General features: G+C 34.6%; 12 protein-coding genes across 27 annotated transcripts in view; 6 read left to right on the forward strand and 6 right to left on the reverse strand.

The window, feature by feature from the left end:
* The first annotated feature begins 12,649 nt into the window (after positions 1-12,649).
* LOC108319860 (AP2-like ethylene-responsive transcription factor AIL6) lies at positions 12,650-17,338 on the forward strand. Its single transcript, XM_017551158.2, has 10 exons — positions 12,650-12,977; positions 13,064-13,259; positions 13,377-13,911; positions 14,242-14,324; positions 15,596-15,604; positions 15,714-15,802; positions 16,246-16,319; positions 16,398-16,448; positions 16,539-16,615; positions 16,705-17,338. The coding sequence occupies exons 2-10, from the start codon at positions 13,118-13,120 to the stop codon at positions 17,160-17,162; spliced, it is 1,518 nt and encodes a 505-aa protein (XP_017406647.1). The 5' UTR covers positions 12,650-12,977; positions 13,064-13,117; the 3' UTR covers positions 17,163-17,338.
* Positions 17,339-20,760: 3,422 nt separating this feature from the next.
* Positions 20,761-25,436, reverse strand: LOC108319835 (receptor-like cytosolic serine/threonine-protein kinase RBK1). The gene is made up of 8 exons (XM_017551121.2): positions 25,130-25,436; positions 24,444-24,855; positions 22,178-22,435; positions 21,923-22,074; positions 21,755-21,834; positions 21,525-21,663; positions 21,267-21,416; positions 20,761-21,185 (listed from the first exon to the last, which is right to left on the reverse strand). The coding sequence occupies exons 2-8, from the start codon at positions 24,811-24,813 to the stop codon at positions 21,027-21,029; spliced, it is 1,308 nt and encodes a 435-aa protein (XP_017406610.1). The 5' UTR covers positions 24,814-24,855; positions 25,130-25,436; the 3' UTR covers positions 20,761-21,026.
* Positions 25,437-27,046: 1,610 nt separating this feature from the next.
* LOC128194216 (uncharacterized) lies at positions 27,047-49,830 on the reverse strand. Of its 7 annotated transcripts, none has more exons than XM_052869195.1 (6): positions 49,591-49,830; positions 30,009-30,111; positions 27,672-27,776; positions 27,522-27,570; positions 27,346-27,441; positions 27,047-27,257 (listed from the first exon to the last, which is right to left on the reverse strand). In XM_052869195.1, the coding sequence occupies exons 3-6, from the start codon at positions 27,758-27,760 to the stop codon at positions 27,168-27,170; spliced, it is 324 nt and encodes a 107-aa protein (XP_052725155.1). In that variant the 5' UTR covers positions 27,761-27,776; positions 30,009-30,111; positions 49,591-49,830; the 3' UTR covers positions 27,047-27,167. The 7 variants fall into 7 exon arrangements, with proteins under 7 accessions (XP_052725155.1, XP_052725154.1, XP_052725156.1 ...); XM_052869194.1 differs by lacking the exon at positions 49,591-49,830 and adding an exon at positions 30,230-30,558; XM_052869196.1 differs by lacking the exon at positions 30,009-30,111.
* LOC128194217 (uncharacterized) lies at positions 35,480-37,329 on the forward strand. Its single transcript, XM_052869198.1, has 4 exons — positions 35,480-35,979; positions 36,048-36,123; positions 36,215-36,310; positions 36,394-37,329. The coding sequence occupies exons 1-4, from the start codon at positions 35,912-35,914 to the stop codon at positions 36,487-36,489; spliced, it is 336 nt and encodes a 111-aa protein (XP_052725158.1). The 5' UTR covers positions 35,480-35,911; the 3' UTR covers positions 36,490-37,329.
* Positions 49,831-59,775: 9,945 nt separating the features above from the next.
* On the forward strand, positions 59,776-61,695 carry LOC108319837 (7-deoxyloganetic acid glucosyltransferase-like). Its single transcript, NM_001329807.1, is given in 2 exon segments — positions 59,776-60,254; positions 60,526-61,695. Coding segments are annotated over 2 exon segments (1,392 nt in total). The 5' UTR covers positions 59,776-59,809; the 3' UTR covers positions 61,473-61,695.
* A 1,427-nt stretch (positions 61,696-63,122) lies between these two features.
* On the reverse strand, positions 63,123-65,236 carry LOC108319834 (7-deoxyloganetic acid glucosyltransferase). Its single transcript, XM_017551120.2, has 2 exons — positions 64,639-65,236; positions 63,123-64,311 (listed from the first exon to the last, which is right to left on the reverse strand). Exons 1-2 carry the CDS (start codon positions 65,138-65,140, stop codon positions 63,365-63,367), a joined length of 1,449 nt encoding a protein of 482 aa, XP_017406609.1. The 5' UTR covers positions 65,141-65,236; the 3' UTR covers positions 63,123-63,364.
* A 6,858-nt stretch (positions 65,237-72,094) lies between these two features.
* Positions 72,095-74,155, reverse strand: LOC108319841 (7-deoxyloganetic acid glucosyltransferase-like). Of its 2 annotated transcripts, NM_001329808.1 has the most exon segments (4): positions 72,207-73,316; positions 73,567-73,854; positions 73,856-73,987; positions 73,990-74,101. In NM_001329808.1, coding segments are annotated over 4 exon segments (1,458 nt in total). In that variant the 5' UTR covers positions 74,087-74,101; the 3' UTR covers positions 72,207-72,375.
* A 1,813-nt stretch (positions 74,156-75,968) lies between these two features.
* LOC108319854 (uncharacterized) lies at positions 75,969-79,338 on the forward strand. Its single transcript, XM_017551148.2, has 5 exons — positions 75,969-76,447; positions 76,521-77,275; positions 77,592-77,724; positions 78,508-78,863; positions 78,948-79,338. The coding sequence occupies exons 1-5, from the start codon at positions 76,106-76,108 to the stop codon at positions 79,069-79,071; spliced, it is 1,710 nt and encodes a 569-aa protein (XP_017406637.1). The 5' UTR covers positions 75,969-76,105; the 3' UTR covers positions 79,072-79,338.
* An 898-nt stretch (positions 79,339-80,236) lies between these two features.
* Positions 80,237-84,556, reverse strand: LOC108319853 (pentatricopeptide repeat-containing protein At5g65560). 8 transcript variants are annotated; one of them, XM_052869201.1, is made up of 4 exons: positions 81,517-84,556; positions 81,262-81,363; positions 81,081-81,165; positions 80,237-80,654 (listed from the first exon to the last, which is right to left on the reverse strand). In XM_052869201.1, the coding sequence occupies exon 1, from the start codon at positions 84,287-84,289 to the stop codon at positions 81,575-81,577; it is 2,715 nt and encodes a 904-aa protein (XP_052725161.1). In that variant the 5' UTR covers positions 84,290-84,556; the 3' UTR covers positions 80,237-80,654; positions 81,081-81,165; positions 81,262-81,363; positions 81,517-81,574. The 8 variants fall into 8 exon arrangements, with proteins under 8 accessions (XP_052725161.1, XP_052725159.1, XP_052725162.1 ...); XM_052869199.1 differs by having other exon boundaries at positions 81,258-81,363; XM_052869202.1 differs by having other exon boundaries at positions 81,081-81,155; positions 81,241-81,363.
* Positions 84,557-101,713: 17,157 nt separating this feature from the next.
* On the reverse strand, positions 101,714-103,129 carry LOC108319828 (uncharacterized). The gene has a single exon (XM_017551115.2). It carries the CDS (start codon positions 103,127-103,129, stop codon positions 101,714-101,716), a length of 1,416 nt encoding a protein of 471 aa, XP_017406604.2.
* A 30,395-nt stretch (positions 103,130-133,524) lies between these two features.
* LOC108320080 (KH domain-containing protein HEN4) lies at positions 133,525-139,740 on the forward strand. 2 transcript variants are annotated; one of them, XM_017551420.2, is made up of 7 exons: positions 133,537-134,388; positions 135,322-135,747; positions 135,924-136,199; positions 136,778-136,975; positions 137,082-137,161; positions 138,869-138,980; positions 139,365-139,740. In XM_017551420.2, exons 1-7 carry the CDS (start codon positions 133,804-133,806, stop codon positions 139,503-139,505), a joined length of 1,818 nt encoding a protein of 605 aa, XP_017406909.1. In that variant the 5' UTR covers positions 133,537-133,803; the 3' UTR covers positions 139,506-139,740. The 2 variants fall into 2 exon arrangements, with proteins under 2 accessions (XP_017406910.1, XP_017406909.1); XM_017551421.2 differs by lacking the exon at positions 138,869-138,980 and having other exon boundaries at positions 133,525-134,388; positions 139,365-139,584.
* A 3,303-nt stretch (positions 139,741-143,043) lies between these two features.
* LOC108320069 (pentatricopeptide repeat-containing protein At5g65570) overlaps positions 143,044-144,179 on the forward strand; it is a 2,400-nt gene continuing 1,264 nt past the window's right edge. The window contains exon 1 of the mRNA XM_017551409.2: positions 143,044-144,179. This exon is cut by the window's right edge and continues 1,264 nt beyond it. Coding sequence (XP_017406898.1) covers positions 143,165-144,179 — 1,015 coding nt within the window. The 5' untranslated portion in view covers positions 143,044-143,164.

The raw sequence follows: 144,179 nt of genomic DNA on the forward strand, positions 1-144,179 counted from the left end.
TTCCCGTTTTCTCGCACACTGGTCGACTCCTCTGCTACACCCTTCTTTTTCATTTGTCATTACAAACTTCATGTTACCATTTCTTAGGAACCACCACCCACACAGCCCAAAAGTTCCTCTGTTTTTTCACAATAATACTTCTTCTCTAATTAAAATATATCTAATGTCATTGTAACTTCTCCAATTCTTTATACATTGTCCCAAAAGGGACCAACACATTGTCCTCCCATATATCTATACCTTTCGAGTTTAACCATTGGTTAATATACTTGTACATGTTTAAACATATCTATAAATTGTTGAGTGACAAGAAAAAACATTAAAACTGTTGAGTTAGAACAAAAAATAGAAATGAGTTAATCATAAGTTTAGAGGATTAAGATTGTAATTGTTTTTCCCTCAAGTTTGTTTTCGAGAGAAACATCTTTAGAATTAATCATATCATCACATACGAGATGTTTTTTTTTTGTTTTAGAGTTCGGAATTTCAGTATAATTTTGTTTTTAAATGATACATTAACAAATGGAAAGATATGTCAATGTTTCAATTTAAAGTATTTTGAAATAACAGAAAAATATGTCAATGTTTCAATTTAAAGTATTTTGAAATAACATTATTAAATCACATCATTATATACAAGATATTGTTTGTTTTGGAGTTCGCATTTATTACATTTAGGACACATTAAAAAGTTGAAAAAAAACCTTAATATTTCGACTTAAAAGTCTATTAAAATAACATCATCTGATACTATCACCACATCTAATATATTATTTGTTTTAGAACTTTGAATTCCATCACAACGTTATTCTTAAAAAAGGTCTTGAGATATTAAAGAAAAAAAATATTTTTAAATTATTTTTAGTCTCTAATCCTAAATAATATAATAATATTAATACATAAATTAATCAAGTATAATTAAACTGTCAGAGGTAATGATTATACCGCCAAAATTTATTCATTGATTTCTTAAACAACATCAACATGACTAATACGATAGTTTTAAGATTTTTTTTTACGGAAATACTTTCTTCAATATTTTTTAAAAATCATCAAATATATTTATTTTAATTCAATTATCAATTTTAAATAAATCAATTAATTGTGCAATGTAATCTTATAATTAATATTTACTTATATTTCATAGAAAAATAATTATATATCCAATTGGATCTGTTTAACGAAGTACTAAATAATTCTAAATTTTTATGAAACGAACAAAGTGAACATTAAAAATTACATGTACCAAATGCAAGAATTTTAATTGTTTCTTACTTTTATATTTTTCAGTTGAGATAGGAATTACCCTTGAAGTAAGAAGATGGAATTTTATTTAATAAATAGATACATTGTTTTCGGTTTATAGTGGTTAATATAGGAAAATTGGGATTGTATTTCGATAAAAGAGGTTTATTATATATAATAAGAAAACGATAATCTTGTGTTGTTCTTGTATACGTAGTTTTCACTTTGAAAATTGTAATAAAGGAAGACAATGTTGTAGGGCTATTTTTAAATAGAATTTTTATTTGCAATGTTTACATTGTATAGAACATTAAGAGTATAATTATTTAATTTACCAAAATTATTAGATAATATCTAAACGAGTTCCCAAAATGAATTAGCTACAAAAGAGATTCTGGGTAAACTGTGCAATGAACATTCTATGTGCATCGTCACAAAACAGAAATTAAGACAAAAGCAAAGAGAGAGAAGCACACTTGAGAGCTTTTTGTGAAAAATATTATGAATGAATTCTTATTCAAAGAAGAAGCAAAAAGTACAATTATATAGAGTAAAAAGGCGGTAAAAGCAAACAGATGGAAATTCTAGAGTGATGGTTACAAAGAGCCGAACTGTCCTAACGGTCAGTCAGGACGTGAGGTGAACGAGTGCACCAAACGGTTAGAGGTGGTGACACAAGAGTCATTCAGTAGAACATACAACGAATCGGACGGGTGATCAGATCGCGTACAGGTAGAGACGTCCTATCGTTTAATAGTGAAAACGATGGGGCATGAACCGATCGGTGAAGCATCACATGAGCTGATCGGTAAAGCATTTGCGAAAGGGATGGGGCATGAGCCGATCGGTAAAGCATTGTGTGAACCGTTCGGTAAAGTATTCTGACAGCCCCCCTTAAGCTTGGTGTAGATGTTGAGATTGCCAAGCTTGGAATTGATGTTATGGAAGGTGGAAGGAGGAAGAGGCTTGGTCAATATGTCAGCAAGCTGTAGAGTAGTGTGTATAGGGAGAAGTTTCACAATGCCTTGTTGAACTTTTTCCCGAATGAGATGACAGTCAATTTTGATGTGCTTCGTTCGTTCATGGAAGATGTGGTTGGTGGCGATTTTGATGGCAGACATGTTATCACAATAGATGAGTGCAGGTTGAGAAGGAGGTAGATGAAGGTCTTTCATGAGATTGCTGAGCCACTAGATTTCACAAACGGTTTGGGCAAGCGCACGATATTCTACTTTAGAGGAGCTTCGTGAAACCGTGCTTTGCTTTTTTTATTTTCACGATATTGGTGAATCACCCAAGTATACCTAGTATGATCATCAACAATGGTTAGAAAGTACCTATGAGAATGTAATGAAGGGTTAGAGCAAGGTCCCCAAATATCAATATGAATAAGATCAAAAGAATGAGAGGTATGTGTAATATTGGAAGGAAAAGAAAGGCAATTTTGTTTAGCAGTGTGATAAGCATTGCAAGTTTCAGTTCTAGGATCAATGTAACCATACTTTTGTCTCAAAATTTCAAGTCTTTTATCGAACAAATGACCTAATCTATTGTGACAAATGTTCTTACAAATCGATCGGGGTATAGGATGTCGTTCGGCAGATTGAGCAGGCGGTTCGGCAAATTGAGCAAATCTTTCATGGTTTGGATTGAGCTACGAAAAATGTATAGTCCTCCATGTAGCTCAACTGAACCAATCTTGTTGTTGGTGCTCAGATCCTGAATGAAACAAGTGTTGTCAGTGAATATAATGCGTAGATGATTATTGGCAACTAACTTTGATATAGAAATGAGGTTATAGCAAAAATTTGGAATGAAAATAACATCTTTTAGGAAGATTTATTTACTGATTTTAACAATTCCTTTATGAGTGGCAGTAGTTTTCATGCCGTTCGATAAGTTTATAGTTACAGGAGTAATATTTTCATACGAATATAAGTTCGTAAGAGAAGAGACAACATGATCTGTTGTGCTTGAATCTAGAATCCAAGATAGAATATCTTTACCTTCATGAGAGAAAAGAGTAAAAACGGATTTACCTGTATTAGTTGAATTAGATATTACATAACATATTTGATTAGTAGATGAGACCCCTGGGTTACTAGGAGATTTGATAAGGGCCTTGAGAGCTTGATACTGCTGTTGTGTGAAGTGTACTTCTTGATCGTTGTCATCATTCCTGGTATTTTGGCTTGTGGACATGAGACTTTTGCCGTTATGGAATTTATGACCTGGAGGAAACCCATGTTTCTTGTAGCAGACCTCAATTGTGTGTCCACTTTTGCCACAATGAGAACAAATCTTCTTAACAGTGGTATTTTTGTTTGAAGGAAATCCATGCTTCTTGAAACAAACCGACTCATTGTGACCATTCTTGCGACAATAGGAACAAGTGACAATGCCCACAGCAACGACATGATTAATTTCCAGCCCGTTGAGGAAATTATTGCTCATAACTTGTCTTTCTTGTTGAACAACATAAGAAAAGATTTTTGAAATGGTCTTTCTTGTTGAACAACATAAGAAAAGATTTTTGAAATGGAAGGCATAGATCCATTAACAGAACATGCGACTGAATATTACCGTATTGTTCATTCAATCCGCAAAGAAATTGTAGGACGCGATCCTCATGCTTTCTTTGGGAAATCGCTGAAGTTAAGCTGCAAGAACACCTAACTTCACAGGAACAGGTGGGCTCGGGGCGAAAGTTGTCAAGCTCGTCCCAGATTACACGAAGCCTGGTAAAATACTCCGTCACGGATCTTTCTCCTTATTTCAGAGAGGCGGCTTCATTTTGTAGTTCAGAGATGCGTAGAAGATCTCCTTGAAAGAATCTTGATTTTAAATCGTCCCATATGGCCTAGGCGCTGTCCATCCATAGAATATTGCGGCGTATGTCAGGGAAACTGAATGTACGAGCCAGGAGACCACCATGTTGTTGCATCTTGTCCAAGCATGGTAGGAATCAGCTTCCTTTTTCGGTGGGGTAGCGGTGCCATCAATAAATTGAATTTTGTTCTGGCACTCAAGGCGGTGTACATGGATTTGCTATAGGAATGGTAGTTGTTGGACTCCAGGAGAGGGAAACAAGGGAGATCGCTGGACTTTCGCTCGGATGAAGGTATAATAAACTGGAAGGGTGGCTATGTTCCTCCATCGTTACGCAAGATCCTGCAAAACATTGGACAAAACAAAAAAAAACGAAGGAAAGAAAGAAGAGATAAAGAAAAGAAAAAGAAAGAAAGAAAAAGGAGGTTAGAAGTGCAACAGAGCTCTTCAAAAGAAGAGCTCTGATACCATGATGAATTAGCTACAAAGGAGATTCTGGGTAAACTGTGCAATGAACATTTTGTGTGCATCGTGACAAAACAAAAACTAAGACAAACTTACAAAAGCAGAGAGAGAGAAAGAAGCACACTTGAGACCTTTTTGTGAAAAATATTATGAATGAATTCTTATTCAAAAAAGAAGTAAAAAGTACAATTATATAGAGTAAAAAGGTGGTAAAAGCAAACAGATGAAAATTCTAGAGTGATGGTTACAATGAGCGGAACTATCCTAACGGTTAGTGAGGACGTGAGGCGAACGAGTGCACCGAACGGTTAGAGGTGGTGAGACAAGAGCCGTTCGGTAGAACATACAACGAATCGGATGAGTGATCAGATCACGTACAGGCGGAGACATCCGATCGTTTAGCAGTGAAAAAATAAGACATGAACCGATCAGTGAAGCATTACATGAACCGATCGGTAAAGGATTAGCGGAAGCAGTGGGACATGAGCCGATCAGTAAAGCATTATGTGAACCGTTCGGTAAAACATTAACGAAAGTGGTGAAACATGAACCGATCGGTAAAGTATTGTGTGAACCGCTTGGTAAAGTATTCTGACATAATTGTTTCGTAAAAAGAAAATGGTATAATTCAAAACACTTTGTTATAGAAGATGAATAGTTACTGGTAGTCGACCATCGTAACTAGAATAAATATGGTGGTGAAGAATCATTACGATAAAGCTGAAGGATAGAAAAGTTTCAGTGGCTTTTAAGTTGGATGATATGATAAGAGTTTTCCTGCATGAAAAAACTCACTTTTGTTTGATTGAATTGTGGGTCATCATCACGTTTTCAATAAACTCAGTAGCATATATTCTAAGCGATAAGGTACATGAAGTTTCTTTCGTTGAACAGGGACGTGCTTTCATTGATTCCCAACTTGGATAAACATGGCTAAGAATGATTAGCCAAAGGTAATTAAGAAGAGTTATTGTTTTCCACTTCAAAAGGTCATCATAATTTGTGTCCAAGACGCAAAACATCGTAATTTTCATACGTATATTTTTTAATTTTGACAACTTCTGAAACCTATAACCCGACATTCATAATTTACCTCAACCACGGCTATATATACTAGTTGATGTGGATGGAAGTTGTAACTTTGTAAGGCATATAATATTCAACAAACTAACCATTCATGTAATTATAATCAGGAATTACTTATATTTTTATTTATTTTTTTACAAATTTAAATGAATTTATGATTTTATTTGGGTAATTATAAGAATTTGGCATATATTTTAGCACTCACAAAGATACTTGGTTTTTATTTATAAGAGTATACCTATAGATTTATTTTCCTATACGTAGAGAAAAATAATCAATATATATAATGCAAAAGTTTAATTTAATTTTGGTAAGAAGGTTTTGTCCAACAAGAAAATGCGTGGTGTCGTGAACACCGCTTCAAGTTCAACGCTCTCTCTCTCTGGTCCAATGTGGATAAGTGCATGACCATCACCGCTATGTTGTGTTTGCATGTAGCACATGCACAATCTTTTCTCTTTCTCCAACAACGACAATACCCTGAGTAATCAGTAATAACCAAGTACGGTAACAATGTGCTTTCGGTTCTGCAAAGGAAGAAAAGTCCTACATGCCCATCGGAAAAGAAGCGGTGGCAAGCCAGACTAACGGCGGTGCTGATGCCCGTAACTGCTGCAGCTATCGCACGTGAATCAGTCACACATTTGCAAGAGTTGAAACTGTAAACAGGACACAAACACTGAAAAGAACAACTTCGACCTTCACACATCTCTACTTTTATATGTTTTGAAAGTATATAAAAAAAATTTTCATTATAGAAGTTGATATAAATTTCGTTTTCTTTTAAATTAATTTTATAATATTGAAGTAGATACTAACATCTTGAAGGTCCAACAGAAGATATGAAGTACGATAAGTTAGATGTTTTTGTTTGTTTGAGGAAATTTACATTAATATTTGTAAGGAAGTATGTAGGGATGGCTGATGTGTCTTTGTGTGATGGTGAGTTAATGAAGAGAAGTTGATGAGAGTATCTAGATAGAGGAGTGTTGACTGTTAGAAGTGCCACAGAAAAAAGCTGAAAATTGAATTGAAGTTTGTGTTTGGTGTGGTTTATGCATTATTCATAGACATATATATATATATATATATATATATATATATATATATATATATATATATATATATATATATATATATATATATATATATATATATATATATATATATATATATATATATATATATATATATATATATATATATATATATATATATATATATTAGGCGCTTCTTTAAAGAAATACCGTTAAAAAGGCTGAACTGCAATGAAGCATTGCTAAAATTAAGGTTCATTTTTAATAGTTGTAGCATAGCATAGAATCACTAAAGCTGATTCCTTTGGACGCACTCTCTTCCTTCTCTTCTCTCCACGCTTTTGACCACCAAACGCTATTTTCAAGGACATATTAAAATCCTACTATCAATTTTCTTTTTTCCCAATAAATTACAACCATTAAATTTCACACTATTCAACTTTAATTAATACTACTATCAATCAACCACTTTCTCAATTACTACTCTATTGACTTTTCGGATTTCTTCATCATTTATGACTTTCTTAAATTCTATATATACTCGCAATAACTAAACTTCACCATTCTATAACTTTTACTCACAGAAATATGGTAAAAGAATGATCGGGACTCCAATAAAAATAGACAGATGATAGTCTCAAATGTAAGATATTATAATTAACTTATTCTAATTTTAAAAATATATTTTAAAATAGATTTATTTAATTCATACTATTATTTTATTTTTATGATATTTTTGGCTTCTCGTGATATTAATTACACACCGTCAAAATAGAGAAATTATTTGAAACAGCTACCCATAAAATCCAAGTCCTTATAATCTATGTTTTTAAGATGAGATTCAAAAAACAAAGTACTAACATTCTTGAGAAAATTTATATCAGTGTTTTTAAAACGTGAATGACTTTTTTTTTATATATAATATAGGGCTTGTTTGGTAAATGTCACAATAAAATAAAAGATATCAACAGAATAAAAAAAGATATATTATAATTATATTATCGTTGAATCTAATTTACCTTCTATTAAAAAGAAACACACTAATATATAATAAGTGACAAATTAATCATAACAAATTACAAGTAAATAAGATAATTATCATGTGATATGTTGTGATACATTTTTTGTCTTTAATGTATAGTTTTAATCATTACACAATACTAATTTTTCGTGTAAGTGAATATATTTATTTTTCAATTAATAAAAATAAAGTAACACTAATTGGTGAGAAGAATAATTTCTCAAATTACTACTAGAGTTATTAAGTACATGTGTATATATGTGTGTGTATATATATATATATATATATATATATATATATATATATATATATATATATATATATATAATCAATAATGTAAGTAACACTTATTGGTGAGGTAATAATTTCCTAAATACCACGAAAAAGAAGAAACACTTTGTACCTTGATGTATTTTTTTAAGAAATAAAAGAAAAATGAAAAAAACGATAATAAAAGTTAAATAATAAACACAATGTAATTTATGGCGAGAATGTGAATAGTTTAAAGAGTATAAATGAGATTGCGATATATAAATACTCGTTTACAATCATATATATATATATATATATATATATATATATATATATATATATATATATATATATACCGTAACGACCACACACTATAAGATTATTTATAATTATTGATGAATACGAGTTTGTCCTTATTGACAAATATTTCAGTAGATAACATATTTAACGGTCTGCTTTGTTAATAAATTTTTTTGATAAATTATTAGATCATTTATAATTATTGATGAATATGAGTTTGTCTATAAAATTTATTAGTTAAATTTATTAACAAATTAAAATTTATATTATTAACAAATACTTCAGTAGGCAACATATTTGACCGGTCTGTTTTGTCAATAAATTTTGTTACCAATAAATTTTACTAATAGTTTTTGACAAAAATTATCAATGAATATTGATTTATAAATATTTATAAGCAAATTTTTTATTATTAATAATTTTAACAAATCAAAAAATTTATTAATAAAATTTGTTGACAACTATCTTATCAGTAAATTTTAGTCATTAATAAAATTAAATTATCAACTATTTTTACTATTATAAACAGACTTTTTAACATACAATTTTTTTATAGTAATATAATGTCAATGTATATAATTATATAATTCTAGAAAAAACAAAAAAATAAGAAATAAATTTCAAATAATATATTGATTAAATTAACTAACTTAAACATTTTATAATAATTTTGATAATTTTATTATTATTATTATTTTATATAAATGTAAAGGTAATATTCAGTACGAGGGGAATGAATATAAAATTATTGATTATAAATATATAGACTTTAAATTGTATATATCCACTTAACAAAAGTTTAAATTGCACCATATCTTTTCTTATTTTAAAATCTGCACCTTTTGAGGAATTAATGTGGAACACACATTAACTTATTTTGTTTCTTTAAATATAGAATTTCTACAAAATTGTTATCATCACAATATTTTTGAAACTCTAAAATTTTATGTAATGTAACTATTCTTCTAGTTTATTCCATATATTTCTTATTATAATAAGGGGTCAAACTTTTATACAACCAAAGTCTCTCATCTATTAATGTGAATCATAAATTCAATAAATGAACTTTTGTTAATTTTAATTGTTTATCCAAGTTAATAAAATAAAACATAAATGACTTGATATTTAAACATTTTATAATTCTGTTAGATAGTATTTTTAGTGGGCCTGATTTAAATATTTACGTATACCTAAAATAAGGAACTTTTAAACTAATTACTATAAAACGATAAACTTAATAATATATTAAAATAAATGTTTTTAACAATCCTCATAAATACAAAATTTATTATTAACAACCACCAGATAAAAATATAATATTTTGAGTCTTTAATTTTCATTTAATAAAGATGACGTCCAGTCTTTAATTTTTCATTCAATAAAAAAGATATTTAAAATTTCTAAATTATTTGGATAAAAAAGTAAAGAAAAATTAGAGTAACGACTTAATGAAATTATTTTTGTCTATTTTAAAAAAAATTAGTAAAATAATTTTTAAAACAATTTGATGATAGAAATATTTTTTTAAAACATATAAATTAGAATTAAAGTACATTTTGAATTGAAAAAAACTTAATATAAAAATTAATGAATAAAAATTTAAAATAACAATATATGTTAAAACGAATTATTTTAAAATTAATCAAATTTAAGTAATATTGTTTTATTTTATTTATTATTTTATTAACTTTTTATTTTCATTATTTATCCGGAAAACATAATTATATTCGATTATTGGTGACCAATTATATATGAAACTTTATTTCTTTTTAAATCTTAATATATAGCGAAAAAAGTTTATGCTTATTATTTTTCTTAGTGATTATTCAATTTTTTTTGTCTTTATTATTTTTTTTATACACATTATCACTTTTTTTATTTTGTTAAAAATAATTAAACTATAAATATCTATTTGTTTTTGTATAATTACTATGCATGAATCCGTGGATGATATTATAAGAATATTATTTGTATTTTGTTTGTTTATTTATACTCTTACTTTTTGGTGTTCCTTCATCTTGCATGTGATATTCATCTTATGCTCCAACATTTATTTTTATTTTTATGTGATATTATTCTTTCTTTGTGCATGGCAAAAACCTTGCTTGAACTACATTGAACTGTTTGATCATGTTCAATGTAAACAAAGATACTTGTAAGAAGTGTTACTAAAAGTTTGTGAATGCAGAAAGGTGCTTCAGCTTTATGCTTCCTTTGTTCTTGTTTCCTTAGTATAAGTTGTTTACTCTTTTTGTTTATTATCATTGTATTTTTTTTACTTGTTTTGTAGAAATAATCTTGTCATTCACAAACATATTAAATTGTTTGTATGTTCTTTATGCATTTGTAAAGTTATTTGTTTTTATACGATTGTATGACTTATTTGGATTGAAAGGTATTTATACTGGTTTTTATCAAACTTTGACAATATTATTAAAGTTAATTATTGTATTTTGAGATAATTTCTGTTTTAGAGATTGAAATTTTATCACGATTGTTGTCTTTAAAAGATGTTTTAGAAGGTGAAAAAGGAAGAAAATGTATTTAAATTACGTTTGACGTCAATTTATAAGTGATGTGAAATTATTGTGTATTTCTGAGATATTGTCCGTTTTAAAGATTTTTTATCACGATTTTGTCTTAGAATATAAAAGTATTAAAAGTTTTAAGTGTATCTTAATATATTTAATCCATACTTGACCACAATTATTAATATATTCACTTAAAAAAAATAATGACAAAATTGTCGTAGCTTCTAATATAGTTAAGTTACTAGTTGTTGGAGAGATTTTAAATCAAACATGATGTTTTCAGCAAACATGATGATATCTTCAAAAGTTAATGGACATTGGGTACTTTGCTCAATCATGTATGTATTTTCGTTATCACTTAAAGTTTTGCATATTAGTTAGCTACATATTATGAAAATATAATTAAGATCTTTTATTCAAACTTGAAAGTGATGACTTGGTTACTTGTACAATAGGATTAGACAAAGATCAAAATTAAACTTGCATTCTGTTGATATGACTAATCTTAAGTATCATGGACAAACAATATCATTTTGAGACATCTCACGAACTGCTATCTAATTGTGATATATGACATTAAGTTTCATTGTGAGAACAAATATGTAAGGTTGAAATGACATACGGATGACAAACTTATACGTGTACCAGCATATTTTGAGTTCTTATACCAACAATTTTACAATATTATTGTATAAATATATTTTCATGTTCTACATAAGAAAATATATTTCCATTAATTTGACTCGTGATGGAGTACACTATAAAATGCAAGAATAATAGAATTTTTTTCAAAAATATTCTTAATAAGCGTACTGCCCTCATTTTATTCCAAGAAAGAACATAAAACGAATTCAATATGACTAGTGTGAATGATCTTTGATGATATTGCAGGTTAATCAAGGTGATGTACAACATCTTGATAATAAATATCCATTAAGCAGCAATTTCAAACAAACCAAACTTCACTAATATGTTCAATATTTTCAAAAAATTTGGAATAGTGAACAAAATTAGGAAATAATTGAATAGTTTAAATATGAATCTCTACAAAAGTTTTAAGAGACTTTATTAAAGAGTTGGTGACTTAAAACAATAATTTAATTAATTCTAGAAAATTTTAAAATAAATGAACATGTTATTTTATTTTTTATTTAATCATTATAATTTAATTATTTCTTATATGTTATTTTGCCTTGTATGCTTATATTATATAAGTTAGATGCACGCTGACACCAATTTAAATTTATTATTTTAAGTTTAACTTAATTTAAAATTCGGTTTCAATATTGTGCAAAAATTTTATTTTTTTATTTTTAATTTAACTTAATTTTAAAAAGTATACTTTTTACAATAACAATATAACTTTGGAATAAGAAAGTTATCAACATAAAATCTAAATTTACTTTTAATACGAACATTATACAATCACTGTACAAATTTATCTACTGAAAAAAAAAACTTTATTCTATTTCATTAATTAAATCAATTAAAAAAAATTCACTTCCATTCATCCTCCCTTTAATACAAATAAAACGTCATGGTATAAAATAATTAAACATTAGGAATATTTAAATCATGTTTAACAGCAATAATATAATCTGAAAACAATGTGTATCCGTCCGGTGCAGGTCCCGTTAGTGGCAGTATTTGAATGTGAAAAGTGACAAAATTGGTTGGCTGAATGAGGAAGTGGGGGAACAAGAGTTACGGGTTTGAATTTTGTGACTGGACCCAAACCATTTCCGGAACAGCTGCATGTAAGACAAGTGTGTCAAACGCAAAACCCAATTTAATTTTCCTTCCTTAAAAAACATCCAAGTACCCAAACCCCACTTTCGTAATTTCTCACCCTTCCCTCAACCCAACCCTATCAAACAGCCCCAGCCCGGATCTTTCGCGGAAGTGTTTCAGACAAATTTTCTTCCGCTCAGAGCCAAAAGTCACTTCTCTCCGCTCTTTTTTTATTATTTCTTTCCCTTCCGTTTCTATCTCTCTCCCTAAAATCAAACTCTCTCTGCCTTTACGCTGAAACTCTTGCCATTATATAAACAACTCACCACCCTCTCACAATCTCTCTCTCTTGCTCACCATTTCTCTGAAAACGAGCAACCCAACCTTGCATGCATTCTTCTGCTTCTCTCTTAATTTATTCTTTGCTTTCTAACATGGAGAAGGAGTAGCTATCTGTTCAACCAGTAAAGCTTCTCCGGAGTAAGACTTTCTTTCAGTTTTCGCCCTTTATTTAAGCCTTTTTTTCTGTCTCTCAATCAACTGTTACTCATTTTCTGCTTCTTCAGAAACGTTTTATTTCAGCACTTCATTTTGCACCATTCTTATTCCTATACCAATCAATGGCACGTGCCACTAACTGGCTATCGTTCTCCCTCTCCCCCATGGAAATGCTCCGAACCTCGGAACCTCAGTTCGTGCAATACGACGCCGCTTCTGCAACTAACTCGAATCACTACTTTCTCGATAACTTGTACACCAACGGTAATATACAGTAGTTACTTACTACTTACTTCCTTGCTTACTTACCAGTTACTGTTTGCTGCTTCCATAAAACAAGTGCACGTGAGAGATCTCTGAAAATGTTCGTTTTCTGTGCAGGGTGGGGAAACGGGAACCTCAAACCTCAGGTGCTGATGGACCAGAATCTGAACCAGAGCGACGTCAGTTTTGTCGAATCCTCCCAGTCCCAGTCCCAAAGCGTCAGCCATGCGCCACCGCCCAAGCTTGAGGACTTTCTCGGTGACTCCTCTGCGGTGATGCGCTATTCCGACAGCCAGACGGAGACTCAGGACTCTTCGCTGACTCACATGTATGACCACCATGGCTCTGCATACTTTGGTGACCAGCAGGATCTCAAGGCCATTGCTGGATTTCAAGCTTTTTCTACCAACTCTGGCTCCGAGGTTGATGATTCCGCGTCCATTGGAAAAGCACAACCCAGCGAGTTCGGGACTCACTCTATTGAGTCCTCTGGGAACGAGTTCACCGCGTTTTCCGGTGGTCCCACCGGCACTCTCTCTCTGGCTGTAGCACAGAGCTCCGAGAAGAAGGTGGTGGCAGCAGATTCCAGTAGCTCAAAGAAGATCGTGGATACCTTCGGCCAGCGGACTTCTATTTACAGAGGTGTCACCAGGTAGAGTAATTTTTCATTTATGTAATACTATTATTATTGAATCAATCCATTACTGTTTTATGTTTTTTGTTTGTTGGTGTGTATGGTGCTTGTACTAAAAAATGAGGTTTCTCTTTTTCTTACCGAAAGGATCTTTTGGCACGTTGGAAGTTGAAAAAAGCAGCTTGCGAGTTGTTGTCTATTTGTGAAAATATATCAAGATAGTGATTTTAGATGGGGAGTATTGACAATGGCTTGAGAGAGGTCAAGGTCATAAATTTGGCCTCTTCTCACATCTATTTGATGTTAGATTGTGATTTTCCTTTAATTATGTTTTTTGTGATTCTGCAGACACCGATGGACAGGTAGATATGAAGCGCATCTATGGGACAACAGTTGCAGGAGGGAGGGTCAAGCCAGGAAAGGGCGTCAAGGTCTGTCTATCTCTCTCTATTCTTTAAAATAAAGAAAAAGAAAATGAGAATAAGGAAGGAATAGGTGTGATCATATAGCACTGAAAAGTGGCTTGCATGCATTGAAGGAGCAGTTAATGGTTGGAGTGGGGTAGGACACCTGGGGTTTCTTTGTAAACAGTCCTTTTTATGATTGACTGATGGGTGTATATGCATATATACTACGGTGGTATGTGCCGCCATTTTGCCCCTTGTGAGTCGGGTGTCTATGCTTTCTTGTCTGGTCAGACATGTTAATCTCTCGTGTTGCTGTTCTCTCTGCATTCTCTCCCTGTTCCGTACGCTTTTGTTGACACCTTCTTGTCTAGTATCTTATCTATCCGTCCTTCCCCTTCCTCATTAGTCATGAGTCATAACTGATATGGTGCATTAGGGCTTTATCTTTTGCTTTTGCTTTCCCACTTGCCAGGGAAAGCTGTGTTTGACCACATCACCCATCACTCCCATATTGAAATTTGTACTTCCTTACATTAAGATGGAGGAGGAGCGTCTACTGTAGCTCTGAAGGGTTCAACCACACTGCCTCTGGCCCCCATCTCAGAATAATGTTCTGAAACAAACTCACGGGATTTCTTAGATTCTATGTTCCAGGGACAAATAACAATAATGTTTTTTTTACCAAGCCTCTTTATTGGACGAAAGATGGAAAAGACACGGAAAAAAGGCTATTTGTCTACAATTCGTTCCCATGAGAGATAGGCAATTCGGCATTTCTTTTTTCTGTCTGTTTTTTAATGCCGGGATATGTCTTTGACTATAAGCTATCTACTTACTATGATTGTTGAGATTTTTATTAACCTGAAAGCAAAATTTGATTATCACTTTGCACAGATACCATCAATCTTTGTCTTTAATTTAATGTTTTTCGTAGATGGAGCCTTTTAGTACAAATAAAATTCGACTAGTCCTTGTTCTAGGAAAAGAGGATGGGGTTGATGGATCTAATCCATTGTACAGTTGTTTTCATCCTATCTAGCAGCCATAAAGGGCGTGAGAGAGAAAAAAAATAAAGGAAAAAAGAAAGGTTTGTTGTGCGCATGCACCGTGGCAATTGGCAAGCATATGATCACTTTTCTTTTCGGCCATTTGCATTTTGGGTTAGAAAAGTAATTTTTGGCAGATAATTTTGACTATTTCGGTAGCTGATGTTTGATATTTTTGGCTTTTCCTTTGCATGGAACGGGACTTTGGTGCATTTCTGGCTGTCATTCAACTTTTTGACTCTTGTACAGTTTATTTGGGTAAGTAGTACTTTTCACTTAGATTTGGTTCAATAACCTTAATAATATCTTAAACTTTTTCCGTTGTTTGAGAGATGGTTGTGACATAACCCATTGTCGTGGTTATCAGGTGGATACGATAAGGAAGAAAAGGCCGCGAGAGCTTATGATTTGGCAGCTCTAAAGTACTGGGGTCCCACTGCTACCACCAACTTCCCTGTAATGCAGTCACTTCTTTCTTGTATTCAGTTTTGATAGATCTTAGTGGCATGAAATCCTACCCATATTCAACGAGTGAAAACCTACACTCTACGCAAGGAATCGTGCATGTTGTGTGTTCATATTTTAATACGCTTGTATATATAAAAATCTCTCTTTTCAGAAATTGGTTGGAGTGAAAGAAATATGCTTTACTTGGTATGTAAAAAGTTCAGGCTAAGGTGCCAAGAAAGGGTGTGCATGGTATCTCCATACTAACGTGACAAGAATGAAAAGAAAGAGATAGCTAGCTTTTGTTCCGTTTTGTGTCTTGTTTGTGTGAACGTGTATCTAGCTTCTGAAGTTGAGGATATATCAAACAGCTTCGTCTGTGTATTGCACGCAATGCATGGATTAGTATTGTAACTAACATCACTTGCCTTATTTTCTATCATCTTTCTCAGGTGTCCAATTATTCAAAGGAATTGGAGGAGATGAAGCATGTAACGAAGCAAGAATTCATTGCATCACTGAGGAGGTTTGCTTGAGTCAGCTTATAAAAATTTATCACAGCACTTGTATGCTGTTACTGAAACTTTGAATTTCATTCATGCAGGAAAAGTAGTGGGTTCTCTAGGGGAGCTTCCATATACAGAGGTGTCACAAGGTTTGGAGTTTAAAATTTAAAATTATATAAAAAAAACAACATATTGGTGTGTTAGATTCTGTTTTAATACTTGTAAGTTGTATCCTGCAGGCATCATCAACAGGGAAGGTGGCAAGCAAGAATTGGCCGCGTAGCTGGAAACAAAGATCTGTACCTGGGAACATTCGGTATATATATTTTGTTCTTCCATAGTTGTCGTGTTTGACAGTATCCATAGTTGTTGTGTGATGAAGTAACTGAGTTGAGATTGTAACAGCAACGGAAGAGGAGGCAGCGGAGGCATATGACATTGCAGCAATAAAGTTCAGAGGTGCAAACGCAGTAACAAATTTTGAGATGAATAGATACGATGTGGAAGCTATAATGAAGAGTGCTCTTCCAGTGGGTGGGGCAGCAAAACGCTTGAAGCTTTCCCTTGAATCGGAGCAGAAAGTTGGTGTGAGCAGCAGTCAGCAGAATCCACCGTGTGGAAACGTCAGTGGAAGCATAAATTTCTCGGCCATTCACCAGCCTGTTGCTTCGATCCCTTGTGGAATTCCCTTTGATTCTTCAACAGCATATTATCACCACAACCTTTTCCAACATTTTCATCCTACCAACGCTGCCACGGCAGTTTCCACCGTCACTTCGGGCAATGTAGCTGGGCTTACCGCACTTCCTCCACCGGCGACAACGGCAGCTGAGTTCTTTATTTGGCCTCACCAGTCTTATTGATCTAATCAACTACAACATCTTATGCTAACAAATCAAAAGCTATATAGCTCCTCTATAATTAACACCTTTAGGCTCCTAAGAAACAAAAAATCAGGTTTTTGAGTTCGCTAGTCTTAGTTACAGTAGGAAGCTGGATATGTAACTAATTACTCAAGAAATCAGAAATATTTGCTGCATCTTAATCTTTGCACAACAATTCCCTAAATGCTTCTTAACTTTTGTATCTTCACCTTTGCTAAATTACCTTAATTGCCAATTCATCTTGTCTTTCAAATTGCTGTTTTTAACATTTCTGTGAAACACGGGAATACAATGTTCCATTATTAATTCATTATTATTCAGCATTATCTTCATGTAATAATAATAATTTTCATTAATTTCTAAAATAAACAGCACATGTTGAGTAACTCGAGTTTGGTGATCTTAATCTACCGTGTTTAACAAAATTTTCAAGTCTTAATCTATAAAAGTTAAGCAACTGTTCTTTTATAATAGTTAAGCAAGCAACGACTTCTGTAAAAACTATCTCATTCGCAATAATAATACACTCAGTTAAATCTAAATAAAAATCTTTAAAATAACGGGTTAATGAGTTTTTTTTTATGATGTTTCGTTTTTATTTAATATAAAACTATTTAATATAAAACTTAGATTCACATTTTAATTTTCTCACATTTTAAGTTTAACCGTTAAATATTTTAAATAATGTTTCATTTTTTTATTATAAAACTTAGATTCACATTTTAATTTTCTCACATTTTAAGTTTAACCGTTAAATATTTTAAATAATGTTTCATTTTTATACGATGGTTATTTTTTTTATTTTTATCTAATGTAAAACTTGATTTTCATTTTAATTGAAATATTTCAAAATAATGTGTATTAGAGTGGGTCAAATTTTATTAACGGTCAGTTTTTTCCGTATTTGTGTTAGTTTATATTAATTTTATTAATTTCTTTTATATTCTATTATTTGTTATCTTAGAGATTCAAAATTATTTATTATGTCAGATACTTAACATTGGCGTTAAAAGAGTTTCATTACCAGCTAATGGTTAAAAATATAAAATAACCATAAAAATTAAGATGACATAAAACGAAATAAATATTTTGTGTTATTCTCCTTTTTTATTCATTTCACCATTTTAACTGAACCAAAACAAATTGTTTTCAACTAGTCTTTTTTTCTTAAACGCATCAAATTCAGAATAAAACTTATCTGATGTCCTTGCTTTTGTGTTTTCCTTGACATTTTATTAAATGCTACTTAAGTAACTGCCAGAAGTCTGCCTTTTCTAAAGGAGTATTTAATTAAATAATAAAAGAGGCTACATTTTAAATTATCTACTTCTATATATAAAGAATTTTTCTTTTTATTCCATATTTATTTTTAATTTTATCTTTAAAAAAAATTATATTAAAATAATTATTTTATCAATTTTATCCTTTAAATTACCATTTATTTAAATTTAATTATTAATTGTTTTAATTTAAATGTTTTTTAAATTTTAACCATATTTTAATTAAAAGGTTACATGCAAAATAAATAAAAACTATTCACAATCAAATTATAAAAATCATTTATGTTTAATTTTATAATTATAATAATAACAATAATAATAATTTTATTAGTTTTTACCATCATAACTAAAAGTTAAACTGGTTCAAGATAAATGATATGTTAAATAATTGTGATTAACAGTGTTTTCTTTTTGTCATGCACATGAAATGTCTAATATACTACTCATTCATAAAAATGTTTTAGTAAATATAATCAAAGTATAACTTTAACATTCTTTTTCTTCTGAAAAAAAAAATATACTAGCTCCGTCTTTTGAGAACATATGTAGAAAAATGTTATCAAATTTAATATCTTACTAATGTACTCTTGTTGAAAATAAATAAATGCATATAATACCAAACATATATTGAATAGAGACACATATTTCATTTTGGGCCTAATTGTCTCTGACAGGGCTTTCTACATTTCCAAATGTTCTTCCTGTACCCCCACATTTTATAAAATACCCCTAAATAGATATTATTTGAGTTCAGGAAGAAAACGATTAAGTATCTTTCTAAGCTAAATATTTTGGAAAAAGCGAAGTTACGCGGGCCTCAAATCCAGAAGTCAACTAGAATATAACTCATATTTGGCGATTTCATCCTGTACTTCCAATTATTTCACTTTGTACTTTTAATTCTTTTTTTAAATTTCAAAATTGTCTGCATTTCAGAAAATCTTACACTCATTTTCTGTATTTTATCGGATTTCAAAATTTGATGAAAATTTTTAAAATTTAATCTGATTATAAAATTCGATTAATGATTTTTTCTTGATTGAATTTCGAAATTCGATCATTTTTTTTATATTTTTTTTTATCGAATTTTAAAATTTGATAACATTTTTGAAAAATCTTTCATCAAATTTTGAAATCTGATAAATAATTTTTTTTCGGATTTTAAAATTCGATGAAGAAAATGTAATATCCTAAGACAATTTTCTAAAATTAAAATTTCACTTCAATCATTTCACTTTTCATCTCTAACTTTTTCTTAAAATTTTAAAATTATTCTCTGCATTTTAAAAAATCTTACACCCCATTCTTTGTATTTCATTGGATTTCAAAATTTGATGAAAAATTAGCCAAAGCTTGATCGAGTTTTAAAATTCGATGAATGATTTTTTTTTTCATTAAATTTTGAAATTCGATGAAATTTTTTTTATTTCTTTCATCAGATTTTGAAATCAATAAAATCTTTGAAAGAATAAACTTTTTTTTGGAATTTCGAAATCTGATTAAAAAAAATTAAACCCTAAGACTATTTTCAGAGGTGTAGATGAAATAATTGAAAGGGGAAAGTGAAACAACCTCATGTTTTTGAAGGTCAATACAATTCTCAACTGGAGAAAGATAATTTATTTTTGGAAAATACTAGATTGTACGAAGAAAATCACGAATTTTACCAATACTTGCTAGATAATTTTTAACCTTAAAAAAAAATTATATTCCTTGTTTCTTCTCGGGATAAAAGTGAGAAAGAGTGCAATTTCCCTGGAAATATGGAAAGGTGTTTATTATTGTTCTTGCTAGTTTCATTTTTATTTAAAAAATATTCTTAAAATTATTGTCTGTATGATTTTCAACAAATAATTATTCTAATACCATGGGAATAACGCCCTTGTAAAAAATAACCAATATACTCAGTTGTATCATTTTTAGAAATATGATTATTAGTTGAAACAAACACCAAAGTAATCCTACCCTTCAACCACGCTATCTCTTGACCAAAAAGATTTAAGAAAGAAAAAACACACACAACAGCAATTGTACGGACACATGTTGGTCCGATTCTTTTACTATTTATGTTTCACGTCATATTGTTTTCGAACTGAATTACGACAAAAAGGGACCAAATTTAAAGTGTGTATATATATAGATATATTTAAAATATAATTTAAAATGGCGACAAAAAGTGATGAAAATGAAAAAAGCATGAGCGTAGTTAATTTTTGATACAATTTTTAGGGTTTGTATGTGTAGGGTATGACAGAGTGATGAAGGTTGAGTTTTGTATTTACGTAAATACAAGGAAGAGAAATTTGAATTCCTGGAGACTATATTTACGTATGGGTGAAAATGTCTGAAAGGCATTGCAGAGTAAACAAGTTATCCTAACTCCGCTGTGCATCATTTCTACATTAATCCAAAGTCAAAACCTATAGCAATGCTCACTACAAGTTCATGCTAAATAACAAACACCAATGGGTTTGTGACTTCGTGACTTTGGATTTAACCACTCACACTGCTATATATATATATATATCACTCCATCCCTACAACAAATCTCACTAAACAAGGATCACTCCATGATCAGTTGCATGTGCCTACTCATGTCCTTCAGGTAACTTGAGCAAGTATAATCTTCTAGGTCACATGCCTCTAACAATTGAGATTTTGGTTCAATTGAATTCTGCTTTATGTCTATAATTGTCTCTTCACCCTTTAGCAGCTGCACAACCTACATACTCAACAATCATACAAAATGTTACTTTCACATCATACAAAAACTTACAACACTGTTTTCAAGACAAAATCTAACCTTGTTCATGAATGGACGCTTGGAGGATGCATGGTGGACACACATGGAAGCTGTCACCATCACACGTATCATTTCTGTACGGTCATACGCCTCTCCTAATCTGGGGTCAGCTATTTCCTTTACATTGTTTGTGTCTAACAGTGGCTTCGCCTGACAACAATAAGCACAATTTTATTATATAAACATCTTCAACCTTTTCTTACTCATCCATGTTAGAGGTCTATTACAACTCCAAATGCAAGGATAACGAAGACTTACCCAACTGACAAGACTTTGCCTACTATCTGAATCAACTGCACGACGGCCAGTTATGAGCTCCAACAGCAAAACTCCAAATGCAAATACATCAGTTCTCTCATCCACAATTCCATGCATAAAATACTCCGGAGCCAAATACCTGCAACCAACCATATCATGCATGCACTGTTTACAACACAAAGATAATGCTTACAATAGGAAATGTGAGTCAATGAAGCTACAGCCCTAACCCAAATGTGCCTTCTATTGGGTAGACAACATGGTTGGCCCACTTGTTTGGAAGCCACTTTGCCAGTCCAAAATCTGAAATCTGAAGTTTATAACAGCGCGGGTTATTTTCTTCGCATAGAAAATAATTCGAAAAATTCAGTTTATATTTTAAGTTGATGCCATAGTACCTCAGCTTCGTAATTTTCGTTTAGTAGGATGTTGGAGGCCTTGATATCCCTATGAATGATTCGCCTTGGACACTCTTTATGGAGATAATGCAATCCATCAGCCACTCCAACAGCTACCTTGAATCGTTTTTCCCAGTCCATGCCTTCAGAACCTGACATGTTGAACACCTCTTTGTTAGAAATGAAAAATATAACAAGCACAGTAAGAGGAGGAAAACATGAACAGTGAAGCAAGAAATGGATGCATCTCCGCACCAAAAAGCAGAGAACTGAGACTTCCATGCGCAGCTAATTGCAGGACAAAGAAGAGGCCGCCATCAACTCCAAACCCAACAAGGTGTGTTGCATTTGTGTGGTTTATGTGTGCAATAATCCCAAGCTCTGTCAAAAAATCTCCAGCTCTATCTGCAGCGTCCTTTTCATTCTTCATTAGCCTCTTTACAGCTATAACTTGACCATCAGGTAAACACCCTTTGTACACTTCAGCATGACCACCTTTTCCAACCAAGTTCTCTGTAAAGTCATACATTACAACATTAAAACGAACGAAAAGTCATTGGTTAACTGTTATTGATCATGTCAGTATTAATGTATAGTTTCTGAATTCAGGCACAAAAAGACTCTTTATGAGGAAGACCAAAAGGAAATATTCATTTTACTTTAATAGGACCAGAAGGACAATCTCAAAGGGTCACAACATCCCGTGGAATTTAAGACTTTGACCCAGAAGCATATTTTGGTAAAATACATAGTTCGATGTCACGTTGAAATTAACTCCATTGTGGAAACGCTATTTGACTGGCGTCTTATTGAACTACTTGACAACGGCTTTTCTCATTAGACTTATTTCACCATTGCCTAAAAGCTGAGATTTTTCAAAACAAAGGCAATCAATTTTCAATATTTATGTCTCGGTCCAATGCTGAACATTTAAAACTCTAACTTTCCGCAAATTAATCATACATTGTCTCAAGTGGGGTCATTCTTTATAAGAAATGATTTGGGACATTCCTGATAATATCTTATAAGATTGAATGAATATTTATCTTTAGATGGAAAGAAACAAACAGCCAAAATGCATATAATAAAGCCTGATTACTATAACTATAAACTAAACAATACACTAGTTCCTGCCCCATACAAGAATGTCCCTATCACAAACATATGACATGTAGCAACTACATTTGACATCATCATAAACATCTTTTGGAAGATGTCAGGTGTGAACTAAACCGAAGCCGTACCCTTGACAAATTTACAATAGCAAATTTAATGAGTTGGCTCATGCATGTGCTATGGATGAAACCAAGTGAGAAGTAACTTTCTTGCAAACTATGGTGACATGATATGCCAGTTTTCAAGGGACACACTGCCCAATCCTACAGGTTAAAGGGTGGGACACTGTTCAATGTGGTTGACAAGTGACAACTGAAAGCACCAGAAAATGGCACGCCTGTGTATTTTCAAGGAAAATTGCCTTTAATTAAAGTAGGTGTCTTTTGGGCAAAGGACACAACTCATACCCAGGCTTGTGATTATGTAACAGTGTAATACTTCTTTGTACCCTAATAGTTTGATAGTATTAAACTAATGACGCACTTAACGGAACAAAATAAATCTTATTCATATTTTCATGGTGTCAGACTTTAGTATCTAGCGTACACTTGCAATCTGCACTAAAGGGTAAAGAATATTAATGTGAGAATAGATGTCCTTTTCTTTGGACATGCAGAAACAGGAACCCTATGTTTGGTCAAAAAGCTCGTCTACTCTCTACAGTTTCCAAGGGAAAGTTAGGCACTAACCAACTCACAAGCTAATGGCGCCAAATTACCATCACTAACTCATCATCAACCTTCAACCATCAACCATCAACCATAATACTATACAGAATCAACCATGTTGTATAAATTAATAGAATTCTAAACCCACTTCACCCACAAAAGATATCTAAAAACCCCATTTTTCTGATTTCTCTTTTCAACAATAAATCTCTCACACATACCAATTATTTTGTCACATCCCACGAGGGATGCCTCATCGAAAGTAGAAGAATGCAGAGTCTGGAATTTATTACATTGGGAGTTCATATTCCTATTCATTTGACAAAGTTGGAAAATATAAATTCTCGTTACATTTCTTCATCACAAGATAGAAACTACTTTGAGCCATTCAATAAAGTTATGGCGAAAACGAAACATTATCTAATGGCACGAGAGTCTATGCTTGTAATAAAAATGAAATTTTGCAAAATTAATTATAAAAGACACACCAAAATAGAAATAAATCGCATTCAACCTTGCCTTTTTTCTTCTGTTAATGGTGAACTGATTAATGAATACCAAACAACTTGCAAAAGCGGAGGATTGATTCCCCCACATAACGAGAACCATCAAATGAACTGATCTTTGCTATGAGATTTCTTCATATGCACAAACTTGGAAAACTTATATCTAGTATTAAAAAAAAGACTGAAACTTTCACCAAATTATGAAAAGAAAGAAGAGGATCTAGCTCATACCAGCACTGAAGTTTTTAGTAGCAGCTGCTAACTCTTCATAATCAAAGTTTCTCCAAGAGGGTTTCGCGGGAATATCTCCAATATCGATACCGTCTTCCGCACTTCGAATACGAGCCAGTTTTTTGGTCAAACCCTTCCGAGTGATATCATGGCTCACCGAAAGCAAAGGAATGGAAGTTAATTTTCGCACAGACTTGAACTTGAAAACGTCAACCATAGACTTCCATGGCATCATGTAACCCTCTTTTCCGCTATCAATCGACGAATCTGTCTCGGACTCTGTTTCCGAAACAGGGGTTTCCAGAATTGCCCTAGGAGATCCGTCGCCATCGCTCACAAACTCTTTCGCGTTACTACGCGTTAATGCCATTTCTGAGTTCTTCTATTCTATTTTGACCCCTTTTCTTGAACTCTGCAGAAACAGAGCAAAAGCAGAAGCAGAAAATACAAAAAAAAAAGGTCTTTAAAGCTTTCACTTCTCATTCAACGTAAACAGATAATAAACAAAAATTCCATTCACACGAATTAACAAAATAATTAAAAACCAACATGGTTTTCTTCTGTGGTCAAATTAGTATTATTGTTTTTTTCTATATTCCCGGTTGAGCGTTCTGTTTGGTGTGTTCTCCACCTGAAACAGGGGTGGTTATTTAACCGAAAAAGAAAGTGAGCTAACGAAATGTTACCTTATTTTGACATAGTTATGGGCTTCCGGAGTGCATATTGGAAATCCAAAAGCCCGTTCTAAGTCAAAATCCAAAAGCCCGTGCCCGCACCCGAAAGTTAGAAGAAGTAAACCGTGGGTGGTGAAAATCCTCCTTTACATCGGTGAGGGCATGAGCAAAAACAGAGTAATGCAGAGGAAAGAGAAGGGGATGCAGAATAGAAGCAGGGGAGAGATGACAGAGAATGAAGGGTTGCAAAAATGGTATGTGTTTGAAGGGTGCTTATTTAAGAGGAGAGAAGCATGCAATGTCCAGCGTTAGAATGTTTCCTATATTTATACAACCTACTCTTTTCATTTCTATTTTTCTTCTCCATTTATTTCCTTTCAACCTTTTCAATTGGTTTAGTTTAAGTCTCTCTTATTTTTAACTTTTTATTGGATCGGTTGCTGATGTTATCATCACATCAATAAACCTCAATTTTTAATTCAATCTTTTGCACCCTCTGTCTTAGAATGCCAATCATCACCAATTTTTATAACTGTAAATTTAGTTACACAACCAACACAACTGTCTTTATTTTTATTTCATTTATTTTACTATTAATAAATTATTTTTCGTAAATAATGTTATTTAGGATAAAATATGCAAGTAGTTAGGAAAATAAAAATAAAATAAAATAAATAAAATAAAAGAATGGTTATAGTTTAATTGGTCGTGACTTTTGCCGTAACTAACGCACAAACAAAAACACCTCCAAAGTTGGAAAATGCGTAGCCGAATAAAGAGCAAATGTGAGGAGAGCATTAACACTTGTTATAAATATTATTTTCTTTTCATTAATTACATCATTTAAACATTTCAATAAATAATTGAAGAAATTAAAGGTGCAGATAAAAGAGACTTTTGAAGAGGCTGAAAGCACACAGAATATTTATTTATATGTTTATTTTTTTCAATCAAACATTACTGCCTTTTGATTTCACCAATAATAAACATATTCTTCCCCGAATTACTAGGCATTATAATAAATTAAACCTAAGGAGATTAAAACTAATAAATATTAGACGCTCATTGTCTGAATGTTCTAAATCTTCCACGAGAAACCTTATTATAATTATAATATATAACAATCTGTTGTCAATTTTTCATATGCTTATTTCTATATATTGATCACACGTAAAACTAAATAAAAATGTAATTTCGTTATCAATGAGTACATGTCCTTTATTATATTTTGACCAAAAAAGTGTCCTTTATATATTTAATAAACGTGTGTCTCAAAGGCATATGGAATGATAAGAGAAAATGATTAAAAATTAGGTAAACATGTTATGAGGATAAAGAAGGGTATCTATCCTTCGTTGCAATAATTTTTTAAGGAGTTGATTACTTACACTAGTGCAGAAAAGGCTTTTTACGTCCGATATTTTGGCCTTTTGACGTCCGGCGTACGCCGGACGTCTATGCGGTAGACGTCCCTCAGACGTCCGTCCTGCCACGACGGACGTTTATACGAACGTCCGCTCTTTCTGAGGACGGACGTCTATATGAACGTCCGCTCTGCCTGAGGATGGACGTTTATATAAACGTCCGCTGCATCAGGACGAACGTTTATAGAAACGTCCGCTGCATCAGGACGAACGTTTATAGAAACGTCCGTGGCCTGAGGACGGACGTTTATATAAACGTCCGCTGCATCAGGACGGACGTCCACATAAACGTCCGCTGCTGTCTGAAGACGAACGTCATCCTCGCTGAGTTATTTTGGTGTAGCGCTGGGGTGGGACGTCCGTATGTGCACAGACGGACGTCTATAGACGTCCGACTGTACACTAACAGACGTCTAGTGGGCGTTTTTTTTTAAAAAATTTGTTTGTTTTCTCAATAGAACCACACCTGAAAAACAGAAAAATGTCCCAGAACAATTCTCCAATAACATAAATATGCGTTTTATATAAACAAAATTCTACTTAATGTTCAATCCACTACCAAACTATTAACATAAAAATAAAACTAAAACCAAGCAATGTTCAATCAAGAAGAAATATAACTATTCCTAACTCCATCTTTGTAAAAGATAAGCGGTCCACTCCTGCCTTATCTGGTTAATTGTGTCCTCTGCAATAGGCGATGTAGTCTTGAAGCGCTGCAAAATTCAACAAAGATTCATTATTGTTTCATATATAGTTGAAGATGATTTTAATTTGTAATGTATTGAAGGTATACATCATTACCTCATTCCAGTCATCTGTAATGACAGCTCGAATGATGGTCTTAATCCAACACATCACATAGAAGCCACATTCCCATGAATCTACCTGCTGGTTACACTAAAATAACAAACTAAATAGTTAAAAATTTAGATCATTCAATAACATAAATGAATTAGAAACTATAAATGACTTACAACCTTTGGATACAAAATTTGAACCAATTGACCACGAGATTTACCAATAACTCTGTACAGATTGAAAACACAAAGTATAATTAATATGACTATTTTATCATAAAAGTTGAAGGTTAACATCAAATTGAAGTCATTTTTTGGAGAAACACTTACCCTTGAAGCATGGTTCTCAAGTCATTTTTCATCTTCCTATGCAACGAACAAAACCATATAATTTTACATTGTTTGGGAATGATAACCATCAGCTGCCAGTGAGACCTATCACGAAGGACAAATAGTTATTCAACTAATTAAGGAAACTATAATAATAATACAATGTCTAACATCAAGTTCACACCAATATGGAAGCTTAAAAAATATCGATCGTTTCTTCCAAATGGTCTTTGCAGAGGTACTTTTATGATGTTTTCCAAACACAATGTCAATGTTTTTGACTTCGTTGTACACCTCTTGACCATTCCGGGGTCTGCACACAACCTCATCCTCAGCACTTCCATTAAATGCTTTTTTCAATCTACGATAAGGATGATTACGAGGAAGAAATTTTCGATGTCTTGTATATACTGTCTTCTGACCATGCTTCAACTGAAGGTAACTAGTGTTTTCTTCACATATGGGACATGCAAAATGACCTTTAACACTATAACCGCTCAAGTTTCCATATGCTGGGAAATCATTTATAGTGCAAAACAACATTGCACGCAAACGGAACTGTTCCTGAACATGTGAATCAAACACGTCGATGCCTTCTTCCCACAACAATTTCAAATCATCAATTAAAGGTGCTAAGTAAACATCAATGTCATTTCCAGGTTGTCTAGGACCCGATATCATCATGGTCAACATCACATATTTTCTCTTCATGCACAACGAAGGAGAAAGATTGTAAATCATCAACATAACTGGCCACGAACTGTGTTTGCTACTTAAGTTTCCATAAGGATTCATACCATCAGTTGCAAGTGCAAGCCTTAAGTTTCTTGGATCTGCACCAAATTCAGGGAATTTGTCATCAATCTTTTTCCATTGTGGAGAATCAGCAGGGTGTCGAAGAAGATTATCGCACTTTCTTTCGTCAGAGTGCCATTTAAGGTTCTTTGCATCTTCTTTAACAGAGAACATACGTTTGAACCTAGGTATTATAGGCAAATACCACATCACCTTACCAGGTGCACCATCATTACCTTCATTACCAGTGACTCTGTCAGATTTCTTTTTAAAACGGGATAAACCACATGTTGGACAATAGTTTAACGAAGCAAACTCCTTTGTGTACAAAACACAATCATTAGGACAAGCATGTATCTTTTGATATTCAAGACCCATTGGACATAAAAAATTTTTGGCCTCGTAATTACGAATAGGTAGAGTATTATTTTCTGGAAGCATCTCCTTCAACAACTCCAACAACTCGGTGAAACTTTTATCGGTCCATCCATTCCTTGCTTTTAAACTAAACAACTTTAAAGTTGAAGACAAGCGTGTAAAGTTTGAGCATCCTGGGAACAACGGTTGCTCTGAATCATTAATAAGAGTATCATACAAATTAGCCCTTCCAAAATTATCTTCACCGACATCACGTATCATGTCCTCTAAATGGTCACTCATCCATTCTTCCACATAATTTGTTCCTCGTGACGTGGTAGGCTGCTCAAGTACTTCTCCATGCCAAGTCCAAACGGTATAAGTCCTCATTATGCCGTACATGAATAGATGGTCACGCACATTGCCTAAGTCTTGGCGTATTTGATTAAGACAACGCACACAAGGACAAAAATATGTCCCGTTGACAGACTTAGCATTTTGTTCAACGTATTGCAAGAACTGCGAAACACCCTTGTCATATTCTTCACTCATGCGACGTTCGTTCATCCATCTTCGATCCATACTATGTTCGTAAAATCATCAGTTCAAGTGTTTTAACTCTCACAAGGTTAGGCCCTACCCATTCAAAAAAATTAATTTTCATAATTTGCTCAGCCACGTGCATTGAAGTCTACGTCATAAAATTGATACAATTTCGGCAGCATTTCGCATTGGTCTCCAAAATACACGAAATGAGAGTAGTCAACGATGACCACAATCAAATATGCATCCGGAGAACAACACAAGTACTGAACCGAAATTTCATCAATCTTATCCTTAAACTCCAGTTGTCATGGTATTGCAAATTATGAAAATTAATTTTCTCAAACTGTCCAATCGGACAATTCAAAATTTAACACAAACGATTAAAAGATTAATCGTTTGTCTTAAATTTCAAACGGGAACTAAGTGTCACTCAATGTATGGCAATAACTAATACACATTTTACACAATAACACATACATGCATACACAAAATTTAACAGTCAAAAACATCCATACACTAATACACATTTCGCATTAATCGTTTAACACAATAACATAACTAATACACATTATAGTAAAAAACGTCCATACACAAAATCCACATACATGCATACACAAAATTTTCAACCAACAAGCTAACCTGAAAAGTAGATTCCAAATGAGAAGGAGGGAAGTGGAGGAGTAAACGGCCTAACACGCAGTCCAAAAAGAGTCAAGGAAGTCGCCCAAGAACACGCAAGAATCTGCAAAAAAACGGACCCAAAACAATTTTTAATCGGTTCAAATCAAAGACATTTCATCACAGAGCAATGTAATCGGATTAAATGTAATTTTAAACGGTCCAAAAGTGAGAAAACCAACCTCGAATATCAATGGCGCAGCAGCAGAGTCGCGAACGGCGGGGAAGAAGACGAACAGTGAATGGTCTCGGTTCGCGCTTCCCATTTTAATGATCATAGACGTCCGTCCCACGTGGGCCGGACGTCTATAATATTATAGACGTCCGGCCCACCACTAATATGACGTTGTAATGAATTTAAAATTGAATTTCGCGGGGCTTTACACGTCCGTTAAGATGGCGCTGACGTCTATAATTTTATCAACGTCCGTCCCAAGACGGACGTCTATAATTCTGATGAAAACCTAAACGATTCAACTACCCATGTCAGTCCTCTGAACGTCCGTTCTGAGGGGCGCGGACGTCTAAAATATTATAGACGTCCGCGCCCCTCAGAACGGACGTTCAGAGGACTGACAGAGTGGCTGGGGTAATAATTACTTAAAGTCCGCTAAACGTCCGTTCTGGGGGGCGCGGACGTCTATAATATTATAGCCGTCCGCGCCCCTCAAAACGGACGTCTATAATGTGATAAACGTCCAGCTCGACCCAGGACGGACGTTCAGAGATTGACAACGGCAGCCTCTAAAACGTCCGTCCCCCCTATGACGGACGTCTATAATGTTATAAACGTCCAGCTCGACCCAGGACGGACGTTCAGAGATTGACAACGGCAGCCTTTAAAACGTCCGTCCCTGTGACGGACGTCTATAATGTTATAAACGTCCAGCTCGACCCAGGACGGACGTTCAGAGATTGACAACGGCAGCCTTTAAAACGTCTGTCCCTGTGACGGACGTCTATAATGTTATAAACGTCCAGCTCGACCCAGGACGGACGTTCAGAGATTGACAACGGCAGCCTTTAAAACGTCCGTCCCTGTGACGGACGTCTATAATGTTATAAACGTCCGTCTCGACCTAGGACGGACGTCTATAGTTCCACGTATTTACTATTATGCCACCGGTCAATTATATACGTTGGGGATTCGTTGGACGGACGTCTATTCGGGGACGTGAAAAACCGTTTCTGCACTAGTGTTAACGTAGCACCTTATAGTGGTTGAGTTTGTTGCCTTTGTGTTTGTGCTGTTTGTGTTGTCGAGCAGCAGCATTGTAAAAAGGCAGGTGAACTGAACTTCATGTCTCCATAACATTACATTAGATTACATAATATTCCTAAGTTATTGATTTTTTTTTTCTTCTACTATTTTATTATTGTGTTAAAAGTTATAATTAACAATTGATTAATTAAAAATAATATGTTTCACTGTGTTAACACTTTCACATAGTTTAAAAATTAAGTTTAGTAATATAATAAGAGATTGTTGAATATAATAGAAACATAAGTCCTTATGAAATTATTGAGTACGGTCCAAACATAAGTTTTCTGGTCGAAATATAAAAAAAATGACTTGTTATTTTCAATAAAAGGCATAAGAGACTGAATGTTTTATTATCGGTATTTTGGAAACATTAATATTTTGATCTAAGTCTATGTGATCTCATTAAGATTAATCAACGTACATTTGTTGATTTTGGATTCTATGTTCCACCAAAATTTTGTCTTTAAAATATATTTCAAAAAAAAAAAAAATTTAAATTACGTTTTATTTCGATATAAAACTACTAAGTAATATATATATATATATATATATATATATATATATATATATTTTAATGATATTTTTTAAAAATAGAATCCTGATAAAGAATTTCAAATTTCAAAATAAATATTATCATGTTTAAGGATGAATCCAATTATGATAAATAGACTTGAGGACGAAATAATGGATATTAACTTTTGATATTATGTTTAAGACACGGACATTTTGGGTGATAGAGATTTTTGAAGTTGGTGATGCTCTGTAGTTGATCTAAGAAGCACAGTGTTGGAAGCTTCATTTTCATTGACTCCACAACAAGGTAGAGAGTGGCATGCCCGTTTGTAAGTGACTGCGAATTATTAGTTTGGTTCGTCAAAAAAAAAATGTCTGAAAGGATATAGTTAGGAAAGAAAAAACGTCCTGAGATCTTTTTCGTTTTTTGTTGGTCGTACGTTGTGACATGTTTCATGTTTGTTTTAAACTTTTGGAGGTCCATATTTATGTGGAGTTTTCTCAGTTTGATTTCGTCTTTTATGTTTTGTCAATTTAGTCATTTATAATGAAAAATTGACTCAATTGGATCTCTGTCGTTAAATTGACTTAACAGAGTTAAGTTATTGAAACGTGGTACTCATAAACCCTGAAACATTTTAAAATTAGGGTTCATTGAATTGAATTGGGATTAAAATTGGATGATCTAAGGATGCTTCATCCAAAACGGCTCACGCATCATCGTCCAAATTCACGTTGGTGGCCCATGTCCTGCCTCAGTTTCCTCTATTTTAAATTGATTATTTATTAAAATATCTGCTAAAATCAAGAAGTGGGTTGTTGGAAGATATGCATTTTCCACTATCCATTTGATCACATTGTTCATCTTCTTTAATTAATAAAGGAGCGTTTTTAGGTGGGGTTCGTACAGTGGTATTGTTTGGGATCTGGAACTTCAAGAGAAGTGCGTAAGGATTTGGGATCTGAAGAGGATCTAAAGGAGGAACTTGAGGAAGTTAAGGGCAGGGCATTCAGAATTCACTCCATCGCCGGGTCTGAAGGAAGCAAGTGGAAAGGGATACGGTGGTGGAGGAAAAAGAGGGTCAGCGTGACCGGTAGAGGCTATAGTTACACCATTGCTATCTCTAATGTGGATTGAAGAATTCTTCAGCAGACCAAGATTATTATTCTGGTGTTAATTGCATCATCCACAGATCGAACCTGAACGCACCAAATCTGCAAAAGAAGATTGTGAGTGATGAAACCTAATCTGCAAAAGAAGAAGCAGAGAAAGCGCACGAGAGTGATGTACTCTTTGTCGGAGACAGTGTGGAGAAGTTCGAAATCTATGATTTGGAGTTGCTGCAATTTTTGGACCAATTCGACGACGTTTCGCTCTGATAATCGAATGCTCGACTTAGGTTGCTGCATGAACTCGATTTGTCGTTGTGTGTCTCTCTTTCGCCCTTTGGAAGATCACTGAAATGTTCTTCGCTTTTGTTGAAGAAAGAATTTTGATCAAGGAACAAATCGTCTTGCGTTTTTCCACTTCCCTCTTTCAAATCTTGAAATGCTTTTCAATCTTCAAAAACAACGAACCCTAAATCCCTAAATTTTAAAAATAAGTGATGCCAGGTTTTAAAATCCATCCAGAAATCCAATTTTTAAAATATTTTTTTATAAAATGCCATGTATAAATTTCACGTTTAAAAATTTATCCACGTCAACATCATAACTCATCAAAAACCTAATTCCGTTAAACTAATTTAACAGTAAAGACCCAATTGAGTTAAATTTTCATTATAAAAGATTAAATTGACAAAAGTTAAAAGATGGGATCAAACTGGAATAATCCTACGTAAATACAAACCTCCGAAGGGTTTAACCTAAACTTTTAAATTTCACAGCACTTTTGTCTTTTTGCTGTTGAATTACACCCACAAATCCCGCACCAAAAAACAAACCGAAGTTGAAGACGAAAACCTAAACCAAACCATAATAGGTTAGGCTGTTTCACTAACTATTCTGTGCGCCAAAGTGACATCGATCATATCCACTTATGTGTCAGGTCACACAAAGTAAGTATTCACTAAGATATCTTCTCACAGGGTCACTGTCACACGTGAGAAAAAGCTTAGGACAGCATTATTTGTTAAGTAGGTAAACTAAACCCGTTAATGTGTTTTTCATATATTAACGAAAACAACATTATAAAACTTAAACTATAATTGTATTCTTATATACCAATTCTTGATTTTACTTAATTGTGATTTTCGCCATAATTTATTCTAATTGCACCGTTTAAGTGTTTTAAGTGAATTGATAGATTGGATAATATAAATAAAAAGTACTAACTTTTCTAAAAAATAAAGTAATATAACGAAAATCTCGTATTGTCTTGAATATTTAATTGAAACGATTAGAATAAAATGGTGCAATTAAACTTATTAATTTATAATTTGTGGAATCTAAAACTCAAGCCTCACCAACTTCACCAAGTGAGGCATATGTGAGTTGAGTTAGGGAAGTGGCTTAACTGAATTCCATTGACGTCTTAAAGTGCATGAGTGGATAAGAAGCATAACCATTTGTGGGACCCTTGATTTTAAAAAGGGTTTTAGAAAAATTTAGTTAAATTCAAACTCAACCAACCAAAATGAGATTATATGCACATTCTTTCTTGTTTTCACCACTTTTGTTAATCAAAATTCAAGGTGGGGGCAACAACTAATTGAAAGGGATGTTATGGATTCGTTTCCAGATTTTATTTACAAAGTTGGTTGACCTATGTTAGAGTTATTTATTTATTCATACAACTAAACTATATCTTATTTATGATAATATATTTTTTACCGTCTTAATTTGTACTTTCCTAAATTTACTTCTTACAATAATACATTATTTCTCTTTTCTTCTTATTTCTTATTTCATTATAAAGATGACAGTTGAGATACCAAGGGACTTCATTGTTAGGTGGGTTTTGTTTTTATCTTCTTAAGGTTCTTCTAGTTAGATACAAATAAGGAAAAGAAGCTTTACTATATTTTCATATATGAAACTTAATTAGTCTAACAAATTTATTGGATAAATAATTTCATTCAAAGTCAACTTACACTTTATAAACATTTTTTTTATTACAGTAGTCAACTAATGGTTGTAATTTGTAATAAAATTTATCATCTGCATTATAAGCTCTAGTTAGATATAGGAATCAATTTGTGAGAAAAACGTCACCAAAATTAGTTAGCATATTTTTGTATCCAGTCTTATATGTAGTAAGGTATATAAAAGTATTTAATTCTTTAAAAAAGAATTGAATGTATTTTAGTTCCCATGAATATAATTTCATCTGTATAGTTTTTTCAGTTTTAAAATTTTAATATTTTCTAACCGTGATCTTATAGTTAACTTAGGATATAATTATTAATTAATATAATAAAAATTAAAAAAAAAATATTTTACATTAAAAAAATAGATGAAATATGTTTTTAGTCTTTTAACTTTTAATTAAAATTAGAATTAATCTTTTTTTAACTTTCACCTAATTTAGTTCTTTAACTTTATAAATGTTTGGATTTAATAATTTTAACCCAATTAAGTTTATTTAACATTTTTAATATATACATATTATATATATATATATATATATATATATATATATATATATATATATATATTCTATAAAAAATATTTTTACTGTTTTTAGGTTAGAGTTAAAATAACTCATGATGTGCAAATTCTGCATATCCATAAATTCACTTGTTAAATTAGTTTGTTTTATAAAATTTCGTTATAACTCATGAGTTAGAGTTAAAATCACTAGTAAAAAATCGGGTTTTTACAGCGCACATTATGCCGCGGTTCAACGAAAACCGCAGCATAATGATGCGCGGTGGCAGTTTTGTAAATAAAACGAACATATATGCCGCGGTTCTACGGGGAACCGCGGCATATACCCCAGTCAACCATTGCCTTTGACGCCACGTATGAATAAAAAATTAAATAACAGGGTATATGCCGCGGTTCTCTGCACAACCGCGGCATATACCCTGCCCATTTATTGCAGGTGCTGACTGGGTCAGAGAATTTGAAAAGTTACAGGGGGTATATGCCGCGGTTCTCTCATTGCACATTGCACAGGCCTCCTCCCACACAACTCAGACAAGCAATTGATTGGTAAGAACCTCAATGTTTGGACTTTCTTTGTTATATAACTGAATGCTAAAACATTTTTTTATATACAGTTCTATTCCAGCAAGTATGATGATGGACGGGAGATCAATTGTTAAGAGTAGAAAGATTGCTTGGATTTCTCTCAAGGTTTGACATATGCTAAAGTCATACTTTGTTATAATTGTTTTATAACAAATGTTATTCACTAACTATTATCAACTGTGATGATATATTGTAGTGTAACAGACAAAATGGGTCATATGAGTGTGGATACTATGTAATGTATTGGATGACCCATATTGTTCGTTCTCACATCACAAGAAGCTGGGAAACGGTAATATTTAACTTTAACAAATTTTGATTTTTTAACAAATGTTGAATTCATATACACTAATTAAAATGAATTGTCTTTTGCAGAGATTCAAGACTACTACACCAGTTCCTGAGAAGTCACTACTATTCATTAGGAACGCTGCTGCGAAGTATATAGTTAGATTATACAATAGCTCTTAGATTTAGATTTAAACAATGCATTTGATTAGATAGAATTTTCTTAGACTCTCTACTTTATTTGATGTTGAAATACATTTGAACATGTGTTTGTTATGTTGAAATTGAATTTCTGTAAATGTTTTTATATGCAGGTCTGTTTTTGTGGTAGTGGATATCACAAAAACAGACCTGCTATTTTAAAAAACTGCAGGGGAATATGCCGCGGTTCTAACCACAACCGCGGCATATAAGGGGAATATGCCGCGGTTCTAACCACAACCGCGGCATATAGTGCTTTTTTTTTTTTTAAAATGAGACATATGGCCGCGGTTTTGACACTAACCGCGGCATACTCGTCGGCCTATATGCCGCGGTTGAACCGCGGCATATAGTGCATTTTTTAATTTTTTTTTTAATTTTTTTTTTTTAAAAAAATGAATTTAGGCCGCGGTTCCCTAGACAACCGCGGCATATTCCTCAGCCTATATACCGCGGTTAGAACCGCGGCATAAAGTGTCTGACTTACTATCGCGGCTGAATATGCCGCGGTTCATGAACCGCGACGTATAGTGAAAATCAACCGCGGTAAAAGCCCCTCGCTGCACTAGTGAATAACTCACATCATCAAAAGAATTGTTTATTAAAAAAGTTTATAAAGTTAAATATTCATAAAATTCATTGAATTGGAGCTAGTTCATACGCTTTTTGACTATTTTATTTATAATAATATATTTTTAACAATAATTAAATTTTTATTATTATGTTAATATATTGGTTTAATTAATGTTATAACTTAATTATATTCATTAGTCATACGTTTCTTAAATTAAATTATACAAATGTATTATATCTAGTTTTTTATTTTTTAATTTCATAAAATTGTGTGTATTTTTGTTTAAATTTAATATAAAAGAATGTTTATATTATATTAGCATTATTTTATAAAAAATAACAACTTATTTAATTTTTTTATGGAAGATTCATTGAGAAAAATTCATTTTTGAAACACACTTATTATATTTTAATTGTAAAAATTAAAAATAAGTTAAAATCTTATATATATATATATATATATATATATATATATATATAGTAAGTTAGCATATTTTTTTTATCTATTCTTATATGTAGTAAGGTATATAAAAGTATTTAATTCTTCAAAAAGAATTGAATGTATTTTAGTTCCCATGAATATATTTTCATCTCTATAGTTATTTTCAGTTTTAAAATTTTAATATTTTCTAACCGCGATCTTATAGTTAACGTTAGAATATAATTATTAATTAATATAATAAATATAATAAAAAATATTTTACATTGAAATAATAAATTAAATATGGTTTTAGTTCCTTAACTTATAAAAATTATAATTAGTCTTTTTCTTTTTAACTTTAACCTAATTTAGTTTCTCAATTTTATAATTATGTAGATTTAATAATTTTAACCCAATTTTGTTAAGTTTATTTAACGTTTTAAATATGTTTTATGATAACATTTGATTTATACACACGGTTGGACACATTTTCATTTTAGTGTTAACTGAGAAACACATCTTAAACGTCAAATAAATATAACTAAATTTTGTTAAAAAGATTAAATTGACGTAGTGTATTAATTTCAATTTTCATTATTGAAAGTTAAGAAAACAAATAAAATTAAACCTGAAATAATTAAAAAGTTTAAATCATAATTTAGTTAAATAACGTATTCATGATTTAGTATGAATAACACAATTATATATTTTATTTCTATTTATTCAATAATATTATTTTAATGTTATATTTTTATTAAAAATAACTATATTTTTTTGTTATAGTTTATTTTTTAGCATATTAATTTGGTTATAATATTAAGGGTTAAATATATTTTTCGTCCTTTAATTTTTAGTGAAATTTTGGACTAATTTAGTCTCTGGTTCTTAAAATTGTGTGAATTTAGTCTTTTTAACTAAATTTTGTTAAGTTTATTAAACGTATTTCTCAACTAACATTGAAGAGAAGTGTCAAACAGTGTAAAAAATCTCAAATGCTGTAATGAAATGAGTTAGAAACATCAAATAAACTTAACAAAATTTGATTAAAAGGATTAAATTCACACATTTCTAAAATTGGGGGACTAAATTGGGGCAAAGTTTTAAAGAGATACTAATTCCAACTTTCACGGAAAATTAAGGAATAAAAACATATTTAACCCTAATATTAAATCATATTAAATCATTAGGAAATAATTTGTTAATACATCATAAAAGGAATTTTGCAATAACTTTTTTTAATAATAATAAAAAAACAAAAATAGCTTACCTTAGAAAACAGAGAAGTAATGTTGATCTTCCTCGAGGAGTCTTCTCCCTTTAGTTTTGGTCCGCTCTCTTAGATAGTTTACTCAAAATTTATATTTTCTTTTATTAGAGGCTATCTTTACAATCACCATATCGATTGAAATCGTGAGTAGAGTAAGTTTTCATTTTACCTCCTCTTTTAGAGTCAAAGCTGAAAGTTTCATTTGCCTTGGGTTGTTTGTCTTAATTTTGTCAAAATGAATTCGAACTCGCGAGTCAAGCGGACCCACCATAGGTTTGAACTTGGTTAGGTTTAAAAAAAATTAAAATTTTGGCATAGATTTTGAGTCTGATCCACAAAGAACTCGGCTCACTCGGGTTGAACTCGTGGTAAGCTGAGTTCACTAGTGCAGGAAAGACTTTTAACGTCTGTTATTTGGGGTTTTTGGCGTCTGATCACCGTCCGACATCTTATTGGGAGACGTCAATGGGACGTCGGACCCCATGGTCAGACGTCTATATAGACGTCAAATTGTATAGGTTGGACGTCTATTTGAACGTCGAACTTGGACAGGTCGGACGTCTATATAGACGTCGGACTTGCACAGGTCGGACGTCTAAATACGACCTCTGTTATTTTGTACTTGTCACATGGAGACTCATGTTGTCTGTCTCCAAAGACATATAGACGTATCAATCTTGTCTTGAAATCCCTCAATCTGATTGTTACATGGGATAACACTTTCCTTCTAATTTGACCAATGTTTGGAATATCATAATGTTGTTATTTAATAACATGCATAAAAAAAATGTTTTCAACAACAAAGTTAACCTTCTTAGCAGATTAAAAACACAGTGGAGGAAAATGGAGGAGTGCACACAATAAATCACGGGCCAAAAGTGGTCAAAATTGCCGCCCAGGAACATGAGAGAAAATGAACCAAAACACAACGAAAACGCATTTTGATCGGTTCAATGATAACTTTTTGGCAAGTATACCAAATCGTTCAAGTAATATAGTGAAATAAGTTTAGAGTATCGTTCTCCCAAGGGAATTTGAGTCACGTTATTTAATCAAGCTTGTTTATCAAAATCAATTTACTTATGATAACATTTGATTTCAACTTTGGAAAATGGCATAAAATTAACAACATAAATATTTAAGAATGTAAAATTGGATAAAAGATCATTGAAATTGGTCTTAGACTACCATTACAGTAACATCCTGAACAACATACGTTCTATATTCAAGCATTCACATCAACGTATCTTGGTTTAATTCCTTAAAGCAAGTTCTAAAATTATCAATTACTTTTAGTTGCTTTTCTTACGTTTATGTTCCAAAAATACTTCCCAGTACAAAAGAACGTTTAAATAAAATTATACTTCCGTATAATCATAAGCAATTCAAGAAAAGACAAGAATAAAAACATATATTGTACAGGAAAATTACATTAATGTATAGTCATTCAACCAATTCCAATGAACAGAAAAACTAGCATCTCTTAGACATCTATAACATACTCTTTACAACAATTCCTTGCAGAAAGCGAAGTCTTGATGCCTTGAAGTGTCTCCTGATCGTCTCCTCAAGTTCTTCAATATTTTTCGTGCTCTGTTTGTTTCAGAAGATAGTTTCTGTCGTTCTGTCACGTCTTTTAAGCCAACACCATTTAATTAATTCACTCAGTGCACAGGTGTGTATGCGCTGAGCGAATTTCTTAATTGCTGTTCTTCAACTGATGACATTCGCTCAACACATAGTGCTGGTGCGTTGTGTGAATGTCTTCATTTTGGCTGTGCGAATTATGGCTTGCGCTTAGCGAGAATTGACTGACAGTAGTCCAAATAATGCAACCTTTCCTGTACAATGTTTACACAACTTTCTACTTCCTATTACTACTTTTCAATGAGGAACACCATAAATAATTTCAAGATTGAGCTCATTTATAAGTTAAAAACAAGTCTTTTCCAAACTTATCAACTCCCCCAAGCTTGAATTATTTCATGCCCTCATGAAATCACAAAAGAAAATAAACATCACAACAGACATTTGACATTTTGATAAAATGACTTTGCACATCAGAAAAAATCACATGCATTCCCAAAGATTTCAAACAATTATGACATGGTGCATCACTCACAAAATCACCTATGCCTCAAATATGAACAAGCAGATCAACATGTAGCATTACTCACCACTCAAGTGTTTATCCTCACATGACAGTAGAGTTGTCATAAAACTTCATCAGCTTTTGCATTCCATTTAATTCACACACTTCACACACCATTGATTAAGTCAAAAGGTCTTTTTAGGTTATGGCTTAGCTTGGCTAGAAAAAGAATCATGGTTTTTCTTGGATTCAAAGTCACCACTTAGTGAGCTCCAACCCGACTCATTTATTAGCGAGCCAGAAAAATTCGAACTCGGCCTGACCTACCACGGGTTGGTGAGTAAACAGATTGGCTCACTGACTCACTTAATTACAATTTTTTTTAAATAAAAAAATTACAAACTTTTTATGATTCAAATCTAAACAAATTTCACTCCCAATGTTTAATTAATTTTGAAAATAAGGAACTTAAATAATTTTTTGAAGCAAAAAAAATAATAAATATTTTTTTATAAAATTAAAATTAAATTTTAATAAAATAAAATTAGGTATGTGGGCTGGTGGGCCAACCTGGCCCACCACAGGTTCAACCCGCATGAGCCGGGCTTAAATAAGCCGGGTTGAAATCTGACTCGCATAAAAAAAATAATTTTTTCAAACCCAACCCAGCCCGAAATCGTGGTGGGCCAGATTTACCCACGAGTTATGACCCATTTTGACAACTCTAGTTTAAATCATTTAAAAATTAATTTTAGCGGAGCCTTTTGGCGTCCGACTTTAGTGGCCCCGACGTCTAATGGATTATTTAGACGTCGGGACTAACGACCCAACGTGTAAGGGGAGTGGAACAGTCACTTTTGACCTACCTCTGCAGGTCATTTGGCGTCCGACTCTAGGGGGTCGACGTCTAGATCGTATTTAGATGTTGGGGTGGCGGGATCGGACGTCTAAGTAGCGAAAAAAATGACTTTCGAGATTCTGGGATGACCAATTGGGTTCTGATAGGGTGAATTTGACGTCTAAATACGAATTAGAGGTCGGTGGCTCTCAAGTCGGATGTTTAAGACCAATAAAAAATTAATTTCTGCAATATTTTTGGCGTCTGTTTGGGAGCAGCTGATGTGTTAGTCAACTTAGATGTCAATTCCATCCAATGTCTAAATACGAATTTTATAATGCCACCAATCATTTTTTACGTTGGATATTTGGTAGTCCGACGTCTAAGGGGTGACGTTAAAGGTCATTTCTGCACTAGTGGTTGACTCACCAATCCACCCATATTTTGAAAGTTCTATTACAAAAATGAAAACCCTAAACCTAAAATGCTCTCACCAATCCACCCATATTTTTGAGTTGATTTGAAGCGGTGCCGACCAACATAGACCGTGCCCCTTAAAAGCATATTGGGCTCCTCAAAAGAAGACCATGCTCAACAACATGCAAACTGAGCTTTCTAGTGTGCAGATCGAGCTCCTCAGCGTGCAGACCAAGCTCTACAACAAAACATGCACATTGTGCTCCCCAGCGTGTAGACCAAGCTCTATGGCAAAGCGTGGAGAATGAGCTTTGCAAACGCAGACCGTGCTCAAATCCTTTCCCAAATTGTGCTCGTTCCAAGACGACTCATTACAAAAAAAAAATTGTTATTCTTTTGGGGATTGAAGGAAAAAAAACTTGTAATTAAGTGAGTCAGTGAGTTAACCTGTTTAATCCACCAATCTTTTGTGGATTGGGTTAAGTTCAAATTTTTTGGACTTACTAGTAAGTGAGCTAGATTGGGTTAACTTACTAAGAGATCAACTCGTGATTGATAAGACTGGACCGGGCCAAATGGCCTGTTTTGACATCACTAGTATGTGTTGTATGTGACACAACTCCTACCCAAATTGTCTTTGCATGTTGATGTTTTCGTGTTGTCATATCATTGATTTAGTCTTCTTGTAGGTATAGTTAGGTTTTATGGGAGTTGAAGACGTGGGAAGGTGTGGAAGAACCTAGGATTTTCTTTGAGGTGAGGTAATCTAATTTTAGCTTTTATATGTTGTGTTTCATTTCATTTCTCGATTGAAATTTGGGCACTGTGAAAATTTGAAATTTGAATCATTGCTTGTTTTGGGGAGGGATTGTGCAGGTTTCTCTTAATCCTGTTGCCATATATGGAAAATTTTAACTCATATTTCTGGATTTGACGCTGAAGATCTAATTGGCTGCATAATTAAAGTTTGGTGGGCTTTGGATAAGCAGTAAGTTCTTATATTAAATCTTGAGAGATCAGTCGAAGAAGCAAAATGGTATATTGATGCCACCGTTTTTATTAATCTAAGACATGTGAAAAATATTACATATACATTTTTGGTTATGTCTAAAGCTTTTTTACCACATCCTCCAAAGATGACTCACGAATTTAGCTTATGTTTTCTACTGCACTTTTATTAGTTTGCCTAGTTATCAAGTTTTTCATATTGCTTCTGTACAGATTAATTGCTTTAAATATTTCTGACTGGCTCTCAATTAATTATCCGTGTACTGGTTTATACATGTAATGTGTTTTTTATACGTTTTTTTAGTTTGATCCTAGAAATAAATTTTTTAAATTCCCATTGCCTTATCGTCTTCCTAGGATTTCTAATTAAAGTTTCATGTTGATGTAACTGCAGATTTTATGAAGGCACTGTTAAGTCTTATGATTCTTCGAAGAGGAAACATGTGGTAAGCTTACATTCTGAATTGGAGAAAATATTCTGCCTCTAACTTACAATTCTGACATTATTGTGGCGGCATGTCATGATTGTGTGAGATTTATTTATTTGTCTTCAAATTTAATTGCATTTATATATTAAAATAAAATTCCTTTATTATAAATTTGTGTATCTCGACACTCTTAAATTCTCTTTGAATAACATGCTTTATATGCTCCAGGAATACAAATGGTAATTTTCTATAATATACCTTTTGTAAATATTGGTTGGTATTAATTATGCACTTTTAGCTCCTAATATTATGCAGGTTTAAGATTTGTTTTATTCGAAAGTCTCATATAGAAATAAGTCTAATTTATAATACTTCATTTTACAAACCGATTTTGTAAGTTAAGTTAAACTTAAAAATTCACTTTCTAATATGGTATCAAACTTTCTAAGACTAATTTATAATACTTCACTTTACAAAACGATTTTGTAAGTTAAGTTAGACTTAAAAATTCATTTTCTAATATGGTATCAAACTTTTTAATATGGTATCAGATTTCAGTTGAACTTTTCATAAGCAAGGAATAACAATATACTCTGTGAAGAGGTTAGTGATTCCACTAATGATTAAACTCCCCATTTGAAGAAAACTAACGGAGAAATATCTTATATTATGGCTTGATTATAAACAAATTAAATAATAAAATTCACAATAATAATGCTACTTTTTTCATGCAATGGTATCCGCTTATAATGCATGCCAAATAGAAAAGAAATTGGTAAAATGATAAGTTCTCTTTCATTTATACAATTTTTACAATATCAAATATGCAAGTATGCCCCTCTGTTTTAATAGTAAGAAATAACAATTTTATAGGTTGATAATGGTTAAGTCTAAATAGTCAGTTTATTGGGAATGAAATTGATTACTGTCATAAAGACAGTAACCCTTTCTGTTTTCAGTTTGTACAGTTTGTTAGGTTTTACTGTTTTCTTAATGTTTACGTTATTGTTCAAACAGAGCTCTATAAATAGAGCTCTCCCCTTTTTTCCATTTCTAAGAAACAATAGAACCATATATTCTCTGTATCAGAATATTTTCAGAACACATATAATAAGAAAAGGCTACGTTTTTCTTACCTCTTTTGACGCGCTCTCCATCTTTGTCTTCTTCACCGTCACCAACCGCCACCTCTGGAGCCACTGGTTTGCACTGACGACACTGCAGCTTGGAGGAGCTTCCAGAATGCTCCGTTCTCTTTCTTCTTTCATTCATATCACGCACACACTGCTTGCGTGGCTTTTTCTTTCACCTTAAGCCTCTCAACCGTAACTCAACATGGGCTGGGCCGCACATTCAGATGCACAGTGCTGGGCCAGTTTTAACATGGTATCAGAGCAGGTCTAGTACCTGCTCTGCTGCCTTGCACCTCTGATTTAATTCTTGGTATCTTCTTAGGCTGTTTCTTGGATTCTTTTTCTCATGGATGAAACCACCAACCCATCCAGCCCCTATTATCTGCACCCAGGTGAGAACCCGGGTCTCACTCTCATTGCACAGACTTTGAACGAGAATAACTACTCTTCATGGAGCAGAAGTATGAGGAGAGCCTTGCTCTCCAAGAATAAAACAAAGTTTATTGATGGGTCCATAAAGAAACCCTAGAAAACTGATGCACTGTTTGATGCATGGGAAAGATGTAATGTGATGATATTGTCCTGGATAACAAAGACTCTCTCCCCACATATTGCTGAAAGTGTCATATACGTTGAAGAGGCCAAGGAATTATGGGATGAGCTGAAAGAAAGATTCTCCAAAGGAGATTATTTCAAGATTTCTGACTTGCTGCAGGATATACATTCTATCAAACAGGGAGAAAGGGGAGTGAGTCAATACTTTACAGATCTAAAAATTCTATGGGAAGAGTTGGAATTTCTAAGACCCATTCCTACTTGCACATGTAAAATTCCTTGTAGTTGTGATCTCTCAAGAATCTCCTTAAAATATAGGGAGATGGAACATGTGATATGTTTCTTGAAAGGGTTAAACGACTCTTACAGCACAGTTAAGACACAGATCCTTTTAATGGATCCTTTACCTAATATCAATCGGGTCTTCTCTCTCATTATGCAGCAAGAGAAACACAGCTCTCCCGAGGTCAAGGTTCTGGTGAATGCAACTGATAAAAACAGTCAATGGAAGGGCCAAGGAAGGGGATCTGGATTTCGTGGTCAAGGTAGAGGAAGGGGCAGGAATCCTAACCATGGGAAGCAATGCTCATTTTGCAACAAAATGAACCACACTATAGATGAGTGCTATTCTAAGCACGGATACCCTCCTTGGTACAAAAAGGGTGACAATAACCAAGACAAGAGGACTAACTGGGGTTCTGCAAATGCATGCCAGAACAACACTCCACTTGAAGAAGTTCAAAGCACACATCAAGCAAATAATGGCGATATTTTTCCTTCCTTCACAACTGAACAGATGCAAAAACTTCTCAGGATGATGGACAAAATTGATGAACCCCCTCACAAAGTTAATCAAGTCCAGAGAAGTGACACTCAACATAAACAAGGTACCCTTTCCTGGATTATAGACACTGGTGCCACAGATCATGTGACACATGATAGAACAAACTTTATCACCTTTTACAAAATTAAACCTATTTCTGTAAAACTGCCAAACAATACTGTTCTAACTGCTGAACATGCTGGAACAGTGCAATTTTCCAAGAATTTTATTATTTTCAATGTTCTCTATATACCTGAATTTTGCTTCAATCTAATTTCTGTTCAAAGCCTCATTAAAGACTTAGATTGCAGTCTGACATTTTCCTCTAAGACCTGCCAGATAAAGGAGAATCATACATTGAAGATGATTGGATGTGCTAACTCTTGGAAGGGCCTCTATTATCTACAAGCTTCTCCTAAATCTGATCAAAGATATACTGCTAAGACTGTTTTCTCTTTTAAGAATCCTGATGTAAACCTGTGGCACTGTAGGTTAGGCCATCCAGGAGACAAGGTTATGAAATTCATATGTGAAAATTTTCCCTATGTTAAGGTTGACACTAATATTGTTTGTGACACTTGCCACTATGCTAAGCAACGAAAGTTATCTTTTCCTAAAAGTGTTTCTGCCACCACTGATTGTTTTGAAATTGTTCATTGTGATATTTGGGGTCCCCTTAATATTGTTTCTGTTCATGGCCACAAGTATTTTCTCACCATAGTAGATGATTACAGTAGGCACACATGGATTTTTCTGATGAACAATAAGGGTCAAACTAGGGAATTACTGCAGAATTTTGTCATTAAAATTAAAAATCAGTTTGACAAATTAATCAAAACCATAAGGTCTGATAATGGACCTGAGTTTAGTTGTGAGGATTTCTATAACAAGCATGGGATCAATCACCAAAAGAGTTGTGTTGAGACCCCGGAACAGAATTCTGTTGTTGAAAGAAAACACCAACATATTTTAAACGTTACCCGTGGCCTTCTCTTTCAATCCAACCTACCTAACGCTTACTGGTCTTATGCTGTTGGCCATGCTGTTTACCTTATAAATAGACTGCCTACCATGATTCTTAACCACAAAATGCCTCATGAACTCCTCTACAAATTTCCTCCCACTTATTTAGATCTCAAGACTTTTGGCAGCTTATGTTTTGCCTCAACTCTTGAAACTAATAGAAGCAAACTCGACCCTAGAGCTAGAAAAGGAATCTTTTTAGGATACAAATATGGTGTGAAAGGATACATTGTGCTAGACATAAATACCAAGGAGCTCTTTATAAGTAGAAATGTCATTTTTCATGAAGAAATTTTTCCCTACAAAGAGATGCATGGCAGCAGAGCAGAATGTGATGTTGCAAGAGACAAAGCTGAGACTTTAAATGCCCTCCTGAAGGACCAGTATCCCACTGGTGATAACAGACAGGACGAATTAAATATTACGGATCCTCCTGAAGTGGAACAGTCAGGAGAACGGTTCTCTGATAATGAGAATGACAGTAATAAAAATGACAGTGATGAAGATGACAGTGATGAAGCAGAAGACAGCCGCGAAAGTCAAAGACACAGAAGGTCTGATAGACCCAGAAGAACTCCTACATACTTGAAAGACTATGTTCATCAGGTGAATCAATCCTCATCTGTTAAAAATTGTTTTAAAACTCCTTATCCTATTTCTGATCTATTGTGCTGTGATAAGCTTTCAGATAAACATTTAAAATACATTATGACTGTCACTGGAACCAAGGAACCCAAATCTTACAGTGAAGCAAAAGGGATGACTGAATGGGTGGAGGCAATGCAGAGAGAAATTAAGGCTCTGCAAGACAATGATACATGGGCCTTGACCCAGCTGCCCCCAGGGAAAACGGCAATAGGGTGCAAATGGGTGTATAAAACGAAATTCAAGGCTGATGGCAGTATTGAAAGGTACAAAGCTCGTTTGGTGGCTAAAGGTTATACACAGCAGGAGGGCATTGACTACCTCGACACCTTTTCCCCTATGGCCAAACTCACTACGGTCAGATTGCTAATTGCCCTAGCAGCTTCCAACAGCTGGTTCCTACATCAACTGGATGTTGATAATGCCTTTCTGCATGGAGACCTTAATGAAGAGGTCTACATGGAACCACCCCCAGGATTAAGCATACACAGTAAAGGACAGGTTTGCAAGCTAACCAAATCTTTGTATGGCTTGAAGCAAGCAAGCAGGCAATGGTTTGAAAAGCTTTCTTCCTTCCTAATAACTGCCAAGTTTGTTCAATCTAAATCTGATCATTCTTTATTTACTAAAAGAACACCTACAAGCTTTACTGCTCTCCTTGTGTATGTGGATGATATTGTGTTAGCAGGGAATTCTATGATGGAAATCAACTACATAAAGGAGCTTCTCCACAATAGGTTTCGAATAAAGAACCTAGGAGAACTCAAATATTTCTTGGGGCTGGAAGTTGCCAGATCTAAAAAGGGCATCCATCTATATCAAAGGAAATATGCCTTAGATATACTGGAGGAAACGGGAATGTTGGGCTGTAAGCCTTCGACTACTCCCTTCCTTAGTGACACAAGCTCCTTATATAAATTGGACAGCTACCTAGATGACCCAGGTCCTTACAGAAGGCTAATAGGGAAGTTGCTATACCTTACAAATACAAGATCTGACCTGTGTTTTTCAGTTAATTTACTTAGTCAATTTGTTCAATCACCTACTGACTATCATTATCGGGCCATCCAACATATTCTCAGGTACATCAAATCTAAGCCCTCTGAGGGGTTGTTTTTCCCTGCTGATTCTCCTATGCAGCTAAAGGCATTCAGTGACTCTGACTGGGCAACATGTCCCAACACTAGAAGATCCACAACAGGGTTCTGTATCTTCCTTGGATTTTCTCTTATTTCCTGGAAATCCAAGAAGCAGAGAACTGTCTCCAGATCCTCTACTGAAGCTGAATATAGAGCTCTTGCAGCCACTGTATGCGAGATACAGTGGCTTAATTATCTCCTACAGGACCTTCAAATTGAAGAGTCAGGAACTCCTGCCCTGTATTGCGATAATAAGTCAGCAAGGCACATAGCTCACAATCAGAGCTTTCATGAACGGACCAAGCATATCGAGCTTGACTGCCATGTTGTCCGTGAGAAAGTTCAGGAACAACTTCTAAACCTCCTTCCCGTGCGCTCCGACGAACAGTTGGCTGACATCTTCACGAAGTTCCCCCATCGCGTCAGATTTAAATCCATTATTCCCAAGCTTGGACTGATGACTATCCACCGTCCAGCTTGAGGGGAGGCTATTGGGAATGAAATTGATTACTGTCATAAAGACAGTAACCCTTTCTGTTTTCAGTTTGTACAGTTTGTTAGGTTTTACTGTTTTCTTAATGTTTACGTTATTGTTCAAACAGAGCTCTATAAATAGAGCTCTCCCCTTTTTTCCATTTCTAAGAAACAATAGAACCATATATTCTCTGTATCAGAATATTTTCAGAACACATATAATAAGAAAAGGCTACGTTTTTCTTACCTCTTTTGACGTGCTCTCCATCTTTGTCTTCTTCACCGTCACCAACCGCCACCTCTGGAGCCACCGGTTTGCACTGACGACACTGCAGCTTGGAGGAGCTTCCAGAACGCTCCGTTCTCTTTCTTCTTTCATTCATATCACGCACACACTGCTTGCGTGGCTTTTTCTTTCACCTTAAGCCTCTCAACCGTAACTCAACATGGGCTGGGCCGCACATTCAGATGCACAGTGCTGGGCCAGTTTTAACAATAATAAAATTCACAATAATAATGCTACTTTTTTCATGCAATGGTATCCGCTTATAATGCATGCCAAATAGAAAAGAAATTGGTAAAATGATAAGTTCTCTTTAATTTATACAATTTTTACAATATCAAATATGCAAGTATGCCCTCTGTTTTAATAGTAAGAAATAACAATTTTATAGGTTGATAATGGTTAAGTCTAAATAGTCAGTTCTATAAATCTAAGTGAAGAGGTTCAGCCATAGTTAGTTTACCATAATATATATATATATATATATATATATATATATATATATATATATATATTTTGTAACTATTCATCATTAGAATTGTGGTAAAGTTTCAAAAAATAATAATTATTATGTTGTGTTGTTAATTTGGTTTTGCTAGAAACTAGTGAAGTTGTTATAGAGAAAACAATTGAGAGATCCGTGAATTGAGATAAGTTTGTTTACATTATGATACTTCATTTCTCGTTATGCATTTCATATTTACATCCTAATTCCTATGTCTTCGGTTTATTCTTCATATGTTGTCCTTTCCAGAGTTTTAATGGAGCAGAGGTTGTTATTGATCAAAGCATGGGAAGAAAGTAAGAAGTCAATACAGATAAAACAAGTAAGAATTTGCGTAAAATATTGTTAATTTCCTTTTCAGCTCAAATAGAATAACCACAATTAAAATTATTGCTATCTTTGTTCTGGAAAGTGATTTTATATTAATGTTTCAGCTTCCAAAAAAAGTCTTTTATATCGAAGTGAGTAATTGTCTTATATTAAGAAGTTTCATTAATTATTTTAGCTTTTATACTTTTCTTTTAATATGATAATGATGTTTATGTAATATATACCTATTTTAAATGTGAAATGCTTGGTATGGTGCTGAATGATGAAAGTTATTGTGGTGTATGGTTGCGTGTTAGGTTTATGCAGTACTAAATGAAACAACCCTTTAAAACTGAGAGCAATGTTATGTACAAATCTTTTTGTATATAATTATATACAAAACTTACATACAGGTTTTTCTGTACATAATTACATAAAGAAAAATCTGTATGTAATTACATACAGATATTACATACAAATGTTTTTGTATGTAGTTACATACAAATTTTTTGGTATGTAATGTTACCTATGACAGTTTTATATACGAATTTTTGTTTGTATGTAATCTATATGTAACAATGTATTATATACAGATTTTGGACCTTATATACAAATTTTGTCCGTAGATAATGACGTTCTCTTTTGTAGTGTATGATATCATGTATAGGCTAGAAAAGCTTCAAAAAAATCTCTTTCTTGTATCTATTTATACTCTGTAAAGGATTGAGGAAACAATAAGGTGAATAAAATACCTTATGTTTTAACATAGTATCAAGAGCATAATCTTAGGGCCCAAACAATTCTGAATAAATGGTTGATTCCTCCGAAATAGGTGATTCTTCAACGATTGACGATTCCACGATGCATCCATCAAACATTGCCGCTTCTGATTCCATTTGGGAAAATCTTACGACCAAAATGACGGAGGTTTTATCAAAATGACATCCAATATGTCAATCGTCGATCTCTTATTCTTCAACGGTACTGACCAACATCAAATTAAATGGTTCCAACTATGCCCTATGGTCCTAGGTGGTTGAGATGTACATCTTGGGCAAATACAAACTGATATATTGATGGATCCTTCCCTCCACCATCGGAAACTAATTCGGCATTCCATAAATAGCGAACTAAGAACGCTATAGTGAAATGGTTGATCAACTCGATGGATCCATCGCACTGGTAGGGAATTTCATCCGATTCCCAATAACCAAAGAGGTTTGAGATGTCATTGGTATGATATACTTTGATGGATCTGATACTTCTCATGTTTATGACCTTCGACTAAGGTAACCTGGATGTAGTAGAAAAGAGGATTGATTGAAAAATATTATAATGATCTGCAAGAATTATGGCGGGAGATATACTTTCGACGTCCTAATCTCATGGAGTTCCCAAGAGATATAAAATAAAACGATGCTTTGCTACAGGAGAAAAGAGTTTATATCTTTCTCGATGGATCGGATAGCCGACTTGATAACATTCAAAGTGACATACTCCAACTAAGCTATTTCCCACGATCAAGCAGGCTTATGCATATGTTCGAACAGAGGACACTCGTCAGATTGTGATGACATCTAGAGCAGAGAATATAACAAGTGGTGTTGTTATTGCCAATAAGGGCTCATAAGTTGGCCAACAGCCAACACTAGTTACTAGGAAACACAACTCAATCTTGAAGTCAAATGGTCTATTCGATGGAGAAAAGTGCACATATTATGGAAATTCTAGACACACTCATGACACCTGTTTCGAGTTACATGGGTATCTAGAGTGGTGGCATGAGTTGCAATCTAAAAAGAAAAAAGAAATTACTCAACTTGAGGAAGACATTGGTAAAGCTACAATAATCACTATCGAGTCTCAGTTCTCACTTGTTCTTATGACTAGTTCCTCTACTTTAATGGAACCAGGTAACTACGATCAAGTTTTTTGTAGTTCTAATTCTCGGCATGCAAGTGCATGGATTATTGACTCCAAGGCAATAAACCATATAACCTTTGATCCCATGGACTTCTCCCATTCAACCCTACCACGTAGGACTTGCATTGCAAATGCAAATGGAGTTACATACCGAGTCACAAGTGTTGGAACTATGGCATTATAACCCCCCTACTCTCCTTATCTCACATTCTTCTTATTCCTACACTATCTAATAAATTAATGTCTATAAGTCAAATAACTGAAGAACTCAAATGTGTGGTATTGATATACTCTATTTTTGCCTTCTTTAATATATTCTCAACAAGAAGATTATTGGGCGTGGTACTAAGAGAGAGGGGCTATACTGCCTAGATGATTTTAACAAAGGAGAAGCATATAACAGGTATCACTAGTTTAATAGCAAAGAACGGGAAATATGGTTGTGGCATCATCATTTAGGACATCCATCATTCAGTTATCTGAGACTTTTTTTTTTCAAATTTATTTTTAAATTTAAAAAATGTTGAGTTTACATGTGATACCTGTATTTTGGCTAAAAGCCATAGAACCACCTATCATATGAGTTTGAATAAAAACAATGTTTCTTTTGTTATAATACATTCTAATTTGTGGGGACCTTCTCCTAGGACTACCGTATATGGTCACTGTTGGTTTCTAATATTTGTCGTTGATTGCATACTAATGACATGACTTTAGTTGATGAAGACTAAAGATGAAGTGTTTCAAATATTTCAGAATTTTCATGTCATGATTCAAAATTAGTTTTTAGCCAAGATTCAAGTTCTTCAGTCAGACAATGGAGGGGAGTTTGTTAACCATCACTTCAAAGCATACATCTTGCAACATGGTCTTCTTCACGAGACCTCATGCTCACAAACTCCAAAACAAAATGGTGTTGCCGAATGTAAAAATCATCATATCTTGGAGACAACACATGCTCTTCTTCTGGACACCCATGTTCCAACTCACCATTGAGACGATGTTATAACTGCAATGGTATACCTCTTTAACCGCATGCCCTCCAATTTCTTGCATTTTAAAACACCTTTGCAAGTACTCTCCTCTCATGTACAATTACCTACCGTGTTGATGCTTCAGTCTAGGATTTTTAGGTGTGTGGTTTTTATTCATCTTCACAAAAACCAATGGAGCAAACTTGATCCATGTGTTGTTAGGTGCTTATTCTTGGGCTATGAATTGCATAAACAAGACTACAAATATTTTAACCCTACCACCAAGAAAACCTATATCACTATGGATGTAACTTTCCTATGAACCTTTCTTTTCTCCTATAGTATCCAATTCAGCTCTCTAAGGGGAGTCCATGAATAAAGAGCTAAATTGGTATTTAGCAGCTCCATCATCAATCGCTATAAAGAAACAAATTGGAGACCATGAATTTGAAATTGGAGGAGTAATCCATGATGTAGCTATAGAAATGCAATAGTTAAACTTGACTAAAATTGAGAGTGAAGAGAATCCTCCTATTTATGAAGAAACTAATCAAGAAATTGCTAGTGAAGAAGGTCCCGTTAATGAAGCATATATCAATCAAGGAAGTGAAGAACCCCTTTCTCCAAAGTACCCGACCCTCTCACTGAGAACAATTCTGAGGTAAGTTCTCATATCATCTCTTCATCTACTAATGCTCCAATAAGATATGTATCACCTATCAGAAACAACCGAGAAAAGTCACCCAATAGATATTCTCATGATGTAAAAGAAAGGCAATCCAAAATATCCCATAAATAAATTATGTGTCTACTCAACTATTATCAAAGTCTATTCAAGCCTTCACTCAACTATTATCAAAGTCTATTCAAGCCTTCACATAGACATTATTCTTCTGTCATATATTTTTGGAATTTTAAAGTATTATTGTCGAAGTCTTATATCTTTTAAAGTTTCTTTTTGTCGATAAACTATCTTTAATATCAATTTTATATTTTAAAATAATACTTTGACTTCTTTTTAAATAAATATAACAAGTTGGCATTCTTTTTAATAATATGATAATATATTATAATTTTAAATTATAAAATAAAATAAATATAATTAAAAAAGCTATTATTTTATATAATAATAAATATTTTTAATTTTCATCGTGTTAACATAAAAATAATGGAATCTCAGGTCTCTTTGATATTCCAGATTTCCTCAACATTAAAAGTCGTGTCTTTTAGTATACGAGATAATAGCATTTGGTCAAGCCAATTTTTAATAAGAAATGATACCAGTCAAGGACCATAAATTTATTCTTATTGTATTATATATCTTATAAATTTATATTATTTTCTCTCTTTAAAAGTGGATGAGGTATAAAACACCTACTATTCAAACTATAAATTTATTCTTATTATATTATATATCTTATAAATTTATATTATTTTCTCTCTTTAAAAGTGAATGAGGTATAAAACACCTTGATCCTTATATATTAACAACTCATTTTTACCAACTTTTGACAATGCCATGTGTAAGCAATTGATTGGTCCGTTTGAAATAAATAATTTTTGTAAAAAGGTGACATGGAAAAGGATTCAAGTTAACTATTTTGATAATTTCGAAAATACCCATATTCTTACCCTCTCATATTCAACACAATTTTCATTCTCTCTCCACTTTTCATTTTCGTCCTCTCTCTAACCTCTTTCATCGTTCTCTCTCCAAGCTATCTCCTATCTTTCTTCAAGCTCTCTCCTTTCTCTCTTCAAGCTCACTCCTTTCTCTCTTTAAGCTTTCTCCTTTCTCTCTCATTTCTCTCTATTTTAGCTTCATCTTCTTCGGTGAAGCAACCCGACGAGACACATGTTCTCCTTTCCATTAATTTTGTTGTGGGAAATGGAAAACTCCAGTGACTTCGGTGATGGGAGCAAGGTATTTTCACTATTCCATTTCCCCTTTCGCGTTTTCCTTTTCCTCTTTCCTTTCCCATTTTCCACTTCCTCTTTCCCATTTTCCATTTAGCTTTTCCCCTTTCCCCTTTGCCAATTTGTCTTTCTTGTTTTGTTAATTATTTTATGGATTGTTCTAACGTGAAAAGTTTTTTTTATGCAGTTGTGTGTGCAACATTCTTTCAAAACCAAGTTTGTTGATGTTTTGAATGGAAGATTGACTCATAAGGGGAGGAATGTCTACTTGATAAAATTATGGAATGTCTCCTTTCCAATCATGCTGATGTTAATATTTTAAAAATTATTGTAATGGATTGTATCGAACATTTCCAATTCACAACATCTTCCTTCAATGTTAATATTCATGGATTGAACCAAATTAGGTTCTCATCATGGAATGTTAATGAATTTGATATGCATGATCATTAAACTCACTCACCCATCTCAAAAATTGGAAAAAGTCACCAAGAATACAACAAAACCATCATGGAGAATCCGGTTGAAGTACCTTGGTTTAAACTCCTATAGAAGCTTTTTCCTCCACAATTGAGTGGGATAAACTGTGTTTTGATACACTTGACACCATCAATGATGAGAAACTTGAGTAACATGCAAAAAAATAGAAAAAATCATCGATAGGACACAAAAATGACCCTGGGGAGTCAAGTTATCCTAGCTGGGGAGTAACATGTAACTTTTCGTACAAATCAGCAATTAGTCCCTGGTCATGGTGATATTTCTGTGCTTAAGGCTGTCTTTGTCAATTTTTTTCAATAGATGACTCGTGTTGGTCATGGTTGATGGTTGCAAGTTTATAAAGACATAAAATAAAATAGAATAAAATAAGAAACATGAAATAATAACTTGAAAGGAAACTCATTTAGGAAGCTTAAAAAAATGTGTTTTTGGGAAATTAACTGCATCTATTACAGTGGTCTAAAAATTATGAGTTAAAAGTCATTTGAAAGATCTTTACATCTAGATTCCAACAAAACAAGAATCAACTCATTTGGAGTTCGGTGGAGAAACTTATCCGCAAAACAACCAGCAAAGGTCAGACCTGACACGAATATATAAAACGTTAACTTTAAGAAATTAAATGTACCAACTCACATGTCCAAAAACTACAAATTATAGTCATTTGAAAGCTCTTTGAGTCTAGATTCCAGCAATAAAGGAATCAACTCATTTGGAGTTCGGTGCAAAAAGTTAAGAGCAAAACAACCAACAAAGGTGAGAGTTGACAAGAATATGTAAAATGTTAACTTTAAGGAATTAAGTGTACCTACTCAGATGTCCAAAAATTACAAATCAGTAGTAATTGGAAAGCTTTTTGAGTCTAGTTTCTAATAAAAAAAGAACCACGTCATTTGGAGGTGTGTGGAAAACGTTATGATTAAAATAGTCAGCAAAGGTCAAAGTTGACATCACGTTATCTTATACGTATATCTTTCCCTCTTGTTCACAGATCTATTACTTATTGAAATTTCCTTTTAAAGCTTGTGTACTGTAACATGTTCATTGGTGCACTAAACACCACTCATGACCATTAAACTCACTCACCCGTCTAAAATAACAAACATGAAACAATAACTTGAAATTAAACTCATTTAGGAAGCTTAGAAAAACGTTGTTTTTGGGAAATTAATTGCACCTAATACAATGGTCTAAAAATTAGGAATTTTCATTCATTTGAAAAATCTTTGAGTATAGATTCCAACAAAACAAGAATCAATTCATTTGGAATTTGGTGGAGAAAGTTAAGAGCAAAACAAGTAGTAAAGGTCAGAAAAACAGAGTTGGGGAGTGTTGTTCATCCAGCTTGGGAGTATAGTTGAAATTTCTGTACAAATGATAATTTTTCTCTGGTAATAAATTACAGGGTCCCTGTAATCGATTACCAGGGGCTGATTACTAATTTGTACAAAAAGTTACACGTTACTCCCCAGTTGGGAGAACTTGACTCCCCAAAGTCATTTTCTTGTTCCTATGGGTGATTTTTTCCAATTTTTTCATGGATACCTCTTGTTTATTATCATTGTTGGTGTCTTGTATATCAAAATACAGTTTGTCCTACTCAATTGGGGACGAAACAATGCATAGAGGTGTTTGAAACAAAGAAGGTGAAGTCTCTGACCTTTAAGGAAGCTTAGAAAAAGGTTGTTTTTGGGAAATTAATTGCATCTAGTACAGTGGTCTAAATATTATGAGTTAGTAGTCACTTGAAAGCTCTTTGAGTATAGATTCCAACAAAAAAAGAATCAACTCATTTGGAGTTCGGTGCAGAAAGTTAAGAGCAAAACGACCAATAAAGGTGAGAGTTGACAAGAATATGTAAAATGTTAACTTTAAGGAATTAAGTGTACCTACTCAGATGTCCAAAAATTACAAATCAGTAGTAATTGGAAAGCTTTTTGAGTCTAGTTTCTAATAAAAAAAGAACCACGTCATTTGGAGGTGTGTGGAAAACGTTATGATTAAAATAGTCAGCAAAGGTCAAAGTTGACATCACGTTATCTTATACGTATATCTTTCCCTCTTGTTCACAGATCTATTACTTATTGAAATTTCCTTTTAAAGCTTGTGTACTGTAACATGTTCATTGGTGCACTAAACACCACTCATGACCATTAAACTCACTCACCCTTCTAAAATAACAAACATGAAACAATAACTTGAAATTAAACTCATTCAGGAAGCTTAGACAAACGTTGTCTTTGGGAAATTAATTTCACCTAGTACAATGGTCTAAAAATTAGGAATTTGTAGTCATTTGAAAACTCTTTGAGTCTCGATTCCAACAAAACAACAATCAATTCATTTGAAGTTCGGTAGAGAAAGTTAAGAGCAAAACAAGCAACAAAGGTCACAAAAACAGAGTTGGGGAGTGTTGTTCATCCAGCTGGGGAGCATAGTTGAAGTTTCAGTACAAATTAATATTTGTCTCTGGTAATCGATTAGAGGGGCTGATTGCTAATTTTTTCGAAAAGTTACACGTTACTCCCTAGTTGGGAGAACTTGACTCCCTCATTTTTGTGTTCCTATGGGTGATTTTTTCCAATTTTTTCATGGATACCTCTTGTTTATTATCATTGGTTGTGTCTTGTATATCAAAACACAGTTTGTCCTACTCAATTGGGGACGAAATGATGCATAGAGGTTTTTGAAACAAGGAAGGTGAAGTCTCTGACCATTTAGGAAGCTTACAAAAACGTTGATTTTGGGAAATTAATTGCATCTAGTACAGTGGTCTAAAAATTATGAGTTAGTAGTCATTTAAAATCTCTTTGAGTCTAGATTCTAACAAAAAAAGAATCAACTCATTTGGAGTTCAGTGCAGAAAGTTAAGAGCAAAACAAACAACAAAGGTGAGAGTTGACAGAAATATGTAAAACGTTAACTTTAAGAAATTAAGTTTACCTACTCAGATGTCAAAAAATTACAAATTAGTAGTCATTGGAAAGCTTTTTGAGTCTAGTTTCTAATAAAAAAAGAACCACGTCATTTAGAGGTCTATGGAAAAAGTTATGATTAAAATAGTCAACAAAGGTCAAAGTTGACAACACAATATTTTATACGTATATCTTTCCCTCTTGTTCACAGATCTATTACTTATTGAAATTTCCTTTTAAAATTTGTGCACTGTAACATGTTCATTGGTGTACTAAACACCACTCATGACCATTAAACTCACTCACCCTTCTAAAATAACAAACATGAAACAATAACTTGAAATTAAACTCATTTAGGAAGCTTAGAAAAACGTTGTTTTTGGGAAATTAATTGCACCTAGTACAATGGTCTAAAAATTAGGAATTTGTAGTCATTTGAAAAGTCTTTGAGTCTAGATTCCTAACAAAACAAGAATCTCATTTGGAGTTCGGTGGAGAAAGTTAAGAGCAAAACAAGTAGTAAAGGTCAGAAAAACAGAGTTGGAGAGTGTTGTTCATCCCACTGAGAAGTATAGTTGAAGTTTCTGTACAAATGACCATTTTTTCTCTGGTAATCGATTACAAGTCCCCTGTAATCGATTACCAGGGCAGAAAATGGCCAGAAATGTTTATGGAGCTCATCTAACTTACATGTAAGTACTTAAATGACATTTTTTTTTCAACAATCTCGCGAGTAAAGACACAGTGAGACCAATGGTGAAGAGAAAGACGACAGAGAGGGAGTAAGACCATTAAGATCAATGGTGAAGAGAGATGGACAAGGGTGAGAGTGAGATCGCAAATAAAAATAAATGTTTGCTTCCTGAGATGAAATTAAGAAAAGAAGAAAACAAGTTTCTCTTTGTCTTCCCAAAATACCCTCAACGGTACATTTCGTTTTAGAAAAATAATATTTTGAAATTGACCAATGGTCATCCGCCACTTCGCGTTTTTTATCCAAAACACCTACTATTCAAATAGTTACCTTTAAAAAGAACATTTTCCTAAAAAGAAAGGAAACCATCAAGAAGGAGAGGATATCAATGGCCGGAGCACACGTGGTCATGTTCCCCTGTCCATTCCAGGGCCATGTACAGCCTATGCTGAAGCTCGCCGAGCTTCTTGCCCTTCACCATCTCCACGTCACCTTCATCAACACTCACAGTATCCACAACCGTCTAACTCGTTATGGTGACATTCAATCTCTCTCAGCCTCCTACCCCACCCTCCATTTCAACACCATTGCCGATTGCTACAGCCATGGCAATCACACTGGATCCGGAGACACTTCTGGCGACATAATACTTTCCACAACTCTGCACGCCAAGCCCCTATTGAGAAATATCCTGCTCGCCCAGAGTCCTGAAATTCCCAAAGTTACTTGCATTATTCAGGATGGCATCCTGGGAAGCCTTTCCAATGACTTGGCTTCTGAGTTAGGGATAAGGATAACAATCATTCATTTTCGAACCAGCAGTCCCTGTTGCTTCTGGCCTTATTTCTGGCTTCCAAACCTCTTCAAAACCAACGAACTTCCCATTCGAGGTATGTGGAGAACTCGGGTCCAGATATGCGCACACAATCTCATTCGGACCTTTTTTTAAACAGTTTGCATTCCATTTAGTATATATATACACCAACTCCATTGATTGGAAGGTTGAACTCAATACTAAGAGTTTATGACTCTCTTGGTGTATATGTGTGTGTATATATACTTAAGTTATGTTTCTGAGAAATTACAGAACACAAGAAAAATGACTTATTTTCAGAAAAGTTGGGTTTATAGTTAATTAATGATGAATGTAACTGGTTGTAGGAGATGAAGACATGGATCGCATCATAACCAATATGCCAGGCATGGAAAACTTGCTTCGTTGTAGAGATCTCCCTAGTTTCTGCAGACCAGGGGCAAAAGGGAACATGTCTATTGACTGGGTTTCGTTTCAGACCCAACAATCACTTGCAGCAGACGCGTTGATACTCAACACTTTTGAGGAGTTGGATCGCCTTGTCCTCTCTCAGATACGTCTTCACTTTCCCAAAGTCTACACCCTTGGCCCTCTCCACCACCATTTGAACGTGAGAAAAGCAGAAACCAATGGAGCAAATGATGCTCCTTCCTTTCGGAGTAGTTTTTTTGAAGTGGACAGGAGCTGCATGGCGTGGCTTGACGCTCAGGCTCAGGGTTCGGTGTTATATGTGAGTTTCGGTACTTCAACGATTGTGACAAGGGAGGAACTGATGGAGTTTTGGCATGGTTTGGTGAACAGCAAGAAACGGTTCTTGTGGGTGATGCGGCCTGATTTGGTGGTGGGAAGAGAGAACGATGACCGGATACCGGAAGAGGTGGAGGAAGGGACTAAAGAGAGAGGGTTGATGGTGGAGTGGGCGCCGCAAGAGGAGGTGCTAGCCCACAAGGCCATTGGTGGGTTTTTGACACACAGTGGGTGGAACTCAACCTTGGAGAGTTTGGTGGCTGGTGTGCCCATGATTTGTTGGCCTTATTTTGCGGATCAGCAGGTTAACAGCAGGTTTGTGAGTGAGGTTTGGAAGGTTGGATTGGACATGAAAGATGTTTGTGACAGAGATGTTGTGGAGAAGATGGTAAATGATCTGATGGTTCATAGGAGGGATGAGTTTTTGAAATCAGCTCAAGCGATGGCTATGTTGGCTCACCAGAGTGTGAGTCCAGGTGGTTCTTCTCACTCCAGCATGCAAGATTTGATTCATTACATAAAATCAGTCAGTAAGGAAAATAACTAATACCAGCAACGCACAATTGCATATTCATCATATTTTCTTTTGTGTTACTTAATCTGTCATATCTAGTTATGTTTCAGTGCACCTTCATTACAAGAACCAATTGCAAATGCAGTATTTAGGTAGAAGTTTATGTGCTGGAAACTGTTGATTAAACAAAACTGCTTGTTTCAAATAAGATGTATTCACTTCTTCATCTTTAAACAAGCAAACCTGTTTGGTAGAACTTTACCGTTTTCAATAGCTTTTGTATAGACTCATCTCAGGGTGGAACATTCACCGTGTTGTTTGGTAAAGAAAAATGATAACACAAATATTAGCATACTATTCTTTTTTATTTTTTATTCTCTTTTTTCTTATTAAAATACAAAAAAAAATCATTTTTTTATATCTATTTATTTTTTTAATGAGTTAAATAAATATAAATGTATGCCATCCTATACTTTTCTTTGATAAAATATTGTTTCGTAACACAAATAAAAAAGTTTTTCCGGTCTTTTAGATCTTTTGCAAAAATAAAGATTTAACTTTTATATAAAACAATTTTTATATATTTTAAGAAATAAAAAATATATTTAGTCTACAGATATAAATATAAATAAATTTGATTTTACTAAGAAAATAAGTTTAAATAAGTTGTGTTAAGATATAAATTTTGAAAAAATAATAATCTTTTACAAAATAGCTTGAATTTCATAAATATATATAACAAAACATAAATATGTGAAGTCAAATTTTAAATATTTTTCACGATTGACATTATTTCATTAATAATCTTATTTAATCACTTGAATTTAAAAAGTAAAATAAAAATTATTAGTAATTATTAATATGTTGTAAGCATCCATGAATTAAATACTATAATATTTGTATTTGTCTTCGTTAAGAAGTGAGTAATTAAATAATCGTATATATTTTCTATATATCCTTTTAAAGTTATCATTTAGTTTATGTAACATATTTTCACTATAAAAAATTTTAAAATTATCAACAAAGTTTTAACTACAAATATAATTTTGTTTATAAATTTAAATTATATGAACAAATTTTGAAATTTTAATTATCGATCAAATTTTATCTACAGAAAAATGTGTCATTAAATTATAATTCATACATTAACTAAAAATTTGTAGGTAAGGTATACCGATGAAAAATTTGTTAATAAAAGATATAAGCATTATCGACTAAAAAATTGGTTGATAAATCCATTGGTACAAAAAGTAAAATTTTTCCTCCATTTTTTCTTTCTTAAGACACATTATTTATTTTTCTCTCTCTTGTGTCTTCATCTTCTTTTGGTATTTTTCTGTGACAACATGTGAGCCTCTCGTGTGGTGAATTTTGGTATTTTTCCTTTTGTAAAATACCAATGAAAAGAAAATGTACAACACTTTCAATGAGAGACCACTGTTCCACTACCCATGCGCTAGTTTCTCATTACCCTTATCCCAATCAATCTCTCTCTTTTGGCATTCACAACCTCGACGGATGTGAGACTGGTGTAGCAAGAACATGAAAAACAAAGGATACGGGACGGAAATAAGAAAAAAAAAAGATGAAGTGGGAAAGAAGACTTGTGTAAGAAAAAAATACAAAAACATGGAGAACAGGTGTGGGAGCTGGTGTAGGAAGAAGAAGATGAAAGCCAAAACATAAAAAACAAATACAATTTTACAAAAATGCAGACTAAAAGATCATCTGCAATTGCCACATTTGGAGTTGGTATCAGCTTAGGACTCTAACGTTTATGATGCCACATTCCAAAAATTTATTTTTCCATTCTGTCTTTTTCTTTTTACCAATACAGAACCTAAATAGTAAAGAAACATCATTTAGGATCCCACAGTAGATGTGAGATATGATTGCAAGAAGGAAGCTTGAGGAATTGGGCAGTGCTAATTATTTTCTCTGCTAGCTGATATAATGTACTCAATCAAATCGTGGAGACTGGTGTACGAGGAACCACCTGGACTCACACTCTGGTGAGCCAACATAGCCATTGTTTGAGCTGATTTCAGAAACTCCTCCCTCCTATGAACCATGACATCATTTACCATCTTCTCCACAACATCTCTGTCACAAACGTCTTTCATGTCCAATCCAACCTTCCAAACCTCACTCACAAACCTGCTGTTAATCTGCTGATCTGCAAAGTATGGCCAGCAAATCATGGGCACACCAGCCACCAGGCTCTCCAAGGTTGAGTTCCACCCACTGTGTGTCAAGAACCCACCAATGGCCTTGTGTGTCAGCACCTCCTCTTGCGGAGCCCACTCTACAATGAACCCCCTCTCTTTAGTTCCTTCCTTCACCTCAGTTGGTACGTGTTCCTCATTGTGTTTTCCTGCAACAATGTCAGGCAGCTTCACCCACAGGAACCTCTTCTTGCTGTTCACCAAACCGTGCCAAATCTCCATTAAATCTTCCTTGTTCATAATAGTGCTACTTCCGAAGCTGACATACATCACTGACCCGTCGGGCTGAGCGTCGAGCCACGTCATGCAGCTCCTGTCTACTTGAAAAATACTGTTCTTAAACCTAGGAATCTCTTTTCCTTTGTTGGATTCTGCTTTTCTCATGTTCAAATGGTGGTGGAGAGGGCCAACGGTGTAAACTTTGGAAAAATTATGACGTATTTGGGAGAGGACAGGGCCTTCTAGATCTTCAAATGAGTTGAGGATAACCGCGTCTGCTGCAAGTGATTGTCGACTCCGGTCTGCATAGGACTCAAAAGTCGAGTTCCCCTCTTGGTTTGGTCGAAAGAAACTCGGGAGATCTCTGCACCGAAGCAAGTTCTCCATGCCTGGCAAGTTTTTTATGATCCGATCCATGTCGTCATCTCCTACAACCACTCACATCATAAGTTCATCTTATATGTTAACCACATCACCAGTGCTGCTGAATCTATACAAATTTTGTCTACTGTATCAGTTAATTGTTCCTTCGCAAATTGACTTTAAGAATAAGAACAATTTTCTGATAAGTGGAAAACCTGAACCATTAATTAAGAGATTATAGCAGCTATGGCTATTGATAATGAAATTGTCATTGTCAAAAAGAAATTGGAACATGTACTAAATGAAATGCGCATATTGAAAGAAGGTACAAGTAAGGCGTGGATTCTAGATAGGGTGAGAGGGATGAATGAATTTGAAGTCAATATACATACCTCTAATGGGAAGTTCTTGGCACTGGAGGAGCTTTGTAGCAGACATATAAGCCCAGAAGCAGCAAGAACTAACGGTTCGGAAATGAATGATTGGTATGGATATGTTTAACTCAGAAGCGACGCCAGAGGAAAGGCTTCCGAAGATTCCATCCTGAATAACGCAACTAAGTTTGGGAATTTGAGGAGTGTGGGAGAGCAGAATATCTCTCAAGAAGGGCTTAGCGTGGAGAGTTACAGAAGAAATGAGGTCCCAGATACGGTCTCCGAATCCAGGGTGGTTACCCTCGTCGTAACAATCGGAAAAGGTCTTGAAATGGAGCGTGGGGTAGGATTCTGAGAGAACTTGGATTTCACCGAAACGAGCGAGGCGGCTGTGGATGGTGTTGGTGGTGAGGAAGGTGACGCGGAGATTCTGAAGGACTAGAAGCTCCGCGAGCTTCAGCATGGACAGAACATGTGCGGGAATTGGAAGAGGGAAGATCAGCACGTGCGCTTCTGCCATTGAATTTCTAGTCTTCAACTTCGCTTTGGTCTCTTACTAAAATGGAAACAGGGGAGATGATTGTTTCAGATAGATCCAACGGACCAGGCACGCATATACTCTGTTACCAAATTAGAACTGAAAGTATTTATTTGCTTTTAAAATATCTACAAATATTTTAAAATTCCTAATTATAGATAAATATCCAAAAATATTTAATTTTTTTTATAAATTTTAAAATTAAATTATTAAAAAATAAATAAATTTTAATATAAATCAAAAATAAATTAAAATTTATTTTAATTAAATTTAAATTAATAACATATAAATTAATTTTATTTTTGTCAGATCCATTAAAATTCACTCAAAACCCCATCTTAGTGGATTATATGTGTCAAGAAAAGAGATCTGAAAACCAGGAAGTGGAAGACAGGTATGAACAGTGGAGTGGCCGGTTTTGACGGTAGAAGTAAAACTCAAAGTTTTCAAAAATTCACGCCACTTCTACATGCACTATTCTTCCCCAAAGGTCTGAACTTTCGTTTTCTCCTCTTCTCCCTAGATTTCTTCACCTTCTCTCTACAAAATCTCACTCTTTTCTTCTTTTGATCATCAAACAGACCACACCTGAGCATTCCTGGCGTCGAGGGCGTTCGTTTGAACCGATCAGTTTTCGATTCCGAGCTGTTTGGAAATTGTTGAGCGTTAAGGGTAGAAGGACTTTAGTGGTGAAACCGTATTCTGCCTCTGTGAACGTTCGGTCACGCTTAGAGGTAAGGAAGCTTATATAATTTGATTTAGATTCTTGCTTTGTATGGATGCATGTTCGTTGATTTCTAAATGAATATGAAAAATGGTTGTTACTCCGTTGTTGATTGTATGAGGAACTGGAATGATATTGAGTTTGATGATTTGGTTGATGATGAAATATGGTATGTTGTTTAAAAGTATTGATGATTAATGAAAGCCATGAAATGGGTAGGGACGTTGTCGAGAGTCAGTATTGATCATTCAATTATACAAACGTTCGTTCTCAGTAGCGTTCGTTCTTGATAAGTGTTTGGTAATAGACCAATGCTCGTTCGATATAGTGTTTGGTTTTCCTGTGGACTCGGTTGGAACTGGGTTCTTTCATTTGGAGAGAATTCTAGTTGAAGATTAGCGTCTTCGTTTCGTTTGGTAATATTTGTACTTAAGCGTTCAACCAAGGATATTCGTTCCTTGGTATTTGATTATAAACTTCAATATATCTATAAGTATTTGTATATTTTGTTTGTTCTTGAACATTAGTTAAAAGATATCTTATATTTATCAGGCCTTTATTTTATAAGTTAAGTAGTGCTCGGTCTTACACCAAGCACTCGTACTAAGTAAGTACTCAGTCTTACACCAAGCGCTCGTACTAAGTAAGTGCTCGGTCTTACACCAGGCACTCGTTCTCATTTCCGTAATCTATCTTTATAATAAGAGCGTTCATCCAAACTCAATAGCGTTCGCTCTCTACAAGGCCCAGTCTTTGACTGGCATTCGATTTCCTCGATGTTTAACTCATTAAGAAGCTAAGTATTTATTGGCGTTTGATTTCTTCATATGATTTCGTCAAGTGCTATTATTTGATGTCCTACAATATTTGTCTTAATTGGTTTCGGCCTAGAGTCTTAGTACTCGGCCTAGGCTTTACGGTGTCCAGTTTGAACTCTCAAGAGTCAATTCATTAAATTGGCTCACTTGGTAAATAACGTTCGACTCTATTAGCCTCTGAGAACTATTATTGTATTCGGTCCCTTTCACAACCAGTGAGTAACTCTCTCGATTTGATCTGTTTTGAGTTGGAGACATCTCGGTCTCACTCCAAGTTTTCAGTCTTGTTTTGGGTTAAAAACTAACGTTCGGTATTTGGTATCCTACGGGATCTTTATTCAAATTGGTTAAGTTGAGGTGTTAATAATGAAAGATGATGGAATATGATAAGGATGAAATGACTTTGGTTATGAAAGAGTATTCCGGGGAGGAATATCTCATGAATGGATATTGGAATTGGTAAAGTATGGATGTGGATAAAGCTAAGCTGGCAGTTCATCCTGATATTCCGTGATTACTCATTCTCAAGTAGAGAAGGGTAAGTCATGTGTGGGAATAGCAGGAGGTCCTAGTCCTTATGGTTAATTTGGACAGATAGGACTAACCTCGGGTGGCAGTTGTTGAGGGTATTCCAGTTACTACATCACTCGGGTGCATGAACGTTGTAGCTACACAGATTTCATATAGTCCGGACAGTTAGAGTCTAGTATTATGCTTTGCATGAAAGAGTTAATGATTTATCTGGTTTAATTGATTTTATGAAATATATGTTGATACATGAATTAAATTACATAAGCTTACCCTATTTTCCTGTCTTGTCCGTTTTGTACGTTCAGTTATTGTCTTGTCGCAATGATCATCAGTGTGGATGTGAGCAGAAGGAGAAGAACTGCTGGAAGAAGCGTTGGAAGAAGAAAGTTTGGTCGAGGTAGAAAGTAAGACCGAACAGTAGAATCGTTCGGTCAGTAGTTAGTTTATTTGTATGATGATCGTTCGATCATCTCTTTACCTTCTTTTGTATGACCGTTCGGTATAGGTCTTTTGTAAATCGTTCGGTTTAGATTGTTTATTTGTACAATTTTAACTTTTTCATTAATCTGTAAGGTCAAGCGTATGTCCTATCTTTTGTAGGACTGATCTGTAGTATTATTAACGTATGATTATTCTATTATATAGTTTTATATTTTTAGAATGTTATAATTTTTAATTTAATTAATTTAATAAAGTATAAATTATATTTTATTTTATTTTTTAATAATAAATACATGTGAATTAACTAATATTTGTTATTATTAAATTCTTTGTTTTTCGCTATCTGAAGTAATTAATACTTATAAATATTAACTCCGTTTTATATATATATATATATATATATATATATATATATATATATATATATATATATATATATATATATATATATATATATATATATATATATATATATATATATATATATATATATATATTTTGTGTCCTATAATACTCTTAAAAAATACAATCCACACAATTTATTATATTAATATTTTTAATTATACTCTTTTATATTTTAGAAAATTTTACATTATTTAATAATTTTTACAGTGGTAAAATGATTTTTAATAAAAATATTAAAAATTAAAAAAAGAGTAATATTGACATATATTCTTATATTTTAGGTCTTATGATTTAAAAGATTTGAAAATAAATTTTTTTATTGTTTATTTGAGGTAATTTGGAGATAAATGAAAACAGATTTAAAAATAAATTTTTTAATTTATCACATTAATAAAATTTTATACTAATTTTGATAAATTTTATTTTCAAATTTATTTTTATTTACTTTCAAATTCATTCAAATAAACAATAAAAAAATTTATTTTCAAATCTCTTAAATCCTCTTAAATTCACTTTTTCAATTCTACTAAATTTGTTAGAATAGGATATGTAAAGAATGTATTTTGTTTGTTGTACGTAGTGAAAAATTATAATTTTTGGGAAATTGTTTATTGAACGGCTCATGCTGGTTCTGCTTGAATCAGATTCTGAACAACTATATCTTCCAGGCCATGAGCCGCCACATTTCAACCTTTCCTGTCGTTTTTATTACAAAATGTTATTTAATTTAATTTTAATATTTTTAAATTTAGTTTTAAATCTTTTTAATTTTATTTAATTTGGTTTTTTATTGTCGTTTAAATAATTAATGAAAGGTGTATAGAATCTATCATGTATAAGTTAGTGATTTCTTTTAGTTCTTTTCTAATTTTTTAAAATGTTTACTATCATGTCAGCAAAGTCAATTTCACACTGAGTAGTCACCCATAAATCATCAACAACCTCACATTTAACCTTAATTCCATGTTCATGATGATTATCAGTATCATTCTCTTTTTCAAAGCTAATCTAATTGTTAGCCTCCTTCACCCTTGCTTACATTGAAGATCAGTCTCATCCTGCATGTTATCACCGCCCCATCATCCTGGTCCACAACGTGAACCTCAACATCTAAATCCTCAACCCTACAACCATTATAATAAAAAAAATGGAATTAAATGTCATTATTTACATTGATAATGTTTTGTTTAAATACAAATAGAATTATACAGTCCAGATATTATAATTATAGTAACACGGATAAATATTTTCTTAAATATGATGTTGATGAATAATTATAGTAATTATTGTAATGTTACATTATAAAAGAAAATTACTTTGTGAATTACAAAAATCAAGAACATAAATGATACGATATTTAACATAATATTTGATTATGTTTAATTTTTCTTCTCCAACTGTTAGTCACATGATCATATTTAATTTGTTTCTTAACAAGTTGTATCTTGTATGAGTGAGATGTTAAGTCAAATAATCTATAATTTTATCAATAGTAAGAACATAGACCACAATTACTTCATTTTGTAAGATTTAATCACGTGTGTAGTGCACATCTATCTTAATGTGTTTAGAGATCCTAAGTGCATGATTGAATTAGAAGCAATTCACTTGACACTTGGGTTATCACACCACATAATTGGTTTTCTAAGCATTTTGTAATTTTAGTTCTGTCAACATATATCTAATCCAAGCTACTTTAACACTAAAATTAATCAAGGCTTTATATTTTAATTCTGTACTAGATTGTGACACTACTTTTTGTTTTCTTGAAAACTAGAAAATAAAAGTTTCTCTAAAAATTACACATTGTTCTACCATGAATTTTCTATTATTAGTACTAGTTGCTCAATCTATATAATACCTCATAACGTAAAAATCATTTGAGAGTTTTATAGTTTTATGTGGAAACCTATATGTTAATTGTGCCTTGAAGATATCTTAATATTTTTTTTATTTCTTGTCCATGATTCATAGGTGTGCTCATATATTAATTGAACTTGTTGAATGCAACAGTTTTCCCAATGTCTCGAAATAACCTTGTACCAATATGAGTCACAAATTTATCTACTTGTTTTCCATCACTATATTTGAGAGTCCCATTATCTACAAAGTGTAGATCACAACTTCAAAAACCTCATCACACATCCCAACCTATATAATATAACCACTTACCATGTCAAGTTCTAATGTCCATAAAAAGAACACAAATTACAACTTATACCTCAAATCAAACACTCTGGAAACCACAACCCACTCACCACATACAAGCCACATAATACCTTTGCAGTGCTGATAATATAAAGTAAACGGAAAACTTTTTTTTTAACAATTTTCCATGACAACATTTTGACAATTGTAGCTTTTCAACCAATAAAATTTTCACATGTAGTTATTGTGAAAAAGTTAACTATAAAATACTATCATCCAAAGTAAACACTATAAAATACATGCATTTGCAACAAATGCGAAAGCAACAACTCCAAACTTTTTTTTTCACGTAATTAAACACTATAAAGCACTAAATTAAGACTCACAAACACACAATTGGAAACCGACAACCAAATTAACAGTTAAAAAGAAAAAGACTTCAATGATCGAATGCTATAGGTTTTTCTTCTCCAAGAATGAACAAACAAATCTCCAAATTTAGGTTTCCAATTTCTAATCTCCAACAACTCACTTAGCTAAATTAAAATTTTGCACCATAACTCCACAGTCAACATATTATTGTCACATTTCACACAAATGTTACCTAACCACTCCAACTCACTTAGCTATAAAATTATAACATTAAAGACTAAATTAAACATTTTTAAAAATTAAAAAAAAAACAAATTGAACCAAAAAATAATAACAAAAACGAAATTAAACCAAAAAATTAGATACATCAAATAAACAATAATTAAATCTTACGTATATCCTTTTAAATACCATTATATACATAATAACTTGAGTTATTCTTATCCATAAGATACATCAAATACAGTTCTTACAATACTAACAAATAAGCAATTATGAAATCTAAACAGCACATTACAAAAACTTTAATTTTTTTTAAACATGTTAGTGGCTAACATTTGCCGAAAACCAAAATTAGTTATATACACTATACAAGTTAATTAAATACCCCCTTCTATAAGAATATTAGTTAAAAAAATTAAAATGAAAAAAACACTAAAAAAGTGTGTGAAAAAAATTTTGTAGTTATTTTTTATGCAGCTCTAATATGATTTAAAGTATCTATTTATTTAGTCATATCCATGCTTAAATACCCTTTGCATTGATTTATATATGTTTAAAGTATATTTCATACATTAAGAAAAATAAACACTTGAAAAGATAATATTCATTCAAAATCGATTCTATTAAATATCTTTACTTTTATTTTTCTTAATTATAATATATATATATATATTACTGAATATTTCAAAGCCACAATATGTATTACTGGACAAAATTCAAATTTTACATGAAAAGAAGGTGGGAAAAAATCTTTATGATCAGGTTGAACAAACAGAGATATCTGATTTAGACAGACGAAAAGAATACAAAGTTTCAACAATATACTAGTGTTATCAAATGCATAATATTACACAAAACCAATAATCCACTATATATAACACTATAGTGGGTATTTAACAGCACAGAGCAATACACTATGGCAACATCAACAATTCAGCCACCAGATGCTAAGATAACCTCATCGAAACAATGCAGAAATGGATGAAATGTTCCAAAACAACTTTCACCGCTTTATCACTGTAAACAGGTATTGCCAAAAACAAATATGTCTAAAAATATAATGTATACACAATATTTAAACAAAGTCACTCCAATCACTTTAAATTTATGATACTAATTTTTTTTTGGGTAATGCAGCATCTTCATTTTCATACTCATTTTCAAGATTACTACAATCATCCTCATTTTGTACATAAAACACGACTTCCATTGAAGAAGTCGTCTTCCCCCAAACACGATTTACTAATTTTTTAAAATTTGACCATTTTCAAAAAATCGATGGAAAGTTACACTATTTTCATTGAAAAAAAAAAAACATATTCCGGTGTATAGAGTTATACACGAAAAATGAAATAATGAAACCAGAAGAACCAAATACATAAAGATGTGCAAAAACCCCCAAAAGAAAAGCTGCGTTTATTTGGTGAAAATAGTAAAGGAACTTAAATAATAAGATACCATTAGGGGCCACCTCGCTGACACACCTCAACTGGTTTCATAGGATTAAAATTGGATGTGAGCCATGGATACAAGAAGGAAACTTGAATTGTGTAGTGTCAATTAATTTTCCTGCTAGCTGATTTAATGAATTCAACCAAATCATGGAGACTGGAGTAAGAAGAACCACCTGGACTCACACTCTTGTCAGCCAACGTAGCCATTGCTTGAGCTGATTTCAGAAACTCCTCCCTCCTATGAACCATCAGATCATTTACCATCTTCTCTACAACGTCTCTATCACACAGATCTTTCATGTCCAACCCAAGTTTCCAAACCTCACTCACAAATCTGCTGTTAATCTGCTGATCCGCAAAGCATGGCCAGCAAATCATGGGCACACCAGCCACCAAACTCTCCAAGGTTGAGTTCCACCCACTGTGCGTCAAGAACCCACCTATGGCCTTGTGTGCCAGCACCTCCTCTTGTGGCGCCCACCCTACTATGAACCCCCTCTCTTTAGTCCCTTCCTCCAACTCAGCCGCTACCCGCTCATCGTTGTCTGCTCCGGCCACCATATCAGGCCGAATCACCCACAAGAACCTCTTCTTGCTGTTTACCAAACCGTACCAAAACTCCATCAGCCTCTCCCTTGTTACGGTAGTAATGCTACCGAAGCTGACATATAGCACCGATTTCAACGGCTGAGAGTCAAGCCAAGTCAAGCAACTTCTATCCTCTTCCCAGAAAGAACTCGTGGACGGCGTCGTTTTCGCGTCAGATACTCTTCTGTAGTTCAAGTGCGCATGGAGAGGACCGACGGCGAAGACTCGGAGAAACTTAAGACGCATTTGGGTCAATAGAGGACCATCTAGATCCTCGAAAGTGTTGAGTATGACTCCTCGGGCTCGAAGCGTTTGATGGCAGTCAAAGACCGTGGATTTTAAAGGGTCTACTAGGTTTGTTTCTGTTCCTCGAAAGAAACCTGGAAGATCTCGACATCGGAGAATGTTTTCCATGCCTGGGAGAGTGGCTATGATGCGATCCATGTCTTCCTCTCCTTCAATAAGTTTCGATTCAGTTCTCATCGTATCAAGCATGATGATTGAAAACAAACATAAAACTTCTCTCATTAGGTTAATTCAATCTAAACTCCAACTTACATTCTATTTTTAGGTTTCATCACTTTCTCAAAACTACGTTAAACACTACTAGAAGTTTCATACCTATTAGCATCCATATCTCTAGTAAACCAGGGCTCTCGAACAAACAAACAAGTACTGCATACATTACAATTTATAGTTTTATACCTCTGATTGGAAGTTCATTGGACTCAAAGAGATTTGGAGCACAGAACAAAGCCCAGAAGCATGAAGCACTGATGGCGCGAAAATGAATGACCGGTATCCCAACCTCATCCGCCACGTCAGCAGTGAGGCCTCCAAAGAATCCGTCACCAATGAGGCACGTGATTTTGGGTTTTGCAGCAGTTTGGGAGAGAATAATGTCTCTGATGAGAGGTTTTGCGTGCGAGTTCATTGAAGAATAGAGGTCAGCTAAAGCGTTCCTATCGGAACGAGGATGATCATCTGGGAGGCCATCGGAGATGGTCTTGATCTCGAGGTTGGGGTAGATTTGTGAAAGAGAGTGGATGTCGGCGAAACGGTGGAGGCGGCGGTGGATGAAATCGGTGGTGAGAAAGGTGATGTGGAAGTGATGCAGAGCTAGAAGCTGTGCCAGCTTCATCATGGAGTTTACGTTGCCTTGCATTGGTCCTGGTAAGAGGAGCACATGGTGTCCACCGGCTTCCCCTTCTTCTTCTTCCGCCATGTTGTTATCTCTCTCCACCGACATGCAACAGCTAGAGCAGCTCTCAGTCGTTTATATTCTTCATTCAAAATATAATTTACATCTTTCAAGACAAATAATTGCTTTACAACTCATTTTTTACATTATTAATATATATTAATTTTTCAACTTGTAAAACTAAAATATTAATATATTTCGTATCACGTACGTCTTTTTATTAATAAGCTAAAATATCACTTTGTCTTTTCACATCGCTAAAATTAAAAAGAAAAAACCATTGATTTATAAAATATACAATGTACTAACACGAGGACAAATTTTCAAAAGATTATAGAAATATAGGTAAGTTGTATTTAAATGGTTGGAAATCAAGTACGAGTACAAGTACTATATTGATATAAAAGTTGTATTTAAATGGTTGGAAATAGAACAATTATATAAAAGTGATGAAAGATCTTTTATAATCTATTATATTATATAAAAGTGATGAAAGATCTTTTATAATCTATTATTTTAAGGTTTTAGAAAGATACTCGTGTGAATTTTATAATCAATTCCTTATAAAGTTATATCTTATTGATGTTTGTGTCTTCTTATAAAGTTATATCTTATTGATGTTTGTGTCTTTTTAGTAAACATTTTCTTTGATAGACGTAATAGTGATATCAGTCGATAATTTGTCTTGATGACCGACTCATACGAATTATAATAATTCTTATATGAAAAGTTTTCCAACGAAGACTTACAAAAAAGCATGTCCCATTAATAAAATAAAGTCGTATTTTTAAATAATGATTTTTAGTTTTCTAAATCTGTGTTTTATATATGTATATGAAATAATCTCAAATTACAATATGTATATAAAATTATTTTAAACTTTTATATATTTTTATATCATTTTGGATTATGTAGCATATGATTTAGGTCATCTTTAATGTATATTTAATTTAATTTATGTTATGCTTTATATACTTTTTGTAATTTTATTTTAATAATTTATAAAAATATATATATTTTTTAAATATTTGTGGGTATCCGCGGGTTTTAAAATACCCATAAATATTTTTTAAACGGATATCCGTACGGGTAGCGGGTGAATTTTTTTTTTGGGTCGGATTGTAGATAAACATTATTTGTGTTTGACCTGACTTGTTGTCATCTCTAGTCCTCGTCTTCTTTTCAAGTTAAAAAGAATACCAATTCTTATAAAATGACTCATTAGTAGCCAATACCAATTTACAATTTTAGTTCAAATTTCACATATCAAATATCAAGTTAACATTGCAACACATATTTCACATTTAACTCTTATCATATTTACTCAATCAATTATAACATGTCAATCTATAAGAATACATAACCAATTTTCTAATCAAATGTAACATTTAGAACCAATTAAGCCCAGTTTACAAATCCTTAAGACCAACATACCAAGAAATCACAATTACACATATTCAACTCTAATAAAATTACCAAATCAACAAAACACAACATTTATTTCTTCAAACTATCCAATTCATCTCATCCTACACTTTCAATCAATTCAAAACATATTTATACTACTACAATTTCCTGCCTAGGGACTCAATTTGAAATTTTGAAAAAAAAAAATGTTCAATAAAAAAATTAGGAAAAAATTAATTAAGAATATTTAAATCTATATTTTAGTTGTTAAAATATTATATGAATTGAAGTATTTTAAAGGAATCAAATGTGAGAAGGTGAAAATATATGATTTAATTTTGTAAGTTTTATCATTAAGTTCATAATATAATTCTTTACTTAAAACATTTTTTAAGCCATATTACTTTATCTATATAAATAATATAAATCATAATAATAATAATAATTTTATTTTTGAAAGAAATAAATGTATAAAATAATACGATAATTTATGCTACCTATCCTGCACACGAGAGACGGGCAAAAATTAAACGGGCCAGCCCAGTGTGTTGTTGAAGTGGAGAGTGAGTCCAGAGAAAAGCGTTTGTTTGACCAAAACGAAAGTGTTCCAAACTGAGGTGTGCGGTGGCACCCCCAATGGCTCTGCTGGGGGAGGATGGCCGCGGTTACGAACTGGCACGGAAGCTCGAAACGTGCGGCGTGTGGCGAACCTGGCTCGGCGACTCCACCTACGCCGGCTTCGCACCCTTCCTCACTTCCCCTTCCGCCTGGGACTCCTTCATCACCTCCTCCACTCACGTCCCTCTTCAACTCAGGGTCCGCGCGCTTCTCTTCGACAAAGCCACCGCTTCTCTCTCCCCAAACCCTAACCCTAACTCTAACCCTAACTCCTATCTCCAACGCCTCAACCCTACCTACCTCCAATTGCACGCCGACGACATCTACTTCACCCTCGACACTCCCTCGCACGACTCCAAGGTACGTAAAACCCTATCTCTTCTCTTCCCTTTTAATTACTTCCCCGTCTTAACATTTTTTCAATTTCACGCAGAATCAATCTAATAAAACGGTCTCCGCTACCGGGTCCAGGTACGTTGAATCTGAATTGCCGGAAACGTGGTACAGTCAGGTGATTGATAAGTACAAGGCTAGTAAAAATATAGTTTCCGGCGAATCGCGTTCGCCGGCGGAGATGGCTTCGTATCTTAAATACGTTACTAACCATAAGAAACGACGTCTGGCGTTTAAGGAGGATGTGAATTCGGTTGCGGATCACACGCTGCAGCCGAACGGTGGTGGTTTAGCTGTTGTTGATGATGGTGATTCAGCTGTTTTTCCCGAGATAGCGTTCGCGTTGAACTGCGTGCCTGATAGCGCGCTTCCGTTGAGTGATAGAGTGGGAAATAGTGGTAACCAGAAGGTGAAGGTGTTTAGTGTCCTTGATACTTTGCCTCCTATTGCAGCGACTAGGAGTTCCGTTATGATGGAGAGGCTCGGGGTTAGGCCTGAGCCTGGTAGTATGGAGCATGGAGGAGGCGTGAGCCGTGGGAAATTTGGAGCTGAGGGGAATGGGAAGGTTGTGGGGCCCCAGCAGGCGACGAAATTGGCTCAAAAGGCGGTGGCGCGGATCTTGATGGGCGTGGGGTTTGAAGGTGCCATGGAAGGTTCGGTTGACGACTTCTCTGAAGTACTTAGTGAACGGATTTGTAAAATAGGAACGAATTTGAAAGTTCTTGCTGATAGTTATAAGAAACAGTGCTCGGCTATTGAGCTTCTGAAGATGTTGCTTAAAACAGTGGGTTTTAGGTGAGTTTAGACACTTTTTCCTCTGTTTAGTTTTTCTAATGAATGTTTGCTGCATGCATATGTTAATCTTACTCTGCATTGATATGTTGCAAAGGGGATTGCTCTAAGACTACAATGTTACTTTGTTTATAAACATTCACAAGAATAGAAATCAGTGAGGGAGAGGAAGAGATGCGTGATCACAAACTTTGGTGCTGTGAGCTTTTTGGTGCATAGATGAAATGTGTTGTGCTTGTTCGAGGATTTTTTTAGGCGATAGTTTACTCTAATTTATATTTACCCGGATGCATTTGACATTTTCTGCTCTTGCTCATAGTAATTTTGCACCATTGGTGGATGTGGTTAAAGATGGCTCTAAGAATAATGTACAACAGAGTCAGCAACAAGTTCATGGAATGCAGGCGCAGCTGCAGCAACAACAGCAGAGTTCCCTTCGGCTACCTCAACAAGTATTTACATATACTTTTGTGTCCATTATTTAATGCTGTAGCCACTTGTATGATGCATGGACATGAATAGGGGAGCTGGCAGTGAGACCTAGAGTGAATGTCCTTATTTTGGATCTTTAGAGAACCCTGAATTTTTGTTGATGTATTTGGTGCTTCCTCAAAACAGAATTACACCATGCCTCATGTTGAACTGTGATTTTATTTTGCTTTGGCCAGTGACCATTATTTATATATCATTCATCAAAAAATATTTTTCTTTTCTTGAATGCTATTTGAATACGAACATTACAAAACTGCAGTTTCATGCTAATTTAAATCTGTGGCTGCCCCATATTTTTTTTGCTCATATCCAAGTTATAGTACTAGGTGCTATATTTCATGTTTTTATATTTCATATTCACTTGTTTTGTTTACATTGTTATTAAGTTTTTTATATTCATTAGGTTCATTTATCCCATTTTGATCTCTGGAGAAATGTAGTAGACATCCCTCCTTTCTTTTTTTCTTCCTGAGCAGATGGAGATGACGATTATTTGACATTTAGTACTTTTGAGATATATTAGAAAAAATGTATTTGCCCTGTCCCTCGCCAATTATGGTATAATGAAGGAAGGGGATTTGTGCTCATTGAATTTTTTTGCCTGTGTCATCTATATGGACTTGTTTGCATCCTATTTGCCTAATTAATTTTGTTCCTCATTAAGAATTTTTAAATATGTTCTCCGCTAGATTGATTAATGATTCCTGCTATGCAGTATTACCCAATCCATCGTTAATGTGCAGGTTCCAATGCAGAGGCAAATGCATCCACAGATGCAGCAGATGCTTCATTCCCAAAATATGGCTTTTCATCAGCAACAGCAAATTGAGAGAATGAGAAGGCGTGCTGTAGCTACTCGCCCATCTATGGATATAGATAAGGAAAGACCCCTGGTTCAAGTCAAGATTGAAAACCAAGATTTACCAATTGATGGTAATGCCTTCACTTCTAGACATCCCCAAATGCAGTTTAGGCCACAACCGCAACAGCAGCAGCAGCAGCAGCAGCAGCAGATGGCTGCAATGTCAAATTTCCATTCTCAATCTGGATCTCAGTTTAGACAGATGGGTTCCATACAGATTCCTTCAATGCAGTCGCCGTAAGTTATTTAAAATAAATGAACGCTGCATTTAGGGTGGCTTTTATTTTATCTTTACTAAGACTTCATTGTTTGTGTATTTAGGAACATTAGCATGGTTAGAGCCCCTCCTGTGAAGGTAGAGGGCTTTTCGGAATTGATGGGTGGGGATTCTACATCGAAACATGATCTAGACGAAAATAGACTGACCTCTCCCAATGGTAAATAGGCTTTTTCAGTTAACGGCTGCGTGCATCCCCGGAGGTCCTATGAATTTGGCATTGCCCTCATTGTAATAGAACTTTTTCTTTGGTTTTTTTTGTATAGTAGCTCACATAGTTCATCCCAGCACTGCCATCAATCACCATGCATGGATCAAATATATTTTACGAAACTGTTGCTCTCGAGTGTGCTGAGTTTTGCTAGGGATGTTTTGTATACATCTGCTTTAATGTTTGTCATTATTTATTTGATTGCAACATAATTTGCGAGGAAATTTTTTCTGCCTTTCAGCGTAATGGAGGGAAAGATATTTCGAAAAACATGGTTATATAATACTACGACGCTCTGGATCTTTGCTCCTTAAACCAGTTACAGATCGATTGATTTTTTTTTTTGTATAAATGTTTATTTGTATATTAAAATGCGACAACGCGTTGATTAATTAGATACATATTACAACAAACACAGATATTAAGCAAGCAACTTAAAACAGATAAAATTACGTCTCTCAAACAATGTTTTCCCATTTGGTTATCTACTACACTACTCAAATCAAATTAACCTTTTTTTTCTAAAATAGTATTCTCAATGGGTTAGAGAACCTAATTGTCCTATTTTAGTTTAATATTAAAATGCATTTTGCTATCAAAATTATGTTGTCTTGCTAAAGGAACCTAGTCATATATTAAGCCAATAAAAATGTATCACTTTATAAATTAGAAAAATACAGTTTCAATAAACTCGGTTAATAATGGTGATTTGTTAAACATTTTCAAATAAGTATTATTACTGAACATAATTTTGTGCCATTTTTTGAATTGAACCAAATAAAAGAAATATATGAACTCAAAATTAAAGAATATGCATAATAAAATTAAGATGTACAAGTTTTTTAAGTAGGAACAAATAATGTTCAACAAAATAAGTTGAAATTACATGGATGATAGCAATTGTAGAATATGCATCTAAATCATAACAATAAATTTTACATTAAAATATATATACAGTCAAATAAGTTCCTATGATAAAAAACACTTTCCTCACATGCTAGTGTATTATAGTACATTAAATTTAATCGAGAAATGTAAATTTATTTACCTTAGAAATGGATTTGTTTTAAAAATACTCGTAAGAAAGGAATAAATCTGAACTGTATTCAAAGAGATTACGTATGGCCTTTACAAATTTCTTCATATCAACTAATAGAGTATAGAAGACAATGAAAATTATTCAAATACAAGGAAACCAGTCTACCTCTCACTGGAAATTTTTTCCTGAATCTTCTAACAATGTTTTCTTTTTTATCAGAGGTGAAACAACACTGAAGACTGCAGCTAAATGCCTACAATGTAGACAGCCTATGAAGGTGATAAATGCTGCAATTAAGACAGTGGAAAAGGATACCATGCTGCAAGGAAGCCAGTAAAAATAGGGTACAATAAAGGAGCCAAATGTAGTTATATCAGACAGAAACTGAGTAGCAGCCAAACATGTGGAATTTTGCGAGAGATCCAAAGACCGAACGAGGTTAGAACAAAACAGCTAGAGCCAAAGAGTAGCAAATGTCCATCAATTAACAAAACAAAACAGCTGCATAGAAGAGATGATAAGGGCATGAGCAGGGAGCTCAGCAGTTAAGTGGAGATGGAACAGGTCACAGTACATGGTACCCCTCCAATGCATGCAAAAAGAAAGAATTGAAAGGAAAGGAAAAAAATCTAAGTTGTATTTCTGACTTGTGTTTAGAGATATTACATATGGTACTTATTTACAGACATCTTCATCTCACCGAATTGAGAAAAAAAGGGAATAAATTATAAAAATAAAAAATCACATTAATCTACCTAATTCTAAGAAACGTAAATCAGCCTAATTCACTGGAATAAATTAAATTTTCCAGATTACATTTCCACGCCTCTTACCAACAGATTTTTTACTGGAACTTGATCCTGAAATTAAAGCTCAGGAAGTACAATAGAAAACCTGTGAAAAAATAGAAGGGGCAACAATCAGTACCTTCAAAAAAGGGTACAGGTGCAGTTGCTTTTGGTGTAGGCTTGGTCTCATCTTTGTCAGGTATGTCACAAAGCACTGCAATATACTGCATAGCTCACATCAAGAAGTGAATAACTTAGCTAATCTCAATTTCAAAAGTAATGAGTGAAATATAACTCACAAGGATAAGACGGTTACCAACATCCAATAGTTATCCACTTGCAGCACCAGAGCAGACAAGCAAATATCCACTCGCAGAATTCAATAGTTTATCAACACAAAAATAAAGCACCAAAGTGTATTGCTGTAAAACGAAATTATGTATCAGTACCATAGACATTAGGTGATATTTATATAAACAGACAAGCAAATATCCACTCGCAGCATTCAATAGTTTATCAACACAAAAATAAAGCACCAAAATGTCTTGCTGTGAAACTAAATTATGTATCCGTACCAGAGACATTAGGTGATATTTATAAAAAGAAATGTAACCGTTCCATTCCAGGGAAAAATTAACAATCATTTTCTTCAACTCTTTTCAGTTCCTGCGTTAACATAGAGCATGTCCCAGAATGTAAATGGCAGCCATTCTTCTTCATAATGCTCAGCAATTCTGTGCATTGATCAACATATCCATTCCTAGCGAAGCCATCAATTAGAATTTTCCAAGCCACTTCATCATAATTATACCCACAACGTAGTAAACTATGAAAAACTGCTTCAGCCTTTTCTTTGTCCATTTGTTCAAACAGCCCACAAATAAGAAGCTTATATGATTCCAGATGTGCTAAATGACCACATTCCATCATAGAATCTAACAGTGTCACTGCTTCCACAAACATTCCCAACTTGCAACAACTGCTAAGAAGAGAATTATGAATACTTTCAGAGGGAGAGATTTCACTTCCCCTCATATCATGATACAAACTGAAGGCTATGTCCAAACGTCCTACTCTGCAAAATCCTCTAATAAGCTTGCTGTAAGTGTTAAGATTGGGCACACAGCCACATACTGCCATTTTCTCAAAGAGCATGGTAGTGATTTTAAAATCAATTTTATTCCATATATCTGCATTGTTAAAAGATACATTACTTAAATCAAGCCCCACATGATTGCTACCTTCCTTATGTTTTTCAATGATTAGATGCTTCATTAGAATGAAGTATGTTTGATAAGAAGGCTCGGAGCCAGTATCAAACATGCGTTTGAGAACACCAAATGCTCTATCAAGTTGTCCCATGCATCCATATGCATTAATTAATAAATTATAGATAAAGGGGTCAAGCAATATGCCTTCATTTTTAATCTTGACCACCATCTCTTCAGCCTCCTCTAATCTTCCTTGGCTACAATATGCCTTGATAAATGCAGTATACGTGACCACATTAGGCTGATATCCAGAAGAAATGATTTGGTTGAGAATTTCATTAGCTCGGCCAAAGTCAAATTCCTTCAATTCTTCCTCAATAAGAATGGTATACGTATGAAGAGTGGGCTTCACACCAAACTTTCTCATGTCTTCCACCAACAACATTGCATCTTGCCTTTTACCCTCTTTGCGTAAGCCATCTATCAATACATTGAACATGACTGCGTTAGGCAAACAGTCCTCTGCAAGCATCCTTTTGAACAATAATAGGGCATCTTCAACTTTCCCATTTTTGCAGTATCCCTCAAGCAAAGCTGTGTACAAATGAACATTTACTTTGACATTTTTTTCCTTGAGGGACTCTAAGGTCTGATTAGCTTCTTCAACCCTGCCCATTCTACAGAGAGATCCTATAAAAGCACTAAAAGTCCACTCATCCGGACTGAAGCCATCTTTAATCATCAAATGAAACAAGCGAGATGCACTATCTACAACTCCTGTTTTACACAGCCCATGTATTAATGTGTTATATGTAATAACATTTGGTGACAATTTATTCTCAAGCATTTTATTAAGTAGAGCCATTGCCCTATCCATACTTTTACCCTCACAAAAACCACAAATCAACTCATTATACGTCTGCACATTGGGACAAACTTTCTTTGACTCCATCAGACCCAAAACCCCCATAGCTTCCTCCATCATCCCCCGTTTACAATAACCACCAATCAAGGCATTGTACGAGACAATACTAGGAGCCATGCCTTTCTCCACCATTTGGTTTAACATCCCCACCGCCTCCTCCATCCGACTCTGCTTGCAAAAATAATCAATCAAAACAGTGTAAGTATAAACATTAGGCTCACATCCTCTTTCCACCATCTCGCCAAAAAGACTCAAAGCCTCCACCTCCTTCCCGGACTCGCACAATGCTCCGATGAGAACAGTATAAGTCCGAACCGTGGGAAAACAACCATCCTCCCTCATCTGCGACCACAAGGTAAGAGCATCATCAAGCCGCCCAGCTTCACAAAGCCCGTGTATAAGATTAGTATATGGAACTGCATTCCTCCCCTGCGGCATAATCCGAAACACTCTATAAGCTCTCTCTACAGCATTGTTTCTACAATAACCCAATATCAAGGAAGCATACGTAAACGAATCGGGAGAAAACCCACATTTTAACAACCTAGTCAAAAACAGTCTTGCCACAGACATGTTCCCCAGTTTGCAATAAGAATTCAACATGGTGTTCAACGTGATCAGGTTAGGGAAAACATCACCATTTCCATTACCACCGTCATCCCCGTTACCATCCAACATCTCCTTATACAAACTTATCATTTCATCAAACATAGAAAAACGAGACAAGCACATGAGGAGTCTATTATAGGAAGTGAGAGAGAGCTTAAACGAGAGTTGGTGACCCTCGGGGGCGGTGTTCATTCGGCGGAGGAGATTCAGCACAAACCTGGCGTCGTGTGCGGAGGCGCAGCACTTGATCATAGAGTTGCGGACATTCTCGGCGGCACGAAGGGTTCCGTGTCGAACGAGGATAAGGAGGAGGGACTCGTAGGTGCGGAGGGTGTGGACGAAGGAGTGTTTGTGGCGGATCCATCGGAAGAAATTTAGGGCGGTGAGAGGGTCGGGGTTGAGATTGAAGAGAGAGGAGAGAAGGGAAGGGGTTAGGGCAGGGATTAGGGAATCAAGGGAAGGGTCTTTTCGCCATTGGGGGCGAGTGAGAATGAGGAAGATTTGAGAGGGGAGAGAAGTTTCGTGAGGGAAAGGAGCAGTGGAAGAGAAGGGTTTGCGATTCTGATGTTGCAGAAGAAGGAACAGGGATTGGGATTTTTTCATTTACAAACCATACACAACCACACTGTGCGGTGGCTATGGTGTCTGATGCAGTCAGAAAAAACGTTACAGAGGAGGAAGAAGAACTGAAGAAAATCCAATGGATGCGATGGGTTTAAAAATTGGGCCGGCCCGGTGAACTGGGCCACGTAGGTTTTGGTATCGTGGTTCATCCTCCGCCAAGGGTGCTCTGCACATGAAGATGCATAACAGTGTTAAATGTGAAAGCAGAAGCACATACTCAAGTTTTGATGCGTTGATCATCTTTGATGTTCTTTCAATGTGAAATTTAATCAAGACGTACTTTTTTTTTTCATTTTATTAATTGTCTACTATAAAATTAGTAATTTTTATAGTAATAATTTTTGTTCTTATGAAACCAAAATATACTCGTATTTTACTTGTATATGTTGTTCTCAAATTTGATATGTTTTTGCGTCAACTTGTCTGAGTATTTCGGTCTTAAGAATATTACAAGAAGTTTGTAAAGTTATTCTGGCACTTAAATTAATAATACATCAAACAATAAATGCTAAAAGCAATCTCATATCTTATAAATAGTGTTTAGTACTTGGATGAACACTTATTCCTATTGGGTCTATAATAAGTAAATGTGTTTTGTTTTAGAATTTCCTAGTTAATCATCTTAATCTTCATCTTCCATTAGTCATTATCATCATTTTTATTAGGATGTTGTTTTCAGTGTGGATCACCGAGGTTATTTCTCCTTCCAGTAGTGTCTATGTTGAAGTCCAGATACAATTTTAAATTTATGTTTGAAATTATCTCTAATCAATCATTGTTTAAACATATGTAAATTATTACAAACTAAAACTCACAATAAACTCGTAATAAAAATCTCCTAACATTGTACAAAACAATGAAATCAGGACAACTTGAAAGTTATCCACTTAATGTGAAAAATTACATGAATTGTATATAAAGGTACTTTTAGAGATTGAAGTCCATAAGAAAGCTTATAGAGTAAGAAAGCTTGTAGAAAGTCTTTTTGTAATAGATTTTTCATCGTAATTCATTGGAACATGATGATCAATTTTAAATGAAAAGATTATATAATTAATTATCTTTAAATTATTATATATAAATTTCATAGGAACTTAGTGAAGAGTCATTGAAAGTCACACCCACTTGTTTGACAAATTTGTTTTATGTTTCGTTGATTGCCAAAGATGCCCAAATGGCTGTTGCATTCAAAGCAATACCCATGATGCTTTTCTATTGAATAAAGTTTCCATTTTCTTCTCTTCTGATTTAAATTTCAACTACCCACAATAAACATCATAGTATCAATACTATGTGACTTACCCACAATAAATACAACATACTCAATTTCACCTCTTATTGGGTTTGATATTCTTTGCTTGTAGATAAACAAATTCTCTTTTTCCTCTTCTTGTTCCAAATTCATGCATGTGAGTTCTTTATTTTTTATTTTTTATTTTTTATTTTTTGATTTTTTTTTCATTCGTTTGATTTATCTACATGTAGACTCTCTAATTTTGGATTTCTCGATTATTTTGAATTTGTAAACATTTTTTATGTCTTGATTCATTTGTTGTTTATTCCAACTACAATTTCTGTCTTGTTAATATTTGTTACATTGCCTGTTATTAAACTATTCATTATTATTGTTATTGTCTCTTTCGAACTTTTGATTTTTTTTTGTATCGATCCCTTTTTGATTCATTTTTATGCATTGTGTTGAGTTTTTTTAATAATTTATTATAAATGAATTGTGATGTTTTTTAATAGATTAATGAGTAAGGACAAGAGAATTAAGGCAAAAGCAGCATGGGATATGAAAGCTACAGAGATGTTTATTGAATTGTGCTTGGATCAAGTCTATAAAAGATAAATAAATGGTACTAACCTTACAAAAAAAAGAGTGGAAAGTTGTTGAATCTGAATTCAACAACAAAAGTGGAAGAAAATATGGTAAAAGTCAATTTAGAAAAAATTGGGATAATCTTAAGAAGGAATGGCCAGGTACAAGTTGTTTGGCAAAGAGACAAGTTTAGGATGGGATAACGTAAGGAACACAGTACATGCATCAAATGAGTGGTGGGCTAAAAGGCAAATAGTAAGTCTTTTAATATGAAGTTAGAAGTTTATAGATTTCTTATAACTTTTCTTACTTGAACTTTCTTATGCTAATAGGTTTAAAGCATGGAGGATTGAAATGAAGAATATGTGGAAGAACATAACGAAGATTCTACTTTAATTTCATATTTTACCAAGAGGATATAGGATTTGGGAATTTTACTTATTTTTTCTCTTTCTTTCTGTTTTGCAGGAACTCTGTATAAACTGGAGTTTCCATTTTCTCTCTTGTAACAGATCAATCTATCAACACACATAATATGAGTTCTCCAGTTTTTACTTACCTTTTTTGATCTTCCTCTGCTTCCATGTTCTTCCACCTTGCTGCCGCCATGGGTACTTCTACTACTCCACTTTTCTCTCTTTGATACCATCTCTGATATGGTATTAGAGTAGGTTTGTTTCCTACTCTACATCTGTTGTGCTAAAGATCTTTGAATCCTAGTGTCTAACCAATCTTTTATTCGTTCTTGGTATTATGGAGCACATGGACCAATCCATCAACCCTTCCACCCCTTCTACCTACATCCTGGGGATAATCCAAGCCTCACTTTCATATCTCAAGTTCTAAATGAAGCCAATTATGCCTCTTGGAGTATAAACATGAGAAGAGTCATTCTCTCCAAGAACAAGATCAAATTCATAGATGAGGAATCAAGAAACCCCAAAGAAATGACCCCTTATTCGATGCTTGGGAAAGATGTAACATGATGGTCCTATCTTGGATTATTAAGACTCTTTCCTCACAAATTGTAGAAAGTGTCATATATGTGGAAAATGCTAAAGAACTATGGGATGAACTGAAAGAAAGGTTCTCCAAAGGTGATTACTTCAAGATTTCTGACTTACTTCAAGACATTCACTTTGTCAAACAGGGAGAAAGAAGTGTAAGTCATTTCTTTACTAATTTAAAGATCCTATGAGAAAAATTGGACACTAGTACAAAAACAGTGTATAACGTCACGCGTTTAACGTCCAACCACTGAATAGCCAACGTTAAAAATGACCTGTGACATTTTTGTAAATAAATGTAATTATTAAACGTCGTTTAGAATTGTAATTCAACGTAAAAGGATATAAAACGTCGAATGCCCCAGCGCTAGACGTCAAAAGGTTAGTGAATTCAATAAAAATTTGAGCGGGAGATTGAAAATTCATTCACTTTATCTTAGCGTGTGAGACCATCTTCTCTTCTCAAACTTTCCTCGAACGAAGTTTGACGACCATCACATGTAATCTTTCTTTCATTTGATACAAATGCATGTTAATTAACTACTTTATGTATTATTTTCGTTTATTTTGACCGATTATTTTCGTGCTCTTGTTCTTCATAGGCGCATTCTACTTCCTCTGTCACTAGTGAGGACACTTTATTCCGACGAACACCTTTTGAATGTTAGTTTTCGTTTTGAAGAACTTATTTGTTGAACTTGTTTGTTGTTTATTTTATTGAACTTGTTTGTTGTTGTTTGGTTGAACTTGTTTGTTCTTGTTGTTTGATTGAACTTATTTGTTAGTGGTTATTGTTGTTGATAGTACACTACACGTTCATAGTTCTTGCTTTATAAAATATCAAAAAATGAAATTTGTTCTTTTTCTACTTTTTAGGTCTAGTAGAGTTGTAAAAAAGAATCACAATTAATTAAAAAAAACAAAAAAAAGTTATTACCGTCGTATATTGACAAAATTCAACGTTAAATTAACGTCGTATATTGACAAAATTTGACATTAATTTAACGTTGAATTTTTAAAATTTGACATCAATTTAACGTCTCCTGATATGATGTCGTTCGCGAATTCGCCGTTAAAAGCTCAAAATATTTGATGTTGTATGCGATTTTGTACTAGTGGGAGTCTCTTAGACCCATACCAGGTTGTACCTATGATGTCCCTTGCAATTGTGATTTGTCTAAAATTTCTCTCAAATACAGAAAGGTGAAACATGTTGTTTGTTTCCTAAAGGGCCTAAATGACACTAATAACACTGTAAGAACACAAATCTTATTGATGGAGCCTCTTCCCAACATCAATCGTGTCTTCTCCCTCATCATGCAACAAGAAAGGCAAGAAAAATAAGATTTTGGCCTCAGTAATCAGAACATTGAAACCAAAATTCTGGCCAAGACTATTGACAAACAGAACCACTAGAAATCAAAACAGACCTAGAGGTCTCATGGATGTGGTTCTAGATCTTGCGGTCAAGGAAAAGGGAGAGGAATAAATCCTAACTATGAGAATTAATTCTCCTACTATCACAAGACGAACCACATTATGGATGAATGTTACTCTAAACATGGTTACCCTGGTACAAGAAGAGTGACAACAACATTCAAGAAAAAGGGGGACAAAGTGAATCGAACTCTATAATGTTTACTCTACCCCTATAGAGACACATCTCACCCAATAGACAAACATTAACATTGCCTTCAACTCTTTCACTCCAGAACAAATGGAAAAATTATTACATGTCGCAACCGAAATCGCGACGGGACGACGATCCAATAAAAAGATAGATAATAAAAATATTGAAAAAGAGATTTTGGAGTCGCCACCATAGTTTATTCTGGAAAACTACGGAAAAACCATAAAATGATAAGGCATGGTCAAATTGAACCAGATTCTTGGTTCGGGAGTCGGTTACGTGTAGGGAAGGTATCAGCACCCTACAACGCCTGCCCTAAGGCAGTACCTTTAACTAAATGCGCGAATGTTGATGTGGTTTTCAAAGTAGTTAACTTCCCCTTAAAATAAAACGCTAAAGAAAACAAACAATATTTTTTAGTTTTTTGGGCCCGACAAGGATTGACCTTGCTCCTACGTATTCTCATGTGAGAAATCAGGGTTACGTAGTTCTTTGAAAACTGCTTTGGAAATTTGTTTGAAAATTGTTTGAGAATTTGTTTGGAAAATGATTTGGATTTTTGGGAGAATGAGCCTGACAAGGACTGGCCTTGCTCCTACGTATCTCCACTTTTGATGGAGAATCAAGGATCACGTAGTTCTGGCAAGGCGATATTGTTTGTTGTTTGAAAATGTGATGTTTTTAGTTTTTGAAGACTTTTATATTTTTTGGTATTTTTGTTGTAATATTTATATTTTTTGCGTAATGAGTACTAGGCTGATGCGTACGATCGCACGAGCACTCACACGGCTTTCTCTTTTTATTGTTTTGCGTAATGAGTACTAGGCTGATGCGTACGATCGCACAAGCACTCACACGGCTTTCTCTTTTTATTGTTTTGCGTAATGAGTACTAGGCTGATGCGTACGATCGCACGAGCACTCACACGGCTTTCTCTTTTTATTGTTTTGCGTAATGAGTACTAGGCTGATGCGTACGATCGCACGAGCACTCACACGGCTTTTTATTTATTTTATATTTGGGCAATAAGTACTAGGCTGATGCGTACGATCGCACGAGTACTCATACCGATTTATTACATTAAATGTTTTTTTTAAGTTTTATATATTTTTTATTATTTACAATTTTTATATATTTTTTGAAATTTATGTAAAACAAAAACAAGTTTAACAAATATAAAAACAAAACAAAGGGGTGGATACTGTACATGGGACGAACGTTCGTTAGGGAAGACGAACGTTCATAAAAAAAAAAGATCCGCTGAGGACGAACGTCCATTGGGAAGACGAGCGCTCGTTAGGGAGAGTTGACGAACGTCCATTGGATGATGAGCGTTCGTTGGTGGAGATAATGAGCGAACGCTGGGAAAGGAGGTTAAATGACGAGCGTTCATTGGAAAATTAGGGACGGACACTTGGGTGAGAGGTAGATGACGAACGCTCGTTTGGGCGAGCGTTCGTTGGGAAATTGGGCTGAATGATGAGCGCTCGTTGGGGACGAGCGTTCGTTGGGGACGAACGTTCGTTGGGAAAGGGGTGAATGACGAGCGCTCGTTGGGGACGAGCGTTCGTTGAGGACGAACGTTCGTTGGGAATTGACGAACGTACGCTGGGAAAGGGGTGAAATGACGAGCGCTCGTTGGGACGAGCGTTCGTTGAGCGATGAAGGACGGATGCTGAGAAATGAAGTGAATGACGAGCGCTCGTTTAGGCGAGCGTTTGTTTGGACGAGCGTTCGTTGGGGAAATAGGGACGGACGATTGGAAACTAACTGAAAGACGAACGTTCGAATAAAACTTAACGTGCGTTTATTTATGGACAGTGAGTGTGAATATGGAGGATGGGTATTTGGCCGTGAGGTGTTTTGGGAGGTTGATGATGACCAGTGAATGTGGGGAGAGGAATAGAGGTTCACGGCAGTAAAGAGGGCTGAGGATGATGTGATGAGGATGGAGAAGAGTTTGGGGTGGTGGCCCGTGGTTTGAAGATGACGGTAGTTGGAGGTTGTGACAGGTGCAGTACTGGTTCTGTGATTTTTCTTGTAGGTTCGGTGGTTCACAGTGGTCAGAGGTGAACGTTGAGGACGAAAAGGATAATGATGGTGGGTGCGTGATGGAAGCTTCACGGTGGCTTGCGGTGGTGAGGTGAAGGCGGAGTGGGTTTGGGTTGCAGATGAGCTGGACATTAGGGCGTGTTTGGTTGCGGCGCGAGAGAAGAAGAATAAGAATAAGGGGTTTTGGTTGGAAGGCTTTAGACTGGTCACGGTGGGGAGTATAAAGTGGTGCAATGGTGATGAAGGAGTTAGGCAGTAATATTGAGAATGGCAATGGTGGCTGAGGGGCTTGAGATGATGACGGCTGTGACCCAAAGATGGGTTCTTGGTAGTCCCGTGGAGGTTCGTGGTGATCTAGGGTGATGAGTTTTCTAAGTTTGCCAAAGCCATGGTCGGGTTTGCTAGTTCTGAAGCTAGCGAAGTGGTCACGGTGGTAGCAGGGTCTCGACAAGGTGATGGCATGCGGTGACTGTCACTGTGGTGTTGGGTTAGATGAGAATATGATGGAGATGGGGGGTGCGGTTTGAGAGGCAAGGTGATAGTGCGGCGGTGACTTGGATGACAGTGGCGGCTGAAGAATGATGGCAGTGAGGTTGAAGATGGAAATAAGGTTGTGTTTGTTGGTGAGAGGTAACGGTGGAGATGATGATATTGGCTGGGAGGAAAGATGGTGATAGGGAGTTTCACGGGACTTAGCTCGCATTCACAGAGGAAGGAACAAAAATGAGAGTTCGAATGGGATGTTGGTGGCACTCACAATGGCTGGTGGTGATAGCTGGTGGCTGACAGAGACAATGGTGATGGAAAGATAATAATGGCTATGACTCGAAGATGGGTTTTTGGTGGTGTCGTGTAGTGGCTGATGAATGAAATGGTCATGGTGACTGGCGGTGGTTAGAGGTGGTGATTGAAGGATTCGAGATGATAAGGCAGTGAAGCAAGAGTTGTAGAGGAAATGATGATTCCTGGTAGTATCAGGTTTCACGGTTGGTGTATGGTGGGAGGTAACGGTGATGAACCAGTGGTCTCAGTGATAATGACGTAAGGTGGCTGGGTGATTTGGTTTGTGTTAAGGGTTGCCGGATGCATGGGTATGGATATGGTTGAAGCTGGATGAAGGGTTGTGCCGTGAAGGGATAATGATGTTGGAGATATTATATGGATGAAGATGAGCGTGATGAATATGGTGGGCTGAAAATGGGTCTCCGTCAGTGTGCGTTGGTGATGGTGAGTGGAGATTGTGGATGCTGAATCTTGAAAGTGGGATTGTCGTGAGTTGTTAATGAATGAAGAGTTTTAGGTTCAGAGATGAATGATGGATGATGGGTTGGAGGCAATGGGCGTTAGAGATGAAAATAGGGAAGATGAAGGGGTTGGCCGAATGGTAACAATGAAGATGGTGGGCTGGAGTGGTGAATATGGGAGTTTGGCCGTGCGCGTTAGTAGTGGAAATATGGAGGTTATTACTGGTGTGTTTGATGATGGTCGTCGTATGTAGAGGTGAAAGATTGAGCTGCTCGTGAGGTCAGTGTATAAGGTGTGGAAATGATGGTCGTGGGCGTCAAGAAGGTGGGATGATGGTTGTTCGGTAACAATGTATAGGTACAAATATTCACACAACATCTATTTATCTTAACACATGCAAACTTAACACATGCAAACGTAGCAACATAAGACAAAGATACGCTCAAAGACGACTAACCAAACTCAGTAAAACATGGAGCGGGTGGCATTACTTACCTCTTGAAGCTTGGTTTACCCTTTTGCTAGTCCTATGCCTTCGACTATGCCTTCTACGTCTTCTTCCTCCTCGTGGCTGGCTTTCTTTTTCAACAAGTTCCTTCCCAGTTCTCCAAGTGATGTGCCTCCTCTGCCTCCTCCTCTTTCGGATTGATCTTTTTCTTTCTGGGCTAGTCTCCCCGTCTGCCTCTCCTTCCTTCTCTTCTATTCTCTTCGCGCGACAGTGTTATCAATCCCATCTTCAGTGGCTTCCAGCGTCCACGGTTTCTCGCCAATTCATGCCTTACTAGAGGCATCTTTGGGGACGCAAGTCGTTACCATCAGCCCTTATTGGTCACTATAATGGTCACCGGAGATTTCTTACTGACAGAAGTGACTAGGAGCGACACCAACAGTATCTTTCTCAGGGTGGCTGCCTTTTTTTCATTTTTTTCCGTTGTAGATGAATGTTGTTGGAGGTGAAGAATTGGAAGTGAAAAGGGAAGTAGTTTACCGCGGTTACGAGTGTTGGGGCTAATGAAGTGGAAATTGGGTGGACGAATAAAGGTGAAGATGGTGATTGGTGGTGGTGGTTGAGTCTGGTTTGGTGAGGATAGGTTTCTGAGTGTTGGTCGTGAAGAGAAATATGGCTATGGTGACTGGTGCATACGGATGACGGTGATCTGGGTGAGGATGAAGATGCTGACCGCAGGGTAAGGATGAAGATGGTGGTCGGGATATGGGTGCCGGAGATGGTTGTGGGGTAATAATGGGTACGGCGGAAAGGAGTTTTCGGGTGTTCCAGATGGTGTATGGATGGTGAAAAAGATATGGCCGGTCTTGTGATGTTTTTTGGTCTCTATCCCTGGTATCAGGAGTTAGTGATGGGAATGAAAAAAGAAAGGGAGAAAATAATATTCCCACTGCGACCTCTTTTCAGAAGTGGAATCGCACCAGATATTCTCCCCATGTGCTGACCAAAATTCTGCATCCCATGAAGAATATGGCATCCTTTTGGTGCTTGCTTCCCACGTGAAGACTGCACCAAGCATGGGTTAGCTGTATGGTTCCTGCGCGTTAGCTGTGTGCTTTCGCCATTGCTCTGTAGCGTATGGGTGCTGAACTGGCATAATGGCTGCCACCACTTGGAGTGCATGCATCTAAAGATAGCGTGGGAAGCAACCAGGCTGCCATGGGGAGGTGGAAAGCACAATGCAAGTGGCTGCCGTGGAGGGAAACATGTGCCATCCAAAGACTGGAAAGCCATTGCCGTCATCCCTCTTTTTTCATTATCATATTCCCTTTTTTTTTTACTTTTCTACTTTATGTATTTTTTTGTATTTCGTATATACATAATTTTTTTGATTTTATAAAAATGAAACTAAAGTAAAATAAAGTTAATTAAAAACAAAAAGAAAATAAAAGATGAAATAAAGATAAAATTAAATTTAAAACAGAAAAGATTTATTATTATTTTTTTTTTGTATGAAAATAAACTAAAAATGAAGATAAAATAAAAAGGCAATAAAGAGATAAAGATACAAATTCTAACACATTTTTTTTATTTAACGTACCCGGACAAAATTGGGTGTTGACATTACAAATGATAGAAAAAGTTGATAACTCTTCCCATAGCATTAGTCAAATACAAAGGGACACAATAGAGGAAAAACAATGTATGTTTTCTTGGATTATAGACACAAGGGCTAGTGGTCATGTGACCCATGAGAAAAAACACTTTGCCACCTTCCATAAGATCAAACCTATATTTGTTAAACTTCTAAATAATTCCATTGTGACTGCCCAACAAGAAATAAGCATTTAATTTTGAAAGATTTTTATCTTTAATGTTTTATACATTCCTGATTTTTCTTTCAACCTAATATTTTGCCAAAGTTTAACTAGGGACATAAACTGCACCCTAACTTTTTCTTCTTAAGATGTGTCAAATACAGGACAACTCTACATTGAAGATGATTGGATGTGCTAAGGTCTACAAGGGTCTCTATTACTTACAATCGTTTCCTATTTTTGACCAAGATTTTATACCTAAATTTGTTTTCTCTTATGAACGTATAAATTAAATTTGTGGCATTATAGGCTAGGTCACCCTGGACATAAAATTATAGAATAGATATGCAAAAATTTTCTTTATGTATAATGCTTGTGATTTTCATTATGCCAAACAAGATAGATGCTTTCGACCATTATCTAGCAGATGGCCGAGATAAAAACAAGAGACAAGTGCGCTCGACCATTATCTAGCAGATGGCCGAGATAAAACAAAAATGAAAAGTGCGCTCGACCATTATCTAGCAGATGGCCGAGATAAAATAAAACAAAAGTGCTTTCGACCATTATCTAGCAGATGGCCGAGATAAAACGAAACTGAAAAGTGCACTCGACCATTATCTAGCAGATGGCCGAGATAAAACGAAACTGAAAAGTGCGCTCGACCATTATCTAGCAGATGGCCGAGATAAAACGAAACTGAAAAGTGCGCTCGACCATTATCTAGCAGATGGCCGAGATAAAACAAAACTGAACAGTGCGCTCGACCATTATCTAGCAGATGGCCGAGATAAAATAAGAGAAAAGTGCGCTCGACCATTATCTAGCAGATGGCCGAGATAAAAACAAGAGAAAAGTGCGCTCGACCATTATCTAGCAGATGGCCGAGATAAAAAATAGAGAAAAGTGCGCTCGACCATTATCTAGCAGATGGCCGAGATAAAAAATGGCAGAGAAAAATGTTTGATTGCTTTGAATTTGAAAATTGGAATTGGTTGAAATTTTGAGAAATTTTTTTGATTTTTGACTTTGATTTTTTTGATTTTTTTTTTTTTTTTTTTTTGAAAATTTTGAAATTAAGAAACAAGGTGTTGCATTTTTGTACAAGTATATGGAATCTGAAACCTCAATGTGCAAGAGAAACATGGTTGATGTAAATTTTGAAATTTAGAGAAGAAAACTTTGATACATGTTGATTTTTTTGTCTTTTTGAAGGAAGAAAATTTGGTGAATATTCATGGAGGCAAATTCAAAGTTGATGAAAACATGTACATGATGTATGGGAAGATTATGAAACTATGGCACATTTTTTTTTGAGAGTCAATTTGTTTTCTTTGAAATCATCAAATTTATGACGATCTAGACTTCCAATTTCCTTTCAATGGATGTCCAATTCTAAAGTCAACTGTTCAAAATGAAGCTTGTGTGCTACGCATTTCTTGACGAGATACTAGTGTGTACATGCTTGATACCAGGGTTTGGTTAAAAATATGTGGAGGATGATTGGAAGGATTTGGAGAGTACCGGTTGGGCCATTCGAGCCTCTTACTCCTTAAAACGGCTACAAAGGCCAATGTGAGGTAATAGATACCCAGAAGCTGCCCCAGTCTGGAGCATGCTAAAAGTATTTGCATGGACAAATGTATCTGTGAATTGTGAGGGAACAAGTCATGAATCCGGGAGTGAGAATATCATGTGGGATTTGCAAATTGCCCCAAATTTAGTTGTGATGGATTTTTGAAGTTCGGAGCGAACCAAGATCATGCAAGGCCCAACAGGGGATGCCACAGTCTTTGTATGAACTTTGAATATTCAGATGAAAAAAATTTGAGATTTAACAAAGTTGCTCAATACTCTGAATGGGCCGGGCCGAAATATATGAAAGTCACAAAATTGCTTTGGTTTTGGGTATGAGTCAATTAAGCGAGGTTCCACAAGAAGTTGCCCCCCACTTTGGGTTTACGAATGATAAGATGGACTAAAAAATCATACAAAACCCAAAAGTGTCTGCCCCTGTCTTGAGGGTGGATCTATGAATTTCAGTACGGACAAATCTGAGAGGCCCAACAAGGGATGCCCCGGTCTTGGTACGAACCTTGAATATACAGATGAAACAAATGTGAGATTAACAAAGTCGTCCAATATTCTGAATGGGCCGGGCCGAAACATATGAAACTCACATAGTTGCCCAAAATTGTCCCCTAGATTGGGAATCGGGGGAAGAGTTGAATGGAATTTGAATGTGTTCAGGAATTTGTGATGGATATGAAAAGGATTGGCTTGAAAAGATTGCCCCAAATGGTTTGATTTTCCTTTGTATAATTTTGATCAATAGGGAGTTCCCTTCATCCGAGGACATTTATTTTTCATCATTTTTTCATTTTTTTTTTGACTGCATTGTTGGTCATTTTTGTCTTGTCTCAAAATTAAGCTTTATGAAAATTTAAGCAACCAGTATTCAATCTGTGTGGACTTTTATTGGGCTTGTAATGTGGCTTGGGCTAAAGGGTGTTGAAAGAAAGGATATAAAGGCTCAAATAAATTTTTGTGGGTATTTTTTTTTTAAAAACAAGGGTTACCATCTATACTTTGTATCAGTTATTCGTCAAAACTGTTTTGACTACTTTGCCCTTTCTCAAATTTCATTCTTTGCTTGCCATCACTTTGTGATTCTTTGCATTTTTGCTTCACTTTTGAGGAATTATCTTCATTTGATCACTAAGTGTGTTCCTTTGCAATTTGAGTTAACTTCTACTGTGATGATAACCCTTGTTTGGGTAAAATTTTGAAAAGAAATTTCTTATTGGCTCAAATTGGGTATCAATGGATATATTTTTTGTTTTTTTTTTGGATGAAGAAAGATGGCCACACATCATTTCAAATTTTGATTGCCTTATTTTCAAAAGATTAATTAGGAGACAAAGACTAAATGATCTCAACAAGAGTCATTCATTTTTTTTTTACATTTTTTTCTTTTTTTTTTCTAACGAATTCAGGAGTTTCCCAAATGAAAACAAGTGGAGGTAATGGAAAATCTGCCCCAGTGTAAAACTTGGTGTTTATTATTTGGGCTCAAGAACATGATTGGGCCAATTTTGGTTTAATGAAGGCTGAAGGATGATGTTTTCAAGCAATGCACACACAGATATCTCTTAAGAATATGTGACCCAAACATTTGACTACAGGAGATTATGACATCCATTACATTTTTTTTGAAATCTCATAAAATGGATGATTTGCATCAAAAAAACAAAATGACTCAACTTTTGCGTATTTTTGGTTTTATGCATGAAGAAAAGTAAAATGAAATGAAAATGATGATGCTTGTTGAAAAACAGATTTTTTTTGTTTGAAAATCGGGCTTCGCGGACCAGCCTGGAAACTGGACCTTGTGAGCCATTGGGGAAATGGGATTTCTTTTTGCCAATGGAAACTGGATCCTGCGGGTCAGCATGGGAACTGAGCTTTGCAGACCAGTATGGGAAATGGGCTTTGAGCCATTGGGGAAATTGATATTTCTCGGCCATTGTGGAAACTGGGCCTTGCGGGTCAGCATGGAAGCTGGACTTTGCAAGCCAGTATGGGAAATAGGATTTGAGAGCTAAAATGGAAACAAAGGCTTGGGAACCAGTGCAGAAACTAGGCTTGGTGAGCGATGCAAAAATTGATATGAGTAAACTTGATTTAGAAAAATGTTTGAAAAATGTTTTTTTTTTTTTACTTTTTGACACGGGAAAATCCAGATCGGATCGAACCCGAGGAGAAAAATCACAGAAGGAAGGTGGACTTACCAGGCACATTGACCCAATGGATCAGATGACCTGAGCCGTGTGAACTTGTCACAAGAAGATGACAAAAAAAAAACACATTTTTTTTGTTTTTGCACAAATACTTGTTCATACAAATGAAAGGGAAATCATGAATTGAAAACACAAAACCTACATAAACATGCACTTTTTATTTTTTTCCAGAAATTCAGATGCACTGGTTTAAGAGAAACCACATATGACAACGGGGACTAATGGGCTCAAAACTGTTCATCTTTCATTCTCAGATTTTTTTTTTTTTTAACTACAAATTCAAAGAAGATCACACAGGACAATTTGAACAAACGTACAAAACATCATTCAACAGCAAAAATGTGAAAACAAAATATTTTTGACATATTTTCAAAAGAAATAGACTCGAGAGACAACCACGAAGGTCATTGGACCTAATGGGCTCGAGCACTGTTCTTTTTTTTTTCAGATTTTTTTTTTGTTTTGTTTGTTTTTTTTACTACCAATTCAAAGAAAATCACACAGGACAAAATGAACAAATGTACAAAAAATCATTCAACAGCAAAAATGTGAAAACAAAAATTTTTTTTTGACATATTTTCAAAAGAAGTGGACTCGAGAGAAAAACCACGAAGGCCATTGGGCCTAATGGGCTCGAGCACTGTTCCTTTTTCAATATTTTTGTTCTTAGATTTATTCAAAATGTAGAAGAAGAAATAAAAACAAACAAAATGGTGTGATGTGAAATTACAAACATGCCAAAATAATTTTTCACTCAAAATTATATTTCAGAAGAATTGGGTTCAAAGAAAGCTAACATGGTAATGAGGCCCAATGAACCTGAAAATGTCCTTTATCATGTAAATGAAAAACAATTTTGAACGCTTCAAATTTTACATCACTCCGCTTATATATTTTTTTTGGAAAAATTTTCTATTTATCATTTTTTTGATTTTTTTTGTGTTTTATTATTTTTTTGGTGAAATCGGATCATCCAAGAAGTCTTGAATTGGGCCGGATCGTCCCAACAAAACCCTACCCGTTTTCAGATTTTCAAAAATTTTTTTTTTTAAAAATTTTTTTTAATTTTTTTTTTTTTTTTTAAAACTCAGAAAGAAATCAGACCGACACCAGGCAGTTGCAGCGACCGGAACTGTAGCTACAGTGGGAAATTTCCGGCTATAAGTCGAGAGCTCCTCCGCGTTGGGCGACATTTTCTGATCTCTCTCTCTCTTGCTCTCCCTTTCTCTCTTCTCTCTCTTCCTTGAGCGTCTGTCGAGAGCGTCGGGTTCCTGCGACGAGGTTCTGCCTGCGTGCCTTCGAAGGCGTCTGAGTCCTCCGACAAGCTTCTGCAAGCCCTTCTCCTTCTAGGTAAGTCTTCTGAACTCTAAATCTCTCTTCCTTTCCTTTAGGCTTTTTCGCTCTTCCTCTTCACTTCCCTTCATGCTTTCCCACTTTCCTTGTTTTTCTTTCCTTTACGCTTTTCTGTTCTTCCTTTTCTTTCTTGTTCCTTCTTCGATTTCCCTGCTTTCCTTCCCCTCTTCCCTTTCTGTTTTTTCTTTTCTTATGCTTTCGCTTTCTGTTTTTTTTTCTTTTCTGCTCCCTTTTGTTTTCCAGCTCTTGCTTCTTTCTTTCCGTTATGCTGTTCAGTTTTTCTTTTAAGCTTTTCTGCTCTCCTGCTTTTATTTCCATCTTGCCTTTCTCTGCCTTTCTTTCTGAGTTCTCTTTTCTCTTTTCTCTTTTTTTTTTTAAAAAAACTTAAAACACTTAAAAACACAACTGTCTTAACTTAAGGGGTATATAGGCTGGAAACCAGACGTTAATCTCCCTTCGATTGAAGGTATGGCAGAGACAATCGGGTAGAACAACGCCACGTACCCCATAAAATCAGAAAACTTAAAAAGAGAATTTTATTTGTATGAATCGAACATGGACAAATGGACAAGGACAAAAGGACAAGGACAAAAAGGACATAGATCCGTTTAGGACCCTCTTGCAAGGACCGTGAAACAGATCCGAGACCGGACACTGAAATAACAAAGACCGACCGAACAAAAATTAACTTAAAAGGAAACAAAAACGAATAAAGAAAACACTGAAAAAACCTTTTTTTTTATGCTTTTGTTATGTTTTTGTTCTTTTTATTTTTTTATTATTTTTTTTGTTTTAGAAAACTTAGAGAGGAAAGATGAACGAGATGGAGATGGAGAGGTACATTAGTCAGCGGTGGAGACCTACTGACGATCAGGTCAAAATGATGACCCATATCTACAATTACGGGGTCTCACATCCCAGCAGAGCCCAAGTCGTCGAGATTGCATCTCGACTAAGGGCTTTCGCAGATGCCACCGAATACAATGTGCACTGCTGGTTTAACAACCACGGCAATCGGGTCAGGCGTTGGCAAGCGGAGATAGACCCCACTGGCACTCAGTTTTCACAACTGCCGCTATACATGTATGGTAAGTATCCTAATCACCTCCATCTTTTTTTTTTTTTTTACTTTTCTTCTTCTTTTTTTTTTTTTGTTTTTTTTTTTGAAATTTGTTTTTTTCCTTCCCTATTATTGACGCAAATTTTCTTGCTTTTTCTGGAAAGAAAACGACTGGGTGATCATGAGGGCGCCGAGGCTGCTGAACTTGTTCCCCGTTCCGATCATCATTGACGACGATAGGGACACACGACAAATCGCTCCACCCATGCTTATCACATTCCGGACCAGAGCTCCCTCGACGGAGCTCTCCCTCAGACCACCGCAACCAGCTCGGGAATACTTTCGCTAAATTTCCTTTTACTTATATTTTTTTTTTCATGGTCTGTAACTTAACGATCACTAGTGATCGAACCTTGCACAATCTTTTATTTGATTTTGTTTTATTTTCTGCTCTTTTTTTTTGTTTTTTATTTCCTTGCATTTTTTTGTTATATTTGCTTTTTTTTTTTTGCATTTTTATTTTATTTATCAAATGTTAAGATCGTATGAGTGTATTCAGAATGATGTCATTGTTCAAAAATATCTCCGACCTTTACTGTAATTCTGCTCCAATGAATGAAATGAAAAAAATATTTTTATGGTTTTTCTTTTTATTTCAGTCTAACAAAATTTCTAATCTAAACGAAAAAATGGAAAACCGGGTTCATCAGAAAACAAATTATTTACAAAGAAAATACGAAAAAAGACTTCGAATGAAATGAACGCCACTAGCATGAAGAACACAATTTTGAAATCATTATGCATATGAGACAAAGAAAATGGGAGGAGAAGAACAAAGAACTCGTAAACAAAATTGCACAATTTGAAAATTTAGACAAACCCCTTTTTTTTTATATATATCATCATTTTTTTGTTTGGCGACACCCTATTAGGACATGATTTCCAGTAAACCTTGGAGATACCAAGTAATGAAATTTCACATTAAAATTCATGGATGAAAGCGTGATATCAATGAGCATAAACCTCATAGTGAGACAAATTAAAGCTCGAGCAAAACAACATCAGTTCCAACTTTTACAATAATTTATGCTTTCCAAATAATCCGAGAGTCCTCTTCACTCGTCCATGGCATTTGTAGAGGTGAACTCACGCCTTGCCGCAGTGCTAGATTACATTTCTTCAAACTTTAAACATCCTGAATCGATCAAAGATTGCACTTTACGTTTTAGAGCCTTGCATGCCTCTATTGAATGTCCACACGCCCCTCCATGATAATCACATCTGGCATTTACGTCATAGCTCCTTGGATACGGAGGTCGTATAGGCCTGCTTGGACAAATCTTTATGAGGTTTCTGCGGAGAAGATCTGGTAGCAGCTCTGTATAGGTCATGGGGATAGGAGTGAAGTTGGCGACCCTCTTATCGCGATTGTAATTTCTTCGCTCAATGGCTCGACTGGACCCATAGGAATGTGACATTTGAGGATAGGCAGTAAAATGAGAATTAGCTCTTCGTTTATTATCCTTCTCATGACCAGGACCATAATCGTTTAAACTGGCTACTAGCTCTGGGCCTAGTGCAATTTTTCCATTTCTTATGCCATTCTCAACCCTCTCTCCAACTAATACTATGTCAGTAAAACTTGAGGAGACTGAGACGCTTAACATGTGCTCATAAAATGGTGGTTGCAGAGTACTCAAAAACGTGGTAGTCATCTCCTTGTCGCTCAGACGCGGTTCTACTTGAGCAGCTATCTCTCTCCACCTTTGGGCATATTCTCTGAATGATTCAGATTCTTTCTTCACCATGTTCTGCAATTGTGCTCTGTCAGGTGTCAAATCTTTATCATATCCATACTGCCTTAGGAAGGTCTCAACCAGATGTTTCCATGAGTATATGTGAGTAGTATCTAAGCGCATGTACCAAGTTAGAGTTTCGTCAATTAAACTTTCTTGGAAGAAGTGAATCAAAAGTTTTTCATCGTGGGCATAAGCTGCCATTTTCCTGCAGTACATGCTTATGTGGCCCCTCGGGCAAGTATTTCCCCGATATTTCTCAAACTCTGGCAACATGAACTTTGGAGGTATCACCACGTCAGGAACTAAACATAGTTTTTTAGCATCTCCAAATTCAAAACTTCCTTCATCCTCTATGGCTCTCAACCTCTTCTCAGGGACTTCTAATCTGCTCTTATCGTCCTTAAAATCTGCTGGTGTAATGACACAAGATGGAGACTTCGTCTCAGGTTGTTTTTTCATCATCATGCTCTCAATACCTGGTTGGATCATCTGCCTAGGAATTGTGAAAGTGGTTGCCCCAGGCTCGTCTTCTACTTCAGCTGCATTACCTTCGGCCTTTTGAGTGTCAAGATGTCTCAAGTCCACTCCTGAGGGTGGAGTATAATTCGGGGGAAGACCATAGGAAGGGAAAGTTTGTGCTTCTGGAACTCCTTGTTGTGATCGTTGTGTGCATAAACATCCAGAACTTTGTAAGGCATCCAGGGTCTTTAGGACCTGTCTCATTTGTTCCTTCAGCTGTTGGATATCGGCTTTCATTCCCTCTTGAACTTCTACTTGGTTCTCCATGATTTTGCCACTGGTTCGTGTCCTTTAGGGTGTCTTAGATGCTTAGCTGTATTTTTTTTTGTGAAACAAATTAAGAAAAAAATAAAAATAAAAATAAAAAAGAAAAGAAAAGAAAAGAAAACCAAGTTCAAATTCTCTAGTCAGAAACTATAAAGCTGTGAAAATATTTGCCCCGGTATAATTTTGGAAATTAACACGAAACAGAGTCAATAAGGTGGTTCATTATTCTGAAATCCCCAAAATGCTAGACATAGGAATTCTTGGTCAACCATCGCAGGCTTTAGTCATCACTTTCTTCATTCGTCTGATCAGTTTCTCGCAGCAATTGAGGAATGTTTCAATCCCCTTAGGCGGGTTGATGATTGACATTAGCATCAACTAAGAACTTAAGGACGTTTTCAATGGCTCCATTGGCAAGGGAAGCTAGCTATGAGAGACTTCTCTTCCAATTCTTTTAACTTGTCCTTATTCAACGACATATTCCTTCATCCGACTCATCAATCTTTTATGTCCTCTTTTAGCTGAATGGCAACATTCCTTCTCTAGTTTTGTCATCGCTGCTTCTATCCATTGTTCATCATTTTGAAATTTCTTCTCACAAATTGGGTAGGGGAAATTAATGTGAATTACAACTTGATTGTCTTAACCTTTTCTGCGATCCATTGGCTAAGGGAAACTTCCATTAATAGTCCTTAATCTTGGGTCTCCCTTGAAGCGAACAACATTGCCCCCAAGTGTCTTTAACTTGATGAAACATTTCACCCAAAAGTTCATTCCTCACAAGATAAAATGGCCATGGAAGAAGATGAAGAATCCAATAGGAAGAAGGGAGTGTTCCCACGAGCCCTAGCAGCCCTCCAAACTCTCCTCTAAGTGAGATGCACCTCCAACGAACCAAAGACAGTAACCCCTTCGAATTTCTGGACTAAAGCGCCCATAGAAAAATCAAGAGTGGACGAGCGTCCACTGAAATCTGGACGAGCGTCCTATTCTCTGGCCTGGACGAGCGTCCTAAATCTTGGACAAGCGCCCTCTTATCCACTGGACGAGCGTCCTCTTAACTCTCTGGACGAGCGTTCTCTACTGCCTGGACGATCGTCTTCTCTAAACGTCCTGGACGAGCGTGCCAAATCTTGGACGAACGCCCTCTTATCCCACTGGACGAACGCCCTCTTATCCCACTGGACGAACGTCCTCTTCTCACGTGACGAGCGTCCCCTTTAAAACGAGCGTCCCCTTTAAAACGAGCGTCCCCTTAATTCTCTGGACGAGCGTCGTCTTCAGAGAACTGGACGAACGTCCACTTGGCGTTGCATGTGTGACGAGCGTTTTTGCGGGCCTTCATCTCTATAATTTGTTGGAGACTCTTCCAAGCTCATTCTTAGCTCCTGCAAATGATATACAATCTGCGATCTATGCTACCAAGGGACACACCATTTATCTTGTTCTTCGTTTAAACTTGCACAAAGTTGCGCCCATTCATTTGCTCTTTTCACATGTGGTTCACAAGGAACAGCCTAAGACAAGTGCGAAAGCTCCTAAAAATCACTTCTTTTTCCAATGGTGACCCATGTTCACCTGACTGAGTACCTGTGATGGACTTTTTGTGCAAAATCCAACTTTCTCTCTGGTAATCGTTTACAATGTCCTTGTAATCGATTATATACTCCGATAATTCGTCCATGGGGTACAGGGAATTTAAGGTGTCTCCAGTCTCACGGGAAATGAACCACAAATACACCACTGGTAGACAACATAACATCCTTCCCTCTTTAAGTTCATAACAACGATTAAGGGTCTCATAAACTTCAGCCAGGATGGCACTGACTAGATTCTCACAGCGCTCTTTGTCTCCCACAAATGCATTCATAGCGGCATAATCGACGAGGTTTTTGACATTTAGGAGAAATCATGACACCATAGAGGAGAAGAGCTAATACATCCGTAAACATTTCCCAATTTTCCTCTTTAAGCCAAACGATGTAGGTATTCCCATAAGTATCTTTGAGGAAGACCCCTCACTTTGCCCTTGATTGTGAACTCGCTTTCTAACTTCATTGGGTGTACTTTATACTGCTCAAGGTAGTTGTATGGAGCTTTTTCCTTGAGAGGTATATTTAAGACCTTCTCGAATTCTTCCACTATTGATACTAGTTGGAAATCTTGGAAAGTGAAGCACTTTAGTGGTGGATCATAGTACTGGGCTAAAGTAGTAATTGCTGATGTTTGGACCTCCACCTCTAACAGACTCAACAAATTCTTATACCCCACCAATATTATCCTCCTTTGCTCGACGTGCATCTTTTCGTCCAAATGTATGAACTCGAATACCTCTCGACTCAAAATTCCATGTTAATTCCCATCTTTAGCTTAAGGCCTTAATCACAACTTTATAATTTTTGACTAGAATCCACAAAATGTGACAAGACTATGAAGAAAAAAACAAATGAGCGAAAAAAAGGAAAAAGCAAAAGAAAGAAAAGAAAAAAAGCAAAAGAGATATGATGATATGTACGCGGTGCGTGATTTTTATTAAGCGAACAATGAGGGTTATAAGAATACACATTTCTCCCTTTTGTGCCTTATCAAAGGTTGGATGACAAAAGTTCTAAGGCCAAATATATGCACTCACAAGGATAGCTTCCTAATGCTTAAATCAGGCCACCAGAGCTATGGCTCTTTTCACTGTTTCTCCACAACAGTCAGAGTAATCAACTAGATGTGGAGACACAAATGAAAAGAACAGACTCTGGCTGGGGTTCTCACGATAGCCAAACAGGAAGTACATCCCAGAGTGACACCGCTACACAACCCCTCTATTTCTAAGTTGCGCTCAGACCCGGGTATAGGGCCTCACTCATGATATGCATATGATGTGTGTGTGTGAAGGGAGAATACAACTGTACACCCCAAACCCTCACCTGCAAAACAACCAGAAAATTCCCAGGCAGATATAACATGTTTTCTACCCTAGGGTTCAATATAATCAAAACAAACACATATACAATTATGACAAATATCAAACAAAGATAAAGAAAAAGAAAGGAAAGAAAAACACAAAGAAAAACCACATTAAATTCGCACATCTAATTAAATGGCCTGACTCTCTGGCATTCCCCAGTGGAGTCGCCATCTGTCGCAACCGGAATCGCGACGGGACGACGATCCAATAAAAGGATAGATAATAAAAATATTGAAAAAGAGATTTTGGAGTCGCAACCATAGTTTATTCTGGAAAACTACGGAAAAACCATAAAATGATAAGGCATGGTCAAATTGAACCAGATTCTTGGTTCGGGAGTCGGTTACGTGTAGGGAAGGTATCAGCACCCTACAACGCCTGCCCTAAGGCAGTACCTTTAACTAAATGCGCGAATGTTGATGTGGTTTTCAAAGTAGTTAACTTCCCCTTAAAATAAAACGCTAAAGAAAACAAACAATATTTTTTAGTTTTTTGGGCCCGACAAGGATTGACCTTGCTCCTACGTATTCTCATGTGAGAAATCAGGGTTACGTAGTTCTTTGAAAACTGCTTTGGAAATTTGTTTGAAAATTGTTTGAGAATTTGTTTGGAAAATGATTTGGATTTTTGGGAGAATGAGCCTGACAAGGACTGGCCTTGCTCCTACGTATCTCCACTTTTGATGGAGAATCAAGGATCACGTAGTTCTGGCAAGGCGATATTGTTTGTTGTTTGAAAATGTGATGTTTTTAGTTTTTGAAGACTTTTATATTTTTTGGTATTTTTGTTGTAATATTTATATTTTTTGCGTAATGAGTACTAGGCTGATGCGTACGATCGCACGAGCACTCACACGGCTTTCTCTTTTTATTGTTTTGCGTAATGAGTACTAGGCTGATGCGTACGATCGCACGAGCACTCACACGGCTTTCTCTTTTTATTATTTTGCGTAATGAGTACTAGGCTGATGCGTACGATCGCACGAGCACTCACACGGCTTTCTCTTTTTATTGTTTTGCGTAATGAGTACTAGGCTGATGCGTACGATCGCACGAGCACTCACACGGCTTTTTATTTATTTTATATTTGGGCAATAAGTATTAGGCTGATGCGTACGATCGCACGAGTACTCATACCGATTTATTACATTAAATGTTTTTTTTAAGTTTTATATATTTTTTATTATTTACAATTTTTATATATTTTTTGAAATTTATGTAAAACAAAAACAAGTTTAACAAATATAAAAACAAAACAAAGGGGTGGATACTGTACATGGGACGAACGTTCGTTAGGGAAGACGAACGTTCATAAAAAAAAAAGATCCGCTGAGGACGAACGTCCATTGGGAAGACGAGCGCTCGTTAGGGAGAGTTGACGAACGTCCATTGGATGATGAGCGTTCGTTGGTGGAGATAATGAGCGAACGCTGGGAAAGGAGGTTAAATGACGAGCGTTCATTGGAAAATTAGGGACGGACACTTGGGTGAGAGGTAGATGACGAACGCTCGTTTGGGCGAGCGTTCGTTGGGAAATTGGGCTGAATGATGAGCGCTCGTTGGGGACGAGCGTTCGTTGGGGACGAACGTTCGTTGGGAAAGGGGTGAATGACGAGCGCTCGTTGGGGACGAGCGTTCGTTGAGGACGAACGTTCGTTGGGAATTGACGAACGTACGCTGGGAAAGGGGTGAAATGACGAGCGCTCGTTGGGACGAGCGTTCGTTGAGCGATGAAGGACGGATGCTGAGAAATGAAGTGAATGACGAGCGCTCGTTTAGGCGAGTGTTCGTTTGGACGAGCGTTCGTTGGGGAAATAAGGACGGACGATTGGAAACTAACTGAAAGACGAACGTTCGAATAAAACTTAACGTGCGTTTATTTATGGACAGTGAGTGTGAATATGGAGGATGGGTATTTGGCCGTGAGGTGTTTTGGGAGGTTGATGATGACCAGTGAATGTGGGGAGAGGAATAGAGGTTCACGGCAGTAAAGAGGGCTGAGGATGATGTGATGAGGATGGAGAAGAGTTTGGGGTGGTGGCCCGTGGTTTGAAGATGACGGTAGTTGGAGGTTGTGACAGGTGCAGTACTGGTTCTGTGATTTTTCTTGTAGGTTCGGTGGTTCACAGTGGTCAGAGGTGAACGTTGAGGACGGAAAGGATAATGATGGTGGGTGCGTGATGGAAGCTTCACGGTGGCTTGCGGTGGTGAGGTGAAGGCGGAGTGGGTTTGGGTTGCAGATGAGCTGGACATTAGGGCGTGTTTGGTTGCGGCGCGAGAGAAGAAGAATAAGAATAAGGGGTTTTGGTTGGAAGGCTTTAGACTGGTCACGGTGGGGAGTATAAAGTGGTGCAATGGTGATGAAGGAGTTAGGCAGTAATATTGAGAATGGCAATGGTGGTTGAGGGGCTTGAGATGATGACGGCTGTGACCCAAAGATGGGTTCTTGGTAGTCCCGTGGAGGTGCGTGGTGATCTAGGGTGATGAGTTTTCTAAGTTTGCCAAAGCCATGGTCGGGTTTGCTAGTTCTGAAGCTAGCGAAGTGGTCACGGTGGTAGCAGGGTCTCGACAAGGTGATGGCATGCGGTGACTGTCACTGTGGTGTTGGGTTAGATGGGAATATGATGGAGATGGGGGGTGCGGTTTGAGAGGCAAGGTGATAGTGCGGCGGTGACTTGGATGACAGTGGCGGCTGAAGAATGATGGCAGTGAGGTTGAAGATGGAAATAAGGTTGTGTTTGTTGGTGAGAGGTAACGGTGGAGATGATGATATTGGCTGGGAGGAAAGATGGTGATAGGGAGTTTCACGGGACTTAGCTCGCATTCACAGAGGAAGGAACAAAAATGAGAGTTCGAATGGGATGTTGGTGGCACTCACAATGGTTGGTGGTGATAGCTGGTGGCTGATAGAGACAATGGTGATGGAAAGATAATAATGGCTATGACTCGAAGATGGGTTTTTGGTGGTGTCGTGTAGTGGCTGATGAATGAAATGGTCATGGTGACTGGCGGTGGTTAGAGGTGGTGATTGAAGGATTCGAGATGATAAGGCAGTGAAGCAAGAGTTGTAGAGGAAATGATGATTCCTGGTAGTATCAGGTTTCACGGTTGGTGTATGGTGGGAGGTAACGGTGATGAACCAGTGGTCTCAGTGATAATGACGTAAGGTGGCTGGGTGATTTGGTTTGTGTTAAGGGTTGCCGGATGCATGGGTATGGATATGGTTGAAGCTGGATGAAGGGTTGTGCCGTGAAGGGATAATGATGTTGGAGATATTATATGGATGAAGATGAGCGTGATGAATATGGTGGGCTGAAAATGGGTCTCCGTCAGTGTGCGTTGGTGATGGTGAGTGGAGATTGTGGATGCTGAATCTTGAAAGTGGGATTGTCGTGAGTTGTTAATGAATGAAGAGTTTTAGGTTCAGAGATGAATGATGGATGATGGGTTGGAGGCAATGGGCGTTAGAGATGAAAATAGGGAAGATGAAGGGGTTGGCCGAATGGTAACAATGAAGATGGTGGGCTGGAGTGGTGAATATGGGAGTTTGGCCGTGCGCGTTAGTAGTGGAAATATGGAGGTTATTACTGGTGTGTTTGATGATGGTCGTCGTATGTAGAGGTGAAAGATTGAGCTGCTCGTGAGGTCAGTGTATAAGGTGTGGAAATGATGGTCGTGGGCGTCAAGAAGGTGGGATGATGGTTGTTCGGTAACAATGTATAGGTACAAATATTCACACAACATCTATTTATCTTAACACATGCAAACTTAACACATGCAAACGTAGCAACATAAGACAAAGATACGCTCAAAGACGACTAACCAAACTCAGTAAAACATGGAGCGGGTGACATTACTTACCTCTTGAAGCTTGGTTTACCCTTTTGCTAGTCCTATGCCTTCGACTATGCCTTCTACGTCTTCTTCCTCCTCGTGGCTGGCTTTCTTTTTCAACAAGTTCCTTCCCAGTTCTCCAAGTGATGTGCCTCCTCTGCCTCCTCCTCTTTCGGATTGATCTTTTTCTTTCTGGGCTAGTCTCCCCGTCTGCCTCTCCTTCCTTCTCTTCTATTCTCTTCGCGCGACAGTGTTATCAATCCCATCTTCAGTGGCTTCCAGCGTCCACGGTTTCTCGCCAATTCATGCCTTACTAGAGGCATCTTTGGGGACGCAAGTCGTTACCATCAGCCCTTATTGGTCACTATAATGGTCACCGGAGATTTCTTACTGACAGAAGTGACTAGGAGCGACACCAACAGTATCTTTCTCAGGGTGGCTGCCTTTTTTTCATTTTTTTCCGTTGTAGATGAATGTTGTTGGAGGTGAAGAATTGGAAGTGAAAAGGGAAGTAGTTTACCGCGGTTACGAGTGTTGGGGCTAATGAAGTGGAAATTGGGTGGACGAATAAAGGTGAAGATGGTGATTGGTGGTGGTGGTTGAGTCTGGTTTGGTGAGGATAGGTTTCTGAGTGTTGGTCGTGAAGAGAAATATGGCTATGGTGACTGGTGCATACGGATGACGGTGATCTGGGTGAGGATGAAGATGCTGACCGCAGGGTAAGGATGAAGATGGTGGTCGGGATATGGGTGCCGGAGATGGTTGTGGGGTAATAATGGGTACGGCGGAAAGGAGTTTTCGGGTGTTCCAGATGGTGTATGGATGGTGAAAAAGATATGGCCGGTCTTGTGATGTTTTTTGGTCTCTATCCCTGGTATCAGGAGTTAGTGATGGGAATGAAAAAAGAAAGGGAGAAAATAATATTCCCACTGCGACCTCTTTTCAGAAGTGGAATCGCACCAGATATTCTCCCCATGTGCTGACCAAAATTCTGCATCCCATGAAGAATATGGCATCCTTTTGGTGCTTGCTTCCCACGTGAAGACTGCACCAAGCATGGGTTAGCTGTATGGTTCCTGCGCGTTAGCTGTGTGCTTTCGCCATTGCTCTGTAGCGTATGGGTGCTGAACTGGCATAATGGCTGCCACCACTTGGAGTGCATGCATCTAAAGATAGCGTGGGAAGCAACCAGGCTGCCATGGGGAGGTGGAAAGCACAATGCAAGTGGCTGCCGTGGAGGGAAACATGTGCCATCCAAAGACTGGAAAGCCATTGCCGTCATCCCTCTTTTTTCATTATCATATTCCCTTTTTTTTTTACTTTTCTACTTTATGTATTTTTTTGTATTTCGTATATACATAATTTTTTTGATTTTATAAAAATGAAACTAAAGTAAAATAAAGTTAATTAAAAACAAAAAGAAAATAAAAGATGAAATAAAGATAAAATTAAATTTAAAACAGAAAAGATTTATTATTATTTTTTTTTTGTATGAAAATAAACTAAAAATGAAGATAAAATAAAAAGGCAATAAAGAGATAAAGATACAAATTCTAACACATTTTTTTTATTTAACGTACCCGGACAAAATTGGGTGTTGACATTACAAATGATAGAAAAAGTTGATAACTCTTCCCATAGCATTAGTCAAATACAAAGGGACACAATAGAGGAAAAACAATGTATGTTTTCTTGGATTATAGACACAAGGGCTAGTGGTCATGTGACCCATGAGAAAAAACACTTTGCCACCTTCCATAAGATCAAACCTATATTTGTTAAACTTCTAAATAATTCCATTGTGACTGCCCAACAAGAAATAAGCATTTAATTTTGAAAGATTTTTATCTTTAATGTTTTATACATTCCTGATTTTTCTTTCAACCTAATATTTTGCCAAAGTTTAACTAGGGACATAAACTGCACCCTAACTTTTTCTTCTTAAGATGTGTCAAATACAGGACAACTCTACATTGAAGATGATTGGATGTGCTAAGGTCTACAAGGGTCTCTATTACTTACAATCGTTTCCTATTTTTGACCAAGATTTTATACCTAAATTTGTTTTCTCTTATGAACGTATAAATTAAATTTGTGGCATTATAGGCTAGGTCACCCTGGACACAAAATTATAGAATAGATATGCAAAAATTTTCTTTATGTATAATGCTTGTGATTTTCATTATGCCAAACAAGATAGATTTTCCTTTCCTAAAAGTAATTCTTTATCTACTAACTGCTTTGAAATGATACATTGTGATATATGGGGCCCTATCTCCATCTTTTCTATTCATGGTCATAAATAATTTCTCATTATAGTTAATGATTATAATAGACATACTTAGGCTTTTCTAATGCATAATAAAGGTCGTGCTAGAGATTAACTGTATAATTTTATTGTAAAAATTAAAACCCAGTTTGATAAAACCATTAAAATCATTAGAACTGACAATGGACCTGAGTTTAACTATACTACTTTATATGATTCTTGTAACACCCAAATATTTTAAAGGGTATTACTGATAGTAGAGACTAAATTAATTTGATATCTCATATAAACAATCAAACTTTATTTCAATTACTCCAAAGTACAATACCAAACTTACAAACTTTAAACAATATAGTCTTCATCATTGAAATTTCAACTTATAAGTTTTACACAACATAATCTTCCCAATACAAATTTATTCTTTTTACAAAAATCCCTGAAAGTTTTTCCCCGCATCTCTCTCATCTCTAAGCTTTTTCAACCGCATCTGCAACATTATCTAATCACATATAACATGAGTTATATGATCATAGAACAAACAAATAAGGGTAAGCCAACCATATCATATCAATCATTAAACTTGTAATAAGAATAGTTCAAACATGTATTTCTACAATTACTAAAATATCATTACCCCGATGTCATTAATTCATCATTATCAAAATCAACTTCCTCAATTTCATAAACCTTACAATTTTACCATGCTTACTCACGAAGCCTTATGGTCAGACCGCTCTCTGCCTGCTTCCTTAAGTCTCACCTGTATACTATGTATTACTCTCTGAAGCCTTATGGTCAGACCTCTCTCTGCCTGCTTCTATAAAACTTATGAACCACATATTTATGTCAAAGCCTTATGGTCAGACCACTTGCTGCCTGCTTTCATAAACCTCAGGTGTTACTTTGCTCATATCAAGCTCCCATGGTATAAACCGAACATACTACTTCCCGTAGGAAACATCATTTCATAAGCAATGATTTCTTATATCTACTCCAACATTTCATCAAATCAACATTTCATATCCTCTTATCCACTCCAACATTTCATCAAATCAACAATTCATAACTTCTTCTCCGCATAACTCAATCATGTTCATTCTCTAATCATAATTTGACAATAACCTATTTTGGTGTCAATAAATTAAACATATTGCCAGATATCATACTTCATATTATAAACTCATTTTGACCATACCGAGTATAACTCAACATATTTTCACCAAACAAAGATCATGGATCAACCAAAATATATCAACATATCTTAGGAACTACATATTAAAGTCTGGGCTCAATGTAATGATAAATAAAATATATATGAAATTTTTACCATGATAATATTATGCATCTACAATCAACTTGTTTTATTTTATTTTCATCCTAGTAGAGATTTTTCTTTACCCCAATTGGTCACCGAAGAGGACCCAGATGTCTGAACGCATCAAACTCACCTTCGACGCCAGCACATATGACTAGTCACAACTGACTGGACCAGGCCAGGGCTGCTCTATGATCAGGGATGTGCCAACTCAGATTTTTAAGGTTCCTCTATCCTACCAACAAAGGAAGGCCTTCAATAATTAACAATTTATTTATTTAATTTATCTGCCTTGTTTTCTTATGCTCTAAATCTTAAAATGCCTAATTTTACTTCCTCTCACAACAACCTCAAACACTGTTTATATATTTAATACCCATATACAAGCTATTACAGAACCCTTATTCCAAACCTTCCAACAAGATTAATTTCAGCCAACAAACTCATTCAATAAATTCATCACAATAAACATCCATAATAGAATTCATACAAGATAATTATAAACAATTAACAATAATAAAACATTACTATAAATGGTCATAGAAGAATACAATATTTGACAATCATAAAAATAATCTTAATATAAAAATTCATGGGGAAACAAGAAGTTGAATCTGTCAGAGCCGGTTAGACAACTTCTAATCCATCCATCAATACAATATAATTAAATAACAAGAACAATACATGTCTGGGGAAATAAGAAGTTGAATCTGGCAGAGCCGGTTAGACAACTTCTAATCCTTCCAAAAATGCAATAAAATAAATAAGCAAAGAAATAAATAGTTTGGGGAAACAAGAAGTTGAATCAGGCAGAGCCGGTTAGACAACTTCTAATCCTTCCAAAAATGTAATAAAATAAATACGGAAGGAAATAAAAAGTTTGGGGAATCAAGAAATTGAATCTGGCAGAGCCGGTTAGACAATTTCTAATCCTTCCAAAAAAACAATAAAAATAAATAAGGAAAACAATAAAATGTTTGGGGAAATAAGAAATTGAATCTGGCAGAGCCGGTTAGACAATTTCTAATCCTTCCAAAATACAAAAATAAACCACTAATAACATACAATTGGCATAACATAATCAACATCATATTTTACAACTATCACACTTGGATATTAACACAAAACATACTCTTATTTAAAATTCAAAATCATACAGAAACAAAATACTCCATATTCAAGATTTAAAATCAGACAAAAGAAAAATTATAGCATATTCAAGACTCAAGATAATACAAAAAGAAATACTCAAAGTTAGCTTCCCTTACCTCTATTCCAGACTTAGTTTCCTCTTCTCAAACCGTTCTCCGGACACTTCCAGAATTTCCCCTCTTTAACTATAATTTCCTCCAACTCTCTTCTCTCACAATTTCTCTAGAATTTTGGTGCCAATTTTCAGCCTCCCCCCCTTGGCTATTTATAGCAAAAAAAATTTACTATTCATTTTTACTATTCATTTTTACTATTCACTTTTACTATTCATTTTTACTATTCAAAAATTATTTTTTATTCATCATTCTTATCTCTGAATGATTAATTCTACGTGGAGTGTTCTCTTCCACAATTTATTTTAATATATTTTTTTTAACTATTCACTATTCACTATTTACTATTTACTATTTACTATTCACTTTTCTTAAAAAAAATCCTAAATAAGTTATCAAAAATTTGAAGCTCTCCCTCTAGAATTACTATAACTTTATATCCAAAAATTTACATTTTTCTATCCATTAAAATTATTATTACTAATAAAATGTTAAAATTTACAATTATAAATATTTTTTTTTATGGATCTTACATTTTAACTTACAAATATTTTCAAGGATATTACAATTCTCATGGTATTGAGCACCAAAGAAGTTGTGTTGAAACTCCCCAACAAAACTCTATTGTTGAGTGTAAACACCAACACATATTGAACATAACTCGTAGCTTACTTTTTCAATCTAATATTCCTAATGCCTATTGGTCCTATGTTGTCTCTCATGCCATATATTTGATAAATAGGCTTCCTTTCCCTGTCCTTAATGGGAGAAATCCCTATGATCTGTTGTATGATTCTCCTCCAACTTATCTCAATTTAAAAACCTTTGGTTGCTTACGCTTTGCTTCCACTTTAGAAAATAACAGAAATAACCTAGATCCTAGGGCTAGAAAAGGCGTTTTTCTTAGTTATAAAAATGGTGTGAAAGGTTAGATTATGCTTGAGATCAACACTAGGGAAATCTTTATAAGTAGGAATGTTATCTATTATGAAAATATTTTCTCATACAAAAGCCAACAAAACAATAAAGAAACTCATGGTAATGAAGATGATAAAATACTTTTTCTTATTGATCTGTTATGCAACTATAACTCTGTTAATGAGCAAAACCTGGTTGAGAGTAACAATGATGACCAAAACCTCACTGAAAATGTCAGTACTAAAAGCACGGATTCTACTGAAAGTGAAGGAGTTCACAGTCAAAGAAAATCCAATAGAGTTAGAAGGACCCTAGATATTTGAATGACTACATACATCAAGTTAACCAATCTTTATCTAAGTGTAAAAAAGGGTTTGAAAACTCCTTATCTTATCTCTGACATTTTGTCTTATGACTCTTTATCTAAGAAACACTTAAAATACACCATGGTTGTAATTGCCAATAGTGAACCCAATTCCTATGATGAAGCCAAAATGAATTCTGAGTGGGCAGATGCTATGCAGAATGAGATCAAAGCCTTAGAGAAGAATGATATATGGTATTTAACTCAACTCCTTCCTGAAAAAACTCCCATTAGTTGTAGATGGGTGTACAAAATCAAATACAAAGCATATGACACTATAAAAATGTATAAGGTCCACTTAGTGACAAAAGGTTATACCCAAGAAGGAATACTTTCTAGACACTTTTTCTCTTGTTGTCAAGCTCACCACTGTCATATTACTGCTTACCCTTGGTACCTCAAAGAATTAGTTTCTACACCAACTTGATGTAGATAATGTCTTTCTACATGGAGACCTAAATGAAGAAGTCTACATAGAACCACCACATGGTCTAAATGTTCATGATAAGGGACAGGTTTGCAAACTAACTAAGTCTATATATGGTCTAAAACAGATCAGTAGACAATGGTTTGACAAATTATCTACTTTCCTTATATATACTAATTACACTCAATCTAAATATGACATTTCTCTCTTTATTAAGAAAACATCAATAGATTTCACAACCCTACTTGTGTATGTAGATGACATTATTTTGGTAGGAAATTCTATGACAAAAATCAATCACATAAAGGCTCTCCTACACCATCAATTTCGAATAAAAAATCTAGGAGAGCTCAAATACTTCTTAGGATTTGAAGTGGTTAGGTTTAAGAAGGGTATCCATCTTTGTCAAAGGAAACATGCTTTGGATATTCTTAAAGAAACCAGAATGTTCAAAAGCAAGTCATGTTCTACCCCCTTTCTAAACAACAAATTCTTTGTACTGAACAAAAAACTACATGGATAATCCCAATTCCTATTACAGATTGAAAGGGAAGTTACTTTACCTTACCAATACTAGACCTGACTTGTGCTTTACTGTCAATTTGTTAAATCAATTTATTCAAGCACCTATTAATTATCACTATTAGGATTTGTAGCATATCCTTAGGTACATCAAGTTCAGCCCTTCAAAAGGACTTTTCTTAGGAAATTTAATGAATCAATTAGAGTTTGTAGTTAGTTAGGATTTACAGCATATCACTATTATTTTTCCTCTTTCTCTCTGTTTTGTAGGAACCCTATATAAACTAGGGTTTCCCTTTTCTCTCTTGTAATAACTCAAACTATCAACACATAAAATATATGAGTTTTACAATTCTTACTTACCTTTTTTGATCTTCCTCTGCTTCCACGTTCTTCCACCTCGCTGTCACTATTGGTGCTTCTTCTACTCCAGTTTTCTTTCTTCGATACCATCTCTGATAGAATATGAATGAAGATAAAGAAGTCAGGCATTAATTAGTGAGTATGCAATCAAATATTTATGTAAAAAGTCATGTAGAAATAGTGATAAATGAGTTATTCTTGGGTACAAGAACTTTTGTAAATATGTGTCGTTCGTTGATGTGAGATGTTTCAAATGGAAAAACATGTATTTAATCAAACTTTGTGTTGAATTAGTAAAGCATGGCTTAAAAGCACCTAAACGAATAGGGGTCAAGGAATGGTAACAATGTTCTTAAATATGATTGGTGATGGAGTTGGCAATAGGTTGATACAAGAAAGATTTCAATACTCAGGAGAGACAACAAGTAGACCTTCCCGCAAGGTACCTTTGAATACGTCAAGTAACAAGATTATAGGTTTCGTCATTTTCATACAAAAATTCAAAAGGATTGACGATATTTATTGGCCATTTTTTAAAAATGCTATAGGAGCCATTAATGATACTCATATCCTATGTGTAGTTAGTCCTAGTGAACAACCTAAATTTATTGGAAGAAAATGATATCCAACACAAAATGTGATGGCAGTTTGTGATTGGGACATGTGCTTTATATTTACATTACTGGAGATGAAAAGACACCGCTCATGATGTGCGAGTATTTGAGAATATCATCACAACTCCAACCATGAATTTCCCATATCCATCTTCAGGTATATGTTTCTTATAATTATTACTTATTTATATTTACAATTTACATTTCAATAATTTTATTCTTTATTATGCAAATATTACTTGATGGATTCAGGTTATCCAACACCGATAGGATATGTTGGTTCATATAAATGTGAACGATACCACCTTTCTGATTTTAGGCAGTCATCTAAATTTGAAAATCATAATGAAGTATTCGATTACTATCATTCAAGTTTAAAATACACAACAGAAATGACATTTGGAGTGTGGAAAAATAGGCTTGCAAATTTTACGTTATATATCAAAATTCAAATTTGAAACAGTTTAAATAGTCAATTCAACATTAAATAACACAACTTTATTAGGAGAAAATTTGAAACTGATTTTGAATTTAAGCATTACAGATGAAAATATAGATGAGCATGAGAATGATAATCATATCAATGAAGAATAATCATTACCTTTAACGATTACCTCTTCAATGGAAATGGATCTTGTTTGAGACTAAATTAAAAATTAAATTACAAGTCATATGTAACTTACATTAATTTTGATATTATGTTTTCTTATCTTATATTTATTTTTTAGTATTTTAGTTATAGGTTATATGTATTTCATTTTCCTCCAATACAATCAATTGTTGTACTATTTTCTTATGTATTCAATTGTTCTTAATTCAATTACATATTTGTTTTCATTTAATCTTTTAATAACAAATAAAATGGTAAAAGTAAGGTTCACTAATAATATCAATATCAAACTACAAAATAAATAAAAAAATCATCAATTCAAATTATAATATTATTATAAATTCATATACATTTAAGTAAGTATACATACGAAATTACTTTTCATTAATATTATCCAAACAACTATCATTTGAACAAAAGTACTTTTTAAAATAAATATAAATCAAGTTATAATCAACTTACTTTTTACTAAACATAAGTTAAAAAAGTTAAGTTCAACTAAACTTAATTTTTTTTCAACTTCCTAACACACACTTAATTGTACTCATGTATGTGTAAATTGAAGGGTTAACGAAAAAGCTAACCATATAAATTATTATATATCCATTTGAGATAAATGTTTGCTATATTTCTTGCTAACAAATATTACACTAGCAACCATTAATGTGTTGCCTTTTATAATATGAATAATTTATTCAAAATTCAAAATTTAGATTTCAGATCTCAGAAATGTTTTTTATTTAGCAAACTCGCTATTGTATAGATTATGACAATTGATTGATTTTTTTGTATGATTAAGATTTAAAGTACGATGAAGTCTCTCAACTTTCTTAATTTTATTAATTTAATAGTTAGTGATAAGGTGATTATTTATAAATAATAACTTGTTTGTAATATAATATTAAATATGAAAGTAATTTTGAGAAAATAAACAAGATTATATAAGGGGGAAAATAGTAATTATAAATGTAAAAATAATATAAACCAAATATCTTCTTAATAGTAATAACTTTATGTGGTTGATTCTTCCACTGGTACTCACAAGAACCACCTATTGTTCACACTTTTACTTTGTTTAATCCATATGATGCATTTAACAAAAAATTACATGTTGTTTTTGCTCTCAAATAACTTGGTGATCTTGAATATTTTTTAGGCATTGGGGTAAACATTTTTTTTATGGTTCTCTTATACTTTCTCAAACAAAACAAAGTATATATATATATATATATATATATATATATATATATATATATATATATATATATATATATATATATATATATATAAGCTGGAATGTCAGCAACTAACCTTGAATTTGTATTTGAGAGAACTAGTGTTTGAGAGAAACTCTAAGTGAATTCTCTTTTAAATTTTGTGTTCATAATCCCTTTTAGCTGTACCAACTCTCCTATTTTAGATTGCATTATTTTCAATCTTTCATATCTTCTTAAGTTCTATATATACAATATACGTTTTCAACTCTGAAACACTTAGAATTTTTTCTTTCCTCTTAACACTGATTATTTCTTTGATTATTTTTATATACTTTTTAACTGTTATTACCACCAAAAAAACATCCATAGGCGGAAAAAACAAAATACAACTTCCTTAATTTAATGAAATTGAACCAAATTTTTTTGTTGAAATTTTCGGCACAAAAGCCGAGCACTATTAACATTAGCAAATAACTTTTTACATTAATTCTTTTATACAGAGACAAATAATTGTTTGCCCAGTTTCATAAATGTATTATATAGTAGTTGAACAAAAATCATAAAAATTCTTGAAATCAGTGTGACAAAACTTACTTTAAAGTTGTCATGTTCCAGTATTGTTCCTTGATTTTTCCTTCATCAAAGAGGATGAGATTTTTTTTTTCCAAAATATGGATAATCCATCTAAATTTTAAAGATGGTTTCTCTAAAAAACTATTATAATTTATATGTTTGTAGAAAAGTTGTCTGGTGGAAAACCAAAATTTAAAATTAGTGTTATAATAAAAATGTTTTAATTTATATGACTGGAAAGATATTTTTGTCTACTTTTCGGAAAGGAAAAAAAAAATGAAAAGAAAATATACTTAAAATTTCAAAAATCTAAACCTTTGTCCACGCAAAGTTCGCTAAATACTACTGTCACATTTGGATACCGATGAACCTTGATTGATTTTTGTTATCTTGTAATGGTTTCAAAAGAAAAGTGGTTGAATTTTGAGAATGATTTTTTTTTATGTAAAATGTTACTATGGGCTTATATCACCGATCCGGTAAGGTGACGAGATAGTTGAAAAGAACCGAACAATTAATATGTCAGGAAAACATCTCATGATTGCTCGATTAAGGAACAAAGTTAAGGCGCAATTGTCACAATGGCTACTATATAATGGTTAAGGTTTGTATTAATGATCATTAAGAAGTAAATTAATTTGTCAAATTCTTTTAAACTCTATAAATAACGGTTTAATTTCGAAATAAATTTTACTTTGAATCACTATTGAATTATAAAAGACCTACAAAAAAGAAAAGTTATGACTTGAACGTCAGAATGTATTATGCCAGTCACCCCCTACACCAATCAGTTATCTAGAATTGAAAACAAGAAAAATGTTCGGCGGAGGCAAGAACTCTTCAGGCAGCTATCCTCGTTCCATTTTAACATAAACATAAAACAACATTTAACAAAATACAATGACTAAATGAGTAAATTGAAAGTTACAAGCACAACAACCAGGGTTGTGTAAAACTTCATGAAATAGAGCACTTTTTGGGATTTCAAAGCCTTGATAAAACCAAGTCATAAATTTTATAAAAGTTTGAGCACGGTATTCATTTAGAAAAGTTTGAAGTCAAAAGATGACGATAAGTGCAGTTTGCTAGCAAAATAGTTTTTACCTAATTTAAAGTATAATTTGCATTTAAATTTAAGCAAAATATAAATAATAATTATCAAAAGAGATAAATATATATAGAAGCAACGGAGTCTTCTCGCTCTTTGAATCTAAGAATTTAACTTAAGAAGATGAAATGAATAGAAAATTTGATAGATTTTAAACTAGCATTCTTTCCTATTTTTCGTTTTATTTATTTATTTCCATGTTAAATTGTAACCTCTCATTTCAAATACTATTAATATTATACAGAAACTATCACATAGTTAATACAATAGAATAGCTAACAAGCAGATGAAAATATAAAGTTTTATTATAGTCATTTAAACATAACTATAAATCAAACTCCATATACAAGTTACTAAGTTTAAACTATGTACAAGATTATTTCTCTAAAACAATCAAAGGAAAACATAATCACTATATATATATATATATATATATATATATATATATATATATATATATATATACTAAAGCTACTATACATCTCGTGTCCACCTAAAGTCTACTCTATAGTCATATCATTTCTCTCTGCTCACACCTACCACATAATCATTGTTCAATAATCAATTTCATAAGAACAATAAAACAAGAACACACAAAACAGGGTAAACTGGTGATAAAAGATCCAATCATAACATAATAACATTTATAGCATACATCATATTTCACATCAAGTAAATCAAATATCTTAATCATGTCAAAGACCTAGACTGGACTATCTGGATATAGTATCAATGTCGAACTATGGCGAGTCATGCACTTGTGGTGACCTTTACTGCTCTGTAGAGTCATTGTCAATGGGTTTCACCGTACCACACTCACAAGGTTAGTTTGTTTCGTGTCTTAGCTCATACTAGAGCACCTAGACTAAGACCTTCTATTACTTTCACCACAAGTATCACTCCTCTCTAATTAAGAATAAACGATCATTAGAGTGTTAGGATAACTCTGAAGATTGAGCTCCCAACATTCATACCAACAACACTTTGATACAACCATTAAAAATTCTCCTTAGAACTCTTATTAACCTCAATTCCATACCATCATATATTCCAAACCATACCACTGAACAATAAATAAATCATCATACCATTTAAAACCATGCACATAGAAGAAAGGAAGTTAAAACATCCAAGAAAACCCAAAACCACTCGCCCAACGCCAGAAATAGGGTTTCCAACGAGCATATGCTCACCCAGCAAGCATACTTCACTCACCTAGTGAGAGCCAAAATAGTGAGCTTCACAAACCCAGCAAACTGACTCACCTAGCAATTGAAATCCATTGCCAGAACCATCTAATACTTGCCCTAATTTTGCAAAACACCAATTCTACAAAATTTGCACCCTCCCAACCGAACCTGACCTATCTTAGACACTTTTACCACTTTCATTTGAAATTTTAATCTATAATAGACTTAACCAAGTATAAACAATCTAATTATAACCAAGTTTAACCCCTTCGTCATTGAGTTCCAACTCAAAATCAACTAAAACACTACTCTTTAGACCATAAATTAATTCTACAAGTTTTAGCCCACATTTAAGCAACTTAGGGGTCTGGACAAGTCCAAAATGACTCAATCATAGACCACAAACCCTCCAATATACCTTAGACCTACTGTTTCTTAATTTCACTACTTCAAACCTCTAAAAATGCACTAAAAACCATTCAAAACATAACCAATTGTCTACCACTTTATTCTAGATCACAAATCTATTAATTCACAACTCAAACAAGTTCTAATTAACCATACAACATAACCTAGATAATTATTGTTTCACTTAGACTAGTATTTCTAAAATTCACCTATTAAAACCCCAAATTTTGCCTAAAAACTATCTTCTAACACAGTCCAAACTTTACTTCTAAATGTTACCTTAGTTTCACACCAATCATACTTCAAAACATTAACATTCACAAGATCATTGTTACATATGGGAATAGTAGGCCCAAAAGAATGACCCAAAGGCCTGCATGGTGGTCTAATTTTATCCATTCTTAGATTGGTCCATTTCCTTTACCTTAGAGAATTCTAGAAGTAGTTTGTTATATTTGTTATGATTGTGTAAGGCCTGAGTGCCACGTAGCAGAAAGGAATCTTCTGTCTGCATTTCCTTTAATTGGTTATTCTGCATTGAATGAAAGGAAGGAAAAAAGTTTCGCATCTCCCCTCTTGTCCTTTTCTTAGGGTTTATTTCACTGTTTTTAACATTTGGTGCTTTCATTGACCTTTGCAATGGCTGATGGTACACGTTTGAAAAATCTCTCTGACAAATTGGACGATGTGCTCACACAAATGTCTCTTTTCTCCACCCAAATGATCGACATCCACACACGTATCTCTCACCTTGAAGCTCACCCCCTCACCCCTTCTCCTTCACCTCACCGCATACATTCCAATGACACTAACTCTTCACAGCGTCATTTCCTGAAGCTGGATGTGCCTCACTTTGATGGCACCGACCCACTCGGATGGATCTTCAAAATCACACAATTCTTCGAATATCACAATACCCCCGAAGAAGAACGCATTACTATTGCATCGTTTTACTTGGACAGCGCCGCCTTGGCCTGGTTTCAGTGGATGTATCGCAACGGCCAGATCCATTCATGGCAACACCTACTCCAAGCTCTGGAAACGCGATTCGCTCCCATGACATTCGAAGATCCACGGGGCAAACTCTTCAAGCTCGCCCAAACCACCATTGTCTCTGATTTTCTAACACAGTTTGAGGCGATTGCAAATCGTGTGGTAGGTTTACCTCCTTCCTTCCTTTTGAGTTGTTTCATTTCGGGTCTCAAACCGGAGATCCGCCGCGAGGTGGTGGCCCAACAACCCCCAACACTATCGCATGCGATCGAATTAGCAAGGTTACGTGAAGAAAAACACTAGGATCTCACCCGTGTTCAAAAGGCGAAATCAGTATCTCCTTGGCCTCCCCCAGCTCACCAGCACAATTACTTCTCCTATTCAACCACAACTCGCGAAACCCCTTCCCCCCCTTCTACCCTCCCCCACGCAAAAAACCTGTTACCGACAACTCACTGAAGTAGAGATGGCGGACCGCCGTGAGAAAGGACTCTGTTTTAATTGTGATAAAAAATATTCATGCTCACATCGTTGCCCAGCTCGTATTCTTTTTTTCTTTGCTGAAGAGACTGACCATGTTGGGGAAGTTGACTTTGAATTTGCCTCTTTAGCTTTGGGCCATAGCGAGTCGGGGACAAGTGTCGACAACCCAGATCAGTCAGCCCAAATCAGTCTTCATGCCCTTTCTGGCATTGGGGCTCCTGAAACGTTGTGACTTATGGGCCAAATTGGGCCTCATCAGATCAGTGTCTTAGTGGATGGGGCCAGTACCCACAATTTTGTTCAAAGGAAAGTAGCTCAATTATTAGGCTTGGCCTATTTCCCTTCACCTCCTTTGAAGGTTTTGGTTGGCAGTGAAGAGGAACTGACATGTGCTCATGTGTGTCAAGGGATAGATCTCTCTCTTCAGGGTCATTCATTCATATTGGATTTATATGTCCTGGACATGGGGGGTGCCGACGTGGTCCTAGGAGGCCAATGGTTGAAGCAGTTAGGGCCTATTCTGATGGACTATCAAGCTCTCACCATGAAATTCGTTTTCAATTATTGCACTATTGAATTGCGAGGCGATTCGGGATTGAAGCCCACTCCCATTTCCATTCATCAATTAAAGCGGGTTGTCCACACCGATCCATCGACCCAATGCTTTTCCCTCTCGGTTCGTCCATCTCATCTTCCAGACTCTTCTCCATCTCATCCTAATCCTCAAGTACAACATCTACTTCAAGAGTATTCTACACTCTTCTCTGAACCATCCCATCTCCCCCCTCAAGAGCTACAGATCATGCCATTCCCTTATTTTCTCACGCCCAACCGGTCAACGTGCGACCCTATAAATACCCTCATGCTCAGAAATTCGAAATTGAGCGTTAGGTTTCGAAGATGCTGGAATCAGGTTGGATTCAGCCAAGCACCAGCCATTTCTCGTCTCATTGTCGAAGGAGATGGTAATGTTACATATGGGAACAGTAAGCCCAAAAGAATGACCCGAAGGCCTGTAGGGTGGTCTAATTTTATCCATTCTTAGATTGGTCCATTTCCTTTACCTTAGAGAATTCTAGAAGTAGTTTGTTATATTTGTTATGATTGTGTAAGGCCTGAGTGCCACGTAGCAGAGAGGAATCTTCCGTCTGCATTTCCTTTAATTGGTTATGCTGCATTGAATGAAAGGGAGGAAAAAAGCTTCTCATCTCCCCTCTTGTCCTTTTCTTAGGAGGCAGCCTGACCTCGAATCCAAGGTTTATTTCACTGTTTTTAACAATCATTCAATCCAATTCACTATCGTTCATGACAACATGCATCAATTAATCAAACATATTCATTAAACATAATTATCACTAAAACAATCATTTCAAATTATAACAAAAATCAGAATCTCTAAATAACAACCACCATTCACACTCCTTGATTCAAAATTAAAGAAAACACTAGCTTCCCTTACCTTAAAGAGAATCACCACAGCTCTACACAACTCACAAACCTTGTTTCAAGCTCAAGAAATCCTAAAAACGCCTACAGAACACATAATTGTGATCAAAGAGAGTCCTTAAAACCTCTGATCAACCAGGAACTTGAAAAGGAAACCAAAAGACGCATGCGAGAAGTACCCATATGCATAACCTCAAACTAATAGCGAAAAGAAAACGGAATTAAAACTTACTTGCTCTATAATAGAAATTGATCGGTGGATGATTAAGAATGCACTTGTGTGATCTCCTAGATGTTTTCTAATCATGAAACAAATGATTAAGGAGTCAAAAATCTTAAAGAAAAGAGAACTCAAAAAAAGAGTTTTAGAGAGATGATTAAACTGTAAAATATTATTGATTTATTTTAAAATTAAAATACTCAATTTTATTATTTTAAAACACTTATCAATTCTAATATGTAATCTAATACTGTTTAGACAAGGAAAATTAAATATATTAAATTACTTGTATTTTTTTTTTCTATATATTTTGTGTAATTAAAATATTTTACATTTCAATTTTTAGTTTGGATAAAGTAATTAATTTTGCTTTTAAGATGTAATTTCATTTTAAGAATATGTTTTTATAATAAAAATTTACAAAAAAAAAAATATTAGTCAAATTTAAATATTCAACATAATATTTAACGATTTAATATTTTCAATATACATGTTTATATAATATTTATAAAGTGAGAGTGAGTATATGAAATTTTAATTTCTCCTTCTAGTGAAATTCAAATTTTATTGTTTTAATTATATGAAATATTATTTTTTTTTCATTCAAATAACCTATTTTACGTAGAAGAAAATTTTAAATCTACTAAATATATAAATTACCTTTTTAAATTATTTCATTCAAATTCATTATAAGTGAACTTTTAAACAGTAGAAATATAAAAAGATTAAGTATTAGTTAATTCTACATTATGGTAAATATACGTTGGGATTAAGATAACAAAAGAATATTCGCGTCCACCGTATATATGTAAGTAAAAATTGGTATTCGCAGGCAAAAAGTACTTGCAAGAAACGGGTAATTTAATATTTACTCATAAGCAGGTTAGGTTTAGATATCGAAATTACATTTTTATCTTTTATTAAGTTTAAGTTGTTAATGAAGTTTTATCTAAATATGTCATTTTTGCTTGTAATATTTCAGAAAACATCCTCAATCAATTAAAGATATTTCAGAAAATAAAAATAAAAAAAATAGATTACTGTAATATGTACATATAAATATCATAGTTGCTTCCAATGTTTGGATGACCTAATTTATAAGATGTACATAGACTCTTGAGCTTTCTCATCAAACTCATTAATTAGATGATAAGAATTGGAGAGATGTAGATAGATTCTTGCACTTCTCTCATCAAATTCATTCTTTACATGGTATAAGAATTGGAAAGTCATGAGTTTACGCTTTGTTTTGAAAACAAAGTTAATGATTCTTTGCTCATAATCGTGTTATAATTAATTTATCTTATCCTTCAAAATTATACCTTGCTTGAAATTTGTTTTGCTTTTATGTGAGATTATTGTCACTCAAATAATTATTTCAAAATTTAATTATAGTTTTACTTTTTTCTATTATCTTTATTTCTTGTAATTTAATTTGGACTTCATTTAAAAACTCATAATATATATATATATATTTAAAATATTCACAGGTATCCAATCGATATTCGCGATTTAAAAAACATGTGCAACTTTTTTTTATGCAAATATAGAAGGAATAGTGGGACAGATAACATGTACCATTTTTTAATGTAAGTTGGATAACGGATAGATATCATTCATGTTGGACACAATTCATTGTCATTACTAATTGACATGTTAAAGTTTTTGTAAATTAAATTAATTAATTTTTAATTTTTTATAAAGAAATTAATGTTAATAAATAATGAAACATTTGTGTTGATTTATCACTTTTTTCCATTTTTTAAAGAAAAAATAATTAAACACAAACTCAACTAGATGGTACAATAATTGAAGAGATGTAGACAGACTTGTGTTTCTCCTTTCTCGTGTCAAACTCATTCATTCCCTTATATAAGAATTGGAAAGTCATATGTTCAACATATCTCATACCTACGTATAGTTGTGACCTTTGTACTCTATTTTCAAAGCGAGGTCATTGGTTCTTCGCTCATAATGGCTGCAGTGTTATAACTAATTTATCTTCTCCTTTAAAATTCTACCTTTTGGTGCCTAAAACTTGTTTTACTTTTATGTGAGATTATTCTCACTTAAATAATTATTTAAAACTTAATTATAATTTTTCTCATTTTTATTATCTTCATTTCTTAAAATTTAATTTAGACCTCATTTAAAAGCTCATAAAATATTTTCTTTTTAAATAATTATAGGTATCTAATGAGCATCGCAGATTGAAAAAAAATCTAATTTTTTTTATGCAAATATCTTAACAAGTAGTAGAACGGGTAACATGTACAAATTTTTAATATGGGTGGTATGTACTATTCATATCGGACCAAATCTATTGTCATTCTTAATTAAGATGTTACTTAATGTAAAATAAAGTTTATATAAATAAGTTAATTAAATTTTTAACTTTTTATAAAGCATGATGTTAATAATAATGAAACATAAAATTAAACATAATAAAAAATAAAACTATTTATTAAGATTTTTTTTCTCTTTCTTTATCTTACGAGGTATTGTTTGTGTTGATTTATTACTTTTTTTCATTTTTTAAGAAAAAAAAAACTAAACACAAACTCAATCATTCTTTTTTTCTCATTTATTATGATAGCTTAATTAGTTTTATTTTTACTATTTCTACAACTTCAACAAAAAGATTATTGCTTTTAATTAAAATTATCAAATTAAAATTATCAAAATAAAATTATAAAATAAAATAGAAAATAATTTTATTGAAAATGATATGATTATTTAAATTGAAAAAAATAGTATTAACTCAATATTGCTGAGTTGAATAGTTTGAAACAATAACTTTATATGTTATTTGTAATTAATATGTTTTTATTTTTTCTATAAATTTTAAATATATTATTTTGATTCTCCAAATATCATTTAGTTAATTGTTGTGAGTAATAACAAAAACAACTTCATTTATTTCAAAATTACTATTGTTTCTGCCGTAGTCTTCTTATATTCTCACCTCTGAATCTAGTGCTCCAAGTTTTTTCTAGTCCGGGCAGTGGGGAAGGTACCTGCAAAAGTTACTCCGACGCTCAAGTCAGTGACTGACATGATAATATTGATAATGTTCAGTATAGAGTAAGTACCCATAATTAGTTCAACCTGCTTACCTTTGCAGTTTAACCTTCTATTTATAAGTTATTACATGGACCCTAAACTAGCATAGGTCCAATAAAACAAACTTACCTTTAGATTCAGTTTGTTACTCATAAACAATTTCCTTATCCTATATCTTTAATTAAGTTAACAGTTATTTATTTACCCAAACCATTGGCCCAATTATAATAACTTAAGTGCATGCCCAACATTAATAACTTAAGTGTCGGTCCAACATTTGATCTGTTTTGACTGTTGACAAAAGTAGCAGACCGAACGGTTGTGGATGTTGACCGTTCGGTCTATCCCATATACCATACATATGTCTCCCAAGTCCGAGTTAACCATAGTTAACTATAGGACTTATGATAAGCTATTTAGGGAGGTCGTGTTCAATGTGCCTTAAGCCTTCATTTCTCTCTGTGCCAAGAGGTAGACTCTAGGAGTTCGCTTAAAACATTCCCTAGGTCGAAGAAACTCGTGTGAGAGTTCACGAAGAACGTTCCTTACTGAGCGATTTGCTCAAAGTTGGCCGAATGGCTCGTATATATAAAATCATGTTATCTGCACCATTTTATAAGGTGAGGCGACCAAGCAAGCGAGACTGTTTGGTTGAAGATACTCGAATGAGAGTTCACAAAGAACGTTCCTTATCGCTCGGTTGATGCTAGGAGTTCTTGTAGAACGTTCCATGTGTTTCTTGGATGAGAGTGCAAGCTCCCTGAGAACATTCCTTACCGCTCGGTTTAGACCAGGAGTTCCTCGAGAACGTTCCTTGGGTTTTGTGGACGAGAGTGAAAGTTCATTGAGAACATTCATCACCGATTTTCGACCTAGGAGTTATTGGGAACTTCCTAGTGAACGAGAGTAATAGTCCATTGGGGACTTCCTTCACCGCTCGGTTTTCGACCTAGGAGTTATTGGGAACTTCCTAGTGAACGAGAGTGACAGTGCATTGGGGACTTCCTTCACCGCTCGGTTTTCGAGAGTGACTGCGGCTACGACTTCGCCTCTTTCTTCGTTCATCTTTTCAATACGACCGTTCGGGACTTCTATGTGAGGAGTTCTTCCTTAGTGAGCTTCTTATTTGTGCTCGTTCTTCCTTTACATACTTATGAATATAACTCGCCTGGATAAGTTTTTCGATCTCATCTTTTAATGTTGTGCATTCTTCCATAGTATGCCCCATGTTTTGATGATATCGACAGTGCTTCGTTTCATCTGCATTTTTAGGTGCATTATCTTTTCGGACTGAGAGAAGCGCAACATTAAAGGCTTCCTCGAGAATTCTTGCCTTGGGTGCATTGAGAGCTGTATAATGATTAAACGTGGGTGTTTGAGGAAAATCCCTCCAAGGAGGACCTCCATTTGTGTCATTATTGTCAAACAATTCTTTTCCTTCCTTCCTTTTCCCACCTATAGAATCTTCCTACTGTTGTTTTTTCCTTGAGTTTCTCATATCTTCAATACAAATAAACTCAACTACTCTTTTCTGGAGTTCGTCCATAGTTTTAGGCGGTCACACATATAAGTTTTCAGCAAATGATCATGTCCTTAGGCATGAAGGCAAATTGCTGATGATGAAAATGTGATTGATATCCTTAACTCGTCGTGTGGTCTCATTATACCTTTTCATAATGGCCTTCAAGGTTTCTTCCTTCTCCTGTTTAGTGTTCACCAATTCCGCTGACGTTAGCTACTATACCCGGCTGGACACATACTGTCTTTCAAAAAGAGCTTGCACAGTAGCGAAATAATCCACTGTATTTGGGGGAAAGGTGTTGTACCATGCTAATGCCTCTCCCTGAGTGATAATGAGAAAGCCCTGCACATGACCGAGTCGCTATTTTGTGTAGAACGTCATTGTGTTAACGAATGTCCTGAGGTGATCATCTGGATCAGTCGAGCCATCATATTTATCTAATGTAGGAGGAGTTTTTTTCGGCATTGGAGTTTATATGATGGTCACCGTGAAGGGAAGCAAACTGGTAGGCTGAACGATTTGTAGAGGCGTTGGGTTATGTGTTATCCCATTATTTGCTTCCCTTCTTTCTCGACCGTTCGGGTTGGTGTGGTGGGATGGTTGTTGATTACGACTTGCCTCCTGGCCGTTATCGCGGTTGCGATCCCGTTGGGTTGTAGACGTCGAACATTGAGCGGACTGTTCGGCATGAGCATGTTTCGTTCTCAGTGCCCCGATCTCCTCTTCGTGCTTCCGTTGCATCTCCAACAATTGTGCTTGCACTTGCGCCTGCATCTACGTCTACATATCTCTGATCAGCTCTCTGGTGATTTGTTGCTCCTCCATGTTTCCCGTGGTCATCATTGGGTTTCTTCTACTTCTCTCTCGATCCCACGGTGGACGCCAAAATGTTTCTGCATATGTTGGGCCTAGAAACACACATTTTCTGTCGTAGTCTTCTTATATTCTGACCTCTGAATCCCGTGCTCTAAGTTTCTTCTTATTCGGGCCGTGGGGAGGATACCTACAAAAGGGCACTCCGACGCTCAAGTCAATGACTGGTGTGATAATATTGATAATGTTCAGTATAGAGTAAGTACTCATAATTAGTTCAATCTGCTTACCTTTGCGGCTTAGCCTTCTATTTATAAGTTATTTCATGGATCCTAAACTGGCATAGGTCTAATAAAACAAGCTTAACTTTAGATTCGGTCTGTTACTCATAAACAACTTCCTTATCCTACAATCAATTATCAATATCTTTAATTAATTTATCAGTTGTTTATTTGTCCATAGGGTGTTGCTCCCTCCACCACCCCAAGTGCTTCTGCACTTCTCCACTATTTTCTTTTATTCCAAAAATACTCTACACCTCCCCATTATTTTCTTTTATTCCAAAAATACCCTACACCTCCCCACTATCCTCAACAATCTTTCTCTTTCTCTCTCTACATTAATGAAGCATTCATATGGCTTAGATTTAAACTTGTGATATATTGCAAAATATAAAATTCAGAGGAAACTCCAATATTAGTGCTTCTACCACTTCCATTTTATAAACTTAAAAGTTAGATGCAAATACAAAATAATAAACATAATAATATTAATAGTAAATAATATATTATTATTATTATTATATACTAACTTTATAATAACGAAAGAACTAAATAAATTCCAAATCTTTAACAAATAATTTTTCTTTTATATTTTAAGTATTTAATAATATTTTTATATTATTTATCTAATAAATTAAATACTTTATTCAAGTTATTTGAGTCAAACATGTCGGCAAGTTAAAACATAATATAATGTTAAAAATTATAGATATTAAATGTAAAAAAACACACATATATAAACATTTTTCTAGAAATTTAGAACAAAATTTTACCATTTATTAAGTAATTTGAAGAGAAAAAAATATATTGAATAGTGAAAATAAGATTGAATCAAACTTATCTAAGGGAAAGTGTAAATCTGAGCCATGTAATTGCTCCATTAATGTGGAGAGAGAAAGAGAAAGATTATTGAATATAGTGGGGATGTGTAAGGTAATTTTGAAATAAAAGAAAATAGTGAGGATGTGTAGAGTATTTTTGGAATAAAAGAAAATAATGGGGAGGTGCAGGACCACTTGGGGTGGTGGAGGGAGCAACACTCTTGTCCATATCATTGGCCCAATATAATAACTTAAGTGCAAGTCCAACATTAATAACTTAAGTGCCGATCTAACATTTGATCTGTTTTGATCGTTGACAAAAGTAGCAGACCAAACGGTTGTGAATGTTGACCGTTCGTTCTATCCCATATATCATACAACTATAATTTTAATATTTTTTATATTCTTAATTTTCAAGAAAATATTAATCTATTCTTGTCTAAACTTTTATTCTTAATATGGTAGAAAGTAAAAAAATATTTTTCGAACAAAGCTCCAATGTTTATAAACTTTCTTATCTCTTTTATCCATTTACATCATGCATGCTATAATATTAATGTTTTTTCGCTTAATTTCTCTCGTGTCATAATTTACGTGTTCAAAAAAGATTTTCGTGTGGAATGTTATCATGTTTTTTGTGTCTAAAAATGAGAAAAATATTTTCCTTCTGACAGTAAAACACCAATTTACATGGGATGAAACCCAGAGAATGAAGGAAGCAAACAACGAACTTTAAAGTGGAGATTCCAGATTCAGATTCGAATCAGTAAATGGAAGCACTTTTTCTTACCTCGAGAATTGGGTTGATTTCAGGGCGACTCCAACAGTTACAAGACACTATTTAGGGCATTAACATAAACTAAAGATGAATAAAAAATAGTAAAAAGAGGTCCACCATCTTTGAACCTCTTCCGCGATGCTTCCATTCCATAAAATCAGTGGCAAAACAATCGTTAACCTCTTGTACTACTCCTCACTCTCCTTGTCCCTTCCTTCCGATCCAAGTGACTCACTCTGCTCACGCATGCCAACTCATGAAAACAAGGTCCCACGCTGGAACCACTAAGCCACGCAATGCAAGACCCCACCACTTCCGACGCTGATCACCGCAACCACCACGAAACTACGCCGTCGTCTAAGCGCACGGTCGCCGCCAACCCCCACCGGTCCAAGCGTCCCGTCTTCAAGGTGCTCCCGGGGCAGATCGCGTTCCGCCTCGTGTGCCACGCCTCCATCGTGGGCGGTCTCATCGGGAGCTCCGGCTCTATCGTCTCCCAGCTCCGCCGCGAGACCGCCTGCAAAATCCACTGCGAGGACTCCACCGCCAGTGCCGAGGACCGCGTTATCCTCGTCATCGGCTCCCTCTCGCCCCGCAAGGGCCTCCAGCTCGGCGACGGCGAGGTCGACGTTTCCAACGCGCAGGAAGCCGTCGTTAGGGTTTTCGAGAGGGTTTGGGAGCTGGAGGCCGAGAAAGGCATTAATTCTAACAGAGCCGTTAACGGCGAGGTCTTTTCCAAGTTGCTTGCACACACTTCGCAGATTGGTGCTGTTGTTGGCAAAGGAGGGAAGACCATCACCGCCATTAGGAACAGTAGTGGTGCCAAAATTAGGGTTTGCCCGCCTCCGCATTGCGCCGCCAAAGACGAGGAGTTAGTTCAAGTGAGTTTTTTTTTTCTTGTAACAATTTGTGCTTTTTTTTGGTCAACGCGTTCGTTATTGTTCTTTTAGAATGAAAATCATGCTACAATGTGTGCTTGTGTGTGTGTGAGTGGATTGAGTTTTCTGTTTGAAATCATGGGGGAATTGACGCGCTTTATGCGAAAATAGAGTTCATGGAATCTGATCTGTGACTTTGCTTCTCTGCCAAATGTCAACACTGAATTTATTTTCCCAGTAAGTAAATTGTCATTCAAAATCTCTATCACGTTGGCGACCTTCTTTGTTCTGTTCCTACTTCCTGCACTTCGATTTCATCTGATACCATGAGAGAACACGTGTTTTGTTGCATAGACGAATGCGGTATGCCCGCAATTTCTGCATATGATTTGGGTCCTATATCAATGTTTTCAATTACTACATGTTTATATTCCTGATATAATAAATATACTTCTTTATCTTTCAGTAATACTTTCTACTTTTTGTTTCCTTATCCAGTGCTCAACGTTTGTCTGAATTTTAACTGGGGCACCAAATGTCAACAAAAAGATGTTATGTCATTGTAAAACCGATTTTGATGGTTAAACTTACTTTGAAGTTGATAGGATTTATGCGTAGATGTTGCTATTTTAAAATTAAGTTAGAATTGATTTTTAGTATAAGTTTTTTTCTTTCAAAAGCTGATTAGAATTATTTCAATTTAGAATTAACATTGGATCTAACATCGATTCTTGAATGTGAAATAAAAATACGAACTTTTATTTAAAATTAGATTAGCTTGTATTTCATCGTCTAGCACAAATCTAAACATGCGAATCATAGATCCTAGTTTAATGTTTGGGATTTCTTTTAATGAACTTCGGAATTTAGACTTTTCATTGAGCAATGACTATTTGGAAGTATTTTTCTTTATCTGGGAGCTTGTTTGATTGACAGATAACTGGTGGCCTTTTGTCTGTAAAGAAAGCGCTGATTGCTGTATCTCACTGTCTTCAAGATTGTCCCCCGTTATCAAAAGTTTCTGTTTCTTCTAGTACAGCCACTGTTAGCTCTTCTGATAGATCATCCTCTGATCCCAATGCTGAACTTTTTCCTCACCTTAATTCATTGTTAACCTCCATGGAAGGTTTATCTGTATATGAACGGACCACAAACTCTAATGAAACATCTGGCAGTGACTCAAAAGGAGCAGAGCACAAAGTTGTGTTCAGACTCCTTTGCTCTAATAATGTAGCTGGGAGCGTGATTGGCAAAAGAGGGGCTATAGTCAGAGCTCTGGAAAGCAAAACAGGTGCTTCTATTATCTTTACAGCTCCTTTAAGCGAGTCTGCCGAGCGCATTGTCACCATTTCTGCTGTAGAGGTCAGTCACATGAGAATGATGCACCATGCCACTACTGACTCATGTTTATATAGTGTTTTCAGTTTTGTATTCCCTCTTTCATGTGCATGTGTGTTCATGCAACGACATATACATTTGATAGATCTGTTTGAAAACACATTTTTGGATTTTCATAATTTGTATTGTTGATTTAGCAGAACCTTGAATCTTGTAATTCTCCTGCACAAGATGCCGTTATTCTTGTCTTTGCTAGAATTATTGAAGATCACATTGGAAAGGGTTTTCTCCCGGTATCTAGTATGGAATCACCTGTAACTGCAAGGCTGCTAGTTGCAGCAAGCACAGTAAACTGCTTCAGCAGCAATGAAGGTCAGGTGATTTCAGAATTGAGAGAACTAACTGGGGCTGATTTACAAATTTTGCACGGAGAGTCAATTCCTAGTGGCGCTTCAGATGGTGATGCGGTGGTACAGGTACACCTGTTAATTTTATACAATTCAAGTTGACTTTTCTTTAAAGTATCTCTTAAGGGTTTAAATTTATTTACCTGATGCCATTAGCTGCTGATAATTTTTAGATCCCGATTCTGTTTCCATACGCTGATGTCCTTTCATTTAAAAATAAACACTTTTTTTCTGATGCAAAGATTTCAATTTAAAATTCTCCAATATAGTACAAGACAGTTAACAAATGTATACTTGGCCAGAATCTGTGATCAGCTTATGTAAAGGCATTTCAGTATAAATATGTGGAAAATATCTATTACTTTCAACAAAAGCGCATTCCTTTGTATGATTGTATTTAGTTTATAGTTAATCTGCAATAACTTTCCAGTCCTTGTTCTATCTGCTTAGTATTTGGTGTTGTTTGATGCTTTCGTGTACCGACATAGGTTGAGAACTTGGGACTTAACTGATAACAAATATCTTATCTTGTTGTGCTGGGTTGAGGCATTTGAGCACTCAGAATAGACTGAGTTTCTTATTATGGCTCCATCAGTCTTTTGTTACTGTCTTCTAGTCAAGTTTACACTTAGAGAGATTTCATGCAGATCACTGGAGAGTACAGATGTGTACAAGATGCCTTGTACAAAATCACTTGTAGAATCAGAGATAATCTTTCGGCGAATGGGGTGGTTGCTGAAGCAAGACCGAAATCCAATTGGAAAGTGAACAAGGAACCTGTAAAGGGTAAACCTTTTTTTGCCCGAGGAAATTCTGCTTATCCTTCTGGGAGGTTTCCGCGACGGGTATTCTTCACCTCCTTTGTGTTTTATTGGTTTCCAATTTCTTTTATAGCTTTTCATTCTTCCAAACTCATAAGAGGAGATTGATTAGGAGTTCTAATATTTGCAGAATGCAGGGTTGCATGCTAAAACAGTATCACAAAATGGAGACATGCATACAGATTTAAGTGAGAATTTGGAACGTGGAAGGTTAGTATAATGCCGCATGGACTCCAAGTTTATTTGGCGTTATTTTTCACCTTTTTCTTCTTCTTCTTGCCAAAAGTTGGGGGGCATTTGATACATAGTAGAAGGTTGTTTCTTGCCCAATAAATTTTATTTAGAGAGAGCTGTTGTGTTATTTGTGAAAGTGATAGTATCATGGTAGTCTTTTAGAGATTAATCTTATGTTGGACTGGGCTTAGAAATGAAGCAGATAGGCATATTAATAGTATACATACACGTAGAATAAGGGGGTTTTCTTTTTCAATTTTCATTATCTAACTTAATTTGATCTTTCTATATTTAAAGCGTTCTATTTAAAAAAAATTATATTGTCCTTGTATTTGATTTTGTTAACATGTTAATATCAATTTAGATGGAAGGACAACATTGAGCATTTTTAGAAGAAGAAAGATTTAATTGAATAATAATAGTAAAAGAAGGATAAAAAGAGTTAATTTCTTGTTTCTTATCTTTTTATTTATTTAACTAATTTATTGTTTTTGCTAACTAGATAAATTTGATTTTATTTTTCTTACCTATTTCATACTTTCTTTTATAAGATATTTGTGATCATTTTATTTATTTTTATGTATTTTCTATTCCATGTACTTGATCTATTGTTTGTCAAGTTCCTATTTCAATAACTTTTTTAATCAATTCAACCCGTCTGACCAAGAATCAATCCATCCATCGATTATTATCTTTCAATGACTCATCTCAAAACTAGTAAGAATTAGTTAAATCAATCCAAACTGATTAAAACTAGGATATAAAACAATTTTTATTTTCTTATTACTGTTTTAATTTTTCTAACACAATTTTAAGATAAATAAAAACAACTGTTTAAATATTACATAAATATAACTTATTTTTTATTATTATTAATATTATAATTATTATTATTATTATTATTATTAATTTTGGTCCTTTAAATTTTTGAAAAATGTTTAAGGTAGTTCTTATATCTGAGCCCAAACTATTTTCAGTGTCGAGGCAAAAGATAAAAGAGTATTTCATAGATGTAAATTGATGAAATTATATAAATAGATCAAATTGAATGATATAATAAATAAAAGGAATGGAAAAAGGATAATTTAACGTAAAAATATAGTATTCACAATTATTTGACTTTGAACCCAATGCCATAATATATATTAACCACAAGTTAATAAAATAAGCAACAAAGTGCTTTGTTGGAAGTCCCACATCGACTAGAGATAAGGCCAAATTATAATATATAAATGAGGTGCAAACCTCACCTTACAAGCCGGTTTTGTGGGGATGAGTTAGGCATAAACTCACTTTCTAATATGGTATCAGAGCCATGGTTAGAGCCTATCCTAGCGAGTTCTGAGTGGGCATTCTATTCTTCTATTCCACTCGCTATCGGGCCGTTCCAAATTATAATATATAAATGAGGTGCAAACCTCACCTTACAAGCCGGTTTTAGAGCCTATCCTAGCGAGTTCTGAGTGGGCATTCTATTCTTCTATTCCACTCGCTATCGGGCCGTTCCAAATTATAATATATAAATGAGGTGCAAACCTCACCTTACAAGCCGGTTTTGTGGGGATGAGTTAGGCATAAACTCACTTTCTAATATGCTTGTTAGGCAAAATGTTTAAATTTGTTAAAACATTTTTTGTCATGTGATATTTCTCACATCCTGTGGTTGATAAAAACCTTTGGCAGAGGAAACATGTTTGCGACGGTGACAAATACTACTGTGGAGATAGTAGTTTCTGAACATGTCTTTGGTTCTGTTTATGGAGAAGATGGTGGCAATCTGGATCGAATAAGACAGGTGCTTAATTATTTCCTTAACAAAGATTATAATTTGAGGTGAATTCTGGTTGGATATTCACGTTTTCTTAATTAACAATGTGATTTTTAATAATTTGATGAAATGATGTCTCTGATCAATAACTTTCCTAGGAAATACATTTTATTGATAATATCTGGCCAGGGAACTTTGACTCCATGGTAAATATATTGGCCATTATCAAAGATTAACTTGGAAATCTCGTATATATTTATTAATTGACATGTTTTTCTGACCTAATGTACTTTAGTGCTCAGAAAACAATACAAGTCTTGTCTGTGGTTACAATGTTCCAAGTTTCAAGATTGCTGAAATGGTTTTACAATGATGTTGGCATTAATGTGTTGAGTGTTGTTCTGGGAGCAGATTTCAGGTGCAACTGTAACGGTTTATGATCCATCGGTTGGTACAAGTGGAGGGAAAGTTGTGATATCTGGGACACCTGATCAAACCTTTGCAGCACAGAGCTTGCTTCAAGCTTTTATTCAAACGGGACAAGTAAGCTGACCAAAAGCAGCATTTCATCATCAGTTGGTGCAATGAATGGTGTACATAGATGTTTCACACGACAGACAAACAAAACAACCTTCACCTTGTTAATATGGATTCACTGTTTTCCTTAAAGATCATGATGCTTAACTCCTTTGTATTCGCTCTATAAACACAGATTTTGTTCTCTTACGAACCCACTCTCCCTTTTAATTCAAGCTTCATCACAGTAAAATTTTTCTCCAACACCTCATTTATATTCTATTCATCCTCATCCCTTTTCCTCTCGACTCATTTTATATATTTTTATATTCCTAGTTTCTAATGGAGTTTGAATAAACAAGAAAAATTAGAATAAAAGGATGACTTTTAATTTTGTTTGACAAATAAATGAATAATGAATTGGTAAACTTATTCTAAAAGATAACCAGCATATGATATTCCAACCATTCTCCATTGTATTTCCTATGCTACAATGTACTCGGAGAGTCATAACTTGCTCTTGCTGTTCGTCACACATAATTAAGTTGTAAGTTTTTTTTGTAAATTTAGTTATTTTGAATTTAGTTTTTACTAAAAAAGTTTGGTCAATTAAGTATTTAATATTAATTTTTATTAAGTTTTTATCGGTTAATTTTATTTGTTATTTAAGTGACATAATTATTAATTTGTTTATCATGTTTAATTAAAAATGAGTTAAATAACGAGTTACTTACAACAATCAAGAAAATTTTATTTGTAAAGACGTAAACAAAATTGATATTTTAGGTGATTCAATTCAGAAAATGTTATTTGAAACACTTAACAAATATATTTTAGTAGTGATAGTGGTTTAAAAATAATGAGATTTCATTATTTTAATATTAAAAAGATTTTAATATAAGTAGTTTTATTAAAAATAGAATTTCAATGTTTTATAAATTACTCTTCTAAAATATTTTAATATTTTTAAGAGTTTTTTCTTTCTACTGGTCTGATTGAAGAATCGAAACTGTATGATTGATTTTTGCGGTGAGTTATTTAATTTGGACTAATCATTTTCTTTGTTTCGTATAAGTTGAGTTTCAACTAATTTTTCTTGGTTTTTTTCTGCTGTATGTGAGTTTTCTTCTATTTACATGCGTATTTTAGTGATGAGCATGTCCATATCATTCTTGTGATGTTTTTATGTGTATAGATAAAACATCTTGCAAGTTGTGAGGAGTTTCGTTGATTAAGGGTTTGTGAGTTGTTGGTATGATAAGGAAAGCTAATTACATTGCTTTTAAGTTATAAATATCTTGAAATTTGTAATTGCATGATTGAGTTGTATAATGAAATTTAATCTGCCGAATTTAGTTTGTTTTGAATATTTGTCATGTTGAATGTCTTAGTTACTTTTTGTGTTGATTAAGGAACTTAGAATCTGAACAATTGAGTTAATTAGTTTGTGCCTTAACATTAAAAATTGCTTTTTGACCAAAGTACTAAGAAGAGAATATCAATTTGACTGTTTGAACAAGTTTTATTTTCTTTGAATCACATAATTTCATTTGTTGATATCTCATATAGTGTTGAGCGATGGCAGGCTGGCACTAAGCGCCAATTTATTGTGAAGGTCTGGAAGCATTTTAGCTTGAGGTCATTGAGTGTCAGTTTTGTATTGCTAAGCGCCGAAATTTGAAAATGCTTTGACACGAAGCGATAATAGGACACTGCTAAACGCCATCTTGCACTGCAAGTCTTGAGCAATTTAGTTCCAAGACACTGAGCAGAAGAAAGATGTTGTTGAGCACAACTTTTTACAAGAGTAATGGCATTGAACGTCATCTTTTGCGAGAAGTCTAGCGAGGGCATCATCACCTTTGAGCACTAATGTGTATTTTTGGATTTGTTTTTCTTCTTTCACTATTTAAGATAGACTTAAATAGACTTTATGTATGTTCATGAGTATTATGATGATTTATTGAGATAGTGATATTTTGTGGATATGTGTGGTAATGATGTTGAAAAAATTTCAAGGAGAAATTCTTTGTGGTGATGACTTTAGTGTATGCATTGACATGTGAGATTCCATAAGAAGGTATTCAGAAGCTCTAATAACCATTAACTCAAATAGAATAAAATGGGTTATGTTGTGAAAAGTATCATGAGGTTTTAGTCTACGCGGACTAGAGTTTGATCTTAGGCACAAAGGAAATTAATCTTGTGAATAATTGGGTGATAACCTCTTGATATTAGGTTCTATAGAGACTAGAAACCATCGCAGGTGCTTACCTCTGATGAGTTCCAATATCAATGACATGTATCCATATAATTGATTCTAATGAGTTTTTATATGTGATATGGTTGTTTTTATGTATAAGTGATGGGTGATAATATATTTATGTTTGTTTCATGAAAACTCGTTTTGGCACATTAGTTTATCCTATTATTTTTCTTGGTGTTTTTGTTTCTTTTACAATGATCACTTTATTGTGTAAGCAGATGAGGACTAGGTGTTGAAACATCTCTGACAAAAATATTACTTAAAAATCTTCTTTGACGTCTAATAATTAATCGATATAAGGATTTTTCAAAAAAAACCCTAAATTATTCTTTATTATATATATATATATATATATATATATATATATATATTTTATTGAGGTAATATGTTTTGTTTATCATATCTTATTTTATTAGTTATAAACTATTAAGAATTAGATTTTATTAGGAATAATTAAAATTAAAATACACAGTTTTGTACTTTTTTAGATTTTTTTTTACTTTTTTAGATTTTTTTTTCATCAAAATAACACTGTTTTTTAAAACAGCGTACTGTTCCCTTTATTTACATAAATAGAATTGTTCACTATTTATGTTTAAAATTCATCTTTCATGGAGTCTAATTCTGAATTGTATTGTTGTTTACAAATAATTTTTCCCCCAAAAAATTTCTCCTTCCTGTTTTTTAAATGAAAGAAAAAAATTCTGACTGGATTTTCTAGTTAATCTCTTCTTAATGACATTTTAGAATTGACTCCTCAAAGTACGAATTCTGAATTTACACATTAAAATGAACTATTTTTTGTAATTAAAAGACATACTCTTTGGAAGAAACTAATTTAGAAAGGTAGGACGTTAAAAAATCACTTTTTATAGTAATGTAATCCAAGTTTAGTAATCTTGTATTTTTTACAAATTTTCTTGCTTATTAAATGAGAAAATAATTAAATACATTTTAGGTTTTAAAGATATAGAAGTAAGATCATATTTTTTTAAGAATTTCTTTTCTTTGATTGCCATTTTCAAATTTTAAAAGAACATTATTCTTTTGGTCACTTATATTTTAGATTTTTATTCAATTTATATATATATATATATATATATATATATATATATATATATATATATATATATATATATATGTGTGTGTGTGTGTGTGTATTTACTATGATGTAGAAATGAAATAGAAAATCGTATAAATATCTTATTTTGTTTTTTGCATTTTTTATTTTCTATAAAATAATCTTAAACCAACACTAACAAATAAAGGGAGGAAGTTTACGTTTTTTAGTTTGATTACACTGAGAAATGCCAAAGACATAGGAATAGTGTTGTGGAGGATAAGCCTGAATTTAAGTTGTTTCTTTTTTCTTCATTACATCTTTGAAAAATACATTGAAGAAGATAATAAAAATGTCCAGCATGAAAATATGAATTTATACTCTTCTCTTATTGCCCAATGCGCGCACACAAAATCGTTAACTACCCTCAGAGCAGTTCACAACAAAGTCATCAAATCCGGTTTCTCTTACTCATTCTTGGGCCACAAGCTCATTGATGGCTACATCAAATGCGGCAGCCTTGCTGAGGCACGCAAGTTGTTCGATGAATTGACCAACAGACACATAGTTACTTGGAATTCCATGATTTCTTCTCATATCAATCATGGGAAGTGCAAAGAAGCCGTTGAGTTCTATGGCAACATGCTTGTGGAGGGTGTTTTACCCGATGCCTACACCTTCTCTGCCATCTATAAGGCGTTTTCACAGTTGGGTCTCCTACGCCATGGCCAGAGGGCTCATGGGTTGGCTGTGGTTTTGGGTTTGGAGGTCCAGGATGGGTTTGTTGCTAGTGCCCTTGTTGATATGTATGCTAAGTTTGATAAAATGAGGGATGCCCATTCGGTTTTTCTCCGTGTTTTAGAGAAAGATGTTGTGTTGTTCACAGCATTGATTGTGGGTTATGCTCAACATGGTCTTGATGGGGAAGCTTTAGAGGTTTATGAGGACATGGTCTATAGAGGTGTTAAGCCTAATGAGTATACACTTGCTTGCATCTTGATAAGTTGTGGTAATCTAGGGGATTTAGTTAATGGTCAGTTGATCCATGGTCTTGTAATTAAATCTGGCCTGGAATCTGTGGCTTCACAGACTTCTCTCCTTACCATGTATTCAAGGTGCAACATAGTTGAGGATTCTATAAAGGTGTTTAATCTGCTTGATTATGCAAATCAGGTGACATGGACATCTTTTGTGGTGGGGCTTGTGCAAAATGGGAGAGAGGAGACTGCTGTGTCAATATTCAGGGAAATGATTCGTTGTTTGATAAGACCAAATCCTTTCACATTGTCGAGTATTCTTCAAGCATGTTCGAGCCTTGCAATGCTTGAAGTAGGGGAACAGATGCATGCCATTACCATGAAACTAGGATTAGATGGAAATAAGT

Source organism: Vigna angularis, chromosome 10, assembly GCF_016808095.1.
Source record: "Vigna angularis cultivar LongXiaoDou No.4 chromosome 10, ASM1680809v1, whole genome shotgun sequence".
NCBI classification, from domain to species: domain Eukaryota; kingdom Viridiplantae; phylum Streptophyta; class Magnoliopsida; order Fabales; family Fabaceae; genus Vigna; species Vigna angularis.

Coding starts and splice junctions, on each gene's coding strand:
- LOC108319834 (XM_017551120.2), bottom strand. CDS start 65,140: ATGGCAGAAGCGCACGTGCTGATCTTCCCTCTTCCAATTCCCGCACAT. Junction 64,312..64,638: donor CCAAGAACTTCCCATTAGAG/GTATGTATATTG, acceptor GAGTGGTTGTAG/GAGATGACGACATGGATCGG.
- LOC108319860 (XM_017551158.2), top strand. CDS start 13,118: ATGGCACGTGCCACTAACTGGCTATCGTTCTCCCTCTCCCCCATGGAA. Junction 13,260..13,376: donor CGATAACTTGTACACCAACG/GTAATATACAGT, acceptor TTTTCTGTGCAG/GGTGGGGAAACGGGAACCTC. Junction 13,912..14,241: donor ATTTACAGAGGTGTCACCAG/GTAGAGTAATTT, acceptor GTGATTCTGCAG/ACACCGATGGACAGGTAGAT.
- LOC108319854 (XM_017551148.2), top strand. CDS start 76,106: ATGGCTCTGCTGGGGGAGGATGGCCGCGGTTACGAACTGGCACGGAAG. Junction 76,448..76,520: donor CTCCCTCGCACGACTCCAAG/GTACGTAAAACC, acceptor AATTTCACGCAG/AATCAATCTAATAAAACGGT. Junction 77,725..78,507: donor CCCTTCGGCTACCTCAACAA/GTATTTACATAT, acceptor GTTAATGTGCAG/GTTCCAATGCAGAGGCAAAT.
- LOC108320080 (XM_017551420.2), top strand. CDS start 133,804: ATGCAAGACCCCACCACTTCCGACGCTGATCACCGCAACCACCACGAA. Junction 136,200..136,777: donor ATGGTGATGCGGTGGTACAG/GTACACCTGTTA, acceptor GATTTCATGCAG/ATCACTGGAGAGTACAGATG. Junction 136,976..137,081: donor CTGGGAGGTTTCCGCGACGG/GTATTCTTCACC, acceptor TAATATTTGCAG/AATGCAGGGTTGCATGCTAA.
- LOC108319841 (XM_052868999.1), bottom strand. CDS start 74,110: ATGTCGGTGGAGAGAGATAACAACATGGCGGAAGAAGAAGAAGGGGAA. Junction 73,380..73,566: donor CAATGAACTTCCAATCAGAG/GTATAAAACTAT, acceptor TAATGAGAGAAG/TTTTATGTTTGTTTTCAATC.
- LOC128194216 (XM_052869192.1), bottom strand. CDS start 29,405: ATGGATCGAAGATGGATGAACGAACGTCGCATGAGTGAAGAATATGAC.
- LOC128194217 (XM_052869198.1), top strand. CDS start 35,912: ATGCCGCGGTTCTCTCATTGCACATTGCACAGGCCTCCTCCCACACAA. Junction 36,124..36,214: donor TTGCTTGGATTTCTCTCAAG/GTTTGACATATG, acceptor GATATATTGTAG/TGTAACAGACAAAATGGGTC. Junction 36,311..36,393: donor TCACAAGAAGCTGGGAAACG/GTAATATTTAAC, acceptor TGTCTTTTGCAG/AGATTCAAGACTACTACACC.
- LOC108319828 (XM_017551115.2), bottom strand. CDS start 103,129: ATGGAGAACCAAGTAGAAGTTCAAGAGGGAATGAAAGCCGATATCCAA.
- LOC108319853 (XM_052869201.1), bottom strand. CDS start 84,289: ATGAAAAAATCCCAATCCCTGTTCCTTCTTCTGCAACATCAGAATCGC.
- LOC108319835 (XM_017551121.2), bottom strand. CDS start 24,813: ATGGCATTAACGCGTAGTAACGCGAAAGAGTTTGTGAGCGATGGCGAC. Junction 21,664..21,754: donor CCAATAGAAGGCACATTTGG/GTTAGGGCTGTA, acceptor GGTTGGTTGCAG/GTATTTGGCTCCGGAGTATT. Junction 21,417..21,524: donor GGCAAAGTCTTGTCAGTTGG/GTAAGTCTTCGT, acceptor TATTGTTGTCAG/GCGAAGCCACTGTTAGACAC.